This window comes from Pseudophryne corroboree, chromosome 4, assembly GCF_028390025.1.
Source record: "Pseudophryne corroboree isolate aPseCor3 chromosome 4, aPseCor3.hap2, whole genome shotgun sequence".
NCBI lineage: Eukaryota > Metazoa > Chordata > Amphibia > Anura > Myobatrachidae > Pseudophryne > Pseudophryne corroboree.
The window spans coordinates 205,683,330-205,827,508 of NC_086447.1; the positions used below are offsets into that span (position 1 = coordinate 205,683,330).

General features: G+C 46.4%; 2 protein-coding genes across 2 annotated transcripts; one reads left to right on the forward strand and one right to left on the reverse strand.

The window, feature by feature from the left end:
* Window positions 1-17,559: 17,559 nt before the first annotated feature.
* Window positions 17,560-47,723, reverse strand: DTYMK (deoxythymidylate kinase). Its single transcript, XM_063915841.1, has 5 exons — window positions 47,349-47,723; window positions 39,599-39,707; window positions 38,263-38,353; window positions 24,628-24,825; window positions 17,560-17,914 (listed from the first exon to the last, which is right to left on the reverse strand). The coding sequence occupies exons 1-5, from the start codon at window positions 47,476-47,478 to the stop codon at window positions 17,792-17,794; spliced, it is 651 nt and encodes a 216-aa protein (XP_063771911.1). The 5' UTR covers window positions 47,479-47,723; the 3' UTR covers window positions 17,560-17,791.
* An 87-nt stretch (window positions 47,724-47,810) lies between these two features.
* Window positions 47,811-90,681, forward strand: ING5 (inhibitor of growth family member 5). Its single transcript, XM_063915840.1, has 8 exons — window positions 47,811-47,943; window positions 54,836-54,907; window positions 56,137-56,303; window positions 56,702-56,813; window positions 56,925-57,012; window positions 76,749-76,884; window positions 85,667-85,728; window positions 86,001-90,681. Exons 1-8 carry the CDS (start codon window positions 47,907-47,909, stop codon window positions 86,035-86,037), a joined length of 711 nt encoding a protein of 236 aa, XP_063771910.1. The 5' UTR covers window positions 47,811-47,906; the 3' UTR covers window positions 86,038-90,681.
* Window positions 90,682-144,179: the final 53,498 nt, after the last annotated feature.

The following is a 144,179-nucleotide window of genomic DNA, read 5'->3' on the forward strand; positions in this document are numbered from 1 at the left end:
CAGATACTCATTTTGCTGAGGCAATTTTCTATAGGAAAACAATAGAGGAACGTTAGACACCGCAATTCTACAGATTCCAAAGGGTCAATGGAGATTTTTGAAGAGACGTAAGGACTAAGGTAAAGTCCCAGGGAAGAACCGGAGGAACAAAAAGGTAGCTAAATCCGCAGAAATCCCTGAAGGAACGTCAGAACCTCTGGAATGATAACCAGTCTCTTTAGAAAAAAGAACCGTCAAGGCAGAAACCTGACCCATTTGTGAAGAAAGTCTCAGACCCTTATTGAGACCCTCCGGAAGGAAGAATAACAGACGAGGAACTCTAAACAAATCCGGTGTTAAACCACGCTTTTTACACCAAGCAACGTAAATACGCCACACTCTGTGGTAAATCTCAGAAGCCACCGGCCTGCTAGTCTGAATCATAATTTACACAACAGGACGAGAATAAAACTTTTTTTTTTTTTTTTTTTTTTTTTTTTACTTGAAAACCAGCCGATTCAACCTGGGTAGTGAGATGGTCCTTGAATCCTAAGATGTGGATGCGGAGGGGGTCGGAATGGTTCCCTGATGACCATAGTGCGCAGAAGAGCGTACCACTGTCAGCCTGGCCAATCTGGGCCACCAGAATGATTGGAAGATCTTCTCTCCGAATGCGTTGAAGCAGACTTGGAGTTAGTGGAAATGTTGGCACCTAACCCAGCTGAAAGTGCCACAGCGCCATCAGTGCATCGATTAGAATTTCTAGAGGGACCCGAGTACTACATCGGGTATCCCCGACCAGCTACTAGAGTCAGAACACCACCCGGTGAAGTTCCCACTCTCCTGGATGCACCGTGTGACGGCTTAAGAAATCCGCTTTTCAGGTCTCGATTCCTGGCATGTGAATCTCGGATCTGGTCGGAACCCAATGTTCCGACCATATGAAAATCTTGTTTATGTAAGCAACCGCCGTGGTGGTGTTGGACCGAATCCGCACTTGATGACCCTGTACTCTGGTTTGAATCCGGAGTAGTGCCTACCGAATCGTCCTCAACTCCAAGATGTTGATCTGCAACTCTGACTCTTTGACTGGCCTCGAGCTCTGGTCAAATTGGAGCTGTGAAGCCACCAGCGAAGTGACTGACGAGTCTGTACAGACAAGCGGAACAGCTGTAAGTTGAGATGAGGCCCTGTCCGAGTCCAACAGTTGAGAATCTGAGCCTGAAGGAGTCGAGCATGAAACTTGGCATATGGAACTGCCGCGAAGGTTGCCACCATCCTGGAAATGCAGCAGTGCTCAAATTCTGGACTGTATGTCCTGAATGAGGGAGAACACTTTCTGTTGTTGGTATCGAATAAGAGTTCCAGAAACATTATCTTCTGGGAATGAAGCCAAGACGACTTTGGACAATCTATTATTGATCCAAATAACTGTAGGGTCTCTATTGTGAGACGCAAGGTCTGGTGAAGAATCAACTCTGACGGTGCCCTGATCAACAGATCATCCAAATACAGAGTAATGTTGACTCCCTGACGCTGCAAAACTGCAACCGCATGGTCTATGATCTTTGTGAATACCCGAGGAGCCGTGGCTAGGCCAAAGGGAAGAGCCTGAAACTGAAATGTCAAGGCTGACGGTGACTCTAAGAGCTTTATGATCCGTACAAATAGGAACAAGCAGATATGCGTCTTACAGTATGTCTAATGCAACCAAATATTCCCCTGTTTCCATGGCGATGATAATCGAGGGGATGTAGTCCATTTTGAGCTTTTGGGTTGAAACGAACCGTCCACTTTGTCCACGGGTAAAATCCCCAACCTCTCTAATAAGCGGGAACTAGAAAAATTTTCTTAATTTCGTAGATGAGTGGCTGTTGCATGACGAAGAACTCGACGGCTGGAGGGACCGTTTGGAAGAGAAGTGAAGAACACACGATACGGGACTGGTTCCTCGAGATCTAACGTATATCCTCTGGATATGACCTCCGTCACCTACCTATTTGGTTTCGACAGGAGTCGCACTTCTTTGAACTGTAGTAACAGAGTCCCGACCGTCACTGCTCCCTCCGGCGTTATGCAGTAGGTTTGTCGGTAGGTTTACTTCTACCTCTGAAACTGTTTTCGTGGATATGTGGAGACAGCACGAAAGGAATGGAACTACCTCTGTCCTGTACATGAAAGGAACAAACCCTTGTATTTGGTTTCGGAAGGAACAGCCGGAAGAAAGGGCTCCTGCCCTCCTGTAGTAGCTGAAATAATCTTCTTTTATTCCGACCCAAAGAGAACTCACCTTCAAAGGGTACCGCCGACAAGGTCTGTTGGAGTCAAAATCGGCATTCCAACCCCGAAGTCAAAGAGACCGTCTTGCTGTCACGGTCAAGGCAGAAATACGGGAGTGTAGTGTAGCAGAATCAATCAAGGCCTCACCCACATAAATAAGAGTCTCTGAAATCTGTCCTGCTAATTGAATGGCTTCCGATGGATCGTCAGATTGCATTCCAGATATGACCTGTGCTAGTCCGTCATCCGCGGCCCTGAGGACCCAAGCGCCAGCTAGAATCGTGATAAAGAAAACAGATCTAGGCATTGCTTCAATCATCCTATCTGTAGGATCTTTCCATGTCACCGACTGTACCGAAGGAATAGCCGTAGCTCCTGCTAAAAGTGAAATGAGTGTGCCTACCTTTGGGCTGTTTTCTGTAAAAGGATATAGAAATTTTAATTTCTTAGGGACTTGGAACGATAATCCGGTTTAAGTCAGGCCTCCTTTAAAATATCCCTGTTATTAAGAGTCTGCCGGATGGTGTCTAACAGCAATCTAACACTTGAGCTAATAACACAATAATTTTTTCAGACCGAAACTTTGTCCCACTCTGGGTCTATGTCCCCATTCTCCAATGGGACTGACTCTAACTCCTCCCCCATAAAGTTATAGCGGGCAACGGTTGTGACCGTGTTGTAGTAGGAAAACTGTCGGCAAGTTTACAAACTTGTTTAGGGATTGAGTTAAATTAGCAAGACATCTGCCCATATTTTGAGCCCACGGAGGCAGAGACAGGTCCGCAGAACCTTCCTGTTGGTCCACCACCGATGCACCAGAGCATAAAGGATATAGGGTACCCGCGTCCGCCCTACCCTTAGCGAGCCTTGACTCACATTGCAAGTAGGCAATTTAAAAACCCCTAGGGTGTCTTCCCCCTTCTGGAAAATTCTGGTCTCGCCAGGATTCGAACACGGGATGCACGCATTACAGGTGGAGACTGAAACCACTATGACATCACAGACCACCTTATGTTCATAATGAAATTTTTTTTTTTTTTTTTTTTAAAAACAAATGCACTACCAATGTACTATAAACTCAGTAGAGTAGTGGTCAGCACTGTGAAGCATACTGTGTAATTTATATTGAGACAAATTCTGTTCACTCATTAAAGTATAGAATACATAATGCCCCCAAAGTATACTTGTTGTTAGGTGACCTCCACTGAATAAACAGGGTGAGTATTACTTAAAAGGTGTCCAAGCTCAGTGCTGTGTGTCTCACCGCGTCCCCCATACTGCCTGGAGAAGATGGCGGCCGGAGCTTTGTAAACGCTGTACGGGAGTGTGTGTCAGGTAGTGCAGGGCGGGAATCCGTCCCTTCTCTGAAGCAAGTGCGCGCCGGGTAGCTCAGCGTAGGCGCGCTATAACCGGAAGTTTACAGTTCCCGCCGCGTCCCCCTGTTCGGGTAGCGGCTCCCGTACACCGCTACATACAGTGACTCTGTTCGGCAGCAGCTACCGGGTGTCGCTACTTACAGCGGCCACCGGGTGTCGCTACTTACAGCGGCCCTGCTCAAGCAGTGACTCCCGTGCGCCGCCATCTGATTGCTAGTGGCTCCCGCGCGCCGCTACTCACAGCGGCTCTGTTCGGCAGCATCTATCCACTTATCTCCCAGGGAGTGACTCACCACTCTCCCGGGCTACTCCGCCAACAACCTTAGTAGGAATAAATAAATCCTTGGTAATGCGCTCCTCCGTTCACCTCCCGAGAGAGAGCTGGGGTGGGGGTGGGGGGAGGGGGGGGGGGGGGAGATAGGGGAACATAATAAATATATAAAGATATAGGAAGGATATAGGAAGGATAGACCAATACTGTCAGAGACAGATTGTGTCTATCCTGTACCTTCTCACTGCCGACTTCTTAGAAATAGGAATCCAGCCCCAGTGACCGAAGTGTGGTGACCTCCAGCGGCAGATTATAGAGTGGGAACTTATCTAACCCCACTCTAATAGTACCTGTCACCTGTATACAGGGACTAGGCACTTAAATAATAAAATAAGAAAATACCTAACTAAAATATTCAGAGAGAAAAAAATCTGTGTCTGTACTCCACAGGCACAAAACAAAAACTGAGGTACTGGCTAGGCAGGAAGGAGATGGGAGGGGTTAGAGGGGGGAGGAGTCGGGTTTTAATAGTTCTGTGCCAAACTCCACTACCACACACCTCTAACCCACAAGTAATGGCGCAGCGTCCCCCAGATGGATGAAAGAGAAATCGACCTAGCTGAAATGTCTCCTTTGGGGCCTTCCTGGCCTCACAGCACGCAACATATTTCCACCATATGCGGTGATAATGGTTTGCGTTCACTTCTTTCCTAGCTTTAAATAGCGTAGGGATAACTTCCCCTGGAATGCCCTTTTCCTTCAGGATCCGGCGTTCAACCGCCATGCCGTCAAACGCAGCCGCGGTACGTCTTGGAACAGACAGGCCCCCTGCTGCAGCAGGTCCTGTCTGAGCGGCAGAGGACATGGGTCCTCTGAGATCATTTCTTGGAGTTCTGGTTACCAAGCTCTTCTTGGCCAACCCGGAACAATGAGTATAGTTCTTACTCCTCTCCTTCTTATTATTCTCATTACCCTGGGTAAGAGGCAGAGAAGGGAACACATACACCGACTGGTACACCCACGGTGTTACCAGAGCGTCCACAGCTATCGCCTAAGGGTCCCTTGACCTGGCGCAATATCTTTGTAGCTTTTTGTTGAGGCGGGACGCCATCATGTCCACCTGTGGCCTTTCCCAACGGTGTACAATCATTTGGAAAACTTCTGGATGAAGTCCCCACTCTCCCGGGTGGAGGTCGTGTCTTCTGAGAAAGTCTGCTTCTCAGTTGTCCACTCCGAGAATGAACACTGCTGACCGTGCTAACACATGATTTTCCGCCCATCGGAGAATCCTTGTGGCTTCTGCCATCGCCATCCTGCTTCTTGTGCCGCCCTGTCGGTTTACATGAGCGACCGCCGTGATGTTGTCTGACTGGATCAGCACCGGCCGGTGTTGAAGCAGGGGTCTAGCCTGACTTAGGGCATTGTAAATGGCCCTTAGTTCCAGAATATTTATGTGTAGGGAAGTCTCCTGACTTTTCCATAGCCTTGGAAGTTTCTTCCCTGTGTGACAGCCCCCCAGCCTCGAAGGCTGGCATCCGTGGTCACCAGGACCCAGTCCTGTATGCCGAATCTGCGGCCCCCTAGAAGATGAGCACTCTGCAGCCACCACAACAGCGATACCCTGGCCCTTGGAGACAGGGTTATCCGCCGATGCATCTGAAGATGCGACCCGGACCACTTGTCCAACAGATCCCACTGGAAAATCCTTGCATGGGACCTGGCGAATTTAATTTCTTCGTAAGAAGCTACCATCCTTCCCAGGGCTCGCGTGCATTGATGCACCGACACCTGTATACGTATTAGGAGGTCTCGGTCTAGAGACGACAACTCCTTGGACTTCTCCTCCGGGAGAAACCCTTTTTATCCTGTTCTGTGTCCAGAACCATACCCAGGAACAGTAGACGCGTCGTAGGAACCAGCTGCGACTTTGGAATATTCAGAATCCAGCCGTGCTGTTGTAGCACTTCCCGAGATAGTGCTACTCCGCCGAACAACTGCTCCCTGGACCTCGCCTTTATAAGGAGATCGTCCAAGTACGGGATAATTATTTCGGCCATTACCTTGGTAAATACCTCGGTGCCGGGGACAGACCAACGGCAACGTCTGGAATTGGTAATGACAATACTGTACCACAATTTTGAGGTACTCCTGGTGAAGAGGGTAAATAGGGACATGCAGGTAAGCATCCTTGATGTCCAGTGATACCATGTAATTCTCCAGGCTTGCAATAATCGCCCTGAGCGATTCCATTTTGAACTTGAACCTTCGTATATAAAAGTGTTCAAAGCTTTCAATTTTAGAATGGGTCTCACCGAACCGTCTGGTTTCGGTACCACAACATTTTGGAATAGTAACCCCGGCCTTGTTGAAGAAGGGGTACCTTGATTTCACCTGCTGGAAGTACAGCTTGTGAATTGCCGCCAGTACTACCTTTCTCCGAGGGCAGCAGGCAAGGCTGATGTGAGGTAACGGCGAGGGGGAGTCGCCTCGAACTCCAGCCTGTATCCCTGTGATACTATTTGCAGAACCTAGGGATCCACCTGTGGGCAAGCCCACTGGTCCCTGAAGTTCCCGAGACGCGACCCTACCGCACCTGTCTCCACCTGTGGAGCCCCAACGTCACGCGGTGGACTCAGAGGAAGCGGGGGAAGATTTTTGATCCTGGGAACTGGCTGCTGGTGCAGCTTTTTCCTTCTTCCCTTGTCTCTGTGCAGAAAGGAAGCGCCTTTGACCCGCTTGCTTTTCTGAAGCCGAAAGGACTGTACCTGAAAATACAGCGCTTTCTTAGGCTGTGAGGAAACCTGAGGTAAAAATTTTTCTTCCCAGCTGTTGCTGTGGATACGAGGTCCCAGAGACCATCCCCAAACAATTCCTCACCCTTATAAGGCAGAATCTCCATGTGCCTTTTATAGGCAGCATCACCTGTCCACTGCCGGGTTTCTAATACCCTCCTGGCAGAATGGACATTGCATTAATTCTGGATGCCAGCCGGCAAATATCCCTCTGTGCATCCTTTATATCTAAGACGACGTCTTTAATATGCTCTATGTTAGCAAACTATTATCCCTGTCTTAGAGTATTAATATTATCTGACTGGATATCAGACCACGCTGCAGCAGCACTATTTATGCTGAGGCAATTGCAGGTCTCAGTATATAACCTGAGTGTGTATATACAGACTTCAGGATAGCCTCCTGCTTTTTATCAGCAGGCTCCTTCAAGGTGGCCGTATCCTAAGACGGCAGTGCCACCTTTTTTGACAAACGTGTGAGCGCCTTATCCACCCTAAGGGATATCTCCCAACGTGACCTATCCTCTGGCGGGAAAGGGTACGCCATCAGTAACTTTTTAGAAATTACCAGTTTCTTATCGGGGGAACCCACGCTACTTTACACACTTCATTCATTCATCTGATGGGGGAACAAAACACTGGCTGCTTTTTCTCCCCAAAAATAAAACCCCTTTTATGTGGTACTTGGGTTCATGTCAGAAATGCGTAACACATTTTTCATTGCCGAGATCATGTAACGGATGTTCCTAGTGGATTGTGTATATGTCTCAACCTCGTCGACACTGGAGTCAGACTCCGTGTCGACATCTGTGTCTGCCATCTGAGGTAACGGGCGCTTTTTTGAGCCCCTGATGGCCTTTGAGACGCCTGGGCAGGCGCAGGCTGAGAAGCCGGCTGTCCCACAGCTGTTTTACGTCATCCAGCCTTCTATGTAAGGAGTTGACATTGTCGGTTAATACCTTCCACCTATCCATCCACTCTGGTGTCGGCCCCACAGGGGGCAACATCCCATTTATCGGCCTCTGCTCCACCTCCACGTATGACTGAGGACAGGACCCCACAAAGTCCTTTGGGGAGACAGAGAGAGAGTATGCCAGCACACACCAGAGCGCTATATAATGCAGGGATTAACACTATAACCGAGTGATTTTTCCCCCAATAGCTGCTTGTATAAACAATATTGCGCCTAAATTTAGTGCCCCCCCCCTCTTTTTAACCCTTTGAGCCTGAAAACTACAGGGGAGAGCCTGGGGAGCTGTCTTCCAGCTGCAATGTGAAAATGGCGCCAGTGTGCCGAGGGAGATAGCTCCGCCCCTTTTTCGCGGACTTTTCTCCCGCTTTTTTATGGATTCTGGCAGGGGTATTTATCACATATATAGCCTCTGGGGCTATATATTGTGATGATTTTGCCAGGCAAGGTGTTTATATTGCTGCTCAGGGCGCCCCCCCCCCCAGCGCCCTGCACCCATTAGTGACTGGAGTGTGAGGTGTGCATGAGGAGCAATGGCGCACAGCTGCAGTGCTGTGCGCTACCTTGGTGAAGACTGAAGTCTTCTGCCGCCGATTTTCCGGAACACTTCTTGCTTCTGGCTCTGTAAGGGGGCCGGCGGCGCGGCTCCGGGACCGAACATCAATGGCCGGTTCCATGCGGTCGATCCCTCTGGGGCTTATGGTGTCCAGTAGCCTAAGAAGCCCAAGCTACCACCAGTTAGGTAGGTTCGCTTCTTCTCCCCTTAGTCCCTCGCTGCAGTGAGTCTGTTGCCAGCAGATCTCACTGTAAAATAAAAAACCTAAAATATACTTTCTTTCTAGCTCAGGAGAGCCCCTAGTGTGCATCCAGCTCAGCCGGGCACAAGAATCTAACTGAGGTCTGGAGGAGGGTCTTAGTGGGAGGAGCCAGTGCACACCAGGTAGTCCTAAAGCTTTCTTTAGTTGTGCCCAGTCTCCTGCGGAGCCGCTAATCCCCATGGTCCTTACGGAGTCCCAGCATCCACTTAGGACGTCAGAGAAAGGTAGATTTACCCGCGGTAGCTGTGGAAACCATGTCCGCGAGACCTCCCCAAATAAAACCTCCCCCTTGTAAGGCAAAACTTCCATATGTCTCTGAGTCGGCGTCACCCGTCCATTGACGGGTCCACAGGGCTCGCCTAGCAGAAATCGCCATGGCGTTGGCTCTTGCACCTAACAGCCCAACGTCTCTGGAAGCGTCTCTCATATAAGACTGCGTCTTTAATATGACCTAAGGTCAATAAAATACTATCCCTACCTAGGGTATCAATGTCAGATGACAAGGTAACTGTCCAAGCTGCTACAGCGCTACAAACCCAAGCCGACGCTATTGCCGGTCTGAGCAAGGCACCCGTATGTGCATAAATTGATTTTAAGGTAGTCTCCTGTCTGCGATCAGCAGGATCCTTGAGGGCTGCCGTATCTGGAGACGGTAGCGCCACCTTTTTGGACAAGCGCGTTAAAGCCTTGTCCACCTTGGGCGAGGATTCCCACCGTAACCTGTCCTGTGCAGGGAAAGGATACACCATAAGAATTCTCTTGGGAATCTGCAGTTTCTTGTCTGGAGTTTTCCAAGCCTTTTCAAATAACGCATTCAGCTCATGAGATGGGGGAAAGGTTACCTCAGGTTTCTTTTCCTTAAACATACATACCCTCGTGTCAGGGATAGAGGGGTCATCTGTGATATGTAAAACATCTTTTATTGCAATAATCATATAATGAATACTTTTGGCCACCCTTGGGTGTAACCTCGCATCATCGTAGTCGACACTGGAGTCAGAATCCGTGTCGGTATCAGTGTCTGCTACTTGGGACAGGGGACGTTTCTGAGACCCTGGAGGGCCCTGTGATACAGCCAAAGCCATGGCTTGACTCCCTGACTTTTCTCTGGACTCTGCTTTGTCCATTCTCTTATGTAATAAAGACACATTTGCATTTAAAACATTCCACATATCCAGCCAATCAGGTGTCGGCGTCGCCGACACCACAATCATCTGCTCCTTAGATGAGCCTCCCGCTTCAGACATGCCGACACCCCCACACACTCGGGGGGATAGAGAGATATCTAGAGATATATATATATATATATATATATATATATATATATATATATATATATATATATACACATACATATATATACATATACACACACACACATATATATATATATATATATATATATATATATATATATATATATATATATATATATACATATATATATACATAGAGAGAGAGAGAGAAAGAGAGAGTCCCCCAATAAGACCCTTTGGAGAGAGAGAGTATGCCAGCACACACCCAGCGCCACCGGATACTGGAATAAAATCCCAGTCAGTACAGCGCTTTTATAAATATACGCACAGCGCCAAATAAAGGTGCCCCCCCCCCCCCCTTTTTGCCCTCTGCATGTGTTCAGCAGGGGAGAGTCCAGGGAGCCAGCTTCTCTGCAGCATGCTGTGGAGAAAATGGTGCTGGTTAGTGCTGAGGGATCAAGCTCCGCCCCCTCACCGGCAGGCTTCGATCCCGCTCAAATCTTTATACTGGCGGGGGTTTTTGCCATATACTGCCTCCACAGTATATATCTCTGCCAGTGTCCCTAAAAGGTTAATAATTGCTGCCCAGGGCGCCCCCCCCCTGCGCCCTGCATCCATACAGTGCCGCCAGTGTGTGTGTGTGTGTGTGTGTGTTGGGAGCAATGGCGCGCAGCGTTACCTCATTGAAGATCTGAAGTCATCTGCCGCCTTTGAAGTCTTCTTTCTTCTCATACTCACCCGGCTTCTATCTTCCGGCTCTGTGAGGACGACGGCGCGGCTCCGGGACGAACGGCGAGGGTGAGACCTGCGTTCCGACCCTCTGGAGCTAATGGTGTCCAGTAGCCGAAGAAGCAGAGCCTATCATTTAAGTAGGTCTGCTTCTCTCCCCTCAGTCCCACGATGCAGGGAGCCTGTTGCCAGCAGTGCTCCCTGAAAATAAAAAAACCTAACAGAAGTCTTTTACAGAGAAACTCAGTAGAGCTCCCCTGCAGTGCACCCAGTCTCCTCTGGGCACAGGATCTAACTGAGGTCTGGAGGAGGGGCATAGATGGAGGAGCCAGTGCACATCCATCTAAAGTCTTTAGAGTGCCCATGTCTCCTGCGGAGCCCGTCTATACCCCATGGTCCTTATGGAGTCCCCAGCATCCTCTAGGACGTAAGAGAAAGTACACTCTTGTATCCGACTACGTGACGCGTGTGAATTTAATCTATTAGACCATGTGAGAATCATCTACAACCCACAGCTTCTCAATAGGTTGACCATAGTACAGCAATTAACCAGTGCCTGGCCATAGTGGGCCCCAGACTGCAGTAAAAAGCCCCCACCAACTCTCCGCCAAGTGCACAGAGGTACCATAAGCTGGACACAACCACCAGGGAAATGCTTTCTCTTGGTTTCAGCCGGCAGCTATGCAAAATGGTGCACAGTTTCTTTGGTACATTATGTACTGTAATAATTCTCATTGGCTCCTTAGGGGCTGATGGGATGTATGTGCCAGCTCCTCACAACACCCTCTATAATCCATACTTCAGTGGTTCCCAATCTCTGTCGTCCTGGCATCCTAACAGTCCAGGTTATAAGGATGTCCATGCTTAAACAGAGGTGACTTCATTTGTTTTCAGTTTGATTATACCACCTGTGCACAAGCATGGATGCACAAAAAAGGAAAAAACCAGACACATCTAGACAGACAGCAGAAATGTTAAAAAAAGCTTTATTCTATACAAATTTGCATTTGATTTACATTAAATATCAGAGAAATATAATATACACATACATCTCCTGACTCTGGTTTACTACATCATACATACAATATACTCTGGTAAATAGGAGGACAAATACATAACAGGCGTTTAATCAGTCACGGGCTTATAGCAAATATACTGTAGTAAAAAGGATAAAATCTCAATATAAAAAAGTTCTTTCACACACAAAAGTGTCAACTATAACTAACTTTTGGATATAAATTAAATACAGTAAGAACAATTTACACCATAAAAGAATCTAGTCTGTACTTTTGTTACAAGACACTTTGGAAACGGTAGACTGGAAATCCTGGGATCTTACCCATTTTAGTAACTGAAATCAAAGTACCATTAAATCCATCTTAGTTTAAGTCAGCAATATTTAGATATAGATTTATGAATACAAATGAATGGACAAAGTTAAATAAAATGTGTTGGCACTTACAATCACTCCAAGTCCCTAAATAAAAAAAATAACATTTTAAACCTACCGGTAAATCTTTTTCTCGTAGTCCGTAGAGGATGCTGGGACTCCGTAAGGACCATGGGGACAGATGGGCTCCGCAGGAGACATGGGCACTTTAAGAAAGACTTTGACTCTGGGTGTGCACTGGCTCCTCCCTCTATGCCCCTCCTCCAGACCTCAGTTAGAGAAACTGTGCCCAGAGGAGATGGACAGTACGAGGAAAGAATTTTAGTTAATCCAAGGGCAAGATTCATACCAGCCACACCAATCACACCGTATAACCTGTGTTAAACTAACCAGTTAACAGTATGTATGTAAAACAACAGTTTCGATCCAAAACCGATGAAACTATAACATAACCCTTATTTATATAATAAATATATACAAGTCTTGCACAAGTAGTCCGCACTTGGGACGGGCGCCCAGCATACTCTACGGACTACGAGAAAAAGATTTACCGGTAGGTTTAAAATCTTATTTTCTCTAACGTCCTAGAGGATGCTGGGACTCCGTAAGGACCATGGGGATTATACCAAAGCTCCCAAACGGGCGGGAGAGTGCGGATGACTCTGCAGCACCGATTGAGCAAACAGGAGGTCCTCCTCAGCCAGGGTATCAAACTTATAGAACTTTACAAAGGTGTTTGACCCCGACCAAGTAGCCGGTTCGGCACAGCTGTAGTGCCGAAACCCCTCGGGCAGCCGCCCAAGAAGAGCCCACCTTCCTAGTGGAATGGGCCCTACCCGATTTTGGTAACGGCAATCCTGCCGTAGAATGCGCCTGCTGAATCGTGTTACAGATCCAGCGAGCAATAGTCTGCTTTGAAGCAGGAGCGCCAACCTTGTTGGCTGCATACAGGACAAACCGTGCTTCTGTTTTTCTGACTCTAGCTGTTCTGGCCACGTAAATTTTCAAAGCCCTGACCACATCCAGGGACTCGGAATCCTCCAAGTCACGCGTAGCCACAGGCACCACAATAGGTTGATTCATATGAAAGGATGAAACCACTTTAGGTAGGAATTTAGGACGAGTCCGCAATTCCGCCCTATCCACATGAAAAACCAGATAGGGGCTTTTATGTGATAAAGCCGCCAATTCCGAGACTCGCCTAGCCGAAGCCAAGGCTAGCAACATGACCACCTTCCAAGTGAGATATTTTAACTCCACCGTTTTCAGTGGTTCAAACCAATGTGACTTAAGGAAACTTAACACCACGTTAAGGTCCCAAGGCGCCACCGGAGGTACAAAAGGAGGCTGAATATGCAGTACTCCCTTTACAAAAGTCTGTACTTCCGGTAGAGAGGCCAATTCCTTTTGAAAGAAAATGGATAAGGCCGAAATCTGAACTTTTATGGAGCCTAATTTTAGGCCCAAATTCACTCCAGTTTGCAGGAAGTGAAGGAGACGACCCAGATGGAATTCCTCCGTAGGAGCATTCCTGGCCTCACACCAAGAAACATTTTCTCCATATTCGGTGATGTTTTGATGTCACGTCCTTCCTAGCCTTTATTAGCGTAGGGATGACCTCATCCGGAATACCTTTTTCCGCTAGGATCCTGCGTTCAACCACCATGCCGTCAAATGCAGCTGCGGTAAGTCTTAGAAAAGACAGGGCCCCTGCTGCAGCAGGTCCTGTCTTAGAGGAAGAGGCCACGGATCTTCTGTGAGCAATTCCTGTAGATCCGGATACCAAGTCCTTCGTGGCCAATCTGGAACAATGAGGATTGTTCTCCCTCTTCGCTGTCTTATTATTCTCAACACCTTGGGTGAGAGGAAGAGGAGGAAACACATAGACCGACCGAAACACCCACGGTGTCACCAGGGCGTCCACAGCTATCGCCTGAGGATCTCTTGACCTGGCGCAATACCTTTTTAACTTTGTGTTGAGACGGGACGCCATCATGTCTATTTGGGGCAGTCCCCACCGACTTGCGATCTGCGCGAAGACTTCCTGATGAAGTCCCCACTCTCCCGGATGCAGGTCGTGTCTGCTGAGGAAGTCTGCTTCCCAGTTGTCCACTCCCGGAATGAACACTGCTGACAGTGCGCTTACATGATTTTCCGCCCAGCGAAGAATCCTGGTGGCTTCCGCCATTGGCACCCTGCTCCTTGTGCCGCCTTGACGGTTTACATGAGCTACTGCGGTGACATTGTCCGACTGAATCAGAACTGGTTTGTCGCGAAGTAATGCCTCCGCTTGACGTAGGGCGTTGTATATGGCCCTCAACTCCAGGATGTTGATGTGGAGACAAGTCTCTAGACTCGACCAAAGCCCTTGGAAATTTCTTCCCTGTGTAACTGCTCCCCAACCTCGGAGACTTGCGTCTGTGGTCACCAGGATCCAGTCCTGAATGCCGAACCTGCGACCCTCTGGGAGGTGAGCACTCTGCAGCCACCACAGGAGAGACACCCTGGCTCTGGGGGACAGGGTGATGCTCTGATGCATCTGTAGATGTGACCCGGACCACTTGTCCAGTAGGTCCCATTGGAAGGTCCTTGCATGGAACCTTCCCGAAGGGAATGGCTTTGTACAATGCCACCATTTTCCCCAGGACTCGAGTGCAGTGATGCACTGACACCTGTTTTGGCTTCAATAGGTTCCTGACCAGAGTCATGAGCTCCTGAGCTTTTTCCCTTGGAAGAAAAACCTTCTTCTGGTCTGTGTCCAGAATCAATCCCAAGAAGGTCAGACGCGTCGTAGGAACCAACTGTGACTTCGGGATATTGAGAATCCAGCCGTGTTGCTGTAACACCCGAGATCTCGCTTTTATGAGGAGATCGTCCAAGTATGGGATAATTGTGACCCCTCGCTTGCGCAGGAGCACCATCATTTCCGCCATTACCTTGGTGAAAATCCTCGGGGCCGTTGAAAGCCCAAACGGCAACGTCTGAAATTGGTAATGACAATCCTGTACCGCAAATCTCAGGAACGCCTGATGAGGAGGAAATATTGGAACATGAAGGTATGCATCCTTTATGTCCAGGGACACCATAAAATTCCCCCCTCCCAGGCTGGCGATGACCGCCCTGAGCGATTCCATCTTGAACTTTCTCAAGTATAAGTTCAGGGATTTTAAATTCAAAATGGGTCTGACCGAACCGTCCGTTTCGGAACCACAAACAGGATTCAGTAATAACCCTTTACTTGCTGCAGTAGGAGGAACCTTGACCACTACCTGTTGAAGATACAATTTTTGTATTGCATTCAACACTAACTCCCTCTCTGAGGGAGCCGCAGGTAGAGCAGATTTGAAAAACCGGCGAGGAGGCACCTCTTCGAATTCCAGCTTGTATCCCTGAGAAACAATTTCTATTGCCCAGGCATCCACCTGTGAATGAACCCAGATGTGGCTGAAAAGTCGAAGACGTGCCCCCACTTGTGCGGACTCCCCCAGGGAAGCCCCAGCGTCATGCGGTGGATTTTGCAGAGGCAGTGGAGGACTTCTGTTCCTGGGAACTAGCTATGTGCAGCTTTTTTCCCTCTGCCCTTACCTCTGGCAAGAAAGGACGATCCTCGTACTCTTTTGCTTTTATTTGAACGAAAGGACTGCATTTGATAATGAGGCGCTTTCTTAGGCTGTGAGGGATTATAAGGCAAAAAATTCGATTTACCTGCCGTAGCTGTGGAGACTAGGTCCGAGAGGCCTTCTCCAAATTACTCCTCACCTTTGTAAGGCAAAGACTCCATATGCCTCTTTGAGTCGGCATCACCCGTCCACTGTCGGGTCCATAAGACTCGCCTAGTAGAAACAGACATAGCGTTTATTCTGGAACTTAGCAAACAAATGTCTCTTTGAGCATCCCTCATATATAACGCAGCATCTTTTATATGCCCTAGGGTCATTAAAATGGTATCCTTATCTAGGGTCTCAATTTCCGTAGATAAGGAGTCTGTCCATGCTGCGACAGCACTACAAACCCAGGCCGACGCCATTGCCGGTCTAAGAACTGGACCTGAATGTGTGTAAATGGACTACATGGTAACCTCCTGTCTGCGATCAGCAGCATCCTTGAGGGTAGCCGTATCTTGGGATGGCAGCGCTATCTTTTTTGATAAACGTGTTAATGCCTTGTCCACCTTAGGAGAAGATTCCCAACGTATCCTATCCGTTTGCGGGAAAGGATACACCATAAGAATCCTTTTGGGAATCTGCAGCCTCTTGTCTGGAGATTCCCAAGCCTTTTCGCACAGCTCGCTCAGCTCATACGAGGATGGAAAAGTGACCTCAGGCTTTTTCTCTTTATACATGTGTACCCTCTTGTCAGGGACAGGGGGTTCCTCTGTGATATGCAAAACATCTTTTATTGCAATAATCATATATCGAATGCCCTTAGCCACTTTTGGTTGTAATTTTGCCTCCTCATAGTCGACACTGGAGTCTGAATCCGTGTCCATTATTTGGGACAATGTGCGCTTCTGAGACCCGGAAGGTCCCAGTGACACAGGGACAGGCATGGTCTGACTACCTGACTGTTCCCTAGCCTCAGCCTTGTCTAATCTTGTGTAATAAATTTACACTAGCACTTAAGACATTCCACATCTCCATCCAGTCCGGTGTCGGCGCTGCAGACGGAGATCTGACATTCATACACTCCCCCTCCTCCTTAGGTGAGCCTTCCACTTCATACATGTCGACACACGCGTACCGACACACCCCACACACACAGGGAAGCTCTTATCTGAAGACAGTTCCCCACCAGGCCCTTTGGAGAGACAGAGAGAGAGTATGCCAGCACACCCCAGCGCTATATAATCTTCCAGGCAAAACACAGAATGTTTCCCCAGTAGCGCTGAAATAACTTGTTTCACGCCAATTATGTGCCCCCCCTCTTGAAAAACCCACTGTCACCTCAGTAAGCAGGGGAGAGTCCGGGGAGCTTCCTCTCAGCGCTGTGCTGTGGAGAAAAATGGCGCTGGTGAGTGCTAAGGAAGAAGCCCCGCCCCCTCGGCGGCAGGCTTCTGTCCCGCTCAAATTATTCAAAAACATGGCGGGGGCTCTTTATATACATGTACAGTGCTCAGCTGTACATGTATATATGTGTTTATGCCATAATAGAGGTTTATATTCCCCCCCCCCCCCTGCACTCTTACAGTGACCGGAGTGTGTGAGGTGTATGGGAGCAATGGCGCACAGCTGCAGTGCTGTGCGTTACCTCAGTGAAGATCACAAAGTCTTCTGCCGCCTTTGAAGCCTTCTTTCTTCTCATACTCACCCGGCTTCTATCTTCTGGCTCTACGAGGATGACGGCGGCGCGGCTTTGGGACGAACTCCAGGGTGAGACCTGTGTTCCGACTCCCTCTGGAGCTAATGGTGTCCAGTAGCCTAAGAAACAGGACCTTGAAACTCAGAGAAGTAGGGCTGTTTCTCTCTCCTCAGTCCCACGATGCAGGGGAGTCTGTTGCCAGCAGTGCTCCCTGAAAATAAAAAACCTAATTAAAATACTTTCTTAGCAGGAAACTCAGGAGAGCTCCCTGCAGTGCACCCATCTCCTCTGGGCACAGTATCAAACGGAGGTCTGGAGGAGGGGCATAGAGGGAGGAGCCAGTGCACACCCAGAGTCAAAGTCTTTCTTAAAGTGCCCATGTCTCCTGCGGAGCCAGTCTGTCCCCATGGTCCTTACAGAGTCCCAGCATCCTCTAGGACGTTAGAGAAATAAAAATTATAATGTTTGTTTTTTTACAAGGATGCACTACTGCACACAATGCAAATGAAGTGTGCATTTAGTTTTCTTCAATAAGTTTACCTACTGTAGTTTTGTCAAGGTTTAAAGAGAAATGAAAGTCTTAGATCTGACTATATATGATACGTGCAAATCTAATCTAATCTATCAGACCGTTTAAGGATCCTCTTCATCCCACAGCTTCCCAATAGGCTGATCCTTGGCTTCCTGTATGATGCCTTCACTCAGCTGTCTGATTGCATGATGAACATCTTCCATACTCTGTGCTGCATCAATGACCTGATTGTAAAAACAAAAGCACTGAAGTTGGGAGAACCTCTCATTCAACATATTTACCAAGGAATGATGTGCTTGTTCTACAGTTTGCATCAATGCCATCAAAAAGCATTAAGTGGGTGTTCTATTTTTTGTTCATTACCCTGTTCATGCAAAACTCACCTCATAGGGTGGTTTAACTTTGGAGATCCAGCAGGAGATAATACACAAAAGGGACAACATGCATTTAGCCAGATTAGTTTCAGCTGCCTGGAGGAGTCAGACGTTATTCACTTTGTCAGAGACCTGCATTTTATGCAGGAAATACTGTAAATATTACATATGGAGATACTTTGCCCCAGAGCTCAGGGGCTACACGCAAGATAGAATATAGCCTAAAGAGTAAATGTTTAATGCATTACAAATGCCTCTACAGTTGTCAAAATGGGTAGCAAGGTGTCACGTTTGAATAGAGAGAGGAGGATCACAAATTATATGTGATCTAAGGTGTGGTGATTACCTGCAGGAATAGTCACCAATAATGTTTTCAAGTGACTGTATATATATAATTTTGTATTCTTTCAGCCGAGATGTGACAACATGGCTGACATGCAATGTCCTGCATTTGACCCCCATAGGTCCAGGCCAAGAGAGATCTGCAGTCCATAAAGTTTGAGATGACATTCCTACATCAAAAGCAGAGATTTGCAAGCTCTGGACATTGAGGGCTGATAAGGCCATTTGTTGTTGTGTCAACAGAGGGGCTGTAAACAGACCAGGAATCCTGTTTCCTGGCTAATGTCATAAACCTTGCTTTCTTTGAAAGAGATTGCTACAGTATACTCATTACCTCCTCCCTTGGCTGTAGCCAAGCACCAAGTATGTAAAACCTGGTGTAGGTGTTTTGTCCAGCAGGAAAGTGGTTAAAAATCCCAAGGGAGGGGGCCTGATGAAGCTGGAGACTATATCTGTCCCACTCATGAAGATAGGAGTTGTGATCTCTTGGGGATACAGCTGGTATGCTGGAGGTGACCTGAGTCTCTGTGAAGTCCCCCACAACAGAAATACTTAAAACTTGTTTGCGTAAGTGTAAAGGTTTCTGTACGTTTTTATTTCCTTTTCATTTATTGAGATTGCTGTATTCTGTGTGTGTTTTTAAAATATTCTTAATAATCTTTGTAACCTTTTTGTAACCAAAGCTCTGAAGTATTCTTGAAATTAAAATCCTAATTTTAGTTCTGATCCTGTTGTTCTTATGAACTCCAACGCCTGTGTGGCTCGCGCCTATCTATTTTTCTAAGTATTGCAGTGTGTGTGTGTGACAGGTAAAGCTAAAGACGCCTGCAACGTCCGTAATACGTTGAAAAGTCTTTGCTGGTGGCAGCTGAAAGTATTTAAATAATCCCGTGTGTCAAAAGTGAACCCCGTACGGCGCATGCGGCAATTCTCAAATTGGCGTATTTGTGGAATTGGCCGGCAGCGTCGTCACAAAGTGGTGGCAAGCGGTGGGATGATAATTGTTTGTTTTTATCTAAGAACTTAAGTGAAGGTGGTAATATTTCCGTGAGCGGAACATCCACTTCACCAGAATCAGAACTCAGAGCTTTATTATAATTTTAAAATCCACACAGTGAGTAGCAATCTCTGTTCCCCTCCCCATCTCTTGTTTTTCTTTTCTATTATTTTATTTTGGCGAAAATGAGATCAAAGATGACTAAGTCTAAGCATCTGATGAAGGATGATGGCAAATTTGTGCGTGGGAATGATGCATCGCCCTGTGCTGCCGAGACAGTAGGGGATGTATTGCGCACTGGACTGTTACGTACTGCGGGTAGTAATGGTGCCATGCTGATTTCTGATGTAGACTCGGTTATCGACGCGAGGTCTGTGCATATGGCCTTGGATGAATATTCGCCGACTGATATCAAGTATGGGAAAGATACAGAGCATCATGATGGCTGCAAACCTGTGCGTGGGAAGGATACATCGGCCTGTGCTGCTGAGGCAGTAGGAGAGGTATTGCGTACTGGACTATTACGTACTGCGGGTAGTAATAGTGCGACGCTGGATTCTGATGTGGACTCTGTTATCGATGTGAGGCCTACTGTGGCTGCCTCAAATGTGGATCTTATCCCCCCGTTCCTGGAAACTGTCGGAGCTGCGTGCTGGACAGGGAAAAAGTGTTCCAGTGCACGAGAGGAGAGAGAGATAGGGCCTGCCAGTGCTGCACAGCTGGTGCAGAGGGAGAGTCCTATGGCAGAAACGAGTTCTGAAAACCGAGTAGCTAAGAGAGAATGTGAGCTACAAATTGCATCGCGACAAGAAAGTGATTGCTCGCGATACCATGAGACCAGGGAGGTCACTGTTAAACCTTGCCTGGATCAAGTCCCTAGTATGACGGACTATGTGAACGTGGACAGTACTGCAAATACCCAGTGGAGGTCAGGCACCTCTTACATCTACACTGAAGATCCTGACCTGGATAAGTATTTACAGAGTGCAATTTCAGCTATGAAGTCATCTCCAGCCTGGGCAGCCCTTATGCATCTGGAGCAACAGATCCTTGCCAAACGCCATGCAGCTCTGGAACGTGAGGCTGCCAGGGAGATGGCAGAAATTGCTGGGCCACCATCCGAGACAGCGTCCGAAGAGCAATGGGGGTATGGCCCAGATGACCTGTTTTCCAGGATGAGTACGGAGGAGCTAATTAAAGAATGTCAGCTGCAGGGTCTTGTATGCCGTGACAATACCCGCAGCAAGATGCTCTGTCAGCTCTGGTGGGCAGAGGTGAGCGAGTGCAATGCCTTCAGCAGGTATCGATCCACCCTTCTGCAGTCAGGTTCCGAGATAAGTTCTACGTACCTGCTGCGTGTGTTGGAGGAATGTTTTGAAGATGCATGGAGAGAGGCACACAGTTTGAGGAAGCTCGATACCCCATTCTGGCACGATCAGTGTCGCAGAGTGGATGATGAAAGACAACGTCTGCAAAAGCTTCTTTTATCAGCGGAAGAAGCAGTAGTCCAGCCTGCAGGGGTGCCCCAGGAGGAACAGGTACCCCCATCATCTACAGTCAGTGTGGACTATTTTACGGAGTTCTCGCTTCCAAAGGTGCAGTGTACCCTACTGGGAGGAGATGTTGGTACGAACAGCATATTACCACCGTCTGCGCAGAATTTGCAGCTGGAAGAAGTTGATTTTCAGGAGAACCTGATTGTGGAGGAGATTATGTCGACAAGAGAGGTGGGAGTGTCAGATATTATTCCCAAGAATGTGTTCGTGAGAACTGACTTTGGACAATTGATAGCACAATCTGTGCCTGACATTTCTAAGTCTGTTGAAATATGTGAATCATCTCAGGTAGTATGTGATGCTAAACCTTGCAATGGTAGTGCTCTGTGTACAGTACCTGTAATGCTATGTGATACTGCTGGATCTTGCACAGAAGCGACTCTGGGTCAAAACGTAGTGCCCCATGAACATGTTGCATTTCCTACTGTGACAGAGACTTGTGATAATACCAGTGAAATGAACTGTATTGCTGCAGGAAATAACCCTTCTTTTCTTCAGGGGACCCCCGCTGATCCACACAACATTATTGCCAATGTATGTGATGCCGAGAATGTTACCAACCAGTGTGAACTAGAAAATAACATGCCAATGTCTATGTGTAGGGACAAAGAAATGACTCCCTGTATTGTTGAAAATGTTCAAATTGATTTGCAGGTACTGAGGGGCCCCGAAAACAGGCAAATGTCTATGTATAAAGGAGGGCCAATGATTCCTTGTATTGATGATGATACTGTGTTGAATACTTTATGTAATACCACGCCTGGGATAGCAGTAATGACACGCAGTGCAGCAGCACAGAAAAGCTGTGATTTAACCCCTGCAAGTGGGGAGGGTGACTCAAAAGCCAGAGATCCCTCTCCGCCCCCCTCCCTCCCTGTGAAAGTTGCAAGCTCAGATACTGGCCTAGGGAAGGGAGTCAATGAGGATGATGTATTGTCTTGTATACGTGTTACTTCTGATGATGCATGTATCAATGTAGGAAATGATGTGTCTGTCGGGGGTGCTGCCAGCATGTTAGGTACCAGGGTTGTGTCAGGGAAGGGAGCTGTGTCACCAGCTGAGAAGGGAGAAACACACATTGCTGTCCCTCCCCCTCAAACCCCCCTTCCTGCCCTGCTCTTGCATGCAGACACCCAGCAGGGATTCCCATACACTAAGGCTTCAGTGGAAAACGTACCTCTCCAGGCTGAACAGAGAGCCAGTCCCAATACAGCACGAGGGCAGGAAGAAATTGTTTGGGAGAAGTGTCTAGGTGTATTTTCCCCGGTATGTGTTAATGAGGAAATTTCTCCCCATTGTGGCACCACTAGACCCACGGAGTTACAGACACCTGGGAATGATGTGGGCACACTGTATAAAGATGTGCTTGATGTGAGGTGTGACCTAGCTATAGGTACCCAGCAGAGGGCAATGCAGAAGGGCTGCACATTAACCCTTGGAAAGGAATCAGAAAGTATTTCTGCTGATAAGAGACTGTCTCCTTTACACTTAGCAATGAAAGTAGAAAGCTTATCAGTGTCAGGAATGGCTGTGCCTGACATAGGCACTGATGTATGTAAAAGGCCTGAAATTGTGTGTAATCAGAATGAGAATTCCCATTTACAAGTGCCAGGTGATAAGATGAACAAAAGGTTTGGACAGGAGTGTGATGCAAGTCCTGCCATGCAAACCCCCCTCTGTCCTGACAGCGAGCAGCCAGGGAGGGGTGGGCCACAGTCAGAAGCTGCAGAACCTCTGAGGGCGAGGGCCTATCAACCTTCTCCTGAGGCTGAGCCAGGAAAGGAACATGTTATTCTCTCTCCAGGTGTAAGTAACAGGAGTGTAGAAGTATACAGTGGTTATTCACAGAGGTTGTGTATGGAGGTGGGCGACCCCAGTCTTGTGGAGGTAGGCCGTAGCTGTGACGTCACTGATACAATAACAGCAGAGATAGCAACACAGGGAGCACCATGTACGAAAGAGTGTGTTCCCATCACAAAACACATTTGCCCACTATACCAAGGAAGGGCAACCAGCTGATCCTGACTTAGCATCTGTAAGGACGCAGATCATTCAGAGAGGCTGGGGAGATAAATCAGGAAGGCTTTATCTCAGAAAAGCACATTTAGGTGAGGATCCCAATGTCCTAGGTATACCCCAAATGATGTGCAGGGAAACCTGTCCAGAGCATCCTGTAGGACAAGATGCCCTGACCTCCGGGCCCGTGTGGGTGAGGGGCAGGCCACCATATCAGGAAAGGGCACAAGGTGAGATTATGTGGAAGAAGAACATAGTCACCTGTCCCACCATGAGCATTAATCATGAGAGTACTCCCGTTGGTAATATATTCACCCACGTAGAGTTGGAAGTAACAGGGGATCATGTGAACCAAACGTGTAAAAATGTGTCTGATGTCGGTCAGAGTAAACTTAATAGATTGTCTGGAGACAATAGGAAACTCCTGAGATGGAGTCTCACCTTGCAGCAGGGTGAACAAGTGGTCAGTAGCGCAGCAATGAGTCGGTGACGTGGGTCACCGCCCCTTGTGCGCCATTTGCCGGGGGAGATGTCACGTTTGAATAGAGAGAGGAGGATCACAAATTATATGTGATCTAAGGTGTGGTGATTACCTGCAGGAATAGTCACCAATAATGTTTTCAAGTGACTGTATATATATAATTTTGTATTCTTTCAGCCGAGATGTGACAACATGGCTGACATGCAATGTCCTGCATTTGACCCCCATAGGTCCAGGCCAAGAGAGATCTGCAGTCCATAAAGTTTGAGATGACATTCCTACATCAAAAGCAGAGATTTGCAAGCTCTGGACATTGAGGGCTGATAAGGCCATTTGTTGTTGTGTCAACAGAGGGGCTGTAAACAGACCAGGAATCCTGTTTCCTGGCTAATGTCATAAACCTTGCTTTCTTTGAAAGAGATTGCTACAGTATACTCATTACCTCCTCCCTTGGCTGTAACCAAGCACCAAGTATGTAAAACCTGGTGTAGGTGTTTTGTCCAGCAGGAAAGTGGTTAAAAATCCCAAGGGAGGGGGCCTGATGAAGCTGGAGACTATATCTGTCCCACTCATGAAGATAGGAGTTGTGATCTCTTGGGGATACAGCTGGTATGCTGGAGGTGACCTGAGTCTCTGTGAAGTCCCCCACAACAGAAATACTTAAAACTTGTTTGCGTAAGTGTAAAGGTTTCTGTACGTTTTTATTTCCTTTTCATTTATTGAGATTGCTGTATTCTGTGTGTGTTTTTAAAATATTCTTAATAATCTTTGTAACCTTTTTGTAACCAAAGCTCTGAAGTATTCTTGAAATTAAAATCCTAATTTTAGTTCTGATCCTGTTGTTCTTATGAACTCCAACGCCTGTGTGGCTCGCGCCTATCTATTTTTCTAAGTATTGCAGTGTGTGTGTGACAGGTAAAGCTAAAGACGCCTGCAACGTCCGTAATACGTTGAAAAGTCTTTGCTGGTGGCAGCTGAAAGTATTTAAATAATCCCGTGTGTCAAAAGTGAACCCCGTACGGCGCATGCGGCAATTCTCAAATTGGCGTATTTGTGGAATTGGCCGGCAGCGTCGTCACACAAGGTTTTGAATTTAAGGTGTGTGAAACTAATTATATAATACAATTTACTATAAATGCAAATAGATGTAGTATCTTCAGGTTGCCTTTACCTTCCAGTTAAGAGATTTGTCTTCCATAAGTTCAGCGTAGCGTTTTTGCACCTTCTGTTGGAAAGCATTTGTCTCGTATCGCTCATTCCCAAAATCTCCACGTTTAGCAGCAGCCTCAGGACTTAGGTTCAGAAAGAGGACAAGATCTGGCTTTGGCAGCCCCACATCAGGCTGCTTACACCAGTGTAGGGAAAAGTTCTGAGAACAAAAAATAAGAATTTACTTACCGATAATTCTATTTCTCGGAGTCCGTAGTGGATGCTGGGGTTCCTGAAAGGACCATGGGGGATAGCGGCTCCGCAGGAGACAGGGCACAAAAGTAAAGCTTTTACAGGTCAGGTGGTGTGTACTGGCTCCTCCCCCTATGACCCTCCTCCAGACTCCAGTTAGGTACTGTGCCCGGACGAGCGTACACAATAAGGGAGGATTTTGAATCCCGGGTAAGACTCATACCAGCCACACCAATCACACCGTACAACTTGTGATCTAAACCCAGTTAACAGTATGATAACAGAGGAGCCTCTGAAAGATGGCTTCCTAAACAATAACCCGAATTAGTTAACAATAACTATGTACAAGTATTGCAGATAATCCGCACTTGGGATGGGCGCCCAGCATCCACTACGGACTCCGAGAAATAGAATTATCGGTAAGTAAATTCTTATTTTCTCTATCGTCCTAAGTGGATGCTGGGGTTCCTGAAAGGACCATGGGGATTATACCAAAGCTCCCAAACGGGCGGGAGAGTGCGGATGACTCTGCAGCACCGAATGAGAGAACTCCAGGTCCTCCTTTGCCAGGGTATCAAATTTGTAAAAATTTACAAACGTGTTCTCCCCTGACCACGTAGCTGCTCGGCAGAGTTGTAATGCCGAGACCCCTCGGGCAGCCGCCCAAGATGAGCCCACCTTCCTTGCGGAATGGGCCTTAACAGATTTAGGCTGTGGCAGGCCTGCCACAGAATGTACAAGTTGAATTTTGTTACAAAACCAACGAGCAATCGACTGCTTAGAAGCAGGTGCACCCAACTTGTTGGGTGCATACAGTATAAACAGCGAGTCAGATTTTCTGACTCCAGCCGTCCTTTAAATGTATATTTTTAAGGCTCTGACAACGTCCAACAACTTGGAGTCCTTCAAGTCGTCTGTAGCCGCAGGCACTACAATAGGCTGGTTCAGGTGAAACGCTGATACCACCTTAGGGAGAAAATGCGGACGCGTCCGCAGCTCTGCCCTATGTCGAATGGAAAATTAAATAAGGGCTTTTATAAGACAAAGCCGCCAGTTCAGATACTCTCCCGGCCGAAGCCAGGGCCAGTAACATAGTCACTTTCCATGTGAGATATTTCAAATCCACATTCTTTAGTGGTTCAAACCAATTGGATTTGAGGAAATCTAAAACTACATTTAGATCCCACGGTGCCACCTTAGGCACCACAGGAGGCTGTATATGCAGTACTCCTTTGATAAAAATCTGGACCTCAGGGACTGAGGCCAATTCTTTGTGGAAGAATATTGATAGGGCCGAAATTTGAACCTTAATAGATCCCAATTTGAGACCCATAGACAATCCTGATTGCAGGAAATGTAGGAAAACGACCCAGTTGAAATTCCTCCATTGGAGCACTCCGCTGCTCGCACCACGCAACATATTTTCGCCAAATACGGCGATAATGCTTCGCGGTGACTTCCTTCCTTGCCTTTATCAAGGTAGGAATGACTTCTTCTGGAATGCCTTTTCCTTTTAGGATCTGGCATTCAACGCCATGCCGTCAAACGCAGCCGCGGTAAGTCTTGAAAAAGACAAGGACCCTGCTGAAGCAGGTCCCTTCTCAGAAGTAGAGGCCACGGATCGTCCGTGACCATCTCTTGAAGTTCCGGGTACCAAGTCCTTCTTGGCCAATCCGGAGCCACTAGTCTTACTCCTCTTTGCCGTATAATCCTCAATACCTTTGGTATGAGAGGCAGAGGAGGAAACACATATACCGACCGGTACACCCCAGGTGTTACCAGCGCGTCTACAGCTATTGCCTGCGGATCTCTTGACCTGGCGCAATACCTGTCCAGTGTTTTGTTGAGGCGAGACGCCATCATGTCCACCATTGGTTTTACCCAACGGTTTAATAGCATGTGGAAAACTTCTGGATGAAGTCCCCACTCTCCCGGGTGAAGGTCGTGTCTGCTGAGGAAGTCTGCTTCCCAGTTGTCCACGCCCGGGATGAATACTGCTGACAGTGCTATCACGTGATTCTCCGCCCAGCGAAGGATCCTGGCAGCTTCTGCCATTGCCCTCCTGCTTCTTGTGCCGCCCTGTCTGTTTACATGGGCGACTGCCGTGATGTTGTCCGACTGGATCAACACCGGTCTTCCTTGAAGCAGAGGTTCCGCCTGGCTTAGAGCATTGTAGATTGCTCTTAGTTCCAGAATGCTTATGTGAAGAGACTTTTTCAGGCTCGACCACACTCCCTGGAAATTTCTACCCTGTGTGACTGCTCCCCAGCCTCTCAGGCTGGCATCCGTGGTCACCAGGATCCAATCCTGTATGCCGAATCTGCGGCCCTCCAATAGATGAGCCTCCTGCAACCACCACAGAAGGGATACCCTTGTCCTCGGCGACAGGGTTATCCGCAGGTGCATCTGAAGATGCGACCCTGACCATTTGTCCAACAGATCCCTTTGCATGGAATCTGCCGAAAGGGATTGCTTCGTAAGAAGCTACCATTTTTTCCCAGGACTCTTGTGCATTGATGTACAGACACCTTTCCTGGTTTTAGGAGGTTCCTGACCAGGTCAGATAACTCCTTGGCTTTTTCTTCGGGAAGAAAAACCTTTTTCTGAACTGTGTCCAGAATCATCCCCAGGAACAGCAGACGAGTTGTCGGCATTAATTGGGATTTTGGAATATTCAGAATCCATCCGTGCTGCTTTAGCACCTCTTGAGATAGTGCTAAACCCATCTCTAGCTGTTCTCTGGACCTTGCCCTTATTAGGAGATCGTCCAAGTATGGGATAATTAATACGCCTTTTCTTCGAAGAAGAAATATTATCTCGGCCATTACCTTTGTAAAGACCCGAGGTGCCGTGGACAAACCAAACGGCAGCGTCTGAAACTGATAGTGACAGTTTTGTACAACGAACCTGAGGTACCCCTGGTGTGAGGGGTAATTGGAACGTGGAGATACGCATCCTTGATGTCCAAGGATACCATAAAGTCCCCTTCTTCCAGGTTCGCTATCACTGCTCTGAGTGACTCCATCTTGAACTTGAACTTCTTTATGTATAGGTTCAAGGACTTCAGATTTAGAATAGGCCTTACCGAGCCATCCGGCTTCGGTACCACAAATAGAGTGGAATAATACCCCTTCCCTTGTTGTAGAAGAGGTACCTTGACTATCACCTGCTGAGAATACAGCTTGTGAATGGCTTCCAAAACCGTCTCCCTTTCTGAGGGGGACGTTGGTAAAGCAGACTTCAGGAAACGGCGAGGTGGCTCTGTCTCTAATTTCAACCTGTACCCCTGAGATATTATCTGCAGGATCCAGGGATTTACCTGCGAGTGAGCCCACTGCGCGCTGTAATTTTTGAGACGACCGCCTACCGCCCCCGAGTCCGCTTGCGAAGCCCCAGCGTCATGCTGAGGCTTTTGTAGAAGCCGGGGAGGGCTTCTGTTCCTGGGAAGGAGCTGCCTGTTGCTGTCTCTTCCCTCGTCCTCTGCCTCGTGGCAGATATGAATAGCCCTTTGCTCTCTTATTTTTAAAGGAACGAAAGGGCTGCGGTTGAAAGGTCGGTGCCTTTTTCTGTTGGGGAGTGACTTGAGGTAGAAAGGTGGATTTCCCGGCCGTAGCCGTGGCCACCAAATCCGATAGACCGACCCCAAATAACTCCTCTACGCATCGCCTGTCCACTGTCGTGTCCATAAAGCTCTTCTGGCCGAAATGGACATAGCACTTACCCGTGATGCCAGTGTGCAGATATCTCTCTGTGCATCACGCATATAAAGAAATGCATCCTTTATTTGTTCTAACGACAGTAAAATATTGTCCCTGTCCAGGGTATCAATATTTTCGATCAGGGACTCTGACCAAACTACCCCAGCACTGCACATCCAGGCAGTCGCAATAGCTGGTCGTAGTATAACACCTGCATGTGTGTATATACCTTTTTGGATATTTTCCATCCTCCTATCTGATGGATCTTTAAGTGCGTCCGTCTCAGGAGAGGGTAACGCCACTTGTTTTGATAAGCGTGTTAGCGCTTTGTCCACCCTAGGAGGTGTTTCCCAGCGCTCCCTAACCTCTGGCGGGAAAGGGTATAAAGCCAATAACTTCTTTGAAATTAGCAGTTTTTTATCGGGGCACCCCACGCTTCATCACACACGTCATTTAATTCTTCTGATTCGGTAAAAACTACTGGTAGTTTTTTCACACCCCACATAATACCCTGTTTAGTGGTACCTGTAGTATCAGCTAAATGTAACATCTCCTTTATTGCCAAAATCATATAACGTGTGGCCCTACTGGAAAATACGGTTGATTCGTCACCTTCACCACCGGAATCAGTGCCTGTGTCTGGGTCTGTGTCGACCGACTGAGGCAAGGGACGTTTTACAGCCCCTGACGGTGTTTGAGGCGCCTGGACAGACACTAATTGAGTGTCCGGCCGCCTCATGTCGGCAAACGACTGCTTAAGCGAGTTGACGCTATCCCGTAATTCCACAAATAAAGGCATCCATTCTGGTGTCGACCCCCTAGGAGGTGACATCCTCATATTTGGCAATTGCTCCGCCTCCACACCAATAACGTCCTCATACATGTCGACACACACGTACCGACACACAGCAGACACACAGGGAATGCTCTATACGAAGACAGGACCCACTAGCCCTTTGGGGAGACAGAGGGAGAGTCTGCCAGCACACACCAAAAAGCGCTATATATGACAGGGATAGCCTTATGATTAAGTGCTCCCTTATAGCTGCTTTTATATTAATATATTGCCATTTATTCTGCCCCCCCTCTCTGTTATACCCTGTTTCTGTAGTGCAGTGCAGGGGAGAGACCTGGGAGCCTTCCTGACCAGCGGAGCTGCGACAGAAAATGGCGCCGTGTGCTGAGGAGATAGGCCCCGCCCCTTTTTCGGCGGGCTCGTCTCCCGCTATTTAGTACATTTAGGCAGGGGTAAATATCTCCATATAGCCTCTGGGGCTATATGTGAGGTATTTTTAGCCTTTTTAAAGGTTTTCATTTGCCTCCCAGGGCGCCCCCCCCCAGCGCCCTGCACCCTCAGTGACTGCCGTGTGAAGTGTGCTGAGAGGAAAATGGCGCACAGCTGCAGTGCTGTGCGCTACCTTAAGAAGACTGCAGGAGTCTTCAGCCGCCGATTCTGGACCTCTTCTTGCTTCAGCATCTGTGAGGGGGCCGGCGGCGTGGCTCCGGTGACCATCCAGGCTGTACCTGTGATCGTCCCTCTGGAGCTTCATGTCCAGTAGCCAAGAAGCCAATCCATCCTGCACGCAGGTGAGTTCACTTCTTCTCCCCTCTGTCCCTCGTTGCAGTGATCCTGTTGCCAGCAGGAATCACTGTAAAATAAAAAAATAAGAATTTACTCACCGGTAATTCTATTTCTCGTAGTCCGTAGTGGATGCTGGGAACTCCGTAAGGACCATGGGGAATAGCGGGCTCCGAAGGAGGCTGGGCACTCTAGAAAGATCTTAGACTACCTGGTGTGCACTGGCTCCTCCCACTATGACCCTCCTCCAAGCCTCAGTTAGGTACTGTGCCCGGACGAGCGTACACAATAAGGAAGGATTTTGAATCCCGGGTAAGACCCATACCAGCCACACCAATCACACCGTACAACTCTTGATATGAAACACAGTTAACAGTATGAAACAATAGAGCCTCTCAACAGATGGCTCAACAATAACCCGATTTAGTTAACAATAACTATGTACAAGTAATGCAGATAAACCGCACTTGGGATGGGCGCCCAGCATCCACTACGGACTACGAGAAATAGAATTACCGGTGAGTAAATTCTTATTTTCTCTAACGTCCTAGTGGATGCTGGGAACTCCGTAAGGACCATGGGGATTATACCAAAGCTCCCAAACGGGCGGGAGAGTGCGGATGACTCTGCAGCACCGAATGAGAGAACTCCAGGTCCTCCTCAGCCAGGGTATCAAATTTGTAGAATTTTGCAAACGTGTTTGCCCCTGACCAAGTAGCTGCTCGGCAAAGTTGTAAAGCCGAGACCCCTCGGGCAGCCGCCCAAGATGAGCCCACCTTCCTTGTGGAATGGGCATTGACAGATTTTGGCTGTGGCAGGCCTGCCACAGTATGTGCAAGCTGAATTGTACTACAAATCCAACGAGCAATAGTCTGCTTAGAAGCAGGAGCACCCAGCTTGTTGGGTGCATATAGGATAAACAGCGAGTCAGATTTTCTGACTCCAGCCGTCCTGGAAACATATATTTTCAGGGCCCTGACAACGTCTAGCAACTTGGAGTTCTCCAAATCCTTAGTAGCCGCAGGCACCACAATAGGCTGGTTCAGGTGAAACGCTGACACCACCTTAGGGAGAAACTGGGGACGAGTCCTCAATTCTGCCCTATCCATATGGAAAATCAAATAAGGGCCTTTACAAGACAAAGCCGCCAATTCTGATACTCGCCTGGCAGAAGCCAAGGCCAATAACATAACCACCTTCCATGTGAGATATTTCAGATCCACGGTTTTTAGTGGTTCAAACCAATGTGATTTTAAGAAAACTCAACACCACGTTGAGATCCCAAGGTGCCACAGGAGGCACAAACGGGGGCTGACTATGCAGCACTCCTTTTATAAATGTCTGAACTTCAGGTACTGAAGCTAGTTCTTTTTTTAAAAGAAAATCGACAGAGCCGAGATCTGTACCTTAATGGAACCCAATTTAAGGCCCATAGTCACTCCTGCTTGCAGGAAATGCAGAAATCGACCTAGTTGAAATTCCTCTGTTGGGGCCCTTTCGGCCTCACACCATGCAACATATTTTCGCCATATGCGGTGATAATGAGTTGCTGTAACCTCTTTCCTGGCTTTAGTAAGCGTAGGAATTACTTCCTCCGGAATGCCCTTTTCCTTCAGGATCCGGCGTTCAACCGCCATGCCGTCAAACGCAGCCGCGGTAAGTCTTGGAACAGACAGGGCCCCTGCTGCCGCAGGTCCTGACTGAGTGGCAGAGGCCATGGGTCCTCTGATATAAATTCTTGAAGTTCTGGGTACCAAGCTCTTCTTGGCCATCCACGAGTATCGTTCTTACTCCTCGCCTTCTTATTATTCTCAGTACCTTTGGTATGAGAGGCAGAGGGGAGAACACCTAAACCGACTGGTACACCCACGGTGTTACCAGAGCGTCCATAGCTATCGCCTGAGGGTCCCTTGACCTGGAGCAATATCTTTTATAGCTTTTTGTTAAGGCGGGACGCCATCATGTCCACCTGTGGCCTTTCCCAATGGTGTACAATCCTATTGGAAGACTTCTGGAGGAAGTCCCCATTCTCCCGGGTGGAGGTCGTGTCTGTTGAGAAGATCTGCTTCCCAGTTGTCCACTCCGGGAATGAACACTGCTGACAGTGCTAACACATGATTTTCCGCCTATCGGAGAATCCTTGTGGCTTCTGCCATCGCCATCCTGCTTTTTGTGCCGCCCTGTTGATTACATGGGCGACTGCCGTGATGTTGTCTGATTGGATCAGTACCGGCTGGTTTTGAAGCAGAGGCCTTGCTGGCCTCAGGGCATTGTAAATGGCCCTCAGATCCAGAATATTTATGTGTAGGGAAATAACCTGACTTGACCAAAGTCCCTGGAAGTTTCTTCCCTATGTGACTGCCCCCCAGCCTCAAAGGCTGGAATCCATGGTCACTAGGACCTAGTCCTGTATGCCGAACCTGCGGCCCTCTTGAAGATGGGCACTCTGCAGCCACCACAGTAGAGATACCCTGGTCCTTGGAGACAGGGTTATCAGCCTATGCATCGGAAGATGCGATCCGGACCACTTGTCCAACAGGTCCCTCTGAAAAGTTCTTGTATGGAACCTGCCTAATGGGATTGCTTCGTAAGAAGCTACCATTTTTCCCAGGACTCGCGTGCAATGATGCACCGCTACCTATTTTGGTTTCAGGAGGTCTCTGACTAGAGATGACAACTCCTTGGCTTTCTCCTCCGGGAGAAACACTATTTCTGGTTTATGTCCAGAACCATCCCCAGGAACAGTAGACGTGTCATAGGAACCAGCTGTGACTTTGGACTGTTTAGAATCCACCTATGCTGTTGTAGCACTTTCCAAAATAGTGCTACCCCGACTACCAACTGCTCCTTGGACCTCGCCCTTATAACGAGATTGTCCAAGTACGGGATAATTACAACTCCCTTTTTTTGAAGGAGTATCATCATTTCGGCCATTACCTTGATAAAACACCCTCGGTGCCATGTACAGTCCAAACGGCAGTGTCTGGACTTGGTAATGGTAATCCTGTACCAAAAATCTGAGGTACTCCTGGCGAGGATGGTAAATGGGGACATGCAGGTAAGCATCCTTGATGTCCCGGGATACCATGTAATCCCCCTCGTCCAGGCTTGCAATAACCGCCCTGAGCGATTCCATCTTGAACTTGAATTTTTTTATGTTCAAGGATTTTAAATATAAAATGGGTCACACCGAACCATGCGGTTTCGGTACCCCAACCCGTGTGGAATAGTAACCCCGTCCTTGTTGAAGTAGGGGCACCTTGAGTATTACCTGCTGGGAATACCGCTTATTAATTGCCTCTAGCACAGCCTCCCTGCCTGAGGGAGTTGTCAGCAAGGCATATTTTAGGAAACGGCTGGGGGGAGACATCTCTAATTCCAGCTTGTACCCCTGAAATACTACTTGGAAGAAACAGGGATCCACCTGTGAGCGAGCCCACTAATTGCTGAAATTTTTGAGGCGGCCCCCCACCGTACCTGGCTACACCTGTGGAGCACCCGCGTCATGGTGTGTACTCACAGGAGGCGGGGGAAGAATCTTGATTCTGGGAACAGGCTGACTGGTGCAGCTTTTTCCCTCTACCCTTGTCTCTGTACAGAAAGGAAGCGCCATTTGACTCGCTTGCTTTTCTGAAGCCGAAAGGACTGTACCTTTTTCTGTGAGGAAACCTGAGGTAAAATTATTTCTTCCCAGCAGTTGCTGTGGATACGAGGTCCCAGAGACCATCCCCAAATAATTCCTCACCCTTATAAGGCTCTCTATGCGCTTTTTAAGTCAGCATCACCTGTCCAGTGACAGGTCTCTAATACCCTCCTGACAGAATGGACATTACATTTATTTTGGATGCCAGCCGGCAAAATATCCCTCTGTGCATCCCCCATATATAAGACAACGTCTTTAATATGTTTTTATGTTTGCCAACTATTATCCCTGTTTGACAGGGTCACCAACCACGCTGCAGCAGCACTATCTGCAGGTCTCAGTCTAGTACCTGAGTGTGTAAATACAGACTTCAGGATAGCCTCCTGTTTTTTATCAACAGGTACCTATTAAAGTGGCCGTATCCTAAGACGGCAGTGCCACCTTTTTTTGACAAACGTGTGAGCGCCTTATCCACCCTAGGGGATATCTCCCAGCGTAACTTATCCTCCTGGCGGGAAAGGGTACGCCATCAGTAACTTTTTATAAATTACCAGTTTCTTAACGGGGGAACCCACGGTTTTCACACACTTCATTTATTCATCTGATGGGGGAACAAAACACTGCCTGTTTTTTCTCCCCAAACCTAAAACCCATTTATAGAGGTTAAAGTCAGAAATGTATAACACATTTTTTATTGCCGGGATCAAGTCACGGATTGGATTGTGTATATGTCTCCACCTTGTCGACACTGGAGTCAGACTCCGTGTCGACATCTGTGTCTGCCATCTGAGAGAGCGGGCGTTTTTGAGCCCCTGATGGCCTTTGAGACGCCTGGGCAGGCGCGGGCTGCGAAGCCGGCTGTCCCACAGCTGTTACGTCATCCACCCTTTTATGTAAGGAGTTGACACTGTCGGTTAATACCTTTTACCTCTCTATCCACTCTGGTGTCGGCCCCACAGGGGGCGACATCACATATATCGGCCTCTGTTCCGTCACCATATAAGCCTCCTCATTCAACATGTCGACACAGCCGTACCGACACACCGCAGACACACAGGGAATGCTCTAAACGAGGACAGGACCCACAAAAGCCCTTTGGGGGGACAGAGTGAGAGTATGCCAGCACACACCAGAGCGCTATATACTGCAGGGACTAACTGAGTTATGTCCCCTATAGCTTTATATCTATATATATAATGTATACTGCGCCTAAATTTAGTGCCCCCTCTCTCTTTTTTTAACCCTTGTAGACTGCAGGGGAGAGCCAGGGAGCTTCCCTCCAACGGAGCTGTGAGGGAAAATGGCGCCAGTGTGCTGAGGAGATAGGCTCCGCCCCTTTTTCGCGGCCTATTCTCCCGTTTTTTATGGACTTCTGGCAGGGGTATTTACCTCATATATAGCCCCTGGGGCTATATATTGAGGTATTTTTGCCAGCCAAGGTGTTTTTATTGCTGCCTCAGGGCGCCCCCCCCCAGCGCCCTGCACCCTCAGTGACCGGAGTATGAAGTGTGTGAGAGGAGCAATGGCGCACAGCTGCAGTGCTGTGCGCTACCTTGGTGAAGACTGAGTCTTCATGCCGCCGATTTTCCGGACCATCTTCTTGCTTCTGGCTCTGTAAGGGGGACGGCGGCGCGGCTCCGGGACCGAACATCAAGGCTGGGCCTGCGGTCGATCCCTCTGGAGCTAATGGTGTCCAGTAGCCTAAGAAGCCCAATCCGGCTGCAAGCAGGCGAGTTCGCTTCTTCTCCCCTTAGTCCCTCGCTGCAGTGAGCCTGTTGCCAGCAGGTCTCACTGAAAAGAACAAATTCTAAGACTATAACTTTCTAAGAGCTCAGGAGAGCCCCTAGTGTGCATCCAACCTCGGCCGGGCACGAAATCTAACTGAGGCTTGGAGGAGGGTCATAGTGGGAGGAGCCAGTGCACACCAGGTAGTCTAAGATCTTTCTAGAGTGCCCAGCCTCCTTCGGAGCCCGCTATTCCCCATGGTCCTTACGGAGTTCCCAGCATCCACTAGGACGTTAGAGAAACCTAAGCTAAACTCTCTAAGCAGCTCTTTATGAGAGCCACCTAGAATTGCACCCTTCTCGGCCGGGCACAAAAATCTAACTGGAGTCTGGAGGAGGGTCATAGGGGGAGGAGCCAGTACACACCACCTGACCTGTAAAAGCTTTACTTTTGTGCCCTGTCTCCTGCGGAGCCGCTATCCCCCATGGTCCTTTCAGGAACCCCAGCATCCACTTAGGACGATAGAGAAAAGAGAAAGCGAATAATATCTTTCTAATAGGAGATACAAAATGACATGATAAAAGTACAACAAATGTATACACATTGTACATGCTGCAGTTTTGTGGCCCAATATTTAAGACAAGTCAGACAGTAAATTCACCATGAGCTGGGATCATCACAAAGACTTTAGTGCAGGCATTCCCAACGGGAATCAGAAGGGATCAGAAACTGCTGCAGGTACCTTGGGCCCTGGTCATGTAAGGCTTTGAAAGTCAGTTCAGGGAGTAGAGAATGTGTTATGTGGCTGGAACGGGGCGGTTGGTTAACAGCCTGGCAGCTGCGTTTTGTACCAGCTGTAGCTGTGCAAGTCTTTTACTGGAAGACCAAGGTAGAGGGCGTTGCAGTAGTCTAGGTATGAAGATACAAATGCATGTATGACTTTAGGCAGATCCTCTGATGGAATTAAGTGCTTGATTCTGGCTATGTTCCTATGATGAAAGAATGAGGTACCGGATGACAACACCAAGATTACGCACATGTTCAGTGTTCTGTAATTTTCAACCCCCAAGTGTAAGTCCAGTTGTTTGGCTATGCTATAAATCACAACAGGTTAACTCTTGTATACATTTTCTATTAATAAGGGAGCTATAAAATTGGAGTTTTACAAAGACTATGTATAATTACTCTGAAATCCTGAAGCCTGTAAGGGATATTTCATCAGAGGTAAAGAGACTAGGGAGTAAATTTAATAAGCGGTGGCTTTCGCAAGTTGACGTTTATTGGCATGACCTAATGGTGTTCCGAAACCATATTCTTGTTTCTTGGGATTTAGAATAAAACTATTTGATCATGATTCAAGTGTGCTCTCACCTGTGGTATCTAAAGAATATGAAACTTTAGAGCTGGTCATACTCCTAAACAAAGCTGATTCATTTAGAAGGGGATAGAATGTGGCTTGCAGGTACTTACATGAAGATTGAGATAATTTATGTCAGTTTAAACTACAACAGAAGTATCACAAAAGGAACATAAATGAAATCGCCTCATCCATTCCATACCACTTCCCATTCATATTTATAAATACAAGGCAAATTATACATATGTTGCATATGTACTGTACATGTAAAAGGGACACAGTATCACCTATTTTTAAATATGTTTACATGGAACAATACAGGAAGCATATTAGTATGGTATAGGGTGGCTTTCAATGCAGTTCTTCAAGTAGTTATGTATAATTTTTGTTGTAGGACATGGGAAACTGACTGTGGAACGCAAAATTACTATTTCCGGTAAAGTGGAACGCAAATCGTGACGTCACTTCCGGTTCCAGCTATGGCGCGCATGCACGGTCTGCAGGCGGCGCCGATCGGCGGTGACCGGGGACACCTGTGATCACCGATTTCAGGAGGATATAAGGACAGTATGGAGAGTTAAAGCCACGCTACTGAGGAAGGACTTTTGGGTCTGAAATGTGTCTAGCGTGGCTTCTTGAGGATACCGTATTTGGCCAAAACCCGTGGGTGTGCTACCGTACTCACAATCCGGAAGAGAGTTCTGATCGATTCCTTGGAAACATCTTGGAGATCAGAAGCTACCTGTGCTGTTTTGCCAGTGGGGGACTTATGCTGAGTCTTGTACATATGTTTGTAAGTGCATATCTGTATTAAAACTCTGTTTGTTTATACGTATTTGCACTATCTGCATTTCTTTTTTTATGGTATCTATTGCCTCACCATGGAGTCTACATGAAAGGCTGATCATTAACATCTGAATTGATACATCTGGTACATGCTGCATTGCCATTGTGGAATTACCATCAAGCTGATTTTAAACCTTCTGTTTGTAAGTGGATCTCTTGAATAAATTCTCAATCTTGTTTTGATAGTCTGCACTATTATATATTTTTTGTTCTTTACATGTAAACATTGTGGAAATCTACGAATTGAGAATAGCCTGCTGGCTCATATTCCAACTTCCTGACGTTAAGTTTCACAATTTAATTTCTTGTTGGTGACAGGTGTTTGTGTGGAAATCTACACAGCACAGGGTTGAATGTGGTATTCCCCCTAGCGCTGGAGTGTATCTATCTTCTTTCTATCCGTTATCTTTTGAGTAAATTGGATGCATTACTCTGGTACACACAACTAGCTGCATTTTGGGGTTTCATTGCACAATATTACTGAAAACACTTTGTTCACTTTAGGGTATATCTCTGCACAATATTTTAGTATATGGAGAAAATCTGTTTGAAGTCACCTTTTTGGAACTTGTGAATGCCACTCCGGAAAAAGCGTATCTGTCCACTACAAGAGTGATCCCACTTCTCAGCTTCTCTTTTATTAAAGGACTACAGTGGGAGGAGGGAGAAAAAACAAAATGCAATACATATTAGTCACCAAAAGCCTAATCACGGTACATGCAGCTTTCAGAGTTTATATAACTACTACAGGCTTGACTAAAACTAAACTAAATCACACTGGATAATAGTGTTGTCTAAGGAGGGCCATGGAAAAGGTGTCCCAGAGGTATTTCACTCCCTAAGTCAGTAAAAAGAAAGCTTTTTCCAGTGTCCTGAACTCGTTGGAAAGATGACGCAAATACCTTTACACCAACTAAAGAGGCAATGGGACCCCGCCGGCAGCTTCCCGCGTTGCAGACTGGCAGTGGCAGAGCTGCCAGTCTGTGAGTGTAAGAAAGAAAAAAAAAAAAAAAAAAAAAAAAAAAAAAAAGGAAAGAAAAAAATCTTCAGAAAAGACCCAAGTGACCAGCCCCCTTGGGCACTAAAATAAGACTGACTTGGAGGGTGGACATAGTAGGGGAGGAGCTAGTCACATTGTTATAAATTTAAAGTACCAGCTCCCAGTTACTGCCTACTATATCCCCATTGTATCTGCACTCCAGTGGCCCCTAGTGGATGAAGGAGAAAATACCTTTACACCAACTAAAGAGGCAATTGATGAAGTACAGAACATTCTCTTTACAGCACAATTACAGCTATGGACCCAAGGCACGGCACAAAGTGACCAAGTGGGCCTAGATATTTATAAGCTGTGACTGCACCCAACATCACAGTAGATTTTGTAACATCTACTGTGAATACATTACTAGCAGCTTTTATTTTAAGTGTAGTGGATCTTTAAAGTGGAAATTCAATGATCGGATTCAGAATAGATCATTGAATAGGTGTGTGCGTTTTGAGCCACACCGATATCTAGCTGTCTCTATTAAAGTGTTGTACGGATGCTTATGTTACTAAGGTAATCATTTTAGCACACAGAATAAGAACATAGTGAAATGTATTCAAGTTTAAAACTAAGAAGTCTTTATGTTGTTTAAATCACCCATTTAAAAATGAAAACTTTCCTGTTATGACCAAAGCAAAAAAAAAAAACAAATCCCTCCGGAAATAGATTGCACCAATATCTGCAGTATTTACTTCCGTTCACTGAGAATGTACGACTACCCCCAAAAAATGCAGTAGTAGTGTGGGTTACCAGCTTTATGCAGATTTCCAAGCAGTGTGATTAACATGATATTATTGAAGATTATATAGCCAAACAAAGTGATAGCCATCATCTCTGATCAGTCTTACACATGCTCCCAGCGGTTGGCAGAAAACAGCAGGTGAACAGTGTGATCTTCAATGTCGCTTTTCTTTTCAAGGTAGGAGCCAACTAGACGTCCAATTTCAGTTGTTCTCTCTGTCAGATCACAAGTGACACAAGAGAACACAGTATATTGATCAGTATTTCAAAGTTACTCATTTAACAAGCCTTGAGCATATAGCAGTCATTAAAGAGTTCACCATTTATTTACCTGAATATATTTTGCCTTCCGACTACAGCTAAAATCCACTATCAGTAAAAAAAATACAACTTGTGATAACAAAAACTCCAAATTAGTTCCCCAGAGCTTTCCCATTTATTTCCATGGCCCATATAGTTCAATAGGGTTTGTACATGTAGTCCATATAAATAAAGGGAAAAAGCACTGCACCACTAGTATGAGAATTGAATGCATTTAAAGAACACACATTAAACTCTTGTGATGCAGTCATTAGCCTTGTCACTCCCGGCAAATGGGGGGGGGGGCGTCCCTGTTTCGGGCAACACCAGTCACTCCTGTCCATCCCCACAAACGCCTGTTAATCAGGAAGAGGCGATCACAGTTCCCATTCTGCACATGCACAGCTTCCCAACGATCTGGAAACGGCTAGCAGGAGCGATCCAACCTGAATTAGGCCCACTGTCTGCAAATGTGACAAGCCAACTATGGCAACTATCGATGATAGGAAATCTGATTCTCAGCAATCAATAGTAAAACCAAAATAAGAATTTACTTACCGATAATTCTATTTCTCATAGTCCGTAGTGGATGCTGGGGACTCCGTCAGGACCATGGGGAATAGCGGGCTCCGCAGGAGACAGGGCACATCTAAAAAAGCTTTTAGGTCACATGGTGCGTACTGGCTCCTCCCCCTATGACCCTCCTCCAAGCCTCAGTTAGGTACTGTGCCCGGACGAGCGTACACAATAAGGAAGGATCTTGAATCCCGGGTAAGACTCATACCAGCCACACTAATCACACCGTACAACTGGTGATCTGAACCCAGTTAACAGTATGATAACAAAACGAAGTAGCCTCTGAAAAGATGGCTCACAACAACAGTAATAACCCGATTTTGTAACAATAACTATGTACAAGCATTGCAGACAATCCGCACTTGGGATGGGCGCCCAGCATCCACTACGGACTATGAGAAATAGAATTATCGGTAAGTAAATTCTTATTTTCTCTAACGTCCTAGTGGATGCTGGGGACTCCGTCAGGACCATGGGGATTATACCAAAGCTCCCAAACGGGCGGGAGAGTGCGGATGACTCTGCAGCACCGAATGAGAGAACTCCAGGTCCTCTTTAGCCAGGGTATCAAATTTGTAAAATTTTACAAACGTGTTCTCCCCTGACCACGTAGCTGCTCGGCAAAGTTGTAATGCCGAGACTCCTCGGGCAGCCGCCCAAGATGAGCCCACCTTCCTTGTGGAGTGGGCCTTTACAGATTTAGGCTGTGGCACGCCTGCCACAGAATGTGCAAGTTGGATTGTGCTACAGATCCAACGTGCAATCTTCTGTTTAGACGCAGGAGCACCCATCTTGTTGGGTGCATACAATGTAAACAACGAGTCAGTTTTTCTGACTCCAGCTGTCCTTGAAATATATATTTTTAATGCTCTGACAACGTCCAGTAACTTGGAGTCCTCCAAGTCGCTAGTAGCCGCAGGCACCACAATAGGCTGGTTTAAGTGAAATGCCGAAACCACCTTAGGGAGAAATTGAGGACGTGTCCTCAATTCTGCCCTGTCCGAATGGAATATCAGATATGGGCTCTTGTATGACAAAGCTGCCAACTCTGAAACTCTCCTGGCAGAAGCCAGGGCCAACAGCATGGTTACCTTCCATGTAAGGTATTTTAATTCTACCGATTTTAACGGCTCAAACCAATGAGATTTGAGAAAATTTAGAACCACGTTCAAATCCCACGGTGCCACTGGAGGCACTATTGGGGGTTGTATATGTAGTACACCTTTGACAAAAGTTTGTACTTCAGGCACTGACGCCAATTCTTTCTGGAAGAAAATTGATAAGGCCGAAATTTGAACTTTAATAGACCCCAATTTTAGGCCCATAGACAATCCTGCTTGCAGGAAATGTAAGAATCGACCCAATTGAAATTCTTCCGTTGGAGCCTTCTTGGCCTCACACCACGCAACATATTTTCACCAAATGCGGTGATAATGTTGTACAGTCACTTCCTTCCTAGCCTTAATCAAGGTAGGAATAACTTCCTCTGGAATGCCCTTTTCTTTTAGAATCCGGCGTTCAACCGCCATGCCGTCAAACGCAGACGCGGTAAGTCTTGGAACATACAAGGTCCCTGCTGAAGCAGATCCCTTCTTAGAGGTAGAGGCCACGGATCCTCCGTGAGCATCTCTTGAAGTTCCGGATACCAAGTTCTCCTTGGCCAGTCCGGAGCCACCAGTATCGTTCTTACTCCTCTTTTCCGTATAATTCTCAGTACCTTTGGTATGAGAGGCAGAGGAGGGAACACATACACTGATTGGTACACCCACGGTGTTACCAGAGCGTCCACAGCTATTGCCTGAGGGTCTCTTGACCTGGCGCAATACCTGTCCAATTTTTTGTTGAGGCGAGACGCCATCATGTCTACCTTTGGTTTTTCCCAACGGTTCACAATCATGTGGAAAACTTCTGGATGAAGTCCCCACTCTCCCGGGTGAAGGTCGTGTCTGCTGAGGAAATCTGCTTCCCAGTTGTCCACTCCCGGGATGAACACTGCTGACAGTGCTATGACATGATTCTCCGCCCAGCGCAGAATCCTTGCCGCTTCTGCCATTGCACTCCTGCTTCTCGTGCCGCCTTGTCGGTTCACGTGGGCGACTGCCGTGATGTTGTCGGACTGGATCAACACCGGCTGACCCTGAAGCAGCGGTTTTGCCAGACTTAGAGCATTGTAGATCGCTCTTAGCTCCAGTATATTTATGTGAAGAGACGTCTCCAGGTTTGACCACACGCCCTGGAAGTTTCTTCCCTTTGTGACTGCTCCCCAACCTCGTAGGCTGGCATCCGTAGTCACCAGGACCCAGTCCTGTATGCCGAATCTGCGGCCCACTAACAGATGGGCAGTCTGCAGCCACCACAGGAGAGACAACCTTGTTCTTGGTGACAGTGCTATCCGCTGATGCATGTGCAGATGCGATCCGGACCATTTGTCCAGCAGATCCCACTGAAATGTCCGTGCATGGAATCTGCCGAATGGAATCGCTTCGTACGAAGCCACCATCTTTCCCAGGACTCTTGTGCATTGATGTACTGACACCGTTCCTGGTTTTAGGAGGTTCCTGACAAGTTCGGATAACTCCCTTGCTTTCTCCTCCGGGAGAAACACCTTTTTCTGAACCGTGTCCAGAATCATTCCCAGGAACAGCAGACGAGTTGTCGGGGTCAATTGAGATTTTGGAAGATTCAGAATCCACCCGTGTTGCTGAAGCACTACCTGGGTTAGTGCTACACCGACTTCCAGCTGTTCTCTGGACTTTGCCCTTATCAGGAGATCGTCCAAGTAAGGGATAATTAATACGCCTTTTCTTCGTAGAAGAACCATCATTTCGGTCATTACCTTGGTAAAGACCCGAGGGGCCGTGGACAAACCAAACGGCATCGTTTGAAACTGATAATGACAGTCTTGTATCACGAACCTGAGATACCCTTGGTGTGAGGGGTAAATTGGGACATGCAGATAAGCATCCTTTATGTCCGGGGACACCATGAAGTCCCCTTCTTCCAGATTCGCTATCACTGCTCTGAGTGACTCCATCTTGAACTTGAATTTCTGTATGTACAGGTTCAAGGATTTCAGATTTAGAATAGGTCTTACCGAACCGTCCGGCTTCGGTACCACAAATAGTGTGGAATAATACCCCTTTCCCTGTTGTAGGAGGGGTACCTTGACTATCACCTGCTGAGAATACAGCTTGTGAATGGCTTCCAAAACAGACGTCCTTTCTGAGGGAGACGTTGGTAAAGCAGACTTTAGGAACCGGCGAGGGGGAAACCTTTCGAACTCCAGCATGTAACCCTGAGATATTATCTGCAGGACCCACGGGTCCACTTGTGAGTGAGCCCATTGATTGCTGAAAATCTTGAGTCGACCCCCCACCGTTCCTGGGTCCGCTTGTAAAGCCCCAGCGTCATGCTGATGGCTTTGTAGAAGCCGGGGCGGGCTTCTGTTCCTGGGCAGGGGCTGCGTGCTGCCCTTTCTTACCCTTTCCTCTGCCTCTCGGCAGATAAGACTGTCCTTTTGGTCGCTTTTTATAGGAGCGAAAGGACTGCGGCTGAAAAGACGGTGTCTTTTTCTGTTGTGAAGGGGTCTGAGGTAAAAAGGTGGATTTGCCGGCAGTTGCCGTGGTCACCAGGTCCGAAAGACCGACCCCAAACAATTCTTCTCCTTTATATGGCAATACTTCCATATGCCTCTTGGAATCCGCATCACCTGACCACTGTCGCGTCCATAAACTTCTTCTAGCAGATATGGACATCGCGTTTACTCTTGATGCTAGAGTACAAACATCCCTCTGAGCATCTCGCATATAAAGAAAAGCATCCTTTAATTGCTCTAGAGTCAATAAAATACTGTCCCTATCCAGGGTCTCAATATTTTCAGTCAAGGGAATCCAACCACACTACCCCAGCACTGCACATCCAGGCTGAGGCTATTGCCGGTCGCAGTATAACACCCGTATGTGTGTATATACTCTTCAGTGTAGTTTCCAGCCTCCTATCTGCTGGATCCTTGAGGGCGGCCGTATCAGGAGACGGCAACGCCACTTGCTTTGATAAACGTGTGAGCGCCTTATCCACCTTAGGGGGTGTTTCCCAGCGCGCCCTAACCTCTGGTGGGAAAGGGTATAATGCCAACAACTTCTTTGAAATTAGCATTTTTCTATCGGGGGTAACCCACGCTTCATCATTCAATTCCTCTGATTCTGGGAAAAATACAGGTAGTTTTTTCACCCCCCACATAATACCCCTTTTTGAGGTACCAGCAGTATCAGAGATCTGTAACGCCTCCTTCATTGCCGTGATCATATAACGTGTGGCCCTATTGGAAAATACGTTTGTTTCTTCACCGTCGACACTAGATTCATCTGTGTCGGTACCCGTGTCGACTGACTGAGGTAAAGGACGTTTTACAGCCCCTGACGGTGTCCGAGACGCCTGAACCGGTACTAACTGGTTTGCCGGGCGTCTTATTTCGTCAACTGACTTTTGCAGTGTGCTGACATTATCACGTAATTCCATAACTAAAGCCATCCATTCCGGTGTCGACTCCCTAGGGGGTGACATTACCATCATCGGCAATTGCTCTGCCTCCACACCAACATCGTCCTCATACATGTCGACACACACGTACCGACACACAGCAGCCACACAGGGAATGCTCTAATCGAAGACAGGACCCCTTAGCCCTTTGGGGAGACAGAGGGAGAGTTTGCCAGCACACACCAAAAGCGCTATAAATGTATAAAAACAACCCTAGAAGGTGTTGTTTACTATATATGCGCTCTTAATATATAAATATCGCCAATTTATGCCCCCCTTCTCTTTGTTACCCTGTTTCTGTAGTGCAGTGCAGGGGAGAGTCCTGGGAGCCTTCCTCACCAGCGGAGCTGAGCAGGAAAATGGCGCTGAGTGCTGAGGAGAATAAGCTCCGCCCCTTTTTCGGCGGGATTTTTCTCCCGGTTTTTAAGAAACTGGCCTGGGTCAAAATACATACATATAGCCTTAATGGGTATATGTGATGTATTTCTTTTGCCACTAAAGGTAATTATATTGCTGCCCAGGGCGCCCCCAGCAGCGCCCTGCACCCTCCGTGACTGAGTCAGTGAGCCGTGTGACAACAATGGCGCACAGCTGCAGTGCTGTGCGCTACCTTCATGAAGACTGTGGAGTCTTCTGCCGCCTGTTTTCCGGACCTCCGTTCTGCCGTCTCTTCAGCGTCTGTAAGGGGGATCGGCGGCGCGGCTCCGGGACGAACCCCAGGCTGACCTGTGTTCCGACTCCCTCTGGAGCTAAGTGTCCAGTAGCCTAAGACTCCAATCCATCCTGCACGCAGGTGAGTTGGAAATCTCTCCCCTAAGTCCCTCGATGCAGTGATCCTGTTGCCAGCAGGAATCACTGAGATTGAAACCTAAAAAAAAACTTTTCTAAACAGCTCTTTAAGAGAGCCACCTAGATTGCACCCTCTCGGACGGGCACAAAAACCTAACTGAGGCTTGGAGGAGGGTCATAGGGGGAGGAGCCAGTACGCACCATGTGACCTAAAAGCTTTTTTAGATGTGCCCTGTCTCCTGCGGAGCCCGCTATTCCCCATGGTCCTGACGGAGTCCCCAGCATCCACTAGGACGTTAGAGAAAACCAGTTTCTAATCAAAGTTGACTAATGGCCATCACTAGACCACAGCTGGGGTTCAAGTGTCAGCCATGTTCACCCGTTGCTGAGAATTATGGTAGAGCTGGATCATATTCCTGCACATCTCTATGGGCTGCAAACGAAAATAAGTTTTATTTCATGCCCAGGAAACAGTCTTAATGCCACAACTCAGTCATCGCCGGTCACGGATTTGCCCTATAAATGGACCCTATGGCTGCTGAACAGTAATCAGGTGCCAAAGGTACCCTAGAAGCACTAGATACAGAATGATCTGACTGCCAACAGGTCACTGTGGGACTTATTATATTTCTCCTACACATGATGGACAAGCCTTGAGCATATAGCAGTCATTAAAGAGTTCACCATTTATTTACCTGAATATATTTTGCCTTCCGACTACAGCTAAAATCCACCATCAGTAAAAAAAAAATACAACTTGTGATAACAAAAACTCCAAATTAGTTCCCCAGAGCTTTCCCATTTATTTCCATGGCCCATATAGTTCAATAGGGTTTGTACATGTAGTCCATATAAATAAAGGGAAAAAGCACTGCACCACTAGTATGAGAATTGAATGCATTTAAAGAACACACATTAAACTCTTGTGATGCAGTCATTAGCCTTGTCACTCCCGGCAAATGGGGGGGGACGTCCCTGTTTCGGGCAACACCAGTCACTCCTGTCCACCCCCACAAACGCCTGTTAATCAGGAAGAGGCGATCACAGTTCCCATTCTGCACATGCACAGCTTCCCAACGATCTGGAAACGGCTAGCAGGAGCGATCCAACCTGAATTAGGCCCACTGTCTGCAAATGTGACAAGCCAACTATGGCAACTATCGATGATAGGAAATCTGATTCTCAGCAATCAATAGTAAAACCAAAACCAGTTTCTAATCAAAGTTGACTAATGGCCATCACTAGACCACAGCTGGGGTTCAAGTGTCAGCCATGTTCACCCGTTGCTGAGAATTATGGTAGAGCTGGATCATATTCCTGCACATCTCTATGGGCTGCAAACGAAAATAAGTTTTATTTCATGCCCAGGAAACAGTCTTAATGCCACAACTCAGTCATGGATTTGCCCTGTAAATGGACCCTATGGCTGCTGAACAGTAATCAGGTGCCAAAGGTACCCTAGAAGCACTAGATACAGAATGATCTGACTGCCAACAGGTCACTGTGGGACTTATTATATTTCTCCTACACATGATGGGCACCAGCTGCAAATGCCGACAGATTAGTCACCCTGCTCAAAACTACAGACAAAACGGCGACCAGAAGGTGTAGGAGGGAGCCAGAGAACATAGCTGGCAGATAGAGCCACGTTACCTGGAAAGCGCAGGCCCTCGGCCTGGTAACCGCGATCCCGCAGTGCCTCCACCAGTCGCCGGGCCTGCGTGCTCTTCCCGGCCCGGTCAGCCCCCTCCAATACAATCAGTGCCCCGCGTAGCGCAGCCATTTCCCAATTAGTCAGTCCAGGGAGAGCGATAACAGGGGGAATCACCAATGGCTGTCAGACTCAGAAATGCCGCGCTCACCGCAGCCAATCACACTCAGGCTCAGTGACCCTCCTCCAATCAGCGCTCCGTGTGAGACTCATCAGCCAATGGCACTTCAAACCCCGCTACCCGATTGGCAAACGTTCTCCACCCTCCCCTAGAATCACCAATCGGAGTCGAGATAGGATCACGTGATTCCAAAGGTAAGCAACGTAGCCGCACAGTGGCGAGCACGGATTGTCCTCCACCACCAGCGATATCAACCTAATGAATATTAATCAAGGACACGCCCACCTCGCCACCCCGGAAGCGCGCTGCTCATGAATAATCCAGAACGCGGTTGAGCGGGAGTGAGATCTGAGGGAGGAAGCGGTCGGGTTTGGCGAACATGGCGACTGCGATGTACCTCGAGCACTATTTGGACAGTGAGTATGGAACCTGGGGTTTCTAGCAGGCTGTGCACGGGCGGGTGTCATTGGTCGGCGTGTAAACGTTAGAATAATAATCCACCCGAGTGTGTAATTAGAACTGCGTCACCACTTTGCGGGCACGCACTCGTCGTGCAGCCTCAATACGTGGTGACGTAATTACGGTAACGTAACATTTTTTGCGTACAAATTAAACTTTATTCAAAATGTATCGTTGCTTCAATAGTCAGTCAAGGTGGAGTATTCCACCAACAGCTGTGCAGACTGTGGTCACGCTGCAAGTGGCACAGTGCAGAGGAGGCACATCTGTCAGTCCCTGCAGTATGGCCACTGCTCCCCTGCACGTTGCTCTTGCTTTATGAAGGCAGTCGCCTGTGCTAGAGCCTCCCTTACCATCACTTATCTAGTACACCATACAGTATGTGACTGCAATCCTGAACTATGAAGTGGGAAATTTAGGAGCAGAGCATTGTGTACCTGGTCCTGGTGGAAGCCAGGGACCATGGTCTGAGCTCTGGTGTTTAGGCGTTATGTGTAGCCAGTCTCTGTGTTTGTGGCTGCCTGTAGCCTTCCCAGCTGCTGCGGAATTCCCCACTTTAGGGCTATAATTGTGCTTGTAGTTGTACTAAAAGTACAGGTTATCTAAATCCATTTTATACAACCCAGTCCTCCCGCCTAAGCATTAATACAGTGTATATAGCTTATGTGCAGACTACCCCAGTTTGTTGAATTTCTGCAGAAAATTTTGAGCTATTACTTTCTTCTATATAAATAACAATGTCCAGTTTCCATTGTACTTCATGTCAGGACCCACTCTATATCGGTGGGATCTCGCTCAAGCATTGACACATATACCCCTTAAATACTTTTTAAACTGTGGTTTGAAATGTAAATCACCTCTGTTGCAATAACAATATGTGAAATCATTAGCAGAAGAACAGCATATATTTATACCTATACTTAGGCTTTTTTATTTTTGCTATGTACTATTGTATTTTAATTTCACTTGACGTTACCCAGGGTTGACCACTGTGCCAGTATTGTTTACATGTGTTAGAACGCTTACCAAGCACAGGTCTCCCAGATGTACATGTGCAGTTTTATAATTTGTTGAGGTGCATGTGTATAGCAACATATGTAATGGCTTATGTGTTTGGGGATGAACAGATTCATAATCCATCTGTGTCTAAGTGTATGTACACTTGAGTACATCTAGCAGTAAATTTAGATTTCTGCTGCAGGGTAATTGTGCTGCCACAGTCTCACTTCGCGGGGAGTTCTTGCTAGGTATATCGCTGTTACGAATTGTACCCGGTTGCCCAATATTGTGCTTACTATTATGTCAGCTACAAGAGGTATCGGAGCTGGGGCTTCTCCCACACTGCATGGTGATGACGCTGCAGACATCTTGGAGGAAAATTTGTCAGCAGAGTTCAGGTTCAGGGGGTTCCTTACCTCACAGTGGGTCCGTAGCACTGGGGGCAACAAATGACCCACCTTGGGCTACGTTTTCCACGCTATTAAACTCGATTGTATCTAAATTGACGCCCCCTGTGGGACCACCTGTGCCATTGCAGCAGTTTATGGTCCCTGCTATTAATCCGCCATGGGCAGATCAAATCTCTACTCAGTTACAGCATTTGAACCGGTCACTGACTAAATCTAAGTGTCACTCTCGCCCGCCTAAGACTAAGTCGTCTTCTAAACGGGCTATTACTTCCTCCTAATCCACTGTTATCCCGGACTCGTCCTCTGAGGAGGATTGTGCATATACTGATCCCACAGACACTGACTCAGATGCTTCTGATGGGGAAGGGAAGTCATTGGTGTATGTCCCTGATCTGATTGGGGCCATTAGGCTCATTCTTCAGGTGTCTGATGAGGCTGTCTCTAAAAAGCCAGATAGGTTCAAACGTAAGAAGGTGGTTAAACAAGTTTTACCTCATTCTGAACACCTGATTGACATACGTCAGGAATCCTGGGAAAATCCGGTGACAAAATTCACACCAAATAAGAGACTGTTGGCTCGCTATCCTCTCTCTGCAGAGATATGTAAGAATTGGAAAACTCCTCTGCCTGTAGATTCTCATGTGGTGCACATGGTAGTTTCCTCTGCTCTGCCAGTAACTACCGTCACCTCTCTGAAGGAACCGACGGATAGACTTGTGGAGGGTTGTTTGAAAGCGATTTACACCCCAACAGGGGCTGTGCATAGGCCAACCATTGCAGCAACATGGGCTGCTGAAGCTGTTGAGGCGTGGGCTCAGGAGCTTGAGGCGGAGCTGCCTTCCAATGCATCTGAGCATGCTTGACAATGTCTCTCTTTTATATTACCACGGCTTCTCTGTACCTTAAGGAGGCGGCCTCAGATGCCGGGGTGCTGGCGGCCAAGGCTGCTACTACGTCTGTCTTGGCCAGACGTATCCTTTGGTTGAGATCGTGGTCGGTGGATATGGATTCTAAGAAAACCCTGGAGGTGCTTCCTTTCAAGGGAGACATTCTCTTTGGAGAAGACCTCAATAAGATTGTGTCTGATCTGGCTACTGCTAAAACAGCTTGCCTACCTAGTACGGCTCCTTCCGCACAGAAGGCTAAAAGTACTTTCCCTCTGCCCTTTCGTCCTCCAGGTAAAGCAAAAGGTCAGGCAAGCTCGTGCTTCCTGACCTGCCAAGCCCAGACCGAAACGAGCCTGGGCTGCCTGTCAGCCTGCTTTCAAAACTGACAAGCATGACGGGGCGGGCCTCCCTCTGGGGGATCCCAGGGCCCTCGGGCTGACTTCTAGGTTTTACCCAGGAGTGGTTGAAGACCACTTCCGATGCCTGAGTAAGGGAAGTCGTCACTCGAGGTTACGCCGTACCCTTCAAGAATCGTCCCCCTCATCGATTTTGCCTGACAGATGTTCCTCTGGACCCGACAAAGGCAAACAATCTGCATTCGGTGGTACATTCCCTTCTGACCACAGGAGTGGTAGTACAGGTGCCTCTGGCTCAGAGAGGCAAGGGGTACTATTCACCGCTGTTTCTAGTCCCGAAACCGAACGGGTTCTCGCGGCCCATTCTCAATCTAAAGTCCTTGAACAAGCATGTGTGGGTCTCCAAGTTTCGTATGGAAACTCTGCACTCTATTGTTCTGGCCTTGGAGCCTGGGGACTATGTCTCCCTGGACATACAGGATGCCTACCTGCATATTCCTATTGCAGTGTCTCATCAGCAGTATCTGAGGTTTGCGGTGGGCAACCTTCATTACCAATTTTCGGGCGTTAACCTTTAGTTTGACAATGGCTCCCCGAGTTTTCGGCAAAGTAATGGCGGTCATGATGGCTACACTCCGCCGTCAAGGGGTCAGGATCCTACCGTACTTGGACGATTTGTTGATCCTGGTAAATTCCCCAGAACTTTTCCTGTGTCCTCTCGATCTGAAGGTCCAGTGCATGAAAGCCCACGGGTGGCTGATCAACTGGAAGAAATCCTCCCTGGTTCCTGCTCGGAGCATGTTACATCTGGGAGTGTTATTGGACACACTCAACCAACGGTTGTTCTTGTCTCAGGAGAAAGTCCTGAAGCTTCAGGACAGGATTCAATGCTTCCTATCTCTTCCGCAAGTGTCGATACATTTGGCAATGCAAGTACTAGGTCTCATGGTGTCGGCTTTCGACATGGTGGAGTATGCTCAATTATGTTCTCGCCCTGTGCAGAAGTTAATTCTGACCAAGTGGGACGCCCTTACCGGATCAGATCTCGCATGATCTCCTTGTCTCCGGAGGTCCGCCTGTCACTGAGCTGGTGGCCTCAGGACCAACGGTTGAGCAGGGGCCGTCCCTTCTGGATATCCAACTTGGTCCTTCTGACGACGGATGCCAGTCTGAGAGGTTAGGGCGTGGTGTTGGAACAACACTCTCTTCATGGTCGGTGAACCAAGGAGGAGTCTCTACTCCCGATAAATATTCTGGAACTGCGGGCAGTGTTCAATGTGTTGACAATGGCCCAGCATCTAATACAGAACAAGCCTGTTCAAGTACAATCGGACAATGCCACCACGGTGGCGTACATCAATCATCAAGGCGGCACTCGAAGCCGCATGGTAATGAGGGAAGTATCACGGATTTTTCAGTGGGCAGAACGCCATCTGCCGGCCATATCCGCAGTGTTCATTCTGGGGGTCCTAAACTGGGAAGCGGACTTTCTCAGTCGTCAGGACATACACGCCAGAGAATGGAGCCTCCATTCAGAGGTGTTTCAACTTCTCGTGGACAAGTGGGGCCTTCCAGATGTGGACCTGATGGCGTCACGACACAATCAAAAGGTTCCGGTCTTCGGAGCAAGGACAAGGGATCCTCAAGCAGCATTCGTGGATGCTCTGTCAATCCCATGGAGCTTTCGACTGCCGTACGTGTTCCCTCCTGTGTCACTCCTGCCCAGAGTAATACGGAAGTTCAAGCAAGAAGGAGCAAACCTACAGACGGCACTGGTTCTCCCGATCTACAGGGCCTCTCGCTAGATCGTCCCCTTCTACTTCCATAACGTCCAGACCTCCTCGTTCAGGGCCCTTGTGTTTACTAGGACTTGGCCCGTCTGGCTTTTGCGGCATGGCTCTTGAAGCTTCCGTCCTGAGGGCCAAGGGTTTTTCTGAGGCGGTCGTTCAAGCTATGTTGAAGGCCCATAAGCCGGCTTCTGCTCGGATTTACCATAGGGTCTACAATGCTTACTTTAGTTGGAGTACGTCTCACAATCATGATGTTTTCAAGTTTAGCACGGCCAAACTGTTGGCCTTCCTACAACAGGGCCTGGACTTAGGCCTGCGTCTGTCCTCCCTCAAGGTTCACATTTCTGCCTTGTCGGTTTGGTTTCAGAGAAAGATAGCTGCCCTTCCGGATGTTCATACATTCACTCGGCGTGTTGCGGATTCAGCCTCCTTATGTACCTCTTGTGGCCCCTTGGGATCTGTCGGTGGTACTGGAGGCCTTGCAAGAGTCTCCATTTGAACCTCTTGCCTTTGCTGACCTTAAGTGGCTTTCCCTTAAGGTGCTATTTTTGCTGGCTCTTGCTTCAGCTAGAATGGTCTCGGACTTGGGTGCCTTATCCTGTAAGTCCACCCCATTTGATTTTTCATCGTGACCTGGCGGTTCTTAGAACGCGACCGGGTTATTTACCCAAGGTGGTGTTTTCATTCCACCTTAACCAGGAGATTGTGGTTCCGGCCTTTAATTCTCCTGAGTTGTCTTCCAAAGAACGGTCTTTGGATGTGGTACATGCTCTCCGTATCTATGTGACGAGAACATCCTCCATTAGGAAATCTGATTCTCTGTTTGTACTGTTCGGTTTTCACAAACGTGGCTGGCCTGCTTCCAAGCAGACTCTGGCCAGATGATCAGAATGGTGATTGCACATGCTTATGTACAGGCTGGTCGTCCAGCTCCTGCTACCATCAAAGCCCATTCTACTCGGTCGGTTGGACCTTCTTGGGCGGCCCACCGTGGTGCGACCCTTGAAAAATTGTGCAAGGCGGCTACGTGGTCCTCAGGGAACACGTTTATAAGGTTCTATGCCTTTGATATTTCCGCCTCCCAGGATGCTTCCTTTGGACGCCGGGTTCTTGTGCCCGCTACAGTGCGTCCCCTCCCATAAGGAACTGCTTTAGGACATCCCCGATGTTAATCCTTGTGGATCCCAGTGTACCCTGCAGCAGGAAATGAGATTTATGGTAAGATCTTACCGTTGTTAAATCTTTCTGCGAGGTACACAGGGCTCCACAAGGCACCCACCCTGATGCACTTAGATTCTTTGGGTTGGTGTGGCATAGCCGCTGACACCCTCTCCTGTGGTGATTGTGTGGTGTAATTGGCTACGAGCGATTGTCTTCTCTAGTACCTGCTACTGCATTGGGCTGGTTAACGAAACTGAGCTCCTGTGCACGGAGGCGGGGTTATAGAGGAGGCAGCGCTGTGCATCTTGGGAACAGTCAAAGATTTGAGCCTATTGGTGCCTCGGATCAAGATCCTACTTTACACCCCGATGTTAATCCTTGTGGAGCCCAGTGTACATCGCAGAAAAAGATTTAACAAGGGTAAGTTCTTACCATAAATCTCGTTATTTTCGACGCCATGCATAACTTTTTCATATTTTATGATCCACGTAAACTATGATTGGGAACGGTAACTTGTACTAGGCACTATGGCCCGAAGCATGGCCAGTGTAGCAGTACACTAATTGGGGCTGTGTGCTAAATGTTAAAAATTGAACCCCAAAAACCTAAAAAAAAACAAAACGTCTACCTTTTTAAGATGTCTACCCTTTTTTTTTTTTTCTTATGTCGACCTTCTGCAAGTTGACCTTTTTTGGGGTTTGACCTAGACACTGTCGACCTTTTTACTTTCAACCTAATGAGCTTTACCAAGAATCCCCCAGAGATATGTCCTTCTGCCGTTATGTACAAACCCACTATTGATTAATAATCATGCTCCGATGGAAGTTTGGATTAGGGACCCTACACACTAAGCGATTACACTGAAAGATATGGACGATCTCGTTCATATCTTTCAGTGTGTAGGCACCAACGATGAACGATGCGCAGCTCCGCGCTTGTTCATCGTTGGTGCCGGCTCGTTTGAATATGCAAGCCGATATGGACAATCTCGTCCATATTTGCATGCAGGACTATGGTGACTGGGAGTGAAGAAACTTCAATCCCCCCCCCCCCCCCCCCCCCCCTCACACCCCCTGCCGCCGGGTCAACCTCGGCGGTACATCGTGCTGTGTGTAGGGCCTATTAGTCTGGTTTTTCATTTCTGTTCTGTAACGCTACATATTTTCTCACTGTCATCCATAGGCTTCTATACTGTCATTAGTACCTGATACATTGCCAGTGCATTGACAATCACTCATGTTTTCAGGTATAGAAAATCTACCATGTGAGCTTCAAAGAAATTTCCAACTCATGAGTGACCTAGATCAAAGGACAGAAGGTAAGTGCTATGAAACGGGGTTGTGCATGTTGTTGTTGTTATTGTTGTTATTTCTCTATTCTCGATAATGATGTGAGATTGATGCTCCCTCACATATTGTCTTGCTTATCAGGAGTTTATGTAGAGGAGACTTGTTAACTGTGTGCGGTATGATGGGGAGTATGTCAGCTAGAGCTGATAATGGAGAGGAAAGAGAGGTACAGCACACTCTGGAGGTTTTACATGGAAAGACAATGGCAACAAAAGGGGTGCTTCAAATAGGCTGTTTAATTGCAGTCTGTAGCAGGTAGTCTTACACAGAGCAATTTTATGTAAAGCCTTTCTGGACAAATATATACATTTATCGTGAAGCAGCTGGACCAGCCCAAAGCAGGTATGTCTTCTGCATGCTGGATGAAGGTCTCCACTGCAGCTTCCATTGACTTAAAGCACAAGATGCGTGGGATTCATTTTATTTGTGGGAACAAAAAGAAGTCACAGGGGGTCTGGATTGTCCGGCGGGTGACCAAGCTCCTGGATGTGTTCATGGGCCAGATAATCCACCACTTTCCTGGAGTGGTACGGTAGCTACATGACCAGTCTTGGCCACAAAAATAGCCATCATCTGTTTGGCCATGCAGCGCTTACTTTGGAACTTCCGTAGCGGCGCACCTCCAGTTGGGGTACACTGGGCTGACTGTTGTTTGGTCCAGGATACATTGCCACTGATTATCTCCTAGAGTTTGAGCAACCGCCATCAAACTTGGCCAGCATGTTGCAGCACCAAGTAACCCAAGCCTCCTGCTCTCGAGTCCGCTGATGGGGTACCCAGCATGCAGGAACCTTGCTCAGGGCAAGCTTTTTGTGGATTATGAAGCTTCATGTCTTCCAGGAACCTTCTCCCCTGCCAAAATTCTGCAAACCACTCAAACAGTGGTTCAGGATGGTGCTTTGTTCCCAAAAGTAGCTTGCAGGCTATCAAAACTCTCCGGTTGCTGCAAACCACTTGAAGTCATAGAAGATCATGTCTCTCCAGTGGCCTCTGTTGAGCTCCATAATGAGTGCATAAAGGAAGGGAATATGCTGTCTTTTTTGGTGTGCAGTGCTGCTTACATACGGTTCTGTGCCCTGACGTTTCGCAAGATCTTTAGCTAGAGATTACGGTTAATGATTTTTTTTTTTTTTATTAAAGCTTTGTTTAATAAATCCCCTTTTTTTTTTTTTTTTTTTTTTTTTTTTTTTTGGAACAGATAAAAAGAAGGAGATTGACACATTGGCTAGTGAGTACATTGCTAAGGTTCGAGACTTCACCACTGATCAGCGGGTACAGCATTTACTGCGCATCCAAAATGCCTACACCAAGTGCAAGGAGTACAGTGATGACAAAGTGCAGCTAGCCATGCAGACCTATGAGATGGTAAGTAGAGGAAATGCAGCTGATCTACTATACTTGAGAAGAAGAAAACTGAAATTATTTCTCCATAATTTTTTCACTGAAATATTTGTAAATGAATAAACCTTGTGGCCTTGTGCTTTTAGTAATAACTTCTAATATCCTTATTTTACAGTATAGGCACATTATTATATGCAGTATATAACATGGAATATATATATATTTTGTTTTTAATATTTTGCGTAACCTCGTATATTGGAAAAGTACTGCATAACTAATTCTTACTACAGTGGTGCACTACACATGAGGATGTATCTGCTAGTTGGTGAATAAGCAGTAGTTGCAGCATTTTGTTTGTTGGAACTCAGGATGGTGTATTTGGGGATGTGTAACTGAAGCATGCTTGTTGTTCCCCCTTACAGGTGGATAAACACATCAGAAGGCTGGATGCAGATCTGGCACGATTCGAGGCAGACCTGAAAGAAAAAATAGAAGGTACAGAGTTTGACAGTCCATCTGCACGAGGGACAAAAAGTAAGTTTCAAATGAATACAGTATCCGGAGTCTTGTGTTCACAAAGCAGCGCCAAGATAAGAGCCAAAGCTTAGTTGTTGTATCATGTCCATTTTCTATGTGTTACTACAGAGAATCGGGCTCAGAAAGATAAACGGGGATCTCGTGGCCGCAGAGTTTCAGAAGAGGACACTGTGAAGAAAAAGAAACTGAAAGGAGGGTAAGTGATTGTAGACTCTTTTAAGGGAGAGACGTATCAAACCTTCTAAAGAGGTCCGATTCTAGCTATCCTTTATCTAGTACATGCTATTACAAAAAAACTAGAGTCTGGTTGCTATGGGCAAGACCTCCACTTGTTTTATTTAGAAGGTTTTTATACATCTCCCTCAAAGATAGACTTGTAGATAGTAGTCATAGAGGTACCAGAAGTGAGTGGGTTCTAGGAGTACTAGGAAGAACAACGATGGATAGGGACAGTAGAGGAGCATGGTGCTGTGATTGGTGTATGTTTTTGGACGTTGAGTTGTAGTGCATACAAAGAGGGGTCAATCCAATTAGCTGCTATGATATCGCGGGAGCAGCCACACTTTATGGCAGCCCAAACTTGCTCAAAAGTGCATGCTGCCCTATAGGGTAGTGAGCAATTTTGAGCAAATTCAGGGTGCGAGATCAGGCGCTGTTGCCGGCATTTAAACGCCGGGGCAATGGCACTTCGCAAACTTGGATTGACCCGTGTCTGCCACTTTGCTTTATTAGACCCAATTAAAACTCTGCTCTGATTTGACTTCTTGTCTCTTACGTCATAGAGGATACTGGGGTCCACTTAGTACCATGGGGTATAGACGGGTCCACTAGGAGCCTTGGGCACTTTAAGAAATCAATAGTGTGTGCTGGCTCCTCCCTCTATGCCCCTCCTACCAGACTCTGTTTAGAAAATGTGCTCTGAGGAGCCGGTCACGCTTGGGGAAGCGTTTTCTACATTTATTTTCTGTTTGTTATTTTCAGACAGGGCTGTCTGCTTCGTGGGACTTAGGGGGGGATGACGGCCCAACCTCCTATAGGGTTAATGGTCCCGTTCCATGCTGACAGGACACTGAGCTCCTGAGGGAACCATTTGCAAGCCCCACCACGGCGAGCGTACATTCTCGCAGCACGCTGCCACCCCTAACAGAGCCAGAAGTTAGAGTGGTGAGTTCTATGCCGGCGTCCCAGTTTGCGGATCGCCGGCTATTATGGTGGCACAAGGGTAGGAGCGCAGGCTGCGTCTCTAGGCTCGGATCAGCATTGCAGCACCGCTATGAGGGGCGAGCTGAGCTGTTTTTAAACGACTACCCACACTGGCAGAGCACTTATGTGGGCTATGACCCACTGTTAAGCACCAAAATCACCTCGGTCAGTATATAAAAAAATAACGGGAAGGCCGTGCGCCATTGAGGGGGCGGGACTTCACTATGAGCGTATTCAGCAGCTCACCAGCGCCATTTTCCTTCTGCAACTTACACAGACAGACTGGCTGGGAAGCGCAACTCCTCTACGAGGACTCCAGATTACCTCGGCAGTACCAGGGGGTCATAGCAAGGGGGGGGAGCAGTATTAAAATACTAAGCCCTATTAAGGGTACTTAGTTTGCGTCCCAGCTAAGCTCGGCATTAGCTATAAGGGCGCGGTGTGGCTGACTCCATCATACTCTGTGTCTCCCTAGAGGGCCCTGTGTGGGTTAACTGTGCTTTTACCCTTTCTCCTGTTCGGGTGTGTTCTTTCACATTTTACAATGTCAAAGGAGTGTGTCTCATGTACGGTAGAGTGTTTTTCTTCCCAAGGGGGATCACTACAGTGTACTCGGGATAGTACACATTCTCAGGCTAGTGGGTCCAAACCAGTATGGTTGGATTCATTAAAAGGGATGATCTCAAATATTTCACACAAATTGTCCCAAAATGAGAAAGAGATGCATTACTTAAGATAGTCTGTCGAGGACCTGATGAATAGAGATTGTGTCCATACCAGCGTCTCAGACCCCTACCATTTGTCCACAAAAGCGTACACTGGCCCAAATCCTGCAGGCTGACACTGATGATGTATCAGACGCAGAGGAGGGTGAGGTGGACTCTGGAGGGGGGGATGCAGCTCTGTCACAAGGAATACAGGCCCTGATAAAAGCTATTAGAGACGTCCTGACAAAGTGACAGAGGAATATGAGGAATCCTATTTTAATGTGAAAAAGAAATCCTCTGCTACTTTCCCTGCATCTAAGGAATTAAATTCCCTATTTGAAGAAACTTGGTTTAATCCTGACAAGAAGTTTCAGATCCCTAAAAGGTTACTGGCTTTCTTCCCTTTTCCTCAGGGTGATAGAAAAAAATAAATGGGAAAACCCACTGATTGTTTATGCATCGGTATCTCTGTTGTCACGTAAAATAATCTTGCCTGCCCTGGGGGCAGCCTCCTTTTAAAGGACACTTCTGACCGCAAGATTGAGGCCACTCTCAAATCTCTGTACACGGCTGTGGGGGTGGCCCAAAGACCCACTATAGCTTGTGCATGGATCACTAGGTCCGTTGCAAAATGGTCAGGTAACCCAATTGAGGGGTTAGATTCCTTACCCAGAGGGGGGATAGTTTTACTCCTACAGCATATACAGGACTATGCAGATTTTATGGTAGAGGCCATAAAAGAGATAGGCACGCGCCATGGCAGTGTCAGCACGCAGGGGCCTATGGCTACGACAGTGGATTGCGGATTCCAGAAAAGGTGTGGAAAGCCTACCATTCACAGGTGAGGCCCTGTTTGGAGATGACCTGGATACGTGGATATCCAAGGCTACGGCGGGTATGTCTACATACCTTCCTTCAGCAGCCCCCCAGCTAGGAAGACCTACTCTGCAGTCCTTTCGGACAGCAAAATGTAAAAAAAACCCCAAAGGTCAATTGAGGTAAACCCAGAAAACAAATTTAAAGGAATAAACAGAACAGGGCACCTGTCCCTAACTGTTATTCTTCCGGCGCTGATATCAATTAGTGATTAATTAATAGTGCATCAAAAGCAGCTGAGTAAGACAACTAGCTAGGTTGCCAACTATATAGAAAACAGAGAAAAAGTGTATACTCCGCGCTATATGTACACTGTATCAAGTTAAACTATAGTGTGCAGTCTGTCATATAGAATAATTGACTGACTCAGCGGCTTTCAGCTGGAGCACTGACATCGATCCCTGTGCTGTGCTGTAGACGTCCGGGACTCCGTTCACCCGCACTGAGTGACTGCTGCTGGCCTCCGCAGTGAGCTCTAACACCCGTGACGAGGAAGTGAGTTCTTTGGAGTCCTATATACAGGTTATCAAGAATCTCCATTTGCCCGGAGCACAGCCGTGGTAATTACACGGTAGTTTCTAAACCAGCTTTAATCAGCTCAACTAAGTATATACCCGTATATGTGCACAGATATCCAAATGGACCCTGTTCATTTAAATTCTCAGGAACCAGCACATGGGTAACTATACACCAATTTATATAAAAGCTCATCATTACAAGGCTGTGATTATTCCTTGCGGGACATTTTATTAAACACTGGGACGCCAGTGTATTTCAATTTTATATGGCATTATAACAAAGAAATCCTACCATATTGTATGCTATATTAATTATCATTAATACTTATTAATTATTTGTTGCTAAGTATATGCTGCTTGTTTGTTTGAAATGTGTCATTTTTAATGATTATTGGATAAAGAATTTATTTACGTATCTTTTTAGTTCTACTGAGTCAATTATTCTATATGACAGACTGCACACTATAGTTTAACTTGATACAGTGTACATATAGCGCGGAGTATACACTTTTTCTCTAAACCCAGAAAACAAGCAACTGCAGGTTCGCAGGAACAGAACTCTGGTTCTGTTTCCTCAAAGCCTTCATCATGACTGTGGACCGCACTGCCTGGAGCCCGTTTAAGAGATCTCGGTCACATATGGGTGATATCATGCCAGGATCCCTGGGTCAAAGAGCTCATCGCCCAGGGGTACAAACTGGAGTTTCAGGAACTCCCACCTCACACATTCTTCAAATCAGGCTTACTAGCTTTTCAGGAGGCAAGTATAATCTTACAGGATGCAATTCAAAAACTGGTACAGACTAGGGTCATTGTTCCAGTTCCACCTCCGCTACAGAACAAAGGTTATTATTCCAACCTGTTTGTGGTACCGAAACAGGATGGTTCGGTAAGATCCATTTTAAACCTCAAGTCACTGAACCCGTATTTACGTGTGTTCAAATTCAAGATGGAGTCTCTGAGAGCGGTGATCTCAGGTCTGGAGGAAGGGGAATTCTTGGTGTCTCTGGATATCAAGGATGCGTACCTTCATATCCCAATCTGGCCGCCTCATCAGGCTTATCTAAGGTTTGCATTACAGGACTGTCGCTACCAGTTCCAGGCTCTGCCATTTGGCCTCTCCACAGCACCGAGGGTGTTCACCAAGGTAATGCAGAGATGATGTTTCTCCTCCGCAAACAGGGAGTGAACATAATCCCGTACCTGGACAATCTGCTAATAAAAGTACCATCCTGAGCTGCTCTCCCAACTCGACTACTCCAGGATCACGGGTGGATTCTGAACCTACCAAAATCTCACCTGGAACGAACATGAAGGCTTCCGTTCTTGGGGATGCTACTGGATACGGAGGCACAGAAGTTATTCCTGCCATTGGAAAAGGCATTGGTAATCCAGTCGATGGTGCGGGATGTTCTAAAACCAACCCGAATATCGGTGCATCTATGCATTCACCTTCTGGGAAAGATGGTAGCCGCTTACGAGGCACTGCAGTATGGAAGGTTTCACGCAAGGTCATTCCAGCTGGATCTGTTGGACAAATGGTCCGGATCGCATCTCCACATGCACCAGAGGATACGTCTGTCGCCAAGAGTCAGGATTTCTCTTCTGTGGTGGCTTCAGACTTCTCACCTGACAGAGGGCCGAAGGTTCGGTATTCAAAATTGGATTCTGCTAACCACAGACTCAAGCCTCAGAGGTTGGGGAGCAGTCACCCAGGGGGAGTCCCTTCCAAGGAAAATGGTCAAGTCAGGAAACCATTCTTCCAATCGACATTCTGGAACTAAGGGCCATATACAACGCCCTTTTACAGGCATCACGTCTTCAAGATCAGGCTATCCAGGTTCAGTCGCACAATGTGACTGCGGTAACGTACATAAACCGACTGGGCGGATGAAGAGCAGAGCTGCAATTTCAGAGTTAACAAGGATTCTCCTCTGGACAGAGACATGCTGTGGCGTTGTCCACAATCTTCATTCCGGGTGTAGACAACTGGGAAGCAGACTTCCTCAGCAGACACAACCTCCACTCAGGAGAGTGGGGCCTTCACCCGGAAGTGTTCGGGTGCTTGACACGTTGGTGGGGAATTCCACAGATCGACATGATGGCCTCTCGTCTCAACAAGAAGCTCGGGTTCCAGGTCGAGAGACCCACAGGCAGTGGCGGTGGACGCTCTGGTGACTCCATGGGGTAATTTTACTAAGGTGGGAGATTTTTAGAACTGGTGATGTTGCCCATAGCAACCAATCAGATTATGTCTATTATCTGCTAGAAGCAGCTAAATAAATGGTAAGTAGAATCTGATTGGTTGCCATGGGCAACATCACCAGTTCTAAAAATCTCCCACCTTAGTAAATTTACCCCCATGGGTCTATCAGATGGTGTATGTGTTTCCACCACTTCCATTGATCCCAAGAATTCTCAAAAGAATAAAAAGGGAAAAGGTTCAAGCAATTCTCATTGCTCCGGATTGGCCAAGAAGGGCTTGGTACGCTGATCTACTGGAAATGCTCTTGGAGGATCCGTGGCCTCTACCTCTTTGAGAGGATCTTCTGCAACAGGGGCCGTTCGTCTATCAAGACTTACCGCGGCTACGTTTGACGGCATGGAGGTTGAGTGTCAACTCTAGCCCGGAAAGGCATTCCGGACAGGGTAATTCCTACCTTGATCCAAGCCAGAAAAGGGGTAACATCTAAACATTACCACCGTATTTGGAGAAAATACATCTCTTGGTGTGAAAACAAAAATTTCCTGCGGTGGAGTTTCAACTGGGACTTTTTCTGCAGTCGGGTGTGGATGTGGGCCTACGCCTGGGCTCCATAAAAGTCCAGATTTCGGCCTTATCCATTTTCTTCTAGAAACCGTTGGCTTCCCTCCCTGAGGTTGACGTTCTTGAAAAGGTGTTCTGCACATACAACTGCCCTTTGTGCCTCCCACGGCACCTTGGGATCTCAACGTGGTGTTGCAGTTTCTACAATCTAAATGGTTTGAGCCTTTACTGGAGGTTGACGTAAAGTTTCTTACGTGGAAGACCGTCACACTGTTGGCCTTGGCTTCTGCAAGACGTGTCAGAATTGGGGGCGTTGTCTCATAAGAGCCCCTATTTGATTTTTCATGAAGATAAAGCTGAACTCAGAACTCGTCAGCTATCTCTTCCAAAGGTGGAGTCTGCGTTTCATATCAACCAACCTATTGTGGTCCCGGTGGTTACAGCGCGTCACAGAAAATCGGACTCACTGTTTGTGCTCTGATCCCAATAAAATTGGGTGTCCTGCTTCAAAGCAGTCTATTGTTCGCTGGATCAGGCTTACTATCCAGCATGCTTACTTTACGGCAGGCTTGCCGGTTCCTCAATCTATACAGGCCCACTCTACTAGGACGGTGGGTTCTTCCTGGGTGGCTGCCTGGGGTGTCTCTGCTTTACAGCTCTGCTGACAGCTACTTGGTCAGGTTCGAACACGTTTGCTAAGTTCTACAAGTTTGATACTTTGACCTCTTGAGGACCTTCAGTTTGGTCCATCACTTCTGCAGGAAACTCTGCACTCTCCCACCCGTTTTGGGAGCTTTGGTACGTCCCTATGGTACTAAATGGACCCCAGTATCCTCTAGGACGTAAGAGAAATTGGATTTTAATTATACCTACCGGTAAATCCTTTTCTTGTAGTCCGTAGAGGACACTGGGCGCCTGGCCGGTGCTTTGTGTGTTCCTGCACCGTTACTTGGTTAAGTATTGTTGTTGGTTCAGCTGTTGCGGTCTCTTGTGATGTTTGGTTAGCATGGCTTTCCTCCCTTCTTCTTTTTTTTTTTTTTTTTTTTGTGTGTGTGTTGGTTCGAATCTCACCACTGTCTTTAAATTCTCTCAAGGTGTGTCCGTCTCCTCGGGCACAGTTTCTAGACTGAGTCTGGTAAGAGGGGCATAGAGGGAGGAGCCAGTGCACACTATTGATTTCTTAAAGTGCCCAAGGCTCCTAGTGAACCTGTTTATATCCCGTGGTACTAAATGGACCCCAGTATCCACTACGGACTACGAGAAAAATAGGATTTTAATACCTACCGGTAAATCCTTTTCTCTTAGTCCGTAGAGGATGCTAGGGACGCTTCAAGAACCATGGGGTATAGACAGGATCCGCAGGAGACATGGGCACTTTAAGACTTTCAAAGGGGTGTGAACTGGCTCCTCCCTCTATGCCCCTCCTCCAGACTCCAGTTATAGGAACTGTGCCCAGGGAGACTGACATTTCGAGGAAAAGGATTTATTTAATTTAAACTAAGGTGAGATACATACCAGCTCACACCACAAACATGCCGTACACCATGGCATTCTACACAACGCATGCAACTGCATGAATAACGTCAGCAACAGTCTGACTTAACGCAATGCAACATGTGTGTAACCATAACTAATAACTGCAGATACAGTACGCACTGGGATGGGCGCCCAGCATCCTCTACGGACTAAGAGAAAAGGATTTACCGGTAGGTATTAAAATCCTATTTTCTCATACGTCCTATAGGATGCTGGGGACGCTTCAAGAACCATGGGGTTTATACCAAAGCTCTAGAACGGGCGGGAGAGTGCGGATGACTCTGCAGCACCGATTGACCAAACAAGAGGTCCTCATCAGCCAGGGTATCAAACTTGTTAAACTTCGCAAAGGTGTTTTGATCCCGACCAAGTAGCTGCTCGGCAAAGCTGTAATGCCGAGACCCCTCGGGCAGCCGCCCAGGATGCGCCCACCTTTCTGGTAGAATGGGTTTTCACCGATTTCGGTAACTGCAATCACGCCGTAGAATGAGCCTGCTGAATCGTATTACAGATCCAGGGTGCAATAGTTTGCTTGGAAGCAGGAGCCCCAATCTTGTTGGGAGCCCACAGGACAAACCGAGCCTCCGTTTTCCTAATCTGAGCTCTGACCACATCGAGAGACTTCGATTCCGCCAAGGCTTCAGTAGCCACTGGCACCACAATAGGCTGGTTCACGTGAAACGATGAAACCACTTTTGGCAGAAATTGCTGACGAGTTTTCAACTCCGCTCTATCTGCATGGAAGATTAAATAGGGGCTTTTGTGAGACAAAGCCACTAATTCAGACACCCGCCTTGCGGATGCCAAGGCCAACAGCATGACCACTTTCCAAGTGAGGAATTTCAATTCAACCTTACATAAAGGTTCAAACCAATGAGATTGCAGGAACTGCAACACCACATTAAGATCCCATGGTGCCACTGGGGGCACAAAGGGAGGTTGAATGTGCAGCACGCCTTTCACGAAAGTCTGAGCTTCTGGAAGGGAGACCAATTCTTTTTGAAAGAAAATTGATAAGGCAGAAATTTGTACTTTAATGGAGCCTAACTTTAGGCCCGCATCCACACCTGCCTGCAGAAAATGTAGAAAACGCCCCAGCTGAAATTCCTCCGTAGGAGCCTTCTTGGATTCACACCAAGACGCGTATTTTCTCCAAATACGGTGGTAATGTTTTGCCGTTACTAATTTTCTAGCCTGAAACAGTGTGGGAATACCCTTTCGAGCTAGGATTTGGCGTTCAACTGCCATGCCGTCAAACACAGCCGCGGTAAGTCTTGATACACGCACGGCCCCTGCTGTAACAGGTCCTCTCGTAGAGGAAGAGGCCAGGGATCTCCTATGAGTAATTCCTGAAGATCCGGATACCAGGCCCTCCTTGGCCAGTCTGGAACAATGAGAATCGCATGAACCCTTGTTCTTATGAACTTCATCACTTTTGGGATGAGTGGAAGTGGAGGGAACACATAGACCAACTGAAACACCCACGGTGTCACTAGGGCGTCCACCGCTATTGCTTGAGGGTCCCTCGACCTGGAACAAAATCTCTGAAGTTTCTTGTTGAGGCGAGACGCCATCGTGTCTATTTGAGGAGTTCCCCAACGACTTGTCACTTCTGCAAAGACCTCCTTGATGAAGACCCCACTCTCCTGGATGGAGATCGTGTCTGCTGAGGAAGTCTGCTTCCCAGTTGTCCACGCCTGGAATGAAGACCGCTGACAGAGCGTTTGCATGTCTTTCCGCCCAGCGGAGAACTTTTGTGGCCTCTACCATTGCCGCTCTGGCGGTTTATGTACGCCACTGCTGTTATGTTGTCCGACTGAATCAAGACAGGCAGACCGCGAAGAAGATGTTCCGCTTGCAGAAGGCCGTTGTAAATGGCCCTTAATTCCAGAATGTTTATGTGCAGACAAGCTTCCTGACTTGACCATTTTCCCTGGAAAATTTTCCCCCTGTGTGACTGCTTCCCAGCCTCGGAGACTTGCATCCGTGGTCACCAGGATCCAGTCCTGAATCCCGAACCTGCGACCCTCTAAGACAGTGATTTTCAACCTTTTTCAACTCTCGGCACACTCATAAGATTTTTAAATTGCCAAGGCACACTATCAGTGCGCCACGGGAAAAAAAACCACATTGGTCCCCACAGTAATTAAACAGACGGGATGCCGCTGTCGGTATGCTGACAGCCAACATCCCGTTTGTCAGTAAAACATATATATTTCTTTAACGTCCTAGAGGGTGCTGGGGACTCCGTAAGGACCATGGGGAATAGACGGGCTCCGCAGGAGATGGGGCACTTTAAGAAAGCTTTGGACTCTGGGTGTGCACTGGCTCCTCCCTCTATGCCCCTCCTCCAGACCTCAGTTTTACACTGTGCCCAGAGCAAGATGGGTGCACTGCAGAGCGCTCTCCAGAGTTCTCTGCCTAGATGCATTTTTGTTTGGATTTTTTCTTTCTACATTTTACTGTTTCACAGGGAGCACTGCTGGCAACAGGCTCCCTGCATCGTGGGACTGAGGGGAGAGGAGCAGACCTTCTTGTCAAAGATAGGCTCTGCTTCCTCGGCTACTGGACACCATTAGCTCCAAAGGGGGTGAACGCAGGTTCTTACTGGGCGTCCACCCCGCCGTTCTCCTCACAGAGCTAGAAGTACAGAAGACAGAAGTCAGGCGGCAGAAGCCTTCAGCTTCACTGAGGTAACGCACAGCACTGCAGCTGTGCGTCATTGCTCCCACACACCTCACATACTCCAGTCACTGTAAGGGTGGAGGAGGGGGGGGGGGGGGGGCGCGCGGGCGCGCCCTGGGCAGCAATATAAACCTCTGCATGGCATAAAGAATACATACATGTACAGGTGGGCTCTGTACATGTATATAAAAGAGCCCCCGCCATATTTCACTAAGTTTGAGCGGGACAGAAGCCCGCCGCCGAGGGGGCGGGGCTTCTCCCTCAGCACTCACCAGCGCCATTTTCTCTCCACAGAGCTGCTGAGCAGAAGCTCCCCCGGACTCTCCCCTGCTTACACACGGTGAAAGGGTGCTTAAAAGAGAGGAAGGGGGGCACATAATTGGGGGTTTACATATTATACAGCGCTGCTGGGGAAAAACAATTTGTGTTGGTCTCCAGGGTTATTGCGCTGGGGTGTGTGCTGGCTTACTCTCTCTCTGTCTCTCCAAAGGGCCTTGACAGGAATACTGTCTTCAGGAAAGGGGTTCCCTGTGTGTATGTGAAGTGTGTCGGTACGCGTGTGTCGACATGTTTGACGAGGAAGGCTCGCTTAATGTGGAGGGGGAGTGCTTGAATGTCAGGTCGCCGTCGGCAACGCCGACACCAGAATGGGTGGATATGCTGAATGTCTTGAATGCAAATGTCAATCTATTGCATAAAAGATTAGACAAAGCAGAAGCTAGGGATCAGTCAGGTAGCCAGTCCATGCCTGTCCCTGGGGCGCCAGGTCCTTCGGGGTCTCAGAAGCGCACCATATCCCAGATCGATAACACAGATACCGACACAGATACTGACTCTAGTGTCGACTATGAAAATGCAAAATTACAGCCAAAGGTGGCTAAGGGTATACGGTACATGATTATAGCCATTAAAGACGTTTTGCATATTACTGAGGAACCCCCTGTCCCTGACACGAGGGTACACATTATAAAGGGAAAAAGCCTGAAGTCACTTTCCCATCCTCATTTGAATTAAGTGACTTGTGCGAAAAGGCTTGGGAATCTCCGGATAGGAGACCACAAGTTCCCAAAAGGATTCTCATGGCGTATCCTTTTCCACAAACTGATAGGATACGCTGGGAATCTTCGCCAAAAGTTGACAAGGCGCTGACACGTTTGTCCAAAAAGGTGGCACTGCCTTCTCGGGATACGGCTTCCCTCAAGGAACCTGCTGATCGCAGGCAGGAAATTACCTTAAAGCACATTTACAATCATTCCGGTACTATTGCTCGACCGGCTATGGCGTCGGCCTGGGTTTGTAGTGCGGTTGTAGCATGGGCAGATTCCTTATCTTCGGATATTGACACCTTAGATAGGGACGCCATTCAAATGACCATAGAGCATATCAGAGATGCTGCCTTGTATATGAGGGATGCTCAGAGAGACATTTGTTTATTAAGCTCCAGAATAAATGCTATGTCTATTTCTGCTAGGCAGTTCTTGTGGACCCGACAGTGGACGGGAGATGCCGATTCAAAGCGGCATTTGGAGTCCTTGCCTTACAAGGGGGTGGAGTTGTTTGGAGACGGCCTCTCGGATCTTGTCGCTACGGCTGGTAAGTCAAATTTCTTACCTTATGTCCCCCCGCAACATACAAAAAAGGCACCTCATTATCAAATGCAGTCCTTTTGTTCCAATAAAAACAAGAAGGTACGTGGATCATCCTTTGTTGCCAGAGGGAAAGGCAGGGGAAAAAAAAGCTGCACACAGCTAGTTCCCAAGAGCAGAAGTCCTCCCCCGCGCCGGCAAAGTCCACCGCATGACGCTGGGGCTTTCCGGGGGGAGGCAGATCTGGTGGGGGCTCGTCTTCGATTTTTCAGCCACGTCTGGGTTCACTCGCAGGTGGATCCCTGGGCATTAGAGATGGTTTCCCAGGGATACAGGCTGGAATTCGAAGACTTGCCTCCTCGACGATTTTTCAAATCGGCTCTGCCGGCTTCCCCGTCAGAGAGGGAGCTAGTGTTGGCAGCAATCCAATAATTGTATACTCAACAGGTGATTGTCACAGTTCCTCATCTCCAGCAAGGAGAGGGATATTATTCAACCCTGTTTGTGGTCCCGAAACCGGGCGGTTCGGTCAGACCCATTTTAAACCTGAAATCTCTGAACCTGTACTTGAAGAGGTTCAAAATGGAATCACTCAGGGCGGTCATCGCCAGCATGGAAGGGGGGATTGGATGGTGTCCCTGGACATAAAGGATGCTTACCTTCATGTTCCGATATTCCCCCCCGCATCAGGCGTTCCTGAGATTTGCAGTGCAGGACTGTCACTACCAATTTCAGACGTTGCCGTTTGGGCTTTCCACGGCCCTGAGAATTTTCACTAAGGTAATGGCGGAAATTATGGTGCTCCTGCGCAGGCAGGGGGTCACAATTATCCCATACTTGGACGATCTCCTCATAAAGGCGAGATCTCGGGAGAGGTTGCTGGACAGCGTGTCTCTGTCCATGAAGACGTTGCAGTTACACGGCTGGATTCTCAATATACCGAAGTCCCAGCTAGTCCCTACAACGCGTCTGACCTTTTTGGGGCTGATTCTAGACACAGACCAGAAAAAGGTTTTTCTTCCGATCGAAAAGGTTCAGGAACTCATAGCCATGGTCAGGAACCTATTAAAACCAAAAAAGGTTTCAGTGCATCATTGCACGCGGGTCCTGGGGTAGATGGTGGCTTCCTACGAGGCCATCCCTTTCGGCGGGTTCCATGCGAGGACCTTTCATTGGGACCTTTTGGACAAGTGGTCCGGGTCCCATCTACAAATGCATCAAAAGATCACACTGTCTCCCAGGACCAGGGTATCTCTCCTGTGGTGGCTGAACAGTGCTCACCTACTAGAGGGTCGCAGGTTCGGCATTCAGGACTGGATCCTGGTGACCACGGACGCAAGCCTCCGAGGCTGGGGAGCAGTGACACTGGGAAGAAATTTCCAAGGTCTCTGGTCAAGCCTAGAGTCTTGTCTCCACATCAACGTCTGCGTCAAGCGGTGGAATTGCTTCGGAGAAAACTGGTTCTGATTCAGTCACACAGTGTCACGGCAGTGGCTCATATAAACCGCCAAGGCGGAACAAGGAGCAGAATGGCCATGGCAGAAGCGACCAGGATTCTACGCTGGGCGGAAGGCCATGTAAGCGCGCTGTCAGCGGTGTTCATCCCGGGGGTGGACAACTGGGAGGCGGACTTCCTCAGCAGGCACGACCTGCATCCGGGAGAGTGAGGACTTCATCAAGAAGTCTTCGCACAGATCACGGATCGTTGGAGACTGCCTCAAATCGACATGATGGCATCCCGTTTCAACAAAAAGCTAAAGCGGTATTGCGCCAGGTCAAGGGACCCTCAGGCGGTAGCGGTAGACACTCTGGTGACACCTTGGGTGTTCAGATCGGTCTATGTGTTTCCTCCTCTTCCTCTCATACACAAGAATAATACGAAGAAGCGGGGTCAGAACAATACTCATTGTTCCAGATTGGCCACGGAGGACTTGGTATCCGGAGCTGCAAGAGTTGCTCGCAGGGGATCCGTGGCCTCTTCCTCTAAGGCAGGACCTGCTGCGGCAGGGGCCCTGTCTGTTCCAAGACTTACCGTGGCTGCATTTGACGGCATGGCGGTTGAACGCCGGATCCTAGCGAAAAAGGGATTCCGGAGGAGGTCATTCCTACCCTGATCAAGGCTAGGAATGACGTGACGTTAAAACATTATCACCGTATATGGCGGAAATATGTTTCTTGGTGTGAGGCCAGAGCCGCTCCTACGGAGGGGTTCCATTTGGGCCGTCTACTCCACTTCCTTCAAACGAGTGACTTTGGGCCTAAAATTAGGGTCCATAAAGGTCCAGATTTCGGCCTTATCCATTTTCTTTCAAAGAGAATTGGCCTCTATTCCTGAAGTACAGACGTTTGTGAAGGGAGTGCTGCATATTCAGCCTCCTTTTGTGCCTCCGGTGGCGCCTTGGGATCTTAACGTGGTGTTACGGTTCCTCAAGTCACCTTGGTTTAAACCACTCAAAACTGTGGAGTTGAAATACCTCACGTGGAAAGTGGTCATGTTGTTTGCGTTAGCTTCGGCAAGACGTGTTTCCAAATTGGCGGCTTTATCACATAAAAGCCCATACTTGGTTGTTCACGTGGATAGGGCAGAGTTGAGGACTCGCCCTCACTTTCTGCCAAAAGTGGTCTCCTCTTTTCATGTGAACCAACCTATTGTCGTGCCTGTGGCTACACGGGACTTGGAGGATTCCGAGTCCCTGGATGTAGTCATGGCTTTGAAGATTTATGTGACCAGAACGGCTAGAATCAGGAAGACTGAAGCTTTGTTCTTTCTGTATACGGCCAACAAGGTTGGCGCTCCTGCTTCAAAGCAGACTATTGCTCCCTGGATCTGTAACACGATTCAGCAGGCGCATTCTACGGCAGGATTGCCGTTACCGAAATCGGTTAAGGCCCACTCCACTAGGAAAGTGGGCTCTTCTTGGGCGACTGCCCGAGGGGTCTCGGCATTACAGTTGTGCCGAGCAGCTACTTGGTCGGGGTCAAACACCTTTGCAAAGTTCTATAAGTTTGATACCCTGGCTGAGGAGGACCTCCTGTTTGCTCATTCGGTGCTGCAGAGTCATCCGCACTCTCCCGCCCGTTTGGGAGCTTTGGTATAATCCCCATGGTCCTTACGGAGTCCCCAGCATCCTCTAGGACGTTAGAGAAAATAAGATTTTACTTACCGGTAAATCTATTTCTCGTAGTCCGTAGAGGATGCTGGGCGCCCGTCCCTAGTGCGGACTTCTTCTGCAAGACTTGTATATAGTTATTGCTTACATAAGGGTTATGTTATAGTTTTCGGTGGTACCGTGGCTATGTTGTTGTTCATACTGTTAACTGGGTAAGTTTATCACAAGTTATACGGTGTGATTGGAGTGGCTGGTATGAATCTCGCCCTTAGATTTACAAAAATCCTTCCTTGTACTGTCCATCTCCTCTGGGCACAGTTTCCCTAACTGAGGTCTGGAGGAGGGGCATAGAGGGAGGAGCCAGTGCACACCCAGAGTCCAAAGCTTTCTTAAAGTGCCCTATCTCCTGCGGAGCCCATCTATTCCCCATGGTCCTTACGGAGTCCCCAGCATCCTCTACGGACTACGAGAAATAGATTTACCGGTAAGTTAAATCTTATTATTCCTTAATAATGCCACACACTGTCCCCCCAGTAATTCCACTCACTGCCCCCAATAATAATTGCTGCTGATCACATCTCCTCCTCCCCCCCCCCCCCCCCCCCTCCCGATTCCAAACATTGCTTACATAAATAAATACATTTTTTATTTTAACCATTTTAAATGTAAAACCTGCAGCTGAGCTGTGATGGCAGCATGGATGGAGGAGCTGCAGTGGTCAGTGGACGGACGGGCACTCCAGGCAGGAATGCGACGTGGAGTGGCCAGTTGGCAGGCGAGCAGGCACTGCAGGTAGGTATAAGATGTGGCCAACCAGAGAGCCGCCGCCCGCCGCAATCAATAGCCGGCTCGGGCAGCGCTGTGCAGTGTGCACTTCCGTGTGCATGACTCATAGGTCACGCACGCGGAAGTGCAAACAGCACCGCGCTGCCCGAGCCGGCTATTGATTGCGGCAGGCGGCGGCTCTCTGGTTGGCAGGCGCCAATGGATGTCTGGCGGGCAGCAGCGGGGAGCATCTCTGGCGGCTGCACACCTAGATATCGCTCACGGCACACTAGTGTGCCGCGGCACAGCAGTTGAAAACCGCTGCTCTAAGAGATGAGAGCTGTGCAGCCACCACAGGAGGTAGATTCTGGTCCTTGAGGACAGGATTATTTTCCGGTGCAAGTGCAGGTGCGACCCGGACCACTTGTCCAACAGGTCCCGCTGAAACACCCTGGCATGGAATCTGCCAAACTGAATGGCCTCGTAGGCCGCCACCATCTTCCCTAGCAACTGAGTTCATTGATGAATTGACACTCTTGCCGGTTTCAGAATCTGTTTGACCATGTTCTGAATTTCCAGAGCCTTTTCCACTGGAAGAAAGACTCTGCAAGTCTGTGTCCCGAATCATACCCAAGAATGATAGCCTTGTTGTCGGAACCAACTGTGATTTTTGGCAGGTTTAGGAGCCAACCATGTTGTTGCAGAATTGTCAGGGAGAGCGTAATGTTCTGTAGTAATTGCTCCTTGGATCTCGCCTTTATCGGGAGATCGTCCAAGTACGGGATAATTGTGACTCCCTGCTTGCGCAGGAGAACCATCATTTCCGCCATTACTTTTGTAAAAGTTCTCGGAGCCGTGGCCAGACCAAATGGCAACGTCTGAAACTAATAATGGCAATCCTGCATCGCAAACCTCAGATAAGCCTGATGTGGAGGATAAATGGGAACATGCAAGTAGGCATTCTTTATATCTACCGACACCATAAACTCCCCCTCCTCCAGAGTGGAGATCACTGCCCGGAGAGATTCCATCTTGAATTTGAATTTCCTTAGGTAGAAATTGAGGGATTTGAGGTTCAGGATTGGTCTGACTGAGCCGTCTGGCTTCGGGACCACGAGCAGGCTGGAATAAAAGCCTTCTCCCTGTTGCGACAGGGGAACACTGACAATGACCTGATTTAGACACCATTTTTGTATTGCTTCGCATACTACCTCCCTGTCCTGAAGGGAAGCTGGTAAGGCCGATTTGAAAAATCAGTGAGGGGGAACGTCTTGAAACTCTAGTTGGTAACCCTGGGACACTATTTCTAAAACCCATGGGTCTAGGGCCGAACGAGCCCAGAATTGACTGAAGAGTTTGAGACGTGCCCCCACCGGTGCTGACTCCCTCAGAGGGAGCCCCAGTGTCATGCGGTGGATTTGGCAGCAGCCGGGGAGGACTTCTGCTCTTGGGAACTTGCCGGTTACCTTTTTACCTTTCCTCTTCCTCTAGAAGTAAGGAAGGAAGTCCCTCTGCCTTTTTTGTATTTATTTGGCCGAAAGGACTGCATCTGATAGTGGTGCGTTTTCTTTTGTTGTGCAGGAACATGAGGTAAAAATGACGACTTACCCAGATACCAGGTCAGTGAGGCCGTCGCCAAACAAAACACTACCTTTATATGGCAGAGACTCCATAGCCGCCTTAGAGTCCGCATCAGCATTCCATTGATGAATCCACAATGCTCTCCTGGCTGAGACTGCCATGGCATTGGCCCTTTATCCCAAGAGGCCAATATCCCTCGCAGCTTCCTTTAGATAGGCTGCAGCGTTCCTGATATGACCCAGTGTCAAAATACTTTGAAATCCATTTATGTCACTACGGGTACGCTGCTCAGACCTGCCGTGGCTTCGGCATGGGTAAGTAGCGCTATTGAAAGATGGGCAGATAACTTGTCATCTGATATAGATACCCTGGACAGGGTTAGCGTTCTTTTCCTGCTTACGATCCGCAGGTTCCTTTAGGGCTGCCGTTTCAGGGGACGGCAGCGCCACCTTTTTGGACAGCCGTGATAAAGCTTTGTCCACAGTGGGGGGTGACTCCCACTTTTCCCTATTCCCCGAGGGGAACAGATATGCCACCGGAATTCTCTTAGGAATCTGAAACTTCTTGTCAGGATTTTTTCAGACCTGTTCAAAAAGCGTGTTCAGTTCATGAGAGGGAGGAAACGTTACCTCAGGTTTCTTTCCTTTAAACATACAGACCCTTGTATCAGGAACAGCAGGTTCCTCCGTGATATGTAACACGTCTTTTATTGCTACAATCATGTACTGAATGCTCTTAGCTAGTTTTGGATTTAATCTGGCATCACTATAGTCGACACTGGAGTCAGTCCGTGTCGGTATCTGCTATCTGGGTAAATTACCGCTTTTGTGACCCCCGAGGGGGTCTGAACCTGGGACAACACATCCTCTACGGATTTTTCCCATGCCTGGTTTTGAGACTTAGATTTATCCAGTCTTTTATTCAACCGAGCCACATTCGCGTTCAAAGCACTCAGAACATTTACCCAATCAGGAGTCGGCGGTGCCGACGGGGTCACTCCCACAGCCGTTTCTTTCCCTAATCCAGTCTCCTCCTGGGAATTGCACTCTTCCTCAGACATGTCGACACACGTGCACCGACACACAAACACACGGCATACAGGGGACAGACCCACAGTAAAGCCTGTCAGAGAAACACAGAGGGAGTTTGCCAGCTCACAACCCAGCGTATATCCTGGTTCTGAACACTTTATATAAAAGTCCCAGACCTGTTAGCGCTTTATATTACATTAAATAGCACCAAATATACTGTGCCCCCCTCCCTTTTTTTGCACCATTACTTGTACAGCAGGAGAGAGGAAGGCCAGCGTCTCTGCAGCTCTGTGGAGAGAAAATGGCGCTGGTGAGAGCTGTGAGGGCTAAGCCACGCCCCCTCAATGGCGCCCTGCAGCCCCGCTTTATTTTTATTCAATATTTATACTGGCGGGGGCCCGGATTCGGTGCCTAGGCACTTAAAAACCACACTTGCCAGGACTAGAGGATTTACATGCTGCCCAGGGCGCCCCGCCCTGCACCCTGTAGTGCCACAGAGTGTGGGAGCTTGGCACGCAGCGCAGTACCTCCAAGCCGTCACTGAAGTCTTCTGGTCTTCTTCTACTCACCCGTCTTCTGGCTCTGCAAGGGGGGGTGACGGCGGGCTCCGGGAACGAGCATCTAGGCATACCTAGCGTTCAGACCCTCAGGAGCTAATGGTGTCCTGTAGCCTAAGAAGCAGAGCCTTGGAACTCACAGAAGTAGGTCTGCTTCTCTCCCCTAAGTCCCAAGAAGCAGGGAGACTGTTGCCAGCAGTTCTTCCTGAAAATAATAACCTAACAAGTCTTTTTTTCTGAGCAACTGGAGAGCTCCCCAGTGTGCAACCAGTCTCACTGGGCACAGATTCTAAACTGGAGTCTGGAGGAGGGGCATAGAGGGAGGAGCCAGTTCACACCCTTTGAAAGTCTTAAAGTGCCCATGTCTCCTGTGGATCCCGTCTATACCCCATGGTTCTTGAAGCATCCCCAGCATCCTCTAGGACGTATGAGAAAGGATTTACCGGTAGGTAATTAAAATCCTATTTTTGTTATTAGCATCCAGAGACCCTAATTCTGGCAGAGTCTCGTGCTGTACTCTCAATGAATATCTGGTCTTTTAATTTAGAAAAAATTCTCATAGGAAAATAAAACCGTGAAAAATAACTATTTTTAGTAGAAAAAAATGCAAATTTTACATAAACTTTGGCAAGCTTGCGCAGACTTGGCCAAACTGTTACTGAAATACAAGTGTGGTGCATAGATGTGAATGCTGGAGAGTCATCACTTGCATCTGCTGCTTTGGGAAACTCTCCATGAAGAGGGGTTGTTGACATTTTAAAGGAGCACATTCAAAGTATTTCCACCTATCATGAATTAACCTTCATTCTTATAGCAGTGCTTTAGACATAATTCTCTATCCAAGTGAAGTCTATATTCGTCACCATACACCACTTATTCTTGTCTTATGTCGGAACAAGGGTAACCCATACCTAGTGTCCTCTGCACATTCGTATAATGACCATAGATTTTGAACAGTTTTCTCCTACTACAACATGTAACTTGTGATTAATTGATGTTTCATTTGGCAGGCCAATATTTTCAGAGGCAGTTCTGTCTGTCCACCCTTCCGATGTCCTTGATATGCCAGTAGACCCTAATGAACCCACATATTGCCTGTGTCACCAGGTGTCCTACGGAGAGATGATTGGCTGTGACAATCCTGATGTAAGTATCTGTGCACTTTCTCAGAGATTAATATATTAATCTTGGACATCTCTTCTGTTAGGTTGTTTTTGTACTTGGTTCAAATCAAAGTTTTAATTTTATTTTTATTAAGTGATTACAGTACATGTTGTTATAGCTACTTTCTATGTAAAAACTCTCAAAAGTAAGGATTTGCCTACTTGGTGCAGATTTAAAATGGTTAAAATAGTTTTTCTAGTACCCTGCTCTGAAGCTAGAAAGTCCTATTTAAGGTACTCCTGTGCATCCTGTTAAGCTAGGTACACACTACCCAATTATCTGACAGATCTAGCTGGTTGGAATGAAAATCTGGTACTGTATGAGAGCAAATTACAATCTCATTTGTTCCCAAACACTGCAAAACTGTCAACAGTCGTTCATACAAGTTAATACAAATTGGTTAAATACAAATTTAACTAACAACAGGTTTTGATCATTTTCCAGTGTTTAGGAACAAATGATAGATTGTAATTTGCTCTCATCTATTACCAGATTTTCATTCCAACCAGCTAGATCTGGCAGATTATTGTATACTGTGTACCTAGCTTTCAGATAAAGCATTACTCTAACACAGTTCTGACATCATATAGGTATTTAATTTGATATTTTATGGACTATACCAAACCTTGTATTGCTCACTTCAGGAATTGAACACCTAATCGCCAATAGAAAAAAGCATAAATAACTTCAATGACTGATTAACTTATACAGGAACAAATATTAAAGGCAAAATAGTGAAAAATCACTATAGGGAGCGTGTAACTGAATCATTAATACGATAGTAGGATTTTGGTACTTACCAGGTAAATCCTTTTCTTTGAATCCATAGGGGGCACTGGAGTACTCTTGGGATATGGACGGGCTTCCGTAGGAACAGCACTGAATATTTAAATTTAGTAACACTCCACCCCTCCATATCCCCGAGCACATCTCAGTGTTTTTTACTGAGCCGAACAGGAATTAAGAGAGGTTGATAATGGAGTATTACATATAACATAACTGACACTAACGTTGTTAACACATAACGTTACTGACAACTAAACAGTTGACACCCTAACCAGCACTTGTAACTTGAACCAGTCGGTGAAAGTGTGTTACCATAAGATCCTCAGAACTAACCACAAGTAGGTAAAACTGCTCTGGGTGGGCGTCCAGTGCCCCCTATGGATTCAAAGAAAAGGATTTACCTGGTAAGTACCAAAATCCTACTTTCTTTTTCATCCACTAGGGGTCACTGGAGTACTCTTGGGACGTACCAAAGCTTCCCCCGTGGGCGGGAGAGCTGTTTGGCACTTGTAACACTAGGCGGCCAAAGCTAGATGCTGATGCCGCAAAAGTATCAAACTTGTAAAAGCGCACAAACGTGTGCACTGAAGACCATGTAGCCGCCCGGCAAAGCTGCGTCGCAGAAGCCCCACGACCAGCTGCCCATGAAGTTCCCACAGAACGTGTGGAATGAGCGGTTACTGACGTAGGCGGTTGTAACCTAGCATGAAGGTAAGCCTGACGTATGGTCAGTTTTATCCATCTGGATAAAGTTTGTTTAGATGCTGGCCAACCAATCTTGGCAGCATCATAAAGAACAAATAACGTATCCGTCTTACGAACTGAAGACGTTCGGGATACATAAACGCGTAATGCGCGAACCACATCCAGAGTTCCAGAATGTGCTGTCAACACAGGAACTACTATTGGTTGATTGATGTGAAAAGATGACACTACCTTTGGTAAGAAGGCGGGATTCGTCCGAAGTTCCGCTCTGTCATCATGAAACACCAAATACGGTGGCTTGCATGACAAGGCACCCAAATCCGAAACACGCCTTGCCGAAGCTAAGGCTAAGAGAAAAATTGTTTTCCAAGTGAGAAACTTTATATCCACTTGTTGTAAGGGTTCAAAATATGAAGACTGTAAGAACTCCAAAACCAGATTCAAGTCCCATGGCGCTGTAGGTGGAATGAATGGAGGCTGTACCCTGAGTACACCTTGGAGAAAAGTGCGTATAGACGGCAATAGAGCCAATCGTCTTTGAAAGTAAATTGACAAAGCAGATACCTGCACCTTTAGTGTAGATAAACGCAATCCTCCATCTAACCCTGTTTGTAGAAACAACAACAGGCGGCATACTTTGAAAGCTGATGTCGGAAATTGCCGAGCTTCACACCAACCTATATATGCACGCCATATTCTGTAATAATGAGCTGCCGTAACCGGCTTCCTAGCTCGTAACATGGTTGGTATAACTGAATCTGGAATGCCCTCTCTTCTTAAGAGGGCGGTCTCAACAGCCACCCCGTCAAACGCAGCCGCGCTAAATCGGGGTAAAGAAACGGACCCTGTTGTAACAGGTCTGGACGTATTGGGAGCGGCCACGGATCGTCTGCGAGTAATCCTCGAAGATCCGAGAACCAAGCTCTCCGAGGCCAATGAGGCGCCACTAGTATGACTGTGAGCGACTCTCTTTTGATCCGTTTTAGCACCAGAGGGAGCAGCGGAAACGGTGGAAACAGATACACAAGACTGTACGGCCACGCGACAGTGAGAGCATCCACCGCGACTGCCTTTGGATCTCTCGTTCTGGACACATACTGGGGCGTTTGATGATTGTGTCGAGATGCCATCAGGTCCACCTGAGGATAACCCCATCGCTGAACCAACATGTGAAACACTTCTGGATTTAATGACCATTCGCCTGGGTGAAAATCCCGACGACTGAGATAATCCGCTTCCCAGTTGTCCACTCCCGGAATGAACACGGCCGACAATATCACCTGGTGGCATTCCGCCCAATTGAGGATTCGAGCTACTTCCCGCATTGCCATGCGGCTTCTCGTTCCTCCTTGTTTGTTGATGTATGCGACCGCTGTCGCATTGTCCGACTGCACTTGGACAGGCTGAGAGCGAATCATGTGCACTGCTTGTCGTAGCGCATTGAAAATTGCGCGGAGTTCTAGAACATTTATAGACAGCAATTTCTCGTGATCCGCCCAGAGACCCTGGAGCTGACAATTTTGAATTACCGCTCCCCAACCTCTGAGACTGGCGTCCGTAGTTAGAATTATCCAATTGCAAACTCCGAACCGTCTTCCTGCGGTTAAATTGTGTTCCTTGAGCCACCATAGCAGAGATACTCTTGCTATTGGTGACAACCTCACCCTGTGGTGAATCTGCAGATGCGAGCCCGACCACTGGGCAAGCACGTTCAGCTGAAATGGACGAGAGTGAAATCTTCCGAACTGAAGCGCCTCGAACGCTGCCACCATTGTGCCTAACAGGCGAATGCACAAGTGTACCGACACTGTGCGTGGCTTGAGCACTAATTGTACTAGATGGCGTAGCATTTGTACTTTCTGTTGTGGTAGGTAAATCCTTTGATTGACCGTATCGAGAATCATACCTAGGAACTGAAGGCGTTGAGACGGAATTAGATGTGATTTCTTGAAATTTACAATCCAACCGTGGTGAACCAGTACATTGTATGTTAGCAGCGCATGTTGGGTAAGTATCTGTTGAGACGGAGCTTTGATGAGCAGATCGTCTAAATACGGAACTATTGTCACTCCCAGGGATCTGAGGTGAGCTATCATCACAGACATTACTTTGGTGAATACCCGAGGCGCTGATGACAGGCCAAACGGCAGAGCCTGAAACTGGTAATGGTTCTGGCGTATTGCAAACCGTAAGAATTTCTGATGAGGCTGCCAAATTGGAATGTGTAAGTACGCATCCTTGAGGTCTAAGGCAATCATAAACTCCTTGGTCTCTAACCCCGCAATCACCGAACGTAGAGACTCCATTTTGAATCTGTAGTAAGTTACGTACTGATTGAGGCCCTTTAAGTTCAATATTGGTCTGACTGAGCCATCCGGCTTCGGGACCACAAACAGGCTTGAATAATAACCCTGACCCTGTTGGTGTACAGGGACCGGAATCAACACTGCCGAATCCAGTAAGGACTGAATGGCAATTTGCAAAACTCTCCTCTTGTCGTCCGACAGAGGCAATCCTGTCTTGAAAAACCGCAGAGGCGGCAGACAGTCGAACTCTATTTTGTAACCTTTTAACACTAAATTGCGAATCCAGCCCTCCGCGGATGTGTGGAACCACGCCCCATGGAACGTCTGAAGGCGTGCTCCCACAATTGGAGAACCGAGATGGGCTGGTAACCCGTCATGCCACTGGCTTGTCGGTAACCTTAGCGTCTTGGCGAGTTGTGTTGGTTTGATGGAAACCACGTCCTCGACCACGTCTAGCAGGCGTGGCTGATCCTCTGCCACGTCCTCGAAAGGGCTGAGGTCTAAAGGATTTGAACGAAGGTCCAGCGTACCTTCTTCTTGGCGCAGGTGGAGGCAATGGTAAGAAAACAGACTTACCTCCCGTAGCCTCCTTAATCCATGCGTCCAATTCTGGACCAAACAACTTCTTGCCATCGTAAGGCAACGCCTCTATACTTCGTTTGACCTCTGCCTCCGCTTGATAAGTACGCAGGTAGAGTGCTCTTCGTGCCGTAACTAGCGAAGATGAAATACGAGAAGTGAGCTGACAGACGTCAGTAGACGCTGTACAGAGATACTCTACAGCCTCAATCATTTGATTTACCAGAACTATCAGGTTTTCGTCCTGTAAAGCAGATTTGAGTTCTGTAAGCCATATTATGAGCGCCTTAGTTACCCAAATGCCAACCAATCCAGGTCTTAGCATCACACCTGCTGCTACATACATGGTTTTTAGCATAGTTTCTATCTTGCGATCTGAAGGATCTTTTAAGCGTAGTAGCTGCTGGCACTGGTATGGTTAATTTCTTGGTAAGCTTTGACACTGAAGAATCAACTATTGGTGGATTCTCCCATGTACACGTTACCGAGTCTGGAAACGGATAACTAGACTTAAATCTGCGAGGTATAGAAAACCGTTTATCTGGATTCTGTCGTGTTTCTACTAACATCTGATTTAGAGAATCCGACACAGGAAAACTTACTGGCGTCTTCCGTCGTTTAGTAAATACGACCTGATCATTGGTGAGAGGCTGCTCAGCTTCAGGAAACCTTAGAGACCGCCGTACCGCTCTGATGAGATCATCTATGCCGGAACTGTTAACATCCTCGTTATCTGACTCCACTTCGCCTTCCTCACCCTCATCGTTTTCCGTGAGGTCTGGCATGGAATCGTCAGAATGCAACATAGCAGACACTGGAAAATCATAAGACATATGAAAATTATCCCGTTTGCCCAAAATGGATTTGGACCTTACGCAAGGCTGAGACGCCTCCGGTAGATCTGGCGGGCTCACCCTAGACTCAGATCTTAACGTTTCTCGCTCCAGACGAGCCGCGGTCATTTCTGTCTGAAATCTCTCCAGTACATTTACTAACATACCCCACGGAGGGTCCGGTGAGGAAATTGGTTGTAAAACCGGAGCAGAAATGGTATTCTGAACGGAATCCACAAAACATACTTTACATGTGGTAGATGCATTCGGTAACACACTGCCACATACTTTGCAAATATGCTTTTTAGTTTTTGCTGGTGCCTTACTCATTATGGCGACAGACAATACAATACACAAAAAACAGACACCTGCACGACTCAGTAAAATAGCAATAAGGTGTCTCTGTATATATATCTGGCCCAGTGCAGTACACGTGGCCAGTACTATGAAATGTGATCCCAAATTCCCACTAACACCCCTGCGCCTCCGGTGGAGTAGAGATGTAGTACTGGAACGTTCTGGAATCACAGCAGGAAGACACAGGAAGCATGGTTAAAAATGGCTGCCCTGCTAACTTATACATATAATCCTAGTGCTGGTTACATTCACTGATTATACTGTAACAATCCCTGCAGCCTCTTATCTGCTGCTGCAGTATTTCTCTGCTTCATTATTATTTGTCCCCCCTGTAATGGCTGCCTGCTCTTAGTACAGCGGCAGCGCAGCGTGTGGGCCCCCAGCGGGTATCGTAGAGCGCTATGTGCCTCGTGTTTCCCAGCGGTGGGCTCCTGTATAATAGCGTCAGCTAATCAAGCTAGCGCTGCGGCGGCCGGCGGCCTGTGAGAGTCGATCAGAGGTGCCTGCACGGAGGTCTGTGGCCGAACGTGCGGGCGCCTGAGCGGGGAGAGCCGCGGTGCCTGCACGGAGGTCTGTGGCCGAACGTGCGGGCGCCTGAGCGGGGAGAGCCGCGGTGCCTGCACGGAGGTCTGTGGCCGAACGTGCGGGCGCCTGAGAGGGGAGAGCCGCGGTGCCTGCACGGAGGTCTGTGGCCGAACGTGCGGCGCCTGAGAGGGGAGATCAGCGGCGTCACCAAGCACTATGTACCCCCACGTCGGGGCGGCAGCGGGAGCTGACCGCCCCGTTTCACATACCTTACTCCTGCAGACGTGCGGAGGCTCCGACGGGGCTTCTTAAACAAGCGCCGGCCAGCCTGTGCAGGAGGATGTGTGGGCTGTGAGGGAGCTCTTTCAGAGAGGCCCGACACGCCCGTGCTGCTATCAGCAGCTGCACTATCCCTGACCCTGCCTTTTGGAAGGGGGAAAGGGATGTGTCCAAATAGTAGAAAAAATAAAAATAAAAAGTTTCTTCAAAAAACCGTGACTTCAGTTATTCAGGTGTTGCCACGTTCAGCACAGAAAAAACACTGAGATGTGCTCGGGGATATGGAGGGGTGGAGTGTTACTAAATTTAAATATTCAGTGCTGTTCCTACGGAAGCCCGTCCATATCCCAAGAGTACTCCAGTGACCCCTAGTGGATGAAAAAGAAAAATATTCATTCAAAAGAATTTCTGTATTTTAGTCACAAAAAGTACATAATCAGAATCAGCTTTATTGGCCAGGTGTACTCACGTACACTAGGAATTCTTTGTGGTACAATGCATCGCCAAGCAGCAACATGGAGGAAAAAACGTAGCATACATTACAAACATTACACATATGAGTTCATACTGCACATATGCAACTGTACAGTAGACATATTATACATTTAAGACTAAAAACTAAGGCTGCTTGGCAGAGCAGCACCGAGGCAGCCATCCGCGGCGCCAACTAGAACTCACACAATGCACATAATACAGAAGATTTAAGCATTACATCAAAAGATAAACCACACAGACAAAGACACAGAATGATTGGTGTAGGCATTTTGAGTAATAACCTCCAGGGGTTGTGTATTCCACCATCACAAGGCACCAGGTGCGGCAGCCATCTTAGGCGCACTGCGTAGGATTACCCACGGTGGAATAGTCCACCCCTAGAAGAGAACACAAAATGGGGAGATTGCAGAGTCCTTAAGTTCAGAGTAGGGTTCCAATAAAAACATCAGGTCCACGCATTTTTCATCCCATCCACAAGCGCACCAGATAAGGCAGCCATGTTGGGCGCACTACAAGGTTACACAGTGGGAGATGAGCCATACAGGGGCCAAATGCATGTATGTGAGAACTGACACGTGTGTAGAAGTATGCTATACCCTGCATGAAAAGATACAAATGAAGCACACCCCGCCCACAGGGGAACCATCCGAGGCAGCCATGTGGGGCGCACTGCATAGGTTACTGCTGGCAGGGTACAACAATATTCACTTATTTATATCCCTCTGTATCGGATAATATTAATCGTCAGTTCCTTGTTAATCACAGCCAGTGGAAAGTTTATTTAATAGTGCAAAGTTCTTTCTAAACAGTGCCAGGCAACCTTGCTCTCAAGAAACCATCCGTATTTATGGTTCCATCTGTAAATTTAGTAGCATGTCTCTTTTTAAATTTTAAATGGGAATTGCTGGTGCAGTTTGCTAACATGTTTGCTACCTGGTTCACCAGTATGCGCTGGGCTCGACCCTGATTTACAATTGCTGACTGAGCAACCCAGCAGCTTGTGGGGGTACCTGAAGGAGGGATGGCACTAAATGAATGATGTACAGTGTTTTGCGCTGTCCTCATCTTTCTGACTGCCTCATCGATGGTAAATTTAAACACAGCCGTTTTTACCATTGTCCCCGTCCGGAAGTGACCCACTGGCTGCCCGTGGGTGATCAATACTTATATACGCACTTTCCTTTAGTCCAGGTTTGTATTCTCCAGGAAGCAGATGTTGTATAATTGTACAGTAGAGTGCCAGAGAGAATCTTTGGGATTCTTGCGCGTTTTTCAGTCTCGGTATGTACTGACTGTTTCTTCAGAGGATATCCTATATATAGGAACGTATGTTAGACCTAGTGGAATTTACACTCTGAGTAGGATTATATGCCTGAATACTTAGTCCTCTTACCATTTACTGGCAGTAATGAAGCCAAAAATGATCCTGCTGCTCTGTCCAAGAGCTCAGCAAATGGGTATCAATGATTTGGCCATCTGTATATGATCCAAGTGTCTTTATAAGCCAGGATTCCTGCCCACTCACTAGACTGACCTTTCATCCAACTAGCTGGCTTGTAGGAATGACAATCTGGTAATGTATGGGGCTGATTGTCATTTGCTCCCATACATCACCAGATTTTCATTTAGTTGGATGGAAGTTAGGGGCAGATTTATTAAGCTCCGTGAAGTGGTAAAATTTGATTGGCTGGTCCTTTATCACCTTAACTGCCATGTCACAGGCTGGGTTTGAAAAATGACAGGAGCTGACTGGCTGGTACTTTATCACCTTCCACTTTATCATTTCACCGAGCTTAATAAATCTGCCCCTAAGTCTGGTGTATGGCCAACTAAGTCTTCTTTCCAAAAAGTGAACAAAGGTTATACATTTCTACTTTTTGTTTCTTTTCCATTTTCCAGTGCCCTATAGAGTGGTTCCATTTTGCCTGTGTAGATCTCACCACTAAACCAAAAGGAAAATGGTAAGTCTGAAATGTTCGTATTGACTGAAATAGTGCACATGATAAAACCCTGTTGCCACAAAAACATGCGTAATATTCATAAAGGCATACATAAGAAATCTTTGTACCTTGGTATGGCAAATGCACTTGAACCATTCATTTTTCCAAAATTGCATTTTGCACTCTTTAAACAGTAGTAATAATTGACTTTCAGTACCAGTAAGCGTACAGTTTCTATCGTGCTACGTCATAATTTGCTTCCTACTAAATCCTTTTCTTTTCCTTTCTCCTAGGTTCTGTCCCCGCTGTACTCAGGAGCGGAAGAAATGATCACAGCACCATCCATTACCATATTCGTCTTTACTACTTCCATGTTCTTATGTTCATTGTATCACCCCTGGCATTTGTCTTGCTACTGGATGGATTTCTAATGAAGGGCAGAAGCAGCAAATCTAGTTGTGCCAAGCGTACAACTCCTCTCCCTAGGGAGAGTACTGTTGCACTTTTGGATTGGTGCTGAGCTAATCTATATATATATATATATATATATATATATATATATATATATATATATATATATATATATATATATATATATATATATATATATTCAAAAACCTACCGCATAATCCATATCCCCCTTGCAAAGTTTTTACATCAAGATGGGGAAGGACAAAGCACCAAGATCTTCCTTTTACTTCCTTTGTTGGTGCTGTGGTATGCCGTTTAAACTCCTGTTTTATGCTTCTAACACGTCATGTTCAATTTTAAAAAATGTGTATGTAAGATCCTTTTTATTGGGGCATTCTGACCTCATACGCATTGGGCATGCTTATTACAGCGAGTATATTAAGACTGTGTTAAAGGTCATTAAGACAGCAGCCTAGAACTCTGGTTTCATGCAACCAGCATTTGGTACAGTGTAGTAATGCTCCTCAACACTGTCATTATGGGCTATATCCCTGTAACTATTTGCTACAGCTTTAAAGTCACATGATCAGCAATTTATAATTGCACTTAAATGTGTATAATTGGTGATATATAAGCAGTTGTTGTGTATAAATTGAGAGTGTCCCCCCTTGTAACGTGGCCCTGTCAAGTATGCCTACTGGAATAATCCATTTTGTGGGCCAAGCTAATATTCATGAGAATGTAGACTATATTGATTCATCAGTATGTGACTATTTACACAAACTGCCCAGGAGCTGCTGGAGGGAGCAGGGCAGATGAGAAGTGCAAGTGTATGGCATTGTGTAGTTGTCATTGTGCCTGCGACACGCTGTATGATGCAACATCTGAGGCGTGTGGAACCACAATGATGCCAATTGTCAGCAAGCCTCCAAACTGCCTACTTCTGTAAGAAAGTGGGTGGGTCTGGAAGGCTGGTCTACACTAGTGGGAGTTTCAGGGAGAGCTCCCTGACATACTGGATCAGGTCACAGAATGGATAATTCCACTGTCTAGTGGTGGCAGTTGTACTTGACCGGAGGAAAAAGCAAAGTATAAAACCTGAGTGAATCGGTACAGTCTTATTTATAAGATTGCAGAGCACAATCGTAGTAGGTTTATTGTAAGTTAGTTCCTTAAGTTACCATCCTGAGCATAGTGCTCTATTTTGAGTCCTTTCAGGTGCAGTTTCAGAAGTGGTTTCACCACAATTCTATTGTGTTCTAGCATTGCTGTGAACTGGCATGACTAGGTATAGTAAAAAGCACCAAAGATTAACTATTATCAATCCTCTTTTATTTAAGATATATAAAACAGAAATGTATAGAAAAACTTAAATATGTGGATTATATATTTGATTCTAGAGCCCACTGAATCTATTTCACTGGGGACCTATGTAGGGTTGCCTCTTATCATGAATTCCTCTACATCAGGGCTGGCCAAACCAGTCCTCGAGATCTACCAACAGTTCACATATTCCAGACCACCTAGCTGGTGCACAGGTGTAGCCATTACTAATTAAGATGTGCTGCATTCATTCCTAACTGACAATTATACAGATCTCCAGGAGCCCTGGAAAACATGAACTGTTGGTAGATCTCGAGGACCGGTTTGGCCAGCCCTGCTCTACATTGTATCAGAGTGCCAGTTCTTATTTTTACATGTAAATACAAAACAGATAAATGATGTATATCTATATGGAGATTAGATTATATGTATAAAAGATTTATGGTAAGACAGAATTATATTGAGTTTGAAGTACTCATGAAAATATGTTTAATCATTTATTCATTGTGTGTGTGTATGTGTCTGATTGTTTTTCCAGTACAGCCACAGATCTGGTCATTTTTATAACTTTGACAGTTGCAGCTGCTCAAGAGCACTCTGATCCTGCTCTCACAAAGTAATTGGGAGGTTTAGATAGATTTCATATTATTGTTGTTTAAAAAAAATGTCTTATTCATTCTTTCTTTTGGAATTCTACAACATTTCTAGTTATTACATACTGCTTTCATATATGGGGCATATTGTGTAGGTGATGATGAAGTAGCCAGGGGTGGGGGGACCGTAGACATTCGAGGGACACATACACCAAACCCTATTGTAGAAAGTAAGCTGCAGCCTATTGTGCACCCTCCCCACCCGACTTCTCACTTACTGTTTGATGGGTTCTGGGTGGGAGAGGGGAAAGTGGTGAGTCTGCAATGCTTGCTGCCGGTGTGGTGTGGGCCGCTGTCGAAATGGAGGGGGTGACTGGGATCCTCCATCAGGTGGGGGTGCAGTGAGTTTCATGTCTCACGGCGCTAGCATGCTCTAAGTCAGGCTGGCCCATCAAAAAGGCCCTGGGGAGAACACTGGATATTGTGAAGGGGACACTTGCTGCTTTTAGAGGTAACTATATGGATATAGAGCTGTCACATTTTTTTTTATTTTTATTTTTTACAGCTCTTAATCTTTATAGATCTGTTTTCATGTATGTAATATGCAAGGGATGGACCACCAGTAAAAGGCAGATTTAAAAAAAAAAAAAAGCCAAAAAAACGGGATTTATAATTCTATTTTTTTATGTACAATTGTCAGACAATGATGATTTGTGTGGATCAGCCCACTTTTAGGGTATTTAGTTTACAAGTACCCATATTTGTATGTTTTCTATTAAATAGCCCTCAATTTGTGTGCGTTATTTGCATTTGTATGTCTTGTGGCTGACGGAAAGCTCTATAAAACTGCAATATTATGCAGTATTATCTGAAAAATGGAAAACAGAAAACACATTTCTAGCATCAAACTTGTTCTGGTGTTTATAGAGAAGGCAAGCAAATATTTATGATTATTGATTTAATATTGCAATTTTACTTACTACTTGCATATATTTGATTAGTAGGACAGATTTTACAAAGAAGGTAACTACATTGTACCCTCTTAAATCTACCAAGCCATGATAATTAAAATGGCTGTACCCATTCATATACTATCACTGCTTGAAAGGAATAAATCTTAATGTCTGTTCACAGCAAGTTTTCTGTCGCCATGGAAATCTTTATAAACCTTGAATCGCTTATCAAAGCATGAATATAGGTATTGTAAAATGTATTTGTATTCTCGTATTCATTCTCGTTTGTTTTTAGACCCAACACTTCCCTTCCCCCCCCACCCCCCCACCTCTTTAAATTCTATAAATGTGGACAATTGCTCCTTGTATATCGTACTACTTTCAGCTGGATGCCATCTGGGGTGATCACTGTTTAGCACATAGTAAGACTCCTGGATGTTTTTGAAACCCCTGCCTTTCTCTTCCAATTGTGTTACTTTACACCGGTTACTTGAATCCCTACTAGTTGCACAGTTCATCTGTACATCAAACTCCATTTGCATGCATGAGAAGCAGATGGGCCATCGGCAGACTGAGGATTTAGGTCAGGCATGTCCAAACTGCGGCCCTCCCAGGTGTTGAGAAACTACACATCCCAGCATGCCCTGACACAGCTTTAGAATTATCTGACCGCTAAACTGTGTCAGGGCATGCTGGGATATGTAGTTTCACAACAGCTGGAGGGCTGCAGTTTGGACATGCTTGATTTAGGTGAATAGGTCATTGAGTTCTAATCCTTTTCAGTGATACAAAAAGCATTGCTCTTGAGGTCTATTGGATCCACATTTTAAAGTACTAAGCCCCGTAGTTCTTAATTTCGGACTAGAGGTCAATTAGTTATTGACCTAATTTAGACACATAGCTAGAATGGGTGACTTGTGAAGATTTTTTTATTTTTTTTTATTAAAAGGTGTAAAGGGTGTTTCTTCAAAGGACTACTATTGCAAGATTTTATATATTTCTGTATAATATAAATTATGTAATGTCTGAGATGCGTTACCAGTTTAGTATAAGCTTCTGCAATCCGTTACCTTGCATAAGAATTCAGAGAAGGCTGCTGTGACAATAGGCACTTTCAGCCAACGTTTGATATTGCGTAAAGAAAAGATAGCAATGACCAAATTGGGAAAACATTATTTTGCTCTATGAAAGCTTGCTTTTTTTTTTTTTTTTTTTAAATTAGCAACACAATTCTCATTAACAAACAACCTATGAAACGGACTTTCACAACATGAATATATTGCATATATTTTGTAACCTGAATATATTGGAAGTCTGAATGTAGCAATTATTGTGAGCCTCTATGTAAAGTTCTACGTATAACCCATATTAAGTGTGACCAAAGTACTGGTGTGATATTTTATGTCAGATTCTAATAGGCCTGTTGGCAGAATGTATATTATGTGTATTTTGGTATTCTATCTTCTCCAGGTTTTATAAGTGGTTGCAAACTGTTGATGTATGTTTGAAACAGATCAGAGAATGTTATATAACGGAGTTATTTAATTTATAAGTCTTATTGACTGATATAAATGTTCTATTTAAATGAAGCTGAATGTTTCAGTCCAATAACGTCTCATGTTCACCTGGAAAGTTAATACAAAGTTTGGATTTATTAAATATTATGAAATATAAACCTGCTTGCACACATCAAATATGTTGTTTCTTCTTATAATTTCATACTTAATTTTTTTTAATATTTGTTTATATAGATTAGTTTGAAAAAATATATGTAGTACAGCATAAACACTTTCTAAAACTCCATTGTACCATAATTACTAAGCTATTTCAAAACATTTACATCTGAGCTCTTGAAGTATGGTTGCCTGTTAAGTGTACCTTCAGTCACGCTTCCCATTTGTGATCATTAATCCCTGACTGTACCACACACAGACACAATGTATAAGTATTTACTTTCATTAGATTGATAGGGGTTCAGTGATTATTCCTAAATTAGCTGCTGGATATGTTTTTTTGTTTCATTGATTTATTTTCTGCAATGCATGCCCCAAAAACCCCAAACCTATGTTGATTAATCAGTTGGGATACACTCCTGCATGACCATGCCCAGTGTATGTGGTCCATTCAGGACTCTAGATTTTAACTATTCCAGTTTGGAAATCCTAAATCATCTAAGCCGTAGGGGTAAGCAACCATACACAATGGTATTGGATAGAAATGTTTTTTTATTAAGGATAAAATATCTTTATATAATACTGATCATTATACCCAAAGAAAGAGGTAAATAGTCATAGGTGCACTGACTCAATTTGACAAAATTGGTCATTAAAACGTAAACTTTTTTTAGTCTTTGATTAAAAAAATAAAAATAAATTATGTTTGGAGTTGCAAAATATTTAACACATAGCATACATAAAGCCAATGTACATTACACAATAAATGTTTAATTAAAACCATATCCTCTGAAACTATGGAATCTCTATATAATGCCGATGAATGTAAAAGATTGGTTATGCTACCTATGATAGCAGTTTGTGTTATGTCCACGAGATTCCTGAGAATAGTGTAACAGGGATTCCTATCTCCCGCTAAATCACCTGAAAGGAAAGTCTTTCCTCGGTAGAGTTAAATATCCCTATATCAGTTGTGTTCTCTCTGGGATTTTTTGGCCAGGGTATTGGTCCCTAGGCAGGGCACATTTTAATTTTTAAGGGCAGAATATTGTATGTGAGGAGTCGCTACAACTGTGAGCTGAATTATAATTGTAGGTAATAATGTGTGACATGGTATATGTAAAATCATTCTCCTTGGTCCATTCATTGAATTTACGTTAAATGCATCACAGAGTAACTAGACAGACCTATGTGCAGCACCCCAGCAGAGAAGGAGAGAGAATAAGTGGCAGGCATCATGCAGGAGCTGCGGTGGGGTCTCTGCTGCTGCTAGAGATGTGTCCTGGAGTGGGAGCATCTGCACCTGGCAGATCCCAGGCCTCTCTCTGCATGTCTCTTGTGTCGTGGGGGACTTGGTCTGGTTACTAATGAGGTTGCTGCAGTTCTCCTGTGTGAAGGAGGAGGGTCCAGACCAGCACTGATTATCCGATCAGCGCAGTGCTTCTTAAAAGGGTAGCATGCGTTACTATAATCACATAATTGGCAGAATGTGGTGCCCTGATAATTTTGCCTAGCAGGAACACTATCGATACATTCATGGACACATTTTCTGGTTTATCCTTCCATAAAAAGATGTACCCATATTTCTCCTGCATCCATAAGGGATATTGGGGAGAACTAGTACGATGGGGTACAGACTCGGTCCAAAGGAACCAGTGGACTTTACATTTCTTCAACCGGGTGTGCTGGCTCCTCCCCTCTATGCCCCCTCCCACAGGCAGTTTAGAAAAAAGTGCCCTCACGAGAGGAAGCGCATCTTTGCAGCTCCAGAGCGATTTCTTCAATTTCATTTAAAACATTTATTTCTCTAACGTCCTAAGTGGATGCTGGGGACTCCGTAAGGACCATGGGGAATAGCGGCTCCGCAGGAGACTGGGCACATCTAAAGAAAGCTTTAGGACTAACTGGTGTGCACTGGCTCCTCCCCCTATGACCCTCCTCCAAGCCTCAGTTAGATTTCTGTGCCCGACGAGAAGGGTGCACACTAGGGGCTCTCCTGAGCTTCTTAGTGAAAGTTTTAGTTTAGGTTTGTTATTTTCAGTGAGACCTGCTGGCAACAGGCTCACTGCATCGAGGGACTAAGGGGAGAAGAAGCGAACTCACCTGAGTGCAGAGTGGATTGGGCTTCTTGGCTACTGGACATTAGCTCCAGAGGGACGATCACAGGCCCAGCCTGGATGGGTCCCGGAGCCACGCCGCCGGCCCCCTTACAGAGCCAGAAGAGCGAAGCGGTCCGGAAAAATCGGCGGCAGAAGACGTTCCTGTCTTCACTAAGGTAGCGCACAGCACTGCAGCTGTGCGCCATTGCTCTCAGCACACTTCATACTCCGGTCACTGAGGGTGCAGGGTGCTGGGGGGGGGCGCCCTGAGACGCAATAAAACATGATAAAAATACCTTACATGGCAAAAAATACATCACATATAGCTCCTGGGCTATATGGATGCATTTAACCCCTGCCAGAATATACAGAAAAACGGGAGATAAGGCCGCCGAAAAGGGGGCGGAGCCTATCTCCTCAGCACACTGGCGCCATTTTCCCTCACAGCTCAGTTGGAGGGAAGCTCCCTGGCTCTTCCCTGCAGTCACTACACTACAGAAAGGGTTAAAAAAAGAGAGGGGGGCACTAATTAGGCGCAGTATTAAAACATACAGCAGCTATAAGGGGAAAAACACTTATATAAGGTTATCCCTGTATATATATATATATATATATATATATATATATATGAGAGTACAAGCGCTAAAGAGTATAGTGATGGTTAAAATGGAATTAATTAGGTGGATCACAGGATTATTAAAATTGGCCTTAGGCACTTATCTGATAAAAACAAAACTTCAATCCGGTGTTCATCATTTTGGAAATCATGTAAAAGAAGAAACAACAAACATAGTGTGTATCGTTCACAAATAAAAATAGAGCAATTTTGCTATAAAAAGGTACCAATATTTTAGGGAATTTTTGCTATTCCCAATAAAATATAGTGTGTATCGTTCACAGATAAAAATAAAGCAATTTTGCTATAAAAAGGTACCAATATTTTAGGGAGTTTTTGCTATTCCCAATAAAATTATAATCTGTAGCTTCACGACATAAAATACAGATTTTAATGAACAATACAAAAACACGGCTAGACAACACACGTACAAGATTCTAAAATCTTAAAAGCTTATCTGTCCGTTCTATGTGCAAGGGAATCAGTAACCAATTGTTCCATGGACACAGGATAGCCAAAGTTTATGCGTACAGGATAAAAGTAGTTCAAATGCTTATCTGTCCATCAATAGGAGTTTCAGCAGCAAACGGTCCCAACGCGTTTCGTCCTTCAAGGTGTGGACTTCTTCAAGGGGATCAGCAGAGTGAGCTAGGACTGCTCCATTTATACCATAAAGCAGGAAGTTGCAATAACCTTACTTAGTGACATCACATCCTGTGGTGTCAATCTTATATTATGTTTAAAATACCCATAAATTTGCTAAAAAGCATACTGAAATAGTGAGTAGGGGATGATGCTAGAGTGCAGTGAGTGGCCTGTGCAATAAATTGCATGAAAAATGATGGTGAATGGTGTTTGGAACGAAAAGACGGCGGTGGAACGCACACGCCGTCCGGTGGAACGCACCGCCATCTTGTATTCGTCACTTCCGCCCATTTTGTGACGTCACTTCCGCCCGTTTTGTGACGGGAAAAAAGGACTTGAAGCAGAGAATAGCGGAACGCCTGGTGGAACGCATGTCCGCCTATGTGGTGGAACGCACCACCATCTTGTATGAACGGAATGCGGAAGTAAAGTAAACGTGCGGCGGTGAAGCGCATATTCAAGATACGGATGTAGTGAAGGGAGAGGAAGAATTTAGTTGCCATGGAGACTTTAGACAAAAAAGGGGGTTTTTTTTAAAAGAGAGACCAGAGTTTATTGTGACTTAAAGTGACAGTGCTTAATATTTATTAAAATATTGTTAATGACCGTGCAGTGATAGTACTGATATCTAAAAGGATTGTGCATATGATTAAAATTATTCAGCAAAAGATAGTGTGCAGGTGTGGTCATTTTTATATATAGAAACACTGATAAATTATATAAATATAGAGAAAACAATGTTTTTTTAAAATATAAAAAAAAAAAAAAAAAAATATAAAAAAATATACATAATATCCCATTTGGGGGAGAGGAATTATTTCCAGTTTATATTTTTGTGGAGTGCAGGGATGCTAGAGTAAAAAGACAGAGATAAAAGGTGTATCAGTATTATATAACATTAAATAATAAATATATATATATATATATATATATAAAAAAAGGATATAAAATTACAAAAATGTGATTTTCGTGTTGATAATAATAAAACAGCATAAAAAAGGCATAAAGAAGAATTCATGTGATGGATAGGTGTATAACCCAGATCTTATTGAAGAAAGGGGGCGATTTCAAAGGCTTCGTTTAGTCCTTGTGGGGATAATGTTTGTAGTTCATGTATCCAAAACATTTCGCGCTTGGAGAGTTTATTTAGTATATCTCCACCTCTATCTCCGAGTTTTACCCATTCGATCGCTTTATAGGTGATTTCTTCTGGGTTGGATTTGTGTTTATCTATGAAATGTTTAGATACTGTGTGATTGTCCACTTTGTTTTTAATATTTCGGATGTGTTCTTGTATCCGAAGTTTTAGAATTCTCTTGGTTTTGCCCACATATTTTAGGCCGCACGTGCATTCCAGTAAATATATGATCATTGTGGAATTGCAGTTGAGGAAGTCTTTGATTGGATATTCCTTTGTGTTGTTGTGATTGAAAAATTTTTTTCTGTTGGGATGAAGAAATTTACAAATATTACAGTTGCCACATTTATAACTGCCTTTGCAGGTTCCAATGGTATTTCTTGTGTTTGTGATTTCGGTTGGCAAGTGGCTTGGAGCCAAGATGTCCTTTAGATTGCTTGTTTTGCGAAAAACTATATCTGGTTTAGACGGGAGTATTTCCTTCAGGATGGGATCCAGAAGAAGGAGATCCCAATGTTTATTAATAGACTGTCTGATTTGTTTTTCTTGATTACAAAAAGTGGTGATGAAAGGGGTGAAATTCTTGTCTTTTTCTTTGTTGTTTTTGCTGAATAAAGCTTGTCTGGATGTGCTGTCTGTTTTCTCTAGTGCTTTATTGATTACTGTGTCAGGATATTCTCTCTCCTTGAATCTATTTGCATAAGTGGTTAGTTGATTTGTACAGTCTTGTTGGTCGCTGCAGTTGCGCTTAATGCGAAAGAATTGGGAATAGGGGATGTTTGTCTTCCAATTCTTCGCGTGGCAGCTTTTGAAATGGAGATAGCTGTTGGTGTCGACACTTTTGATGTGATTACTGGTGACGATCTGAGTTCCATTGTTTGACAAGGTTAAGTCCAAGAAGTTAATTTGTTTTTTGTTTATTTCATGTGTGAACTTAAGATTGTAGCTGTTGGACTCTAATGTACATAAAAAGGTGTTGCAGGTATCCAGATCTCCTTTCCAAACTATCAAAATGTCGTCAATGTACCTCTTGTAGACAATCAGATTAGGAAGATGTGGATTATTGTTGTAGATATGTTCTTCTTCCCATGCTCCCATCAGTAGATTGGCGAAACTGGGCGCAAAGGTAGTGCCCATTGCGGTCCCGCAAATTTGTAGAAAAAAGGTTTTTTGGAAAATGAAATAATTGTGGGTAAGAGTAAATCTCATAAAGTCACAAATTGCATTTTTATGAATAGTTGTAATGTCCGCATCTCTATCCATAAATTTTCTGCAGGATTCTATACCTTTCTCGTGTTTAATGCATGTATACAAGCTTTGTACGTCAACTGTAATCCAGATGTAATCCTCTTTCCATTCAATTTCAGACAAAAATTGAATCACATTGCCTGTATCTTTCAGGTATGATGGTAGGGACATGACATATTTTTGTAAAAATATATCAATGTATTGTGATAGATGGCAGGTAAGGGAGTCAATGCCGGAGATTATGGGTCTTCCGGGTGGATTTATGAGAGACTTATGAATCTTGGGTAGATAGTAAAAAGTGGGTATCACCGGTGTTGTAATCATTAGGAACTGGAATTCATTTTTGTCCAGTACGTTGTTATGAAAGTAATGAAGTAGTATTGGTCGCAATTCCTCAATGAAGAGGTTCGTAGGATCTTTTCCAAGTTTCTTATATGATGTGGTGTCGTTAAGTAAACGATATGCTTCCTGTTCATAAGTTACTCTGTCGAGAAGGACTATGCCCCCTCCCTTATCTGCCTGTTTTATCACGATGTTTTTGTTTTCTTTTAGCTTCTTTAATGCTTCTTTTTCTTTGTTTCTCAAGTTTGAATACGGATGCGATGTCAAATCCATATCGCATAAGTCCTTTTTCACTAGTTCTTGAAAGGTATTGATATAGTTACCTTTAGACTCCAAAGGGTAAAATTTCGATTTGCGTTTAAGGCCTGATTTTGATGGTTCTGTGAGTAGTGTATCTTGTTCCTTTTTTGCGAAATGTCGCTTGAGGGTCAGCGATCTTGCGAATTTATTAATGTCGATATAGGTGTCGAATTTATTCATCTGTTTGGATGGAGCAAATTTTAGTCCCTTACTTAAAATGGCAATTTCATCATTTTTTAATGAATGGCTAGATAGGTTGAAAATACCTTGCTGGACTGGATCTTTTATTATAGATGGCGTCTTTTGTTCAGTCTTTCTGCGTCCGCCCCGAGTACCTCTTCTTCTTCTTCTTGTAGGCTTCTTTTTCCCTTGAACCTCTCTCTGAAGAAGGATTTCCTTGTGGAAAATTGATTTTCTGCTGTGGGGTCTGGAGATAAAAAATCCGAGTCGCTATTGGAGTCGAATCTTTGCAGTGCCGAGAATCTGTTATTGGTGTTGACATAATTGGGATATGGAGAGTTGAATTTTTCTCTATTTTGTTGTCTCTGTTGTTGCAGTTGATTTTGGCCAAAATTCTTCTTTTGATAGTACGGGGTAGTTTTCCATTTGCGCACTCTTGGATCTTGAAAGACCGGAATTTTCTGGTATTTTTTATCATTGAATCTGCTCCAGTTTTGGATGCGATTGTTGAGGTAGTCCTGCTTGTCTCTGATGAATTTCTTTTGTTTGCTTTTGATAACTTCCTCCTCTATACGTTCAATTTTCTTTGTTAATGTTGTGTCGTTAGCTTTAAAATCCTCTTTATCTTTATGGATCACTAGTTGTTGTTCTAGAGTAGTTAAATCTTCTTCGATCTTGGTGAGGGCTTTCCTTTTTTCCACAATGATGAGTTTCATGAGTTCTTTGGAACAATTATGTAAAATTTCGTCCCAATTTTTAATGAACTCTTGGTTTTCTAGACCAAAGGTAGGTCTTTTCAGTAATCTTAAACCTCTTGGTATCCTGTTTACTTGGATATATTGTTCCAGGCCTTTTATTTCCCACCACGTTTTAATTTCCCTAGTGAGAAGTCTTTCCGCCTCCCAGAATTGGGAATCTAAATCTGATGTATTTATTGTATCTTTTACTTTATTAGAGTTTCCTTCTTCAAATATTTGATGGCAGAGGTCATTTCTTTTATCATATCCTCTGTTTTTAAACATTGTTTCTTTTTAGCACAAGTACTAGCTGCCTTTGGAAAATCACCACAAGAAAGATAGAGAAATAGAGACCTAGGCGCTATAGTACAGACGTGCGGTATAAGATGTAAGAAGGAAAAAGCTCATTTAAACTCTTTTAAGAGTAGCAGCTCGTAATACAAGATTAGTGCATGGTATACACATATAGTAAAATTAGGTAGTAGAGAGTACAAGCGCTAAAGAGTATAGTGATGGTTAAAATGGAATTAATTAGGTGGATCACAGGATTATTAAAATTGGCCTTAGGCACTTATCTGATAAAAACAAAACTTCAATCCGGTGTTCATCATTTTGGAAATCATGTAAAAGAAGAAACAACAAACATAGTGTGTATCGTTCACAAATAAAAATAGAGCAATTTTGCTATAAAAAGGTACCAATATTTTAGGGAATTTTTGCTATTCCCAATAAAATATAGTGTGTATCGTTCACAGATAAAAATAAAGCAATTTTGCTATAAAAAGGTACCAATATTTTAGGGAGTTTTTGCTATTCCCAATAAAATTATAATCTGTAGCTTCACGACATAAAATACAGATTTTAATGAACAATACAAAAACACGGCTAGACAACACACGTACAAGATTCTAAAATCTTAAAAGCTTATCTGTCCGTTCTATGTGCAAGGGAATCAGTAACCAATTGTTCCATGGACACAGGATAGCCAAAGTTTATGCGTACAGGATAAAAGTAGTTCAAATGCTTATCTGTCCATCAATAGGAGTTTCAGCAGCAAACGGTCCCAACGCGTTTCGTCCTTCAAGGTGTGGACTTCTTCAAGGGGATCAGCAGAGTGAGCTAGGACTGCTCCATTTATACCATAAAGCAGGAAGTTGCAATAACCTTACTTAGTGACATCACATCCTGTGGTGTCAATCTTATATTATGTTTAAAATACCCATAAATTTGCTAAAAAGCATACTGAAATAGTGAGTAGGGGATGATGCTAGAGTGCAGTGAGTGGCCTGTGCAATAAATTGCATGAAAAATGATGGTGAATGGTGTTTGGAACGAAAAGACGGCGGTGGAACGCACACGCCGTCCGGTGGAACGCACCGCCATCTTGTATTCGTCACTTCCGCCCATTTTGTGACGTCACTTCCGCCCGTTTTGTGACGGGAAAAAAGGACTTGAAGCAGAGAATAGCGGAACGCCTGGTGGAACGCATGTCCGCCTATGTGGTGGAACGCACCACCATCTTGTATGAACGGAATGCGGAAGTAAAGTAAACGTGCGGCGGTGAAGCGCATATTCAAGATACGGATGTAGTGAAGGGAGAGGAAGAATTTAGTTGCCATGGAGACTTTAGACAAAAAAGGGGGGTTTTTTTAAAAGAGAGACCAGAGTTTATTGTGACTTAAAGTGACAGTGCTTAATATTTATTAAAATATTGTTAATGACCGTGCAGTGATAGTACTGATATCTAAAAGGATTGTGCATATGATTAAAATTATTCAGCAAAAGATAGTGTGCAGGTGTGGTCATTTTTATATATAGAAACACTGATAAATTATATAAATATAGAGAAAACAATGTTTTTTTAAAATATAAAAAAAAAAAAAAAAAATATAAAAAAATATACATAATATCCCATTTGGGGGAGAGGAATTATTTCCAGTTTATATTTTTGTGGAGTGCAGGGATGCTAGAGTAAAAAGACAGAGATAAAAGGTGTATCAGTATTATATAACATTAAATAATAAATATATATATATATATATATATATATATATATATATATAAAAAGGATATAAAATTACAAAAATGTGATTTTCGTGTTGATAATAATAAAACAGCATAAAAAAGGCATAAAGAAGAATTCATGTGATGGATAGGTGTATAACCCAGATCTTATTGAAGAAAGGGGGCGATTTCAAAGGCTTCGTTTAGTCCTTGTGGGGATAATGTTTGTAGTTCATGTATCCAAAACATTTCGCGCTTGGAGAGTTTATTTAGTATATCTCCACCTCTATCTCCGAGTTTTACCCATTCGATCGCTTTATAGGTGATTTCTTCTGGGTTGGATTTGTGTTTATCTATGAAATGTTTAGATTACAAGAACACATCCGAAATATTAAAAACAAAGTGGACAATCACACAGTATCTAAACATTTCATAGATAAACACAAATCCAACCCAGAAGAAATCACCTATAAAGCGATCGAATGGGTAAAACTCGGAGATAGAGGTGGAGATATACTAAATAAACTCTCCAAGCGCGAAATGTTTTGGATACATGAACTACAAACATTATCCCCACAAGGACTAAACGAAGCCTTTGAAATCGCCCCCTTTCTTCAATAAGATCTGGGTTATACACCTATCCATCACATGAATTCTTCTTTATGCCTTTTTTATGCTGTTTTATTATTATCAACACGAAAATCACATTTTTGTAATTTTATATCCTTTTTTTATATATATATATATATATTTATTATTTAATGTTATATAATACTGATACACCTTTTATCTCTGTCTTTTTACTCTAGCATCCCTGCACTCCACAAAAATATAAACTGGAAATAATTCCTCTCCCCCAAATGGGATATTATGTATATTTTTTTATATTTTTTTTTTTATATTTTAAAAAAACATTGTTTTCTCTATATTTATATAATTTATCAGTGTTTCTATATATAAAAATGACCACACCTGCACACTATCTTTTGCTGAATAATTTTAATCATATGCACAATCCTTTTAGATATCAGTACTATCACTGCACGGTCATTAACAATATTTTAATAAATATTAAGCACTGTCACTTTAAGTCACAATAAACTCTGGTCTCTCTTTTAAAAAAACCCCCCTTTTTTGTCTAAAGTCTCCATGGCAACTAAATTCTTCCTCTCCCTTCACTACATCCGTATCTTGAATATGCGCTTCACCGCCGCACGTTTACTTTACTTCCGCATTCCGTTCATACAAGATGGTGGTGCGTTCCACCACATAGGCGGACATGCGTTCCACCAGGCGTTCCGCTATTCTCTGCTTCAAGTCCTTTTTTCCCGTCACAAAACGGGCGGAAGTGACGTCACAAAATGGGCGGAAGTGACGAATACAAGATGGCGGTGCGTTCCACCGGACGGCGTGTGCGTTCCACCGCCGTCTTTTCGTTCCAAACACCATTCACCATCATTTTTCATGCAATTTATTGCACAGGCCACTCACTGCACTCTAGCATCATCCCCTACTCACTATTTCAGTATGCTTTTTAGCAAATTTATGGGTATTTTAAACATAATATAAGATTGACACCACAGGATGTGATGTCACTAAGTAAGGTTATTGCAACTTCCTGCTTTATGGTATAAATGGAGCAGTCCTAGCTCACTCTGCTGATCCCCTTGAAGAAGTCCACACCTTGAAGGACGAAACGCGTTGGGACCGTTTGCTGCTGAAACTCCTATTGATGGACAGATAAGCATTTGAACTACTTTTATCCTGTACGCATAAACTTTGGCTATCCTGTGTCCATGGAACAATTGGTTACTGATTCCCTTGCACATAGAACGGACAGATAAGCTTTTAAGATTTTAGAATCTTGTACGTGTGTTGTCTAGCCGTGTTTTTGTATTGTTCATTAAAATCTGTATTTTATGTCGTGAAGCTACAGATTATAATTTTATTGGGAATAGCAAAAACTCCCTAAAATATTGGTACCTTTTTATAGCAAAATTGCTTTATTTTTATCTGTGAACGATACACACTATATTTTATTGGGAATAGCAAAAATTCCCTAAAATATTGGTACCTTTTTATAGCAAAATTGCTCTATTTTTATTTGTGAACGATACACACTATGTTTGTTGTTTCTTCTTTTACATGATTTCCAAAATGATGAACACCGGATTGAAGTTTTGTTTTTATCAGATAAGTGCCTAAGGCCAATTTTAATAATCCTGTGATCCACCTAATTAATTCCATTTTAACCATCACTATACTCTTTAGCGCTTGTACTCTCTACTACCTAATTTTACTATATGTGTATACCATGCACTAATCTTGTATTACGAGCTGCTACTCTTAAAAGAGTTTAAATGAGCTTTTTCCTTCTTACATCTTATACCGCACGTCTGTACTATAGCGCCTAGGTCTCTATTTCTCTATATATATATATATATATATATATATATATATATATATATAGCGCTCTGGTGTGTGCTGGCATACTCTCCCTCTGTCTCCCCAAAGGGCTAGTGGGGTCCTGTCCTCTATCAGAGCATTCCCTGTGTGTGTGCTGTGTCGGTACGTTTGTGTCGACATGTATGAGGAGAAAAAGAGACGGAGCAGAGTGTCTGTAACAGTGATGTCACCACCTAGGGGGTCGACACCTGAGTGGATGTACTGTTGAAAATTACGTGACAGTGTCAGCTCTGTATAAAAAAACAGTGGTTGACATGAGACAGCCGGCTACTCAGCTTGTGCCTATCCAGACGTCTCATAGGCCGTCAGGGGCTCTAAAGCGCCCGTTACCTCAGATGGCAGATACAGACGCCGACACGGATACTGACTCCTGTGTCGACGGTGAAGAGACAACCGTGATTTCCAGTAGGGCCACACGTTACATGATTGAGACAATGGAAAATGTTTTATACATTTCTCATAATACGAGTACCACCAAAAAGGGGTATTATGTTCGGTGAGGGAAAAACTACCTGTAGTTTCTCTGACGTCCTAGTGGATGCTGGGACTCCGTCAGGACCATGGGGAATAGCGGCTCCGCAGGAGACAGGGCACAAAATTTAAAAGTTTGACCACTAGGTGGTGTGTACTGGCTCCTCCCCCTATGACCCTCCTCCAAGCCTCAGTTAGGTTTTTGTGCCCGTCCGAGCAGGGTGCAATCTAGGTGGCTCTCCTAAAGAGCTGCTTAGAAAAAGTTTGTTAGGTTTTTTATTTTCAGTGAGTCCTGCTGGCAACAGGCTCACTGCAACGAGGGACTTAGGGGAGAAGAAGTGAACTCACCTGCGTGCAGGATGGATTTGCTTCTTAGGCTACTGGACACTAGCTCCAGAGGGACGATCACAGGTACAGCCTGGATGGGTCACCGGAGCCGCGCCGCCGACCCCCTTGCAGATGCCGAATAGAGAAGAGGTCCAGAAACCGGCGGCAGAAGACGTCTCAGTCTTCATGAGGTAGCGCACAGCACTGCAGCTGTGCGCCATTGCTCTCCGCACACTTCACACCAGCGGTCACTGAGGGTGCAGGGCGCTGGGGGGGGGGCGCCCTGGGCAGCACTGTAATATACCTATTCTGGCTAAAATATATCACATATAGCCCCTGGGGCTATATGGATGTATTTAACCCCTGCCAGGTTCCAAAAAAAACGGGAGAAGCCCGCCGAAAAGGGGGCGGGGCCTATTCTCCTCAGCACACAGCGCCATTTTCCTGCCCAGCTCCGCTGCGAGGAAGGCTCCCAGGACTCTCCCCTGCACTGCACTACAGAAACAGGGTAAAAACAGAGAGGGGGGGCACTTATTGGCGATATTTATAATATTTGAGCTGCTATAAAGGGAACACACTTATTAAGGTTGTCCCTATATATATTTATAGCGCTTGGGTGTGTGCTGGCAAACTCTCCCTCTGTCTCCCCAAAGGGCTAGTGGGGTCCTGTCTTCTATCAGAGCATTCCCTGTGTGTCGGTACGTGTGTGTCGACATGTATGAGGACGATGTTGGCGTGGAGGCGGAGCAATTGCCTGTAATGGTGATGTCACCCCCTAGGGAGTCGACACCAGAATGGATGGCTTTGTTTATGGAATTACGGGATAGTGTCAGCACGCTACAAAAGTCGGTTGACGACATGAGACAGCCGGCAAACCAGTTAGTACCTGTCCAGGCGTCTCAGACACCGTCAGGGGCTGTAAAACGCCCTTTACCTCAGTCGGTCGACACAGACACTGACACTGAATCCAGTGTCGACGGTGAAGAAACAAACGTATTTTCCAGTAGGGCCACACGTTATATGATCACGGCAATGAAGGAGGCTTTGCATATCTCTGATACTGCAAGTACCACAAAAAGGGGTATTATGTGGGGTCTGAAAAAACTACCTGTAGTTTTTCCTGAATCAGAGGAATTGAATGACGTGTGTGATGAAGCGTGGGTTACCCCTGATAAAAAACTGCTAATTTCAAAGAAGTTATTGGCATTATACCCTTTCCCGCCAGAGGTTAGGGCGCGCTGGGAAACACCCCCTAGGGTGGACAAGGCGCTCACACGTTTATCCAAACAAGTGGCGTTACCGTCTCCTGATACGGCCGCCCTCAAGGATCCAGCTGATAGGAGGCTGGAAAATACTCTAAAAAGTATATACACACATACTGGTGTTATACTGCGACCAGCAATCGCCTCAGCCTGGATGTGCAGTGCTGGGGTGGCTTGGTCGGATTCCCTGACTGAAAATATTGATACCCTGGATAGGGACAGTATTTTATTGACTATAGAGCAATTAAAGGATGCGTTCCTTTATATGCGAGATGCACAGAGAGATATCTGCACTCTGGCATCAAGAGTAAGTGCGATGTCCATATCTGCCAGAAGAAGTCTATGGACACGACAGTGGTCAGGCGATGCGGATTCCAAACGGCATATGGAAGTATTGCCGTATAAAGGAGAGGAATTATTTGGGGTCGGTCTATCGGATTTGGTAGCCACGGCAACAGCCGGGAAGTCCACCTTTTTACCTCAAGTCCCCTCCCAACAGAAAAAGCCGCAGTCTTTTCAGCCGCAGTCCTTTCGTTCCTATAAGAACAAGCGAGCAAAAGGACATTCATATTTGCCCCGAGGCAAAGGAAAGGGTAAGAGACTGCACCAAGCAGCCCCTTCCCAGGAGCAGAAGTCCTCCCCGGCTTCTGCAAAGGCCTCAGCATGACGCTGGGACCTTACAAGCGGACTCAGGGGCGGTGGGGGGTCGCCTCAAGAATTTCAGCGCACAGTGGGCTCACTCGCAGGTGGACCCCTGGATCCTGCAGGTAGTATCTCAGGGTTACAGGTTGGAATTCGAGAAGTCTCCCCCTCGCCGGTTCCAAAAGTCTGCTTTGCCAACGTCTCCCTCCGACAGGGCGACGGTATTGGAAGCCATTCACAAGCTGTATTCTCAGCAGGTGATAGTCAAGGTACCCCTTCTACAACAGGGAAAGGGGTATTACTCCACGCTATTTGTGGTACCGAAGCCGGACGGCTCGGTAAGACCTATTCTAAATCTGAAATCTCTGAACCTGTACATACAAAAATTCAAGTTCAAGATGGAGTCACTCAGAGCAGTGATAGCGAATCTGAAAGAGGGGGATTTTATGGTGTCCTTGGACATCAAGGATGCTTACCTTCATGTCCCAATTTGCCCTTCACACCAAGGGTACCTCAGGTTCGTGGTACAAAACTGTCATTATCAGTTTCAGACGCTGCCGTTTGGATTGTCCACGGCACCCAGGGTCTTTACCAAGGTAATGGCCGAAATGATTCTTCTTCGAAGAGAAGGCGTATTAATTATCCCTTACTTGGACGATCTCCTGATAAGGGCAAGATCCAGAGAACAGCTGGAGGTCGGAGTAGCACTAACTCAAGTAGTGCTCCAACAGCACGGGTGGATTCTGAATTTTCCAAAATCCCAACTGATCCCGACGACACGTCTGCTGTTCCTAGGGATGATTCTGGACACTGTTCAGAAAAAGGTATTTCTTCCGGAGGAGAAAGCCAGGGAGTTATCCGAACTAGTCAGGAACCTCCTAAAACCAGGGACAGTGTCTGTGCATCAATGCACAAGAGTCCTGGGAAAAATGGTGGCTTCTTACGAAGCGATTCCATTCGGCAGATTCCATGCACGAATTTTTCAGTGGGATCTGCTAGACAAATGGTCCGGATCGCATCTGCAGATGCATCAGCGGATAAAATTGTCGACAAGGACAAGGGTCTCTCTGCTATGGTGGTTGCAGAGTACTCATCTGTTAGAGGGCCGCAGATTCGGCATACAGAACTGGGTCCTAGTGACCACGGATGCCAGCCTGAGAGGCTGGGGAGCGGTCACACGAGGAAGAAACTTCCAGGGCGTGTGGTCAAGCCTGGAAACGTCTCTTCACATAAATATACTGGAGCTAAGAGCAATCTACAATGCTCTAAGCCTGGCAAAACCTCTGCTTCAGGGTCAGCCGGTGTTGATCCAGTCGGACAACATCACGGCAGTCGCCCACGTAAACAGACAGGGCGGCACAAGAAGCAGGAGGGCAATGGCAGAAGCTGCAAGGATTCTTCGCTGGGCGGAAAATCATGTGATAGCACTGTCAGCAGTGTTCATTCCGGGAGTGGACAACTGGGAAGCAGACTTCCTCAGCAGACACGATCTTCACCCGGGAGAGTGGGGACTTCATCCAGAAGTCTTCCACATGATTGTGGTCCATTGGGAAAGACCAATGGTGGACATGATGGCGTCCCGCCTCAACAAAAAACTGGACAGGTATTGCGCCAGGTCAAGAGACCCTCAGGCAATAGCTGTGGACGCTCTGGTAACACCATGGGTGTACCAGTCAGTGTATGTGTTCCCTCCTCTGCCTCTCATACCCAAGGTACTGAGAATTATACGGCAAAGGGGAGTAAGAACGATACTCGTGGCTCCGGACTGGCCAAGAAGGACTTGGTACCCGGAACTTCAGGAGATGCTCACGGAAGATCCGTGGCCTCTACCTCTAAGAAGGGACCTGCTTCAGCAGGGACCGTGTCTATTCCAAGACTTACCGCGGCTGCATTTGACGGCATGGCGGTTGAACACCGGATCCTAAGGGAAAAAGGCATTCCGGAAGAGGTCATCCCTACCCTGGTCAAAGCCAGGAAGGAGGTGACTGCACAACATTATCACCGCATTTGGAGAAAATATGTTGCATGGTGTGAGGCCAGGAAGGCCCCGACAGAGGAATTTCAACTGGGTCGATTCCTACATTTCCTGCAAACAGGATTATCTATGGGCCTCAAATTAGGGTCCATTAAGGTTCAAATTTCGGCCCTGTCGATATTCTTCCAGAAAGAATTGGCTTCAGTTCCTGAAGTTCAGACTTTTGTAAAAGGAGTACTACATATACAGCCCCCGGTTGTGCCCCCAGTGGCACCGTGGGATCTCAATGTAGTTTTGGATTTTCTCAAATCCCATTGGTTTGAGCCACTCAAATCGGTAGATTTGAAATATCTTACATGGAAAGTAACCATGCTACTGGCTCTGGCTTCAGCCAGGAGAGTGTCAGAATTGGCAGCTTTATCATATAAAAGCCCATATCTGATTTTCCATTCGGACAGGGCAGAATTGAGGACGCGTCCTCATTTTCTGCCTAAGGTGGTATCAGCGTTTCACCTGAACCAGCCTATTGTGGTGCCTGCGGCTACTAGCGATTTGGAGGATTCCAAGTTGCTGGACGTTGTCAGAGCATTGAAAATATATATTTCAAGGACGGCTGGAGTCAAACTGGCACATTCTGTGGCAGGCTTGCCACAGCCTAAATCTGTCAAGGCCCACTCCACAAGGAAGGTGGGCTCATCTTGGGCGGCTGCCCGAGGGGTCTCGGCATTACAACTCTGCCGAGCAGCTACGTGGTCAGGGGAGAACACGTTTGTAAAATTCTACAAATTTGATACCCTGGCTAAGGAGGACCTGGAGTTCTCTCATTCGGTGCTGCAGAGTCATCCGCACTCTCCCGCCCGTTTGGGAGCTTTGGTATAATCCCCATGGTCCTGACGGAGTCCCAGCATCCACTAGGAAAAATAAGATTTTACTTACCGATAAATCTATTTCTCGTAGTCCGTAGTGGATGCTGGGCGCCCATCCCAAGTGCGGATTGTCTGCAATACTTGTACATAGTTATTGTTACAAAAAAATCGGGTTGTTTATTGTTGTGAGCCATCTTTTCAGAGGCTCCTACGTTATCATACTGTTAACTGGGTTCAGATCACAAGTTGTACGGTGTGATTGGTGTGGCTGGTTTGAGTCTTACCCGGGATTCAAAATCCTTCCTTATTGTGTAAGCTCGTCCGGGCACAGTATCCTAACTGAGGCTTGGAGGAGGGTCATAGGGGGAGGAGCCAGTACACACCACCTAGTGGTCAAACTTTTAAATTTTGTGCCCTGTCTCCTGCGGAGCCGCTATTCCCCATGGTCCTGACGGAGTCCCAGCATCCACTACGGACTACGAGAAATAGATTTATCGGTAAGTAAAATCTTATTTTTCCTGAATCTGAGAAATAAAATGAGGTGTGTCAAAGTCAGAAAAATGTCTTAGTGCACACTGCCATATTTGCACCGCACACTGGTCCGTGCTGCGCATGCGTACGCTCTCCCGTGGAAGCGCATACCCGCAATAGCGTGCACTCGCACGCGCAGTATGCGCATTTACGGTAGAGTTTATGTGATCGTAGCGTGCGACTCATTCGTTACAAAAGTTCACAATTAATGTAGTTTATAGATCATGTTCCCCTCAATAGTTTCTGTAAGTTTGGTTTAGATAGAATGTCCCTGAGCGGAGGAATCCCTCTTTGTATTGCACGAAGGGTCTAACAGGAGTCATACAGCAGTGTTTGATACCCATCGGAAGAGTATTTAATTAGCAATATTCCGGTGTTGGTTTGGAGCGTATTAATCGCTCGTGCGAATAGTTATGGACATAAGAAGTTTATGTCCATTTCTATGATTTGCACATACTCAGGTATGCGGCGGGAAACCCAGTTCCCCACCCACCTGAGCTGTTGGAAATCAGCACAGCCCACCTGTATGAATCAACCTATGACCTTTGGTTACAGTACAGGGCCGAATTCCTGTGTCCAATAAACTGTAGGATTGTAGGGACTAGGAGATTGCATTGTGTGTGGGGCATAAATAGGCAGACCGACCACATCCAGCTCTCACTCTCTCATCAACGGTTATCTGCTGATAATCGGGAGCTGGATATCGAGGCGCAGGCGATCATACCCTTTGTGCGTAAGTTCTCTCCGTAATCATTGTCTTTCTGTGAGCAAATCTCTCTCTCTCTCTCTCTCTGTGTCTATTTCTCTCTCTCTATTCTCTCTTTTCTCTCATATCTCCCCTAGACTAAACTTTATTGTATTGTATTGTATTGTGTTAAACCAGGATAGCATTGTAGTTTATCCCTTAGTTAGGTGTTTGGTTAGGAAGTCTTTGTTATATTGTAGTGTATCATTTGTACTGTGTTACTCTTTTACAAGTATACTAGATATAATACAGATAATAGGCTTTGGAACCCTAAACCAGTATCAGTGTATTTTCTATAGTGATAAGTGTTCATTTGAGCGTCGGTGACGCTCATGCAGCTTTGTAGATAGTCAGGTTACACAAGGTTGCACTTACACCCTGTACTCACATTAAGGTATTCAGTGTATTTCATTGGTATAAGGTTTTAACATAAAGGTATAGTGTCGTGAGCGTCTGCACCGCTGGTGACCTCCTCGTGGTCTCTAGCGTATGCTACGTTACAGCGAATCTTTCCCCTAGACATAACCAATAACGTGTCCTGTGATCACTAGGCCGTGAGCGAACGTGACGCTTGAGCGTCTCGCTTACCGCTGAGCGATCGTTACGCAAATAGCGTACCATTACGGTACTTCTTGAGCAAACAGCGTACAGTGTTCTTAGCTTCATAAAGGGTTGTTTATACGACAAGGAATTTAGCATTGTCAATTGCGGGCTCGTCCGGTCCTTTTCACATCTGCACTAGGTAGATCAGCAGACGTTATCCCCCAGCAAAAGGGTGGGAGGTTGTCTCGCAGTTGCTGACGGGATAAGCGTCTGCTTCGCTTAGGTAAAGAGTGCTGAAGGAATCCGGTAACCGGAAGTAAGAACAAAACGCTTGTGTCTTTTTAAAACTGTTTTATTTCTCTTCTGTCTTGCGTATACACGCACGCATATATATCTGCATTTCTGTTTCATTTTTCGTATATCACTATTCCTGGGCCAAATTTTTATAGTTGATAGAAAGGGCTAAAAAGAGATTTGCTGTTATTTAATAATAGAGGTGATAGTTAAAGTATAGAACAACACACGGTTTGTCCGAGAGACGAGGCAGCCAGTGTGCAGTGTGGATTGCGGTAGATGATCAGGGATCATCTACATTGATAAAATATATATTGTGTTACGGTGGATCCTTTTGCATTGCGTACACGTGTCACTAACAAAGACTAGCGTACGCAATCCGAAAGGTAGACGCACGCAGCGTACATTACGCAACGTAGCGTCTGGTTACGCCCACGTAGCCCAAGTCACGAAAAGTTGAATTAGCGCAAAGCGATAATTAGCGCAAAAGCGATAAGTAACGCACAGCGGTAGATAACGCGACGCGGTAAATAACGCAAATCTATTTTTTGGAAAATCTGAAATTTAGTTTAACAGATCCTGCTCCTAATTGGTAACACTTTTGGCCTGAAGACAATTTCTGCGCAGAAATAGATATAGAAACAAAAGTGTACATGTGTTGAGTGAGTGTGTTTTGTATACAAAAGTTTATACAATTTTAAAGGTGGAACCAAAAGGAAAGTCGGGTACTCGTCGAGGAACATACGTGTAAGTGACATATACGGTGGCTAGGGAGGCATCCCTGGTTAAAATAATATTTGAGCATTAGAGTATAGCGGACCATAAGGTATCAAGACCAGGAGGTCATAAGGTAACAAGACCAGGAGGTCATAAGGTAAACAGACCAGGAGGTCGTAAGGTAACAGGTAAATAGACAAAGAGGTCCGCTATAAAAGTCCAGTGGCACAACGCCTGGGGTGTTGGTGCAGAACCCATATAGGCCATATAAGCTCTTGCTGAAGGAATCGCGGCCGGAAACATCGATTCCATTAATCTTTCAGTACATGACAAGTAGTGTTCGTGAACTGAACGATTGGACCGCACGTAATTGTGTGCAGTAGTTAGTAACCTGACCTAATACCATTAGAGTAAACTGGTCACAAACGCTATTTGTACATTCTGACGTGATTTGTGTAATTTTTTATTTTTGGAAGGGAAGTTCGCTGGTCACTCAGGAACTATCTAACAACCCCAACTTTACTGGAAAGAGTAAGTGTCCTGCGGGTAACCCTCATATGTTCCAGTAAACTAAAGGTTCACAGGGGCCCTGGGTTGGGTACCACAGCTCTGGTTACAGTGATTGCGGCACAGGCCAACGTGGGCGAGAAGTAAGTGGGGTACTTGATAAACCACCACCGCCGGCCTGCCCAAGGACATCTTGGTTTGTTTGTAAGGGTTCGCTGAAAACCTTGAGATAAAAGATCCAAGGAGGAATAAGCAACGCCTACAGATTATGGGGGCCATTTGTTCCGGTAGGGGGCGATCAACCCAGGTTCAGGTTGATTCGGAGGACCGACCAGTTGGGTCGGCAAGATACATTATGTGTGAAAAATACGGTAGTCACACAGAGGTTTTATGTGATGAATGGCAAAGAATGACTGTACAAGACAGGGACAAGTTCCCAAGAATAGGTAGCTTCAGTCCAGAGGTGTTACAAAATTTAAGGAGGAGGATAAGTCTCGTTGAACTAACGAAGAGACAAAATAAACATTATGAATATTTACAGTTATGGCAACAGGAAAGTGAATTACAAAGAGAGTCTATTGACTTTTCTGACTCTTATCTTGAGAGGAGAGATATGGCAGCAGGAGAGGAGTTGATTGCGGAGAGAAAAGCACAAGGGTGGAACAATAAAAACGCTCTTAGCAACTGTAATATAGATTATAAGAATAAGTGTAATAAATGTAACAATGATTATTGTAATACTGTTGAATGTACAACTATTAACCTGTGCCAGTTGCACCCCATGTCAAACCTCCCTCAGGAATACAAACAAGACAGTGAGCCCAGAACGATGTCAGCACCTCTTCCAACAACCATCACAGAAGCCATCCAGGTGGACACGACCAAATGGGTAAAGGCAATAATCGGACCCCCTAACGGAGGGTCAGGTGAGGTCGTGTCCACAGGTACGTACAATATTTTATATCACGCACAAACAAATGTACCCCATATTATAAGACCAAAACAAGATGATGTAATTGAGTTTAGTCCTGTCAGGGTGATCACAGTCCCCAATGGGAAGACTGACGATCAGGGAACCATTCCCGTCAAGGACAGTGCAATGCGCCATCCCTGGTCCCGGACAGAATTGAGATCAATCATGTCTGACTACCCAGATCCTAGGAAAGATCTAACTGTATGATCAAAGATTCACAGAAGGCATATCAACTCCCTAGACAACGACATAATCATGGTATCCAAGGAATCAGGTAGGTACAGGGAAAGCGGTTGATGGTGATGAGCATCCAAGCGTTTGAGGAGGCATCAAATCAACCAAAACCCCAGGCCATTGGCACATGGAGGAACTTCAAAAGTTATGACACACCATTATAATCAAGGATCACATAGGCAGGAAAGGTGATTATTAGGAATGGAGGCAAGCCTGAGGTAACGGTTAATAAATTGGGAGGTCATTCACTGAAGACACAGGAATGACCAGGTTAAACGTTGTAAATGTATTTGTGAAAAATGTTTTTTCTTTCTCTCTCTATCCCCATCTCTGACGATTATTGGTAAGAATTCAAACATTGCATATTCGCTTGGTCCTTGCAGAAGTCTACCAAACCCCAGCATGACCTATCCACCACAATGTATTCTGGCCAGATACAGACAGTGGAATAATGCAAGTGCTGGTGGGGAGGGACTGCTCAAGGAAACCATTAGACACGTAGATACGACAGCCAAATAGTCTGACAATGTTTTCTTAATGTTGACAATGTTTAAAAATGCTTTGTTTCTCTTCTCTTATTGGTGGTTATTGTCGGGTTATGTAATGTATATATGCACATGAATTGTTCTCTATCTCTTTTGTTTTTTATTTTCTCTCTCTCCTCACTCATGTTTCCATGATTTAAAGATGGTATGCCACCCCTAAGTGTTAACCAATGGTAATGCCAGATTTTGCTCCACACAGAAAGATCGCTAGTTAGGAAGAAAGATTACATCACCAGAAGGTTCATTCGGAAGACTGAAGAGACAGCACCTTTTGAGAGGACAGCAGAACAAAAAGTTCACAATTACAAAACGAGAGAACTTATTATCGTAACGAGTTCTCTCCCCCTCAAACTGATTTTCTTATACCCCATTTACAAATTTCTTCTTTTCTCCTCCTGTAAGATGGACTTGCCCCAAGAGACTGTGATATGGATTTTTCCCGTTAACCATGATGTTGACCAGAGCAGTCTGTTTCGGTGAGAGTACCAGTGAGGTCGAGAAAGGATCCAGAAAGGTCCTGATGACTGAGACGGAGGTGTAAATTTCCAATAGCAACCCAATCACCAAGCAAAGGCGAGTATCAGAAAACGATCCGATAGAAGAAATTGTGATGGATTGTTAGCTGAGGAAAATTGTATCTGTAGGCTCTGTGATAATCTGGTTGAAGATGGATGCATAAAGAAATGCCAATCTAGTTTTAATATCCATATGGACCGGCATCCATTGAGTGACTATCACTCTCTAGTGGGTAACGTATTAAACAAGACCGATTGTTGGGTATGTTCTCAAGTACCTCAGGGTCACAGCAAATCAGGGCTAGTACCATTTCCTTTAACGTTAGGGGAGGTACTTGAGCTAAGTGGTGGGAGACCGGTGGACCGGAGGTTTAACATCTCCAGCCCTCCTAGTTTGAAGCTCCACCAATACCATGTGGATAGGTCCCTCTTATGTTTTAACATCTCCAATCCCAGAAAACCGGGAAATTGGGAAGTGTCATGGAGCAACCTTACCATGACCTTTTCACACAGAGCAGATAGAATGCCTACAGATACAGAGCTCGTACGCCACATAGCCAGTAGAGGAAAATCTTTTCGGTATCGATATACCTTAGGAAATAGGATTACTAGAGTTGGAGAGGTATCACCAGGATACTGTGCACATGTCATACAAACTGATACGTGCATTAGGCAGATGGAAGAATTAGGGTCAGGAGATTTCACCTGGAAGGTTTGTAACATGGTCATGTCCTTCTCCGTCCCTTATGTTCTCCCCGATGATGCATATTTCATATGCGGGAGAAAGGCGTACAAGTGGCTTGCCCCAAACTCTGAAGGATTGTGTTATATTGGAAAAGTATTGCCCGAAGTGATGACTGTTACACATGACAAAATGAAGGACATACACCGTGGTGCCCAAGCTCCTTATACTCACACTCACTACGAGCACCTTGTTAAAAGACAACTGTCAGAAAGGTTAGAGCATCCGGCCTCTGATCTTATCCATGAATCCACCGGGATTCAGGTTCTGGTAGCGTTAGATTTCACTCGTACCGCTCGGGGAGTGATGAATTATAGATACATTTCCGCACTCGCCAATTTGTTAGATAATATCACTGAAATGTATGATGACACGTTTAGATACACTGGAAGGGAACTCCAAGCTTATAAAACAGAACTAGTTCAGCATAGGATGGTTCTTAATTACCTTACAGCAGTAACAGGCGGATATTGTGTTACATTGGCAACACAGTACGGCATAAAGTGTTGCACGTATATCACAAATAGCACCGAGGATCCGGTAGAGGTCATAGACCAAAAGATGGACGATATTCTGCAATTAAAGTGGGAATTTCGTCGAAAACACAATCTCACCCTTGCTGCTGTAGGTAATGAGCTGACTGGTTGGGTGTCATGGTTGAACCCGCGAAATTGGTTCTCCGGTTTAGGAGACTGGGCTCAAGGAGTCATAATGGATGTTGGAAAGTTTCTCCTATGTATTTTGGGTGTCGTTATATCTATTGGATTGATATTTAGATGCGGGCAGGCTTTGATGAGGTGCAAGCAAAGTACGAAAGTGATGAGCTTAAGGAGTGAGGAAACTGTAATTAACCTGGATTTGATTTATGACCCAATGCTAGAAACCATGACGTAATGATGTAATGAGTATACGGTCCGTCTTTCACCCATTTCTATGTTTTCCTCCGAGGTACAAAGACCCACGTAGACGAAGGATTTGATGAGCCAAGGGGCCGACAACGGAAAGATGGAAAGAAGAAGAGCAGACGACCTGATAAGCAAGATTTTGATGGACAATGCCATGGGTACCCCAGTTTCCCTAGGAACTTTAAAACCACGCTAGCCCAACATTTTTTGTAAATCCATGGACGTTGTATGCTTTACTCACGATTTATGAGCAAAAGCACAAAGAAGAAGACTCCAATCAACCGACACCAATCAAGACCTCAATCGACGAACGTACATTAACCTGACATAGAATATCATTGCATTTTTCGTAAGTGTTCTTTATCTTCATCTCTGCAACCCTCAGGCAATAACACACATAGTCGATAGGGAATACAGGCACAGATAGCAGCAACCACATACCCCCCCCCAATTCATGTATCATCAACTAAAATGTGCATCCCCATTGTGTTACAACCACAGCCGAAATGAGCTCGGTAGAGTTTGACAGCCCATCCACAGACCTGTACCACAGGATAAGAAGGAATTCAAATGTATACTTCGCAATACCTCGAAGCTTGATTTACCACACGTACGGCACGATGATACATGACCCTCCAAACATGGACTCATACACACATGCTTCTACTTTCTCACTAGGTCATACCCTCTTCACATCTACTCCATTCTTCTTCCTTTCCCCACCATGGAAATCAATTAACCCCTGACTTACATTTTTCTCCTTAAATATTTTGTGGCAGTTATTATTGACTGCCAAAGGGTGGACTGTCAAAGTCAGAAAAATGTCTTAGTGCACACTGCCATATTTGCACCGCACACTGGTCCGTGCTGCGCATGCGTACGCTCTCCCGTGGAAGCGCATACCCGCAATAGCGTGCACTCGCACGCGCAGTATGCGCATTTACGGTAGAGTTTATGTGATCGTAGCGTGCGACTCATTCGTTACAAAAGTTCACAATTAATGTAGTTTATAGATCATGTTCCCCTCAATAGTTTCTGTAAGTTTGGTTTAGATAGAATGTCCCTGAGCGGAGGAATCCCTCTTTGTATTGCACGAAGGGTCTAACAGGAGTCATACAGCAGTGTTTGATACCCATCGGAAGAGTATTTAATTAGCAATATTCCGGTGTTGGTTTGGAGCGTATTAATCGCTCGTGCGAATAGTTATGGACATAAGAAGTTTATGTCCATTTCTATGATTTGCACATACTCAGGTATGCGGCGGGAAACCCAGTTCCCCACCCACCTGAGCTGTTGGAAATCAGCACAGCCCACCTGTATGAATCAACCTATGACCTTTGGTTACAGTACAGGGCCGAATTCCTGTGTCCAATAAACTGTAGGATTGTAGGGACTAGGAGATTGCATTGTGTGTGGGGCATAAATAGGCAGACCGACCACATCCAGCTCTCACTCTCTCATCAACGGTTATCTGCTGATAATCGGGAGCTGGATATCGAGGCGCAGGCGATCATACCCTTTGTGCGTAAGTTCTCTCCGTAATCATTGTCTTTCTGTGAGCAAATCTCTCTCTCTCTCTCTCTCTCTGTGTCTATTTCTCTCTCTCTATTCTCTCTTTTCTCTCATATCTCCCCTAGACTAAACTTTATTGTATTGTATTGTATTGTGTTAAACCAGGATAGCATTGTAGTTTATCCCTTAGTTAGGTGTTTGGTTAGGAAGTCTTTGTTATATTGTAGTGTATCATTTGTACTGTGTTACTCTTTTACAAGTATACTAGATATAATACAGATAATAGGCTTTGGAACCCTAAACCAGTATCAGTGTATTTTCTATAGTGATAAGTGTTCATTTGAGCGTCGGTGACGCTCATGCAGCTTTGTAGATAGTCAGGTTACACAAGGTTGCACTTACACCCTGTACTCACATTAAGGTATTCAGTGTATTTCATTGGTATAAGGTTTTAACATAAAGGTATAGTGTCGTGAGCGTCTGCACCGCTGGTGACCTCCTCGTGGTCTCTAGCGTATGCTACGTTACAGCGAATCTTTCCCCTAGACATAACCAATAACGTGTCCTGTGATCACTAGGCCGTGAGCGAACGTGACGCTTGAGCGTCTCGCTTACCGCTGAGCGATCGTTACGCAAATAGCGTACCATTACGGTACTTCTTGAGCAAACAGCGTACAGTGTTCTTAGCTTCATAAAGGGTTGTTTATACGACAAGGAATTTAGCATTGTCAGGTGTGTGATGATGCGTGGGTTTCCCCCCGATAACAATTGATAATTTCTTAAAAAGTATTGGTGTATACCCTTTCCCGCCAGAGGTTAGGGTGCGTTGGGAAACACCCCCTAGGGGGGATAAGGCGCTCACACGCTTGTAAGAACAAGGGCTCTACCCTCTCATGAGATGGCCGCCCTTAAGGATCCTGCTGATAGAAAGCAGGAGGGTATCCAAAAATGTATTCACACGCATACTGGTGTTATACTGCGACCAGCAATCGCCTCAGCCTGGAGGTGCAGTGCTGGGTTGGCATGGTCGGATTCCCTGACCGGAAATATTGATATCCTAGATAAGGATAGTATATTATTGCCTATAGAGCATTTAAAAGATGCATTTCTATATATGCATGATGCACAGCGGAATATTTGCCGACTGGCATCAAGTATAAGTGCGTTGTCCAATTCTACCAGTAAAATGGTCAGGTGATGCGGATTCCAAACGGCATTTGGAAGTATTGCCTTTGAAAAGGGACATTTGGGGTCGGTCTTTTAGACCTGGTGGCCACGGCAACAACTGGGAAATCCACGTTTGTACCCCAGGTCGCCTCTCAAAATAAGACGCCGTATTATCAGGCGCAGTCCTTTGTTGGCAAGCGGACAAAAGGTTCCTCTTTTCTGCTCGTGACAGAGGGAGAGGAAAAAGGCTGAAGAGATTAGCCAGTTCCCAGGAACAGAAACCCTTTCCCGCCTCTGCCAAGCCCTCAGTATGACGCTAGGGCCTTACAAGCTCAGGCACGGTGGGGGCCCGTTCTCAATGAATTTCAGTGCGCAGTGAGCTCACTCGCAAGTAGAACCCTGGATCCTTCAGGTAATATCTCAAGGGTACATATTGGAATTCGAGACGTCTCCCCCTCGCCCTTTCCAAAAGTCGGCTTTACCGACGTCTCCCTCTGACAGGGAGGCAGTTTTGGAAGCCATTCACAAGCTGTATTCCCAGCAGGTGATAATCAAGGTACCCCTCCTGCAACAGGGAATGGGGTATTATTCCACACTATTGTGGTACCGAAGCCAGACGGCTCGGTGAGACCGATTCTAAATCTGAATCTAAAATCTAAAATCTTTGAACGCTTACATACAGAGGTTCAAATTCAAGATTGAGTCACTCAGAGCAGTGATTGCGAACCTGGAAGAAGGGGACTACATGATGTCTCGGGACATCAAGGATGCTTACCTTCATGTCAAAATTTACCCTTCTCACCAAGGGTACCTCAGGTTATGGTACAGAACTGTCACTATCAGTTCAGACGCTGCCGTAGGGATGGTCCACGGCACCCTGGGTCTTTACCAAGGTAATGGCCGAAATGATATCCCTTCGAAGGAAGGGAATTTTAGTTATCCCTTACTTGGACGATTCCCTGATAAGGGTAAGATCCAGGGAACAGTTGGAAGTCGGTGTAGCACTATCTCAGGTAGTGTTGCGGCAGCACGATTGGATTCTCAATATTCCAAAATCGCAGCTGGTTCCAACGACTTGTCTTCTGTTTCCTAGGGATGTTCCTGGACACAGTCCAGAAAAAAGGTGTTTCTCCCGGAAGAGAAAGCCAGGGAGTTATCCGAGCTAGTCAGGAACCTCCTAAAACCGAACCAACTCTCAGTGCATCAATGCACAAGGGTTCTGAAAAAAAAATGGTGGCTTCCTACGAAGCAATCCCATTCGTTAGATTCCACGCAAGAACTTTCCAGTGGAACCTACTGGACAAATGGTCCGGGTCGCATTTTCAGATGCATCAGCGGATAACCCTGTCACCAAGGACAAGGGTATCCATCCTGTGGTGGTTGCAGAGTGCTCATCTTCTAGAGGGCCGCAGATTCGGCATTCAGGACTGGGTCCTGGTGACCACGGATGCCAGCCTGCGAGGCTGGGGAGCAGTCACACAGGGAAGGAATATCCAGGGCTTAGGGTCAAGCCTGGATACATCACTTCACATAAATATCCTGAAGCTAAGGGCCATTTACAATGCTCTAAGCTTAGCAAGACCTTTGCTTCAAGGTCAGCCGGTGTTGATCCAGTCGGACAACATCATGGCAGTCACCCACGTAAACAGACAGGGTGGCACAAGAAGCAGGAGGGCAATGGCAGAAGCTGCAGGGATTCTTCGCTGGGCGGAAAATCATGTGATAGCACTGTCAACAGTATTCATTCCGGGAGTAGACAACTGGGAAGCAGACTTCCTCAGCACGACCTCCACCCGGGAGAGTGGGGACTTCACCCAGAAGTCGTCCACATGATTAAAAAACTCGACAGGTATTGCGCCAGGTCAAGAGACCCTCAGGCAATCGTTGTAGACGCTCTGGTAACACCGTGGGTGTACCAGTCAGTGTATGTGTTCCCTCCTCTGCCTCTCATACCCAAGGTACTGAGATTGATAAAATGGAGAGGAGAAAGCACTATATTCGTGGCTCCGGATTGGCCAAGAAGGACTTGGTAACCGGAACTTCAAGAGATACTCACGGAGGATCCGTGGCCTCTACCTCTAAGAAGGGACCTGCTCCAGCAAGGACCCTGTCTGTTCCAAGACTTACCGCGGCTGCGTTTGACGGCATGCCGGTTGAACACCGGATCCTGAAGGAAAAAAGGCATTCCGGATGAAGTCATCCATATCCTGATCTAAAGCCAGGAAGGATGTAAACGCAAAAACATTATCACCGCAATTGGCGAAAATATGTTGCGTAGTGCGAGGCCAGTAAGGCCCGACGGAGGAAATTCAACTGGGTCGATTCCTACATTTCCTGCAAACAGGAGTGTCTATGGGCCTGAAATTGGGGTCCATTAAGGTTCAGATTTCGGCCCTGTCAATTTTCTTCCAAAAAAAAAAAAAAAAAGAGCTGGCTTCAGTCCCTGAAGTTTAGACGTTTGTAAAAGGGGTACTGCATATACAGCCTCCTTTTGTGCCTCCAGTGGCAATTTGGGATCTCAATGTAGTTTGGGTTCCAAAAGTCACATTGGTTTGAACCACTTAAATCTGTGGAGTTAAAATATCTCACATGGAAAGTGGTCATGCTGTTGGCCCTGGCCTGGGCCAGGCGTGTGTCAGAATTGGCGGCTTTATCCTGTAAAAGCCCTTATCTGATTTTCCATTCGGACAGGGCGGAATTGAGGACTCGTCCTCAGTTTCTCCCTAAGGTGGTTCCAGCGTTTTCACCTGAACCAACCTATTGTGGTGCCTGCGGCTACTAGGGACTTGGAGGAATCCAAGTTGCTGGATGTTGTCAGGGCCCTGAAAATATTTCCAGGACGGCTGGAGTCAGGAAATCTGACTCGCTGTTTATCCTGTATGCACCCAACAAGCTGGGTGCTCCTGCTTCTAAGCAGACTATTGCTCGTTGGATTTGTAGTACAATTCAGCTTGCACATTCTGTGGCAGGCCTGCCACAGCTAAAATCTTTAAAAGCCCGTTCCACAAGGAAAGTGGGCTCATCTTGGGCGGCTGCCCGAGGGGTCTCGGCTTTACAACTTTGCCGAGCAGCTACTGGGTCAGGGGCAAACACGTTTGCTAAATTCTACAAATTTGATACCCTGGCTGAGGAGGACCTGGAGTTCTCTCATTCGGTGCTGCAGAGTCATCCGCACTCTCCCGCCCGTTTGGGAGCTTTGGTATAATCCCCATGGTCCTTACGGAGTCCCCAGCATCCACTTAGGACGTTAGAGAAAACAAGAATTTACTTACCGATAATTCTATTTCTCATAGTCCGTAGTGGATGCTGGGCGCCCATCCCAAGTGCGGATTGTCTGCAATACTTGTACATAGTTATTGTTACAAAAATCGGGTTATTATTGTTGGGAGCCATCTTTTCAGAGGCTCCTCTGTTATCATACTGTTAACTGGGTTCAGATCACAAGTTATACGGTGTGATTGGTGTGGCTGGTATGAGTCTTACCCGGGATTCAAAATCCTTCCTTGTTGTGTACGCTCGTCCGGGCACAGTATCCTAACTGAGGCTTGGAGGAGGGTCATAGGGGGAGGAGCCAGTGCACACCAGTTAGTCCTAAAGCTTTCTTTAGATGTGCCCAGTCTCCTGTGGAGCCGCTATTCCCCATGGTCCTTACGGAGTCCCCAGCATCCACTACGGACTATGAGAAATAGAATTATCGGTAAGTAAATTCTTATTTTTTTGCGGTATGCTGTCTGGGCAACAGCATAGCTGCACTGTGGGATTTGGGTGGGGAGGGGGGTTTCCTGGCCTTACAAGGTGCAGAGCCGCTTCCCCGCTGCAGGATCACCGTCCTGAGGGGCTGCTTGTTTCAGCAGGGCACTGCACCTTGGCAGTCGCAGCACGCTGCACACCCCTAACTGCCTGAAGGTGACATCGGGATTACACACCAGGGGCCCCGCTAGGGGGACCCCCGGTTTCTAAAAGCGGTGCACAGGACCCTCCCTGGGGGGTCCCGCTAAGATCTCCCGTGTGTACACTGGCACAAAAATGCAGAACTGAGCACTTGTGTGAGGTTTTAGACCAGGCATGTCCAAACTGCGGCCCTCCAGCTGTTGAGAAACTACACATCCCAGCATGCTCTGACACAGCTTTAGCGTTCTCTTACAGCAAAATTGTGTCAGGGCATGCTGGGATATGTAGTTTCACAACAGCTGGAGGGCCGCAGTTTGGACATGCCTATTTTAGACTGTTTGGAGACTTTGCCGGTATAAATAATATGCTTAGTTCTGACGTCATTTTGGGGGGGAGCTTCCTCAGAGCGGGACCAGGGCATTTTTGGCGCCTTCCTCTGCTTACAGAAGCCATCAGCAGCACACACTCAGCGCTTCCTGCCTCACAGACACGCTGGAAACTGGTACAGGGTGTAGCAAAAGGGGGAGTGCCGCTTGTGTACACTGTCCTGTGTCTCATTAGGACTGTATTTGATAGTGTTTACTGTGCATTACAGAGCTGACAGCCTCACTGAGGCTGTGCAGCTCTGGGTGTGCTGAGGTCCTCTCTCCTCTGTCTCCTCTCATATACAGTAGGGCAGGCTTGCATTATTACTGTCTGTGTATGTTGTGTTTACTGTGAAATATGGGTAAGCACAAACTGTGCAGTATCTGTCACACCAGATTCTCTCCAATATCTAATGACTCTGCCTCCTGTGAGCAATGTAGTCAATCATTCCAACTTAGTGAAGAGGTTAGGGGAGAGGGCACAGAGCCTTACTGGTTGGGGTCTCTTAAAACCATTATGTATGATATGTCATCTCAACTTGCTGCAAATGTGCAGAAAACTCAGCTACTGCAACAAGCTGTGGGAGATTTAGCTGCTAGGGCTGATGTACAGCCCCCCCCCCCCCCCCCCCCCCCCATATGCAGGTCCCCAGAAGCGTGGTTTATCTGCACTGCTGTCTGATACAGATTATGATATACCGGATCATGGGGATGACCCGGATTCTGATTCTGTCCAGGGTATTGAACCCCTCATTTTGGCTATAAGGGAGGTGTTAAAGCTCCCCCTAGAGGACGCTGCATCACAGCAGTCGTTTTTCTTTGTGCAAAATAAGCCCAATGTCACTTTCCCTGATTCTCCAGAGTTAGATGACTTATTCAAACAGGCCTTGAAAAATCCATGCAAAAAATTCCAGGTGTCCAAAAAGTTTTGGCGCACTTTCCCTTTTCCTCCTGAAGGTAGAACATTTTGGGAGGAACCCCCTGGGGTGGATGTCTCAGTCTCTTGCCTGTCTAAGAAGGCGGTGCTACCTACCCTGGGCTCCTTTTCCATGAAGGATCCTGGGGATCGGAAGATAGAAACTACCCTAAAGTCTATATACTCTGCGGCCGACCTTTTACAAAGATCGGTTATTGCGGGTTACTGGATGACCCATGCTATTCATTCTTGGGCCATTCAAATTCAGGGGGTCTCTAGGCGTATATACCCTTAGTTACTATGGTCACCCTATTGAAGCACATTCAGGACACTACGCGGGTCCTCTGTGATTCCCTCAAGGAGATGGGGAATATTAATGCTAGGACGTTGGCCATGGAGGTGTCGGCAGGCAGGGCCTTGTGGTTGCGTCAGTGGATTGCGGACGTAGAATTGAAACTTGGTGTGGAATCTCTCCCCTTTTCTGGGGAATGGCTATTTGGGGTTGAGTTGGATACCTGGATTTTCAAGTCTATGGCTGGAAAAATAAGATTTTACTTACCGATAAATCTATTTCTCGTAGTCCGTAGTGGATGCTGGGTACTCCGTCAGGACCATGGGGATTAGCGGCTCCGCAGGAGACAGGGCACAAAAGTAAAAGCTTTAGGATCAGGTGGTGTGCACTGGCTCCTCCCCCTATGACCCTCCTCCAAGCCTCAGTTAGGATACTGTGCCCGGACGAGCGTACACAATAAGGAAGGATTTTGAATCCCGGGTAAGACTCATACCAGCCACACCAATCACACTGTACAACCTGTGATCTGAACCCAGTTAACAGCATGATAACAGCGGAGCCTCTGAAAAGATGGCTCACAACAATAATAACCCGATTTTTGTAACAATAACTATGTACAAGTATTGCAGACAATCCGCACTTGGGATGGGCGCCCAGCATCCACTACGGACTACGAGAAATAGATTTATCGGTAAGTAAAATCTTATTTTCTCTGACGTCCTAGTGGATGCTGGGTACTCCGTCAGGACCATGGGGATTATACCAAAGCTCCCAAACGGGCGGGAGAGTGCGGATGACTCTGCAGCACCGAATGAGAGAACTCCAGGTCCTCTTTAGCCAGGGTATCAAATTTGTAGAATTTTACAAACGTGTTCTCCCCCGACCACGTAGCTGCTCGGCAGAGTTGTAATGCCGAGACCCCTCGGGCAGCCGCCCAGGATGAGCCCACCTTCCTTGTGGAATGGGCCTTGACAGATTTAGGCTGTGGCAGGCCTGCCACAGAATGTGCAAGTTGAAATGTGCTACAAATCCAACGAGCAATCGTCTGCTTAGAAGCAAGAGCACCCAGTTTGTTGGGTGCATACAGGATAACAGCGAGTCAGTTTTCCTGACTCCAGCCGTCCTGGAAACCTATATTTCTCTAACGTCCTAAGTGGATGCTGGGGACTCCGTAAGGACCATGGGGAATAGCGGCTCCGCAGGAGACTGGGCACATCTAAAGAAAGCTTTAGGACTATCTGGTGTGCACTGGCTCCTCCCCCTATGACCCTCCTCCAAGCCTCAGTTAGATTTCTGTGCCCGACGAGAAGGGTGCACACTAGGGGCTCTCCTGAGCTTCTTAGTGAAAGTTTTAGTTTAGGTTTGTTATTTTCAGTGAGACCTGCTGGCAACAGGCTCACTGCATCGAGGGACTAAGGGGAGAAGAAGCGAACTCACCTGCGTGCAGAGTGGATTGGGCTTCTTAGGCTACTGGACATTAGCTCCAGAGGGACGATCACAGGCCCAGCCATGGATGGGTCCCAGAGCCGCGCCGCCGGCCCCCTTACAGAGCCAGAAGACAGAAGAGGTCCGGAAAATCGGCGGCAGAAGACATCCTGTCTTCACCAAGGTAGCGCACAGCACTGCAGCTGTGCGCCATTGCTCCTCAGCACACTTCACACTTCGGTCACTGAGGGTGCAGGGTGCTAGGGGGGGGCGCCCTGAGCAGCAATAAAAACACCTTGGCTGGCGAAAATACATCACATATAGCCCCCAGGGCTATATGGATGAATTTTAACCCCTGCCAGAATCCATAAAAAAGCAGGAGAAAAGTCAGCGAAAAAGGGGCGGAGCCTATCTCCTCAGCACACTGGCGCCATTTTCCCTCACAGCTCAGTTGGAGGGAAGCTCCCCTGGCTCTCCCCTGCAGTCACTACACTACAGAAAGGGTTAAAAAAGAGAGGGGGGCACTAATTAGGCACAGTATTAACAATACAGCAGCTATAAGGGGAAAAACACTTATATAAGGTTATCCCTGTATATATATAGCGCTTTGGTGTGTGCTGGCAAACTCTCCCTCTGTCTCCCCAAAGGGCTAGTGGGGTCCTGTCCTCTATCAGAGCATTCCCTGTGTGTGTGCTGTATGTCGGTACGTTTGTGTCGACATGTATGAGGAGAAAAATGATGTGGAGACGGAGCAGATTGCCTGTAATAGTGATGTCACCCCCTAGGGGGTCGACACCTGAGTGGATGAACTGTTGGAAGGAATTACGTGACAGTGTCAGCTCTGTATAAAAGACAGTGGTTGACATGAGACAGCCGGCTACTCAGCTTGTGCCTGTCCAGACGTCTCATAGGCCGTCAGGGGCTCTAAAGCGCCCGTTACCTCAGATGGCAGATATAGACGCCGACACGGATACTGACTCCAGTGTCGACGGTGAAGAGACAAATGTGACTTCCAGTAGGGCCACACGTTACATGATTGAGGCAATGAAAAATGTTTTACACATTTCTGATAATACGAGTACCACCAAAAAGGGGTATTATGTTCGGTGAGGAAAAACTACCTGTAGTTTTCCTGAATCTGAGAAATTAAATGAGGTGTGTGATGATGCGTGGTTTTCCCCCGATAACAACTGATAATTTCTAAAATGTTATTGGCATTATATCCTTTCCCGCCAGAGGTTAGGGTGCGTTGGGAAACACCCCCTAGGGTGAATAAAGCGCTCACACGCTTGTAAGGGCTCTACCCTCTCCTGAGATGGCCGCCCTTAAGGATCCTGCTGATAGAAAGCAGGAGGGTATCCTAAAATGTATTTACACACATACTGGTGTTATACTGCGACCAGCAATCGCCTCAGCCTGGATGTGCAGTGCTGGGTTGGCGTGGTCGGATTCCCTGACTGAAAATATTGATACCCTAGATAGGGACAGTATATTTTTGCCTATAGAGCATTTAAAAGATGCATTTCTATATATGCGTGATGCACAGCGGAATATTTGCCGACTGGCATCAAGTCTAAGTGCGTTGTCCATTTCTACCAGTAGAGGGTTATGGACACGTCAGTGGTCAGGTGATGCGTATTCCAAACGGCATTTGGAAGTATTGCCTTAATAAGGGGAGGAGTTATTTGGGGTCGGTCTTTAAGACCTGGTGGCCACGGCAACAGCTGGGAAATCCACGTTTGTACCCCAGGTCGCCTCTCAACATGAGAAGACGCCGTATTATCAGGCGCAGTCTTTTCGTGGACAAGCGGGCAAAATGTTCCTCATTTCTGCCCCGTGACAGAGGGAGAGAAAAAAGGCTGCAGAAATCAGCCAGTTCCCAGGAACAGAAACCCTCTCCCGCCTCTGCCAAGCCCTCAGTATGACGCTGGGGCTTTACAAGCCGAATCAGGCACGGTGGGGGGCCCGTCTCAATGAATTTCAGCGCGCAGTGGGCTCACTCGCAAGTAGACCCCTGGATCCTTCAGGTGATATCTCAGGGGTACAAATTAGAATTCGAGACGTCTCCCCCTCGCCGTTTTCCTAAAGTCGGCTTTACCGATGTCTCCTTCTGACAGGGAGACAGTTTTGGAAGCCATTCACAAGCTGTATTCCCAGCAGGTGATAATCAAGGTACCCCTCCTGCAACAGGGAACGGGGTATTTTTCCACACTGTTGTGGTACCGAAGCCGGACGGCTCGGTGAGACCGATTCTAAATCTAAAATCTTTGAACACTTACATACAGAGGTTCAAATTCAAGATTGAGTCACTCAGAGCAGTGATTGCGAACCTGGAAGAAGGGGACTACATGATGTCTCGGGACATCAAGGATGCTTACCTTCATGTCAAAATTTACCCTTCTCACCAAGGGTACCTCAGGTTTATGGTACAGAACTGTCACTATCAGTTCAGACGCTGCCGTATGGATGGTCCACGGCACCCCGGGTCTTTACCAAGGTAATGGCCGAAATGATGATATTCCTTCGAAGGAAGGGAATTTTAGTTATCCCTTACTTGGACGATTCCCTGATAAGGGTAAGATCCAGGGAACAGTTGGAGGTCGGTGTAGCACTATCTCAGGTAGTGTTGCGGCAGCACGATTGGATTCTCAATATTCCAAAATCGCAGCTGGTTCCGACGACTTGTCTTCGGTTCCTAGGGATGATCCTGGACACAGTCCAGAAAAAGGTGTTTCTCCCGGAGGGGAAAGACAGGGAGTTATCCGAGCTAGTCAGGAACCTCCTAAAACCGAGCCAAGTCTCAGTGCATCAATGCACAAGGGTTCTGGGTAAAATGGTGGCTTCCTACGAAGCAATCCCACTCGGCAGATTCCACGCAAGAACTTTCCAGTGGGACCTGCTGGACAAATGGTCCGGGTCGCATCTTCAGATGCATCAGCGGATAACCCTGTCACCAAGGACAAGGGTGTCCCTCCTGTGGTGGTTGCAGAGTGCTCATCTTCTAGAGGGCCGCAGATTCGGCATTCAGGACTGGGTCCTGGTGACCACGGATGCCAGCCTGCGAGGCTGGGGAGCAGTCACACAGGGAAGGAATATCCAGGGCTTATGTTCAAGCCTGGAGACATCACTTCACATAAATATCCTGAAGCTAAGGGCCATTTACAATGCTCTAAGCTTAGCAAGACCTCTGCTTCAAGGTCAGCCGGTGTTGATCCAGTCGGACAACATCACGGCAGTCACCCACGTAAACAGACAGGGTGGCACAAGAAGCAGGAGGGCAATGGCAGAAGCTGCAAGGATTCTTCGCTGGGCGGAAAATCATGTGATAGCACTGTCAGCAGTATTCATTCCGGGAGTGGACAACTGGGAAGCAGACTTCCTCAGCACGACCTCCACCCGGGAGAGTGGGGACTTCACCCAGAAGTCTTCCACATGATTATAAACCGTTGGGAAAAACTCGACAGGTATTGCGCCAGGTCAAGGGACCCTCAGGCAATAGCTGTAGACGCTCTGGTAACACCGTGGGTGTACCAGTCAGTGTATGTGTTCCCTCCTCTGCCTCTCATACCCAAGGTACTGAGATTGATAAGATGGAGAGGAGTAAGCACTATATTCGTGGCTCCGGATTGGCCAAGAAGGACTTGGTAACCGGAACTTCAAGAGATGCTCACGGAGGATCCGTGGCCTCTACCTCTAAGAAGGGACCTGCTCCAACAAGGACCCTGTCTGTTCCAAGACTTACCGCGGCTGCGTTTGACGGCATGGCGGTTGAACGCCGGATCCTGAAGGAAAAAAGGCATTCCGGATGAAGTCATCCCTATCCTGATCAAAGCCAGGAAGGATGTAACCGCAAAACATTATCACCGCATTTGGCAAAAATATGTTGCGTGGTGCGAGGCCAGTAAGGCCCGACGGAGGAAATTCAACTGGGTCGATTCCTACATTTCCTGCAAACAGGAGTGTCTATGGGCCTGAAATTGGGGTCCATTAAGGTTCAAATTTCGGCCCTGTCAATTTTCTTCCAAAAAGAACTAGCTTCAGTCCCTGAAGTTCAGACGTTTGTAAAAGGGGTACTGCATATACAGCCTCCTTTTGTGCCTCCAGTGGCACTTTGGGATCTCAATGTAGTTTTTTGGGTTCCAAAAGTCACATTGGTTTGAACCACTTAAATCTGTGGAGTTAAAATATCTCACATGGAAAGTGGTCATGCTGTTGGCCCTGGCCTGGGCCAGGCGCGTGTCAGAATTGGCGGCTTTATCCTGTAAAAGCCCTTATCTGATTTTCCATTCGGACAGGGCGGAATTGAGGACTCGTCCTCAGTTTCTCCCTAAGGTGGTTTCAGCGTTTCACCTGAACCAACCTATTGTGGTGCCTGCGGCTACTAGGGACTTGGAGGACTCCAAGTTGCTAGACGTTGTCAGGGCCCTGAAAATATATGTTTCCAGGACGGCTGGAGTCAGAAAATCTGACTCGCTGTTTATCCTGTATGCACCCAACAAGCTGGGTGCTCCTGCTTCTAAGCAGACTATTGCTCGTTGGATTTGTAGTACAATTCAGCTTGCACATTCTGTGGCAGGCCTGCCACAGCCAAAAATCTGTAAATGCCCACTCCACAAGGAAGGTGGGCTCATCTTGGGCGGCTGCCCGAGGGGTCTCGGCTTTACAACTTTGCCGAGCAGCTACTTGGTCAGGAGCAAATACGTTTGTAAAATTCTACAAAATTGATACCCTGGCTGAGGAGGACCTGGAGTTCTCTCAATTGGTGCTGCAGAGTCATCCGCACTCTCCCGCCCGTTTGGGAGCTTTGGTATAATCCCCATGGTCCTTACGGAGTCCCCAGCATCCACTTAGGACGTTAGAGAAAATAAGAATTTACTTACCGATAATTCTATTTCTCGTAGTCCGTAGTGGATGCTGGGCGCCCATCCCAAGTGCGGATTGTCTGCAATACTGGTACATAGTTATTGTTACCAAAAAATCGGGTTATTGCTGTAGTGAGCCATCTTTTCTAGAGGCTCCTCTGTTATCATGCTGTTAACTGGGTTCAGATCACAAGTTGTACAGTGTGATTGGTGTGGCTGGTATGAGTCTTACCCGGGATTCAAAATCCTTCCTTATTGTGTACGCTCGTCCGGGCACAGTATCCTAACTGAGGCTTGGAGGAGGGTCATAGGGGGAGGAGCCAGTGCACACCAGATAGTCCTAAAGCTTTCTTTAGATGTGCCCAGTCTCCTGCGGAGCCGCTATTCCCCATGGTCCTTACGGAGTCCCCAGCATCCACTACGGACTACGAGAAATAGAATTATCGGTAAGTAAATTCTTATTTTTCAGGGCCCTGACAACATCTAGCAACTTGGAGTCCTCCAAGTCCCTAGTAGCCGCAGGTACCACAATAAGCTGGTTCAGGTGAAACGCTGACACCACCTTAGGAAGAAACTGGGGACGAGTCCGCAGCTCTGCCCTGTCCGAATGGACAATCAGATATGGCTTTTGTGAGACAAAGCCGCCAATTCTGACACTCGCCTGGCCGAGGCCAGGGCCAACAGCATGGTCACTTTTCATGTGAGATATTTGAAATCCACAGATTTGAGCGGTTTAAAATGTGATTTGAGGAATCCCAGAACTACGTTGAGATCCCACAGTGCCACTGGAGGCACAAAAAGGGGGTTGTATATGCAATACTCCCTTGACAAACTTCTGGACTTCAGGAACTGAAGCCAATTCTTTCTGGAAGAAAATTGACAGGGCCGAAATTTGAACCTTAATGGACCCCAATTTGAGGCCCATAGACACTCCTGTTTGCAGGAAATGCAGGAATCGACCGAGTTGAAATTTCTTCGTGGGGCCTTCCTGGCCTCACACCACGCAACATATTTTCGCCACATGTGGTGATAATGTTTTGCGGTCACCTCCTTCCTGGCTTTGACCAGGGTAGGAATGACCTCTTCCGGAATGCCTTTTTCCCTTAGGATCTGGCGTTCCACCGCCATGCCGTCAAACGCAGCCGCGGTAAGTCTTGGAACAGACCTGGTACTTGCTGAAGCAAGTCCCTTCTTAGCGGCAGAGGCCATGAGTCCTCTGTGAGCATTTCTTGAAGTTCCGGGTGCCACGTCCTTCTTGGCCAATCCGGAGCCACGAGTATAGTTCTTACTCCTCTACGTCTTATAATTCTCAGTACCTTGGTTATGAGAAGCAGAGGAGGGAACACATACACCAACTGGTACACCCACGGTGTTACCAGAACGTCCACAGATATTGCTTGAGGGTCTCTTGACCTGGCGCAATACCTGTCCAGTTTTTTTTGTTCAGGCGGGACGCCATCATGTCCACCTTTGGTCTTTCCCAACGGTTCACAATCATGTGGAATACTTCCCGATGAAGTCCCCACTCTCCCGGGTGGAGGTCGTGCCTGCTGAGGAAGTCTGCTTCCCAGTTGTCCACTCCCGGAATGAACACTGCTGACAGCGTTATCACATGATTTTTCGCCCAGCGAAGAATCCTTACAGTTTCTGCCATTGCCCTCCTGCTTCTTGTGCCGCCTTGTCTGTTTACGTGGGCGACTGCCGTGATGTTGTCCCACTGGATCAATACCGGCTGACCTTGAAGCAGAGGTCTTGCTAAGCTTAGAACATTGTAAATTGCCCTTAGCTCCAGTATATTTATGTGGAGAGAAGTCTCCAGACTTGATCACACTCCCTGGAAATTTTTTCCCTGTGTGACTGCTCCCCAGCCTCTCAGGCTGGCATCCGTGGTCACCAGGACCCAGTCCTGAATGCCGAATCTGCGGCCCTTTAGTAGATGAGCACTCTGCAGCCACCGCAGAAGAAACACCCTTGTCCTTGGAGACAGGGTTATCCGCTGATGCATCTGAAGATGCGATCCGGACCATTTTTCCAGCAGATCCCACTGAAAAGTTCTTGCGTGAAATCTACCGAATGGAATCGCTTCGTAATAAGCCACCATTTTTCCCAGGACCCTTGTGCAATGATGCACTGACACTTTTCCTGGTTTTAGGAGGTTCCTGACTAGCTCGGATAACTCCCTGGCTTTCTTCTCCGGGAGAAACACCTTTTTCTGGACTGTGTCCAGAATCATCCGTAGGAACAGCAGACGTGTCGTCGGAAACAGCTGCGGTTTTGGAATATTTAGAATCCACCCGTGCTGTCGTAGAACTACTTGAGATAGTGCTACTCCGACCTCCAACTGTTCTCTGGACCTTGCCCCTATCAGGAGATCGTCCATTTTCTTTGAAGAAGAATCGTCATTTCGGCCATTACCTTGGTAAGGACCCGGGGTGCCGTGGACAATCCAACCGGCAGCGTCTGAAACTGATAGTGACAGTTCTGTACCACGAACCTGAGGTACCCTTGGTGAGAAGGGCAAATTGGGACATGGAGGTAAGCATCCCTGATGTCCCGGGACACCATATAGTCCCCTTCTTCCTGGTTCGCTATCACTGCTCTGAGTGACTCCATCTTGATTTGAACCTTTGTATGTAAGTGTTCAACTATTTCAGATTTAGAATAGGTCTCACCGAGCCGTCTGGCTTCAGTACCACAATATAGTGTGGAATAATACCCCTTTCCTTGTTGTAGGAGGGGTACTTTGATTATCACCTGCTGGGAATACAGCTTGTGAATTGTTTCCACTACTGCCTCCCTGTCGGAGGGAGACGTTGGTAAAGCAGACTTCAGGAACCTGCGAGGGGGAGACGTCTCGAATTTCCAATCTGTACCCCTGGGATACTACTTGTAGGATCCAGGGGTCCACTTGCGAGTGAGCCCACTGCGTGCTGAAACTCTTGAGACGACCCCCCCCACCGCACCCGAGTCCGCTTGTACGGCCCCAGCGTCATGCTGAGGACTTGGCAGAAGCGGTGGAGGGCTTCTGTTTCTGGGAATGGGCTGCCTGCTGCAGTCTTCTTCCCTTTCCTCTATCCCATGGCAGATATGACTGGCCTTTTGCCCGCTTGCCCTTATGGGGACGAAAGGACTGAGGCTGAAAAGACGTTGTCTTTTTCTCATTTATACGGCAATACTTCCATGTGCCGTTTGGAATCTGCATCACCTAACCACTGTCGTGTCCATAAACAACTTCTGGCAGATATGGACATCGCACTTACTCTTGATGCCAGAGTGCAAATATCCCTCTGTGCATCTCGCATATATAGAAATGCATCCTTTAAATGCTCTATAGTCAATAAAATACTGTCCCTGTAAAGGGTATCAATATTTTCAGTCAGGGAATCCGACCAAGCCACCCCAGCGCTGCACATCCAGGCTGAGGCGATCGCTGGTCGCAGTATAACACCAGTATGTGTGTATATACTTTTTAGGATATTTTCCAACCTCCTATCAGCTGGCTCCTTGAGGGCGGCCCTATCTGGAGACGGTACCGCCACTTGTTTTGATAAGCGCGTGAGCGCCTTATCCACCCTAAGGGGTGTTTCCCAACGAGCCCTAACTTCTGGCGGGAAAGGGTATACCGCCAATAATTTTCTATCGGGGGAAACCCACGCATCATCACACACTTCATTTAATTTATCTGATTCAGGAAAAACTACAGGTAGTTTTTTCACACTCCACATAATACCCTTTTTTGTGGTACTTGTAGTATCAGAAATATGTAACACCTCCTTCATTGCCCTTAACAAGTAACGTGTGGCCCTAAAGGAAAATACGTTTGTTTCTTCACCGTCGACACTGGAGTCAGTGTCCGTGTCTGTGTCGACCGACTGAGGTAAAAGGACGTTTTAACGCCCCTGACGGTGTTTGAGACGCCTGGACAGGTACTAATTGGTTTGCCGGCCGTCTCATGTCGTCAACCGACCTTGCAGCGTGTTGACATTATCACGTAATTCCTTAAATAAGCCATCCATTCCGGTGTCGACTCCCTAGAGAGTGACATCACCATTACAGGCAATTGCTCCGCCTCCTCACCAACATCGTCCTCATACATGTCGACACACACGTACCGACACACAGCACACACACAGGGAATGCTCTGATAGAGGACAGGACCCCACTAGCCCTTTGGGGAGACAGAGGGAGAGTTTGCCAGCACACACCAAAAACGCTATAATTATACAGGGACAACCTTTATATAAGTGTTTTTCCCTTATAGCATTTTAATATATATAGTCATATCGCCAAATAAGTGCCCCCCCTCTCTGTTTTAACCCTGTTTCTGTAGTGCAGTGCAGGGGAGAGCCTGGGAGCCTTCCCACCAGCATTTCTGTGAGGGAAAATGGCGCTGTGTGCTGAGGAGAATAGGCCCCGCCCCCTTTTCGGCGGGCTTCTTCTCCCGTTTTTCTGAGACCTGGCAGGGGTTAAATACATCCATATAGCCCCCAGGGGCTATATGTGATGTATTTTTAGCCAGAATAAGGTACTATCATTGCTGCCCAGGGCGCCCCCCCCAGCGCCCTGTACCCTCAGTGACCGTTGCTATGAAGTGTGCTGACAACAATGGCGCACAGCTGCAGTGCTGTTCGCTACCTTATGAAGACTGAAAAGTCTTCTGCCGCCGGTTTCTGGACCTCTTCACTTTTCGGCATCTGCAAGGGGGTCGGCGGCGCGGCTCCGGGACGAACCCCAGGGTGAGACCTGTGTTCCGACTCCCTCTGGAGCTAATGGTGTCCAGTAGCCTAAGAAGCCAATCCATCCTGCACGCAGGTGAGTTCACTTCTCTCCCCTAAGTCCCTCGATGCAGTGAGCCTGTTGCCAGCAGGACTCACTGAAAATAAAAAACCTAACAAAACTTTTACTCTAAGCAGCTCTTTAGGAGAGCCACCTAGATTGCACCCTTCTCGGCCGGGCACAAAAATCTAACTGAGGCTTGGAGGAGGGTCATAGGGGGAGGAGCCAGTGCACACCACCTGATCCTAAAGCTTTTACTTTTGTGCCCTGTCTCCTGCGGAGCCGCTAATCCCCATGGTCCTGACGGAGTACCCAGCATCCACTAGGACGTCAGAGAAAATAGGATTTTAATTGCCTACCGGTAAATCCTTTTCTCGTAGTTCGTAGAGGATGCCGGGGTCCACATTAGTACCATGTGGTATAGACTGGTCCACTAGGGGCCACTGGCACTTTAAGAGTTTGAGAGTGTGGGCTGGCTCCTCCCTCTATGCCCTCCTACCGGACTCCGTCTAGAACCTGTGCCTGAGGAGACAGACAACTTCGAGAGAAGGATTTTACACAGATAGTTGCGAGATTCACACCAGCTCACACATACAAGGCTAACCAGCTTGAAAAATCGGCAACGACTGAACAATATTACTTAGCAAAGTAACCAAACCGTACTTAACCAAGAAATAAGCCGTACTGAACTAAGCAATCACTGCAGGATCACAAAGCGCTGGGCGCGCGCCCAGCATCCTCTACGGACTACGAGAAAAGGATTTACCGGTAGGTAATTAAAATCCTATTTTCTCTTGCATCCTAGAGCAAAGGTTCTCAAACTCAGTCCTCAGGACCCCACACAGTGCATGTTTTGCAGGTCTCCTCACAGAATCACAAGTGAAATAATTAGCTCCACCTGTGGACCTTTTAAAATGTGTCAGTGAGTAATTAATACACCTGTGCACTTGCTGGGTTACCTGCAAAACATGCACTGTGAGGGGTCCTGAGGACCGAGTTTGAGAACCACTGTTCTAGAGGATGCTGGGGTCCACATTAGTACCATGTGGATGTACCAAAGCTCCCAGAACAGGAGGGAGAGCGCGGAGGCACCTGCAGAACTGATTGACCAAACTTCAGGTCCTCAGAGGCCAAAGTAGCGAACTTGTAGAACTTTGCAAACGTGTTCTACCCAGACCAAGTAGATGCTCTGCAAAGTTGTAAAGCCGAGACACCCCGGGCAGCCGCCCAGGAAGAACCCACCTTACGAGTAGAGTGGGCCTTAACAGGAGTAGGACACAGCAATCCTGCCGTAGCATACGCATGCTGGATAGTGAACCTGATCCAGTGAGAGATCGTCTGCTTAGAAGCAGGACACCCAAGTTTCTTGGGATCATACAGGACACAGCGCTTTTGCTTGGAGGGACAGCTCTCTCTGTCAGTGTCTGTACAGGAACTGCAGGTAGGAAAATGGCGCTGAACGCTGCTAGGTCCGCTCTGAGAAGCTCTGCCCCTGAACATGGTGCTGCTTCCCGCTCTTCATTATATTATACTGGCCTGAGGATTTCTGCTGGCAGCGTTCCGGGGACCCTGACAGGCTAGCTGACCAGTGTAGGGTATAGGCACTGGCTCAGGGCGCCCCTCACAGCGCCGCACTATGTACCGCTGAGCCCCGGAGTGCAGTTAGTACTGCGCTCCCTACCCTGTTGCCGCCAAGCTCCCTGCTTGCCAGGAGGGCCGGTGACTCACCACCGAAGTCTTCCGGCTCTGTAAGGGGGTGGCGGCATGCTGCGGGAGTGAGCGGTCGCCTGGAGCGGCTGACGATCAGCACCCTCAGGAGCTCAGTGTCCTGTCAGCGGAGATAGTGGCTCAGACCCCGCAAGGTGGACACTACTGCTCCCCCCCCTTAGTCCCACAAAGCAGGGAGGCTGTTGCCAGCAGCCTCCCTGTGCCTAAATTAACTCTTAGAAAACAATCAAACTAAAGAAGCTCTAGTTGCTCTCCTAGCTGTGACCGGCTCCTCCGGGCACATTTTCTAAACTGAGTCTGGTAGGAGGGGCATAGAGGGAGGAGCCAGCCCCCACTCTCAAACATTATGGGTATTTACGGCGGAGTTTGTGAGCGCGTAGAGGGTTATTAGAACATTACATATTTAACCCAAATAGTGCATTTTGTACACATAGTTCCCCTACACCACACCAGCGAGTATCAATAGTTGAAACAGTTCCAGGACTAAGGGATTCGCCTTTGCATGATAGGAAGGGTCAGATAAAGGTTGGAAGGTGATGTCTGGTATCCAGCTGTAGGGTATTTTAAGGGTAACATTCCGGTATTGGTTAGAGAAAGATCGCATGTTCCAGCGTATAGTTATGTGCAGAAGTAGAATATAGATATTAACTGTATCTACTGTATATTATGTATGCGGCGGGAATCCAGAGGATACCACCCACAAGAGCAGTTGGGGAAAGACATCGCCCATCTTTTCAAATCAACCTATGACCTCTCCTGTAATGAAAAGACACATCTCTGTGTCCAATGGACAATGAGATTACAGTGACCATTGTATTGTGTATGTAAGTTGTGTATAAAAAGCCCATTGTTGCCTGGCCGGTCACAGACTCTTAACGCTTTCAACCTGATAAGCGGAGGACCGGGACCGGGTTGCGCTTGTGAACATTCTCACGTATGTACATTCTCTGTAGCCATTACTCTGTTTTAGATTTATCTTGTTAGCCTGTAGTGTATGATTTGTACTGTTTTACCTTTTGAAATAATCCACGGTGGCCTTAGAACCCTGTGGTTTCAACTACAAATCGGTGTTGTGTCCTCACTTTCCTGCAAGGGTTTAAAAGCATATTTATCTGTATAAGGTTTATAAGTATTGAGAAGGTGTACGCACTGCGGGTACTTTATACCGTCAGCGCTACTTGAGGTTTAAGGTATAACATCGTTGCAGTACTTTGCTGCTAAGGGTTTAAAGTGTAATCATATCATTGCATTGTATCACTAACAAGGTTTAAAGGTTATCAAATATGTGTGCGCGCGCTGTGCGTACTCTGTACAATCAGCGCGGCGTGTGTACGCCAAGTACATACCACGTACGGGACTCTGTACGCAAATAGCGTACAAAGTGCGTAGCGCGTGTATTCAGCTTAACGGTCATAGCGGCCCCACGAGATAAGTGTATCTAGAGGTATAGCTTTATGGTTTAAGATAATATCGACATTATCAATTGGGGGCATCGTCCGGTTTTCCCTCATACCCGCAGCCTAGCAGGTTTACGCAGACTATCAGCAAAGGGCGGAAAGGTATCCCCCGTAAGCCTTCTCTTGGTTGGTGGATACACTAGTGCTGATTAGATAAGCGTCTGCCCTGCATGGTTTGTAGGGATGCTGGAGGGATCCGTAAGGTAAGAACGCAAAGCTATTTTTAAAATCTGTAAATTTCTGTTTGGCACCAAATGCGCACACAACACACACATACACCCGTATTTTGTACTTTGCATATCTGCCCGCATTATTGCCATAAGTAGCGATTATTAGATTCATTTTGACCTGTACTGAGAAAATTTGTTGCTATTTAGTTAAAATATAGAGTTAATATTTAAGGAAGTAAGTGGAAGACGCACACGCAGCCTGGCCTAGTTGTAAAGGTTTATACAGAAGAAACTGTGTGTTGTGTTAAGTGAGTGATTATAGTTAAATATCGCTTACATTTATAGAAGTGTGGGATTTGTAGTACTGCAGACGTACGGCCTTTGTACACGTGTCTCGGACAGAGTACGGGACTGCGTACGCAACGTAAAGGCATACACACGTGGCGTGTTTACGCAACGTGCGTTAAAGTACGACCGCTAAGTATAAATCACACAATAGCATTGGTCTAGTTTAGGCGCGAAATGGTAGCCACGCAATAATAGCACAAATTGTTCAGTTTCCAATATTTAGTTTAAAAAAAAACAAAAAAAAACCCCTTTTTACTGTATTACCTCTGGGGAAAGCTATCAGTTAACAGGAAAGGATATTTTTCTGATCAGAAAACTATAGAATGTTAGTGTGGGCTGGAAAAGGTGTGAATGTATTGAACCCCTCTTGGTGAAACACGATCTTGGTGAAACTTGGTGAAGCACGGTCTAGGTGAATACGTGCAACGGAGTGTGATAAAGTTCTCGTGGTATTACGCTCCGGCTGTTTTGGAGCACAGTGTGAAGGCTCCAGTGATCCTACCACTTATAGATAGCAAGTGTCTATGAGCGGTACGATTGGACCGCACGGTTGTGTGGGCAATACGCGGCGCAATGTGATACGAAGTTTTGCATATTTGTGCGTAATTCTCGTCATCATACGCGTTGTGTGAAGCACATGCAAGTGTGATTTGTGTAAAATAAAGGTTTAGGGAGTTTTCGCTGGTCCCTCCAGAGGCAGATATTCACTGGGTACCTAAAGGCCCAGGGGATATAGGCCGAAGTAGGGCCTGCAGCGGCTACACGTGTCTGCTAAAAAAGGTGGATCCGTGATACTCGGAGCAGAAGAAGTTAGTGGAAGAACTTTGAGGACTTCCACCGGTAGACTACTGTGTTTGGTGCATTTTAGGAAGTTTTCCCGTGTTAAAAAGGTCCACAATGGAAGCCAAGTGCACAACACAGGGACGTTCCGCAGTCAGGGTTCAGACAGCAGAGTTCAGACCCAGGGGGTCAGCTCGGTTAGTAATGTGGGGGAAGTATGGTCCCCACACTGAGACCATTTGTGATGAATGGACACGAATGACTGTGGGGGATAAAGCACCATTTCCTGGGATAGGTAGTTTTAACTCAGAGGTATTGCATAATCTAAGGGTTAGGATCTGTCTGATAAAATCCAGAAAACAAAGGATTAGACACACAAACTGTTTAAATTTATGGCAGCAAGAGGGCGATATGCAGAGGGAACTAGCTTACACAGCCGGTTCCAACCCTAGCAGGAAACTGATGGCAACCGCACCACCACCACCACCACCGTATATTACAGGGGAGAAAGTGGCTACAGGCAATGGCATACTGATATATGATAAGAGTAAAGTTGATAAATGTATTAATGATGATAAAAGTAAAGCTGATAAATATATTAATGCTAACCCGTGCAAGTTGTATCCCATCTTAAACTTCCCTCAGGAATACGAGCAAGAAGATGAACCCAGCACGATATCGGCACTTTCTCTAGCAGCCACCATACAGGACACCCAGGTGGGCACGGCCCAACCGGTTAGAGCAGTAGTAAAGCCCCCTAGCGGAGGGATGAGTGAGGTCGTGTCCACAGGTAAGTACGGTACTGTACATTATGCAGAGACCATTGCACCTCACATTGTAGAAGCAACTCAAAATGATGTAATTGAACTAAATCCTGTCAGGGTGATCGCAGTCCCCAATGGGAGGACTGACGCTCAGGGAATCACTCCCATCAGGAACATTGCTATGCATTGTCCTTGGTCCCGGGCAGAATTGAGGACAATTATGTCTGAATTTCCCGATCCCAGAAAGGATCTAGTCGCATGCCAGAGGTTTATTAAAGAATTAGGTAATGCCACCGAACCCACAAACAAAGATTGGCCAACAGTGCTACGAGTATGTTTACCTTCCAATATTGACCCCGCGAAATTCATTACTGATTGTAAATTAGACGCAGAAGTACCTCTCACTGAAGAGTACACTCAGGAGAATGTACGACAAATCAATCTGCAATTAGGAGTATATTTCCCTACTGTTGTCAAATGGAACAAAATCTTTTCCATAAGAAAAAAAGAAGGTGAAACGGCATCTGAATATTTCCATCGAGCACTGCAGGAAATGTCTAGATACACTGGGATCGAGGACATTAAGGACAATGTACATCACAGGGAGGTAGCTGTGTCAGTATAAATGGACGGGTTAAAAGACACACTAAGAACCAGGGTACAAACATCTCTACCTAACCGGAGAGGTATCTCGGTGGCTGCATTAAGAGAGTCCGCTATCGAGCATGACCGTAATATCCAAAGAACCAGGGAAGCACAGGGAGAGCGGTTGATGGTGATGAGCATCCAAGCACTGGAAGAAGCATCAACTCGACCAAAAGCCCAGGCCCCTGGCACATGGAGGAAGCCAAGAGTTTGTTATCTGTGTAAAAGGGAAGGGCATTATGCCAGCAATTGTAACCGCACACATAAATTCAGACCCCCTACATAAGAACACGAGCAAAGTTATGATGCACGTAATTGGGATCGGGGATCACATAGGAAAAATTTTGGGCCACACCTGTAGTCTGCAGCCAGTGAAGTTGATTGCTAGCCTTGGTAGTGAACCTGAGGTCACAGTTGATGTAGCTGGTAGATCATTCCTTGTAGATACAGGGGTGGCCAGGTAAACTCTGTGATTTATCTTTAAAGTCTCCTCTTCATCTCTGACGTTCACCGACAGATTTACAGCTCAAACGTCACATGTCTACTCGGTCTTTTCAGAGGTCTGCCCAACCCCAGCATATCTCACCAGCATCACTGTGCCTGGCCATGCACAAAGGGTGGAGAGTGGAAATACTGGTGAAGGGAGACTGTGCATAGATACCGATAGACATGATGGTGTGACAGCCTGATGGTGAACTCAAATCTGACAAATTTTCTTTTTATTATTTTCTCTCTCTCTCTTTTTCATTTTTTCACGGATGGTTTACTTCACATAACAGTTAAACACATGGTAATGCAAGATTTATGTTCCCTACAGAAAGGTCGCTGACTCGAAGAGAACATCGTATCACTGGAGTGTCTGTTCCAGGAAGGTTGAGAGGCAGGACTGTTGTCACGGCACCTGAGCACGGAGAACTACAAGACCAAAGGCGGTTGTCGAACCAATTTTTCTTTTTCCTTTTTATTATTTTCTACATTACCCTCCTTTCCTCCCCCTTCTTGTTCCTTTTTCTTTCCCCTTAACAAGATGGACTTACCCCAAGAGACTGCATTCCGGGTTTTCCTGTTGACCCTGTTGTTGACCAGAGCAGTCTGTTTCAGTGAGAGTACCAGAGAGGTCGAGAAAGGATCTGGAATGGGTTCTGATGGCAAGGACGGATTTGTAGAATTCCAAGAGCAACACATCCACCGAGCAAAGGCGAGTATCAGAAAACGATCTGGTAGTCAAGAAACTAGGAGGCACTGTGAAGGGTTATTGGCTGAGGAAGAATGCATTTGTAGGAATTGTGAAAACATAGTTGAGGATGGGTGCATCCAGAGATGTCAGTCCAGCCTTAATATCAACATAGACCGTCATCCATTGAGTGACTATCACTCATTAGTGGGTAAGGTTTTAAACCAAACAGAATGCTGGGTGTGCTCACAAGTACCTCAAGGTCAGAGCAAGTCAGGACTAGTACCGTATCCAATAGATGAGGTACTTGAATTACGGGGTGGTAGACCGGTGGACAAGAAATTTAATATTTCTAGGCCCCCTAGTTTGAAGCTCCACCAATATCATGTGGATAGATCCTTAGTATGTTTCAACATTTCCAATTCCGGAAAGCCGGGAAATTGGGAAGTGACATGGAATAACCAAACCATGGCATTTTCACACAGAGCCGACAGAATACCCGTAGACACTGAACTTATACGCCAAATAGGCGACGGTGGAAGGTATTTTCGGTACAGGTATACTCTAGGAAGTAGGGCCATGCGGGTTGGAGAAGTATCACCAGGGTACTGTGCGCATATCATACAGCCTGATACGTGTACTGAACAGATGAGAGAGATAGGGATAGGATTTTTCACTTGGAAAGTTTGCAATATGGTAATGTCATATTCAGTCCCATATGTTCTCCCCGATGATGCTTATTTCATATGCGGGAGGAAGGCGTATAAGTGGCTTGCCCCAAACTCAGAGGGATTGTGTTACATTGGAAGAGTGTTGCCAGAAGTTATGACAATAACCCATGATAAGATGAAAGACGTTCACCACAATGCTCAAGCTCCTTACACTCATACTCACTATGAACATATCGTTAAGAGACACCTTATAGATAGGACAGAGCACGCAACCTCTGATTTGATCCACGAATCCACCGGGATTCAATTCCTACTCGCGTTAGACATTACCCGTACCGCCAGAGGAATTATAAATTATAGGTATATCCACGCGCTAGCGAACCTAATAGATAATATCACCGAGATGTATGATGACACCTTCAAGTATACAGGGAGGGAGTTGCAAGCTTACAAAACGGAACTGATCCAGCACAGGATGGTCCTCAATTATATCACAGCGGTGACAGGCGGGTACTGGGTACAACTTGGTAACTCAGTATGGTGTGAAGTGCTGCACGTACATTACAAACAGCACTGATGACCTAACCGAGGTCATAGATCAAAAGATGGACGATATCTTGCAATTGAAGTGGGAGTTCCGGAGGAGAGACAACCTTACCCTTACTGTTGTGAGTAATGAACTGACCGGCTGGGTCTCCTGGTTGAACCCACAAAATTGGTACTCAGGTTTAGGCGAATGGGCTCAAAATGTTATCGTGAGTGTAGGAAAGTTTCTCCTTTGTATCCTGGGAGTTGTCATAATGATTGGTTTGATATTTAGGTGTGTTCGAACTTTAACGCGGTGCAAGCGCGGTACCAAAGTGATGAGTTTAAGGAGCGGGGCATTGGTATAGCAACTGATTTAATTTATGACCCATCAATAGAGACAATGTTGTGATAAGACGTGATTCCACTTTCCGTTTCTTTCACCCGTTTCTCCTTTGTTTTCCCTCAGCAAAAATACACCCATCCGGAGAAGACTTCAATCAACACCCAAGAATGATTACGCAAATGTTATGTGAATGTACTTTTGATATGTTTCTTATCTTCATCTCTACAACCTTCAGGTAGTGACACACATAGTCGACAGGTGATATCCACATATTAGCATTCACATGTGTTCCCCCTCCATGTATCATCAACTAAATGTGCACCCCATTTGTTGGAACAAGAAGCCGAAAAGAGCTCGGTAGTGTTTGTTGGCCCACTTACAGACCCTTAATATGGGATGAGAAGGATTTAATGTATACTTCGCAATACCTCGCAGCTTATCTAGAACATATACGGCACGATGATACATGCCCCTCAGACATGGATTTCATACATACATGCTTTTACTATCCCACTAGGTCATACATTTCCCGCCTACACCTCTCCTCCTACCATCCAACCATCTATGGATAATGTATTGTATATTTTTATCCAATCATCTGTAGATATTGTATATTTTTCTGTTTAATATTTAGATAGTGGCAGTTATTGTTGACTGTCAAAGGGTGGACTGTCAAAGTCGAAAAATATTGTAATGCATATACCCTGTACTAACCCCATGCACATGCCCGCTGCGCGGGCACTCAGTCCGCCGTGCGTGCACATATCCGCAATTTGCGTAGGATCGCTCCTGCGATCATGCGCGTGGTATGGGTATTTACGGCGGAGTTTGTGAGCGCGTAGAGGGTTATTAGAACATTACATATTTAACCCAAATAGTGCATTTTGTACACATAGTTCCCCTACACCACACCAGCGAGTATTAATAGTTGAAACAGTTCCAGGACTAAGGGATTCACCTTTGCATGATAGGAAGGGTCAGATAAAGGTTGGAAGGTGATGTCTAGTATCCAGCTGTAGGGTATTTTAAGGGTAACATTCCGGTATTGGTTAGAGAAAGATCGCATGTTCCAGCGTATAGTTATGTGCAGAAGTAGAATATAGATATTAACTGTATTTACTGTATATTATGTATGC

Coding starts and splice junctions, on each gene's coding strand:
- DTYMK (XM_063915841.1), bottom strand. CDS start 47,478: ATGGCTGCGCTACGCGGGGCACTGATTGTATTGGAGGGGGCTGACCGG. Junction 39,708..47,348: donor CGAGGGCCTGCGCTTTCCAG/GTAACGTGGCTC, acceptor GTGATCTGACAG/AGAGAACAACTGAAATTGGA. Junction 17,915..24,627: donor ACAAATCTCTTAACTGGAAG/GTAAAGGCAACC, acceptor TTTTACAATCAG/GTCATTGATGCAGCACAGAG.
- ING5 (XM_063915840.1), top strand. CDS start 47,907: ATGGCGACTGCGATGTACCTCGAGCACTATTTGGACA. Junction 54,908..56,136: donor CCTAGATCAAAGGACAGAAG/GTAAGTGCTATG, acceptor TTTTTGGAACAG/ATAAAAAGAAGGAGATTGAC. Junction 85,729..86,000: donor ACTAAACCAAAAGGAAAATG/GTAAGTCTGAAA, acceptor CCTTTCTCCTAG/GTTCTGTCCCCGCTGTACTC.